Here is a 144,179-nt window from a genome sequence, read left to right as displayed (position 1 = left end):
ACACTACTAATTGAATTGTTACTGAAAATAATTGTACGTGTATTATGACAATTTTATAAAATTCTATATAAGGAGAAGAATATCTAAGTTGTAGAACTTGTGTCTCATCCTTTTGACTTTGTCAATAAAATATGTTCAATTCAATTCATTGAAGAAAAAAAAGCATTTTAAAAGAATAAGAATAAAAGTTTTGGTATAGGCCGGAAAACGTGGGTAAATGGAATTTACATATTGTACTTTATTCGCAAGTTAAAATTACAACACTGGAAAACAATACAGGGAAATATAGTATTTGCATACTTATCTCACTAAACTTATATGAAATTTGAAAAAAAAAATGAAAATGTTATTTTTTTTTTATCAGTATTTCAAAATTGTAACATTAACTCCATGTGAATTGAACAAGGTACGTAAGTGAATTACATGGATAGGTATGTACGTATATTTGTATATACGTATGCCTAACGAGTAACGATTGTCGAATTTTCTCCCAAAAAGTAAGATCTTTATGCCAACTAAGTAATATCAATATTATGATAAAGAGGAATCGAATGATAATGTATATATATGATATATATTTCAAGACCGACTTAAGGGATAAAAAAAACTTTCCAGAAAAAAAAAAATGAAATACGATATGAGCATAATCACGTAATCTATTAATATATTTATTTGAAACAATCAGGATAAAAAAATCGACGGCCTACATTATTGGGACACGGAATGTCATGTCATGTTTCGTTTCATTACATCCCATCAGACATGAATGCTTTTGTATGCTAAAATTCTCAATAAAATCAATTGCAATCTATAAAGCACAGGCGCTTGACGTTTTTAACCTTTCTTTCCATAAAATAAAAAATTCCCCATATTATTATAGTATGGGAGATTTTTTATTTATGGAAAGAAAGGTCAAAAACATCAAGCGCCTGTGCTATAAAGGTTGTTTTCAACTTTTCTATATTTGCATCATCAGTGATACACAGATAACAAGGGAACATTTTCTCTATTTGATTGTCCAGTGTTTTAAATGTGCATGGTTTTTTTCTTTCTGAAAATAAGCCTGATGCGCACCCATAGTCGCTTTACTCCAAAAAACCATTTGCAGATATAAGTTGTATATTATATTTATTATTATAATATATTATATTATTAAAAATCATTTTGTCAGTAAAAAATTAGAATTATTTCTCCTACGATTCACAATCTATAAAAAAAGGGGGGAACAAATTTTATAAATGTCTAAGCCTCTAAGGCGAGATATTCATTAAGTACTATATCCATAACAAAGATAGTTATTTTACATATAAATCTCCATTATAGAGAATGCTTCAATTGCAAAGAAAATAAAAGGTAGACATTTAGGTGACCCTAATAACCGTTCAGATGCCCAAAGAACCCCGTTACCCGTACATCAGTTAAACTTTCTTTTACAGCTCTTTAAGGAATGTCGAAATGAGAAAATAAAGTATTACATATTGTGGTAGGATCCGGTTTAATTTCTGATGAGCTATTGAAATAGAAATCTTATTTTTTTGTTATATATATATATATATATATATATATATATATATATATATATATATATATATATATATATATATATATATATATATATATATATATATGAAAGTGCCCCCTTCCTTTTCAATCAGAGTAGTAAATTCATCCCGGAAATGTACGATATTGAAATTATGAAATGGCTTTCTCTGCAATAAAATGCATTCGATTCTAACGCTAACGCAAACAGCACTTTGAATTTCTGAATGACATGTTGTATTCAACATTTGCATCAACAACAATTAATTTTCCAAAAAGTCTAATTTCAGATTTAAGTCATAGTTAAAGCAAATTTGTATTACACCCATTGCCCCTCTCTCCCCCCAAAACATAAAATTCACGTTACTGTTCTCTGGCTATATTAGTACACCCACCTCCCCCAAAAGATACCCCACAACTGGCTGCTTTCAATAAATTCCCGTACTTTCTTAAATTATATATCCTGGTTTTTTTTTCTCCAGAAAATATATTAAACATATAAATGGATGACTGTTTGGTTATTTATAGACTTTGTTGTGTTAAAAATGTTCGGAAAAGGGATTTTTAAAAGTTTTATAGGAATCGTCCATGCAAAAGATTTTACTGTCGGAAACAACTTCATTGATAGATCATTTTGTAATAAATTATATAGAAAAAGTTGAAAGCCATGTTTGAACTATTTTAGAGGAGTTACTATACTATACGTCCATAGAATACATCTATTCATTATCTTGCTTCAATACATCTATAAGAATATTATCTTGCTTCATATATATATATATGGATTCCCTTAATTAAATTATTTACATTGATTTCTTGATTATAAAAAAATACTTCGCACGAAAATACCAACGTTACATGTAGAAACAAACAACGCCAATAAAACAATTAACAATTGTATTTATGTCAACAAACATTTCATAATTGTACGCGTGACAATCACATAATAGTAAAATACTAAAATGCACCCATAGGTTTATCCTTATGATTTTTTTTTTTAATTTGCGCACATAAGTACTTTAAAATAGCACCGATTACTAATGCTTTATGTCTAAAATAGTGAAGGATTGTTTCACGACAAAAGACATAAAATGGATGTATACTAACAAGCCAGATGTGATAGATTCTCCTTTGAATCATTTCATTAAGTTCCATCCATTTCCGAATGTTCTTCCCTACTTTTAAAAAATCCAACTTCTGAAGAGGATTCCCTAATGGTGATCATATTATCGTCTGCTGCTACGTCCGTGATCATCACGTGGTCCAGATGTTTTGTCATCGCCGGGGAGGGGCACCAATACTCCTTGTCGTCGTCTAATTTTGGCACACACATTTTCACACCGTCTCTTTTGTGATTTTCAACAACATTAACTCCCACCAAGGCGCTCTTTTTCTCCTTCTGTTTGTTTTTGGCGACAACACTTTGTTTAGTACTCATTCCTAAGGCTTTCAGTTTTATTTTTTTCAGTCTGTCCTGCAAGTAACGATCATCTGGAAGCCCTGTAAGAATATTTAGTCGTGGTCTCCGTCGGAATGAATGTATTGATGGGCGACCACGTGGTCGGCCAACTTTTCCGCTTCCTCGGGGACGACCCACTTTTCCAGTACCCCGGCCCCTTCCACGACCCCTCAACCTAGGCTCAGTATGCCCTCTACCACGGCCTCTTCCGCGACCACTTGGTCTACCTCGAATCACAACTCTTAAAGAAGGAGGCCCGCTTCCATCATTTGAAGAAACAGAGGGCCGGTTTAGAGGGGGACGACCCGGACCCCGTCCACTTGGTCTTCGTCGGTATGATCGTCGAATGGGAGTCAACACAGGGGGTGAAGGAGAGTCCGATCGTTTCAGTCCAGGGGTGTCAAAAATATTTCTGGAATCTTCATCCACGTCTTGACTTTTATCAGATCGCTCACTGCCTTTTGCTCTCGACCTTTCGTCGATATTTGAGTCCTTCAATGAAACACTCTTGGAATGTTCGTCTTTATGGGAATGGTATGGCTCCTCCTCTGTTTCAGAACCGGAATTCTCCGTAGTTGACGATTCCTCTTCGTCGTCTGTGGTCGTATCCATGTCAGAAGAGTCGTCATTTTCGTCCTTTGGAGGTTCCTTTAAAACAGTGAGTAAATTTATTTCATTCAAGGCAAATTCAATTCCTTTATATAAGTTGAACTTCTATGAATCAAGTTACAAGCTCAGTTCAATCATTCTCTTTTTTTTCACGACATACTTGATTTATAAACATTCCGTTAAAATAATTCAATACGCAAATAAACAATTTTAATTAAACCTTTTCACTCTAAAGAGAAAATTACAATTACTAACATTTTTCAAATTTCCACTTTTTCCATATAATACGAAAGATGTTTTACATTATGAAAAATACTGATATCGCTTGTAACACCTTCTTTTCATGAAAAAGGGGGAAAATCGATTCAACGCATAGCTATGGCATCGTGTTTTTGTAATTTAATAACTTTTAAAACCACGAGGTATTTTTAATTATATCTTAAATGTAACTGTACCTCAAGAAGAAAACTGAATCAGAAAAAAACATATTTTTTTCTTTAGAAAATTATAATTAATTAACTAAAATGACACGGTGGTCTTACAGTGATAAAAACGAATTTATAGGAAAGATAGACAAAATATGAATGCAGAGGGAAATTAAACAGCTGGGGTTTGGGAGATAATCACTGCAGTCTGAACCATAAATCAATTGGGAATGTAGTGAAGCTAAATTACAGACAGTTTCTTCCCAGATTTAAACAAATGCTAATAAAACACGTGAACACAGAAAAACAGTGAAAATTTCAAATATAATAATAGAAATAGAGAATATATAATTCACAATAGCATATCTACACGTAAACTCTATTATAAAAGAAATATAAAAGAAGTTAAATTATTACCTCGGGTTTTCGTTTCTTGGGCTTTGGTCCCCGTTTTTTCGGCAATGTTTCCTTGTCTAACCTATTTTTTCACAATAAAAGAAATAATAAGTAATTTGAATTACGTGATATAATACTCGTCATCCACAATAAATATATATGTATATCGCACTTTTTTCTACGAAGAAAATAAATGATGACATGCACACAGTTCTGGTGTTTTTAATTTGAATTTATCAATATTACAGAAATCTAATTTTGGTGCATTCGTTGTCGTGAGTTAATCACCTACCCAGAATTGAATGCCTCAGTCAGACGATGATCAAGAATGTTTTCCTCTGGTTCCCATGTGTTAAACCTACAACATTTTATATTACGCAGAATGACAATATTGTCAACAAAAGCTACTGATTTTAGTGGGGAATTACAAAACTCGTAGCTTACTTGTGAGACCAGCCTTTCCACTTCACAAAATATTCAACACGCGCCTACAATGAAAGACAGAGAATTCGATACTGGGCCGAGTGCATAACAAAAGCGATGAAATGCAAGTAGAAACCATGTTATATATCACATACCTTACGAATCCTTTTCTTGAGCAAACGTTCCGCAGCAAATACTCTTTCCCCCATTTCTTTTACATCCATAATAAAGACATGGAAATTAAGCACATTTTCTAATTATTATCTCGACTTTGCAACGCGGATATTGTTGTTTGATATCCCATAATACATCTGTGTGACGTCACAAATCATTAGCATTTTAAACGGGCACTAGGTCAACATGAGAAATATTTTCAGGGGTTGCATAGATATCGCATTGCCGAGTCAAGGAAATGAAATTCATTCATTTTTCCTTTTCACAGGAAATTATAGAGGAATGATACATGCAATAAGAAGATTATTAAAGGCGTCGAAAGTTTTTACCACATATGTTTTATACAAAGATTTAATAATTGAATAAATAAAATGTCTTAGTCAAAAGCATAATTTCTCTTTTCCTTCAAATTTTGATGATTTTAAAGACTATAAAATTGCTAAAATAATTTGGTGAACAGAATTCTTTATTTCTTGGAAATGTTGAATATTTATGTATTTTCTTGTTTAACAAAATTAATGTATTGACTAACTTGGCTATGTTTATATTGGTGAAAAAAATAAAATAAAATAAAATTATTAATAAAAAGATCAAGATATAATAATTTTTAAAGGGGGGGGGGGGGATTTATGATTATTTTTAATTTATAATAATAATTATTTTTTGCATACCTTTTTATTTTATTTTATTTTTTGTTATTGTTGTTGTTCTTTAATCATGTTTCTGACTACAATTACCTGTTAACCCGTCCATAATTCGGTCTGATTTTTTAAAATATTATTTTTCTTTTTTTCTTGGTTAAATATAATTTCGATATTTTACCAGTCAATATTATCTGTCTATTTTCTCTTCTCTGTCATTCAAATTACACACAGGTCATTTTTTATATCTTGCGCTAATTATGATTCACTTAACAGTATATCAAATCTGCATAGTCCACCGAAGGCCCATCATAACTGTTCATCATGAAACAGATCAAAGAGACGGATTAACTCAAATTTTCAAATCTTGTTTCCAAATCCTATATTTTCAATTTTTAGTGCTTACTTGATCCCTAAGCACAAACACAAATTATCTTATTTCTTTTTTTCCCCCTATCCCATTTTTCTTCTTCAAATTTCGTATTTACAGAAAACTACTTCGCTAATATTTCTAAATTATAAAATACAAATTAATTCAAATTTAACCGGCCAAAATACATATATTGCGTGATAAAGTAAAAGTTATATTATTATTTTTAAAAATATTATTAGTATTTTATTTTATTATTGTTTGTTTGTTTGTTTTTTGTTTTTGTTTGTTTGTTTGTTTGTGGTTTTTTTTTTTTTGTTTTGTTTTGTTTTGTTTTTTGTTTTTTTTTGTTTTTTGCTTGTTATTTGTTTTGGGGAATATTTTTTGGTTTTGATTGTTGTTGATTATTGTTTTTTTTTTTTCAATCGATGTTTTTATTTTTTATATAAAAGTTATAATATTCATTGTAAGTAATTTATTTTGGTATTTATGTTGTTTGTTTCTCCAGTCAATTATAAATAAAGGTAAAATAAGTTATCATTATCTTATCTTATATCCTAAAGTCGCCACGTAAAGTAGATGAATTACCATTCGAGTAGACTATGACAACATTCAATTAAGAAACAATATATTATACAGGTAGATCAAAATTAAACAATAATGCTTTCTTTGGTTGTTAGTACGGGAATTAATTTCGCACCTGTTACAGTTAAAAATACATAACCCGCGTAAGACATTTTAAAAAACATTCAAAGTAAAATAAAAATGTTAAATATTGTATTATAGAGGTGTATGTCACTGTATTTACTGCATTATTTACTGCACTGTATTATACTAGGAATTACCTGTAGAAGTGGCATCTTATAAATGTTGTGCGATTTATTACATTTAAGTAATACAAATCAGATACATCAGTGTTATAAGTGTACATGCATTGAGCTTTTTTCATTTGCCACATCGGGCCTCCATACCGGTAACCATGCAGTCAAAAATCATCATTTCTACTGCAAATTCGACATACTTCTTCTCATCCGGGTTGAAAGTTATTACAAGCAACAATTTGTATACATGTATGAGAGAAAATAAGACTTAGTTATGCTTGAATACTACTGCAATCACTGGTTGCTATGTTAAAAATGTAACTTCCGTTTTCAAAAGTGTGTTCGCATTATAAAACGCATCGGCAGAAAATTTAATAAAATTCATAACATGTAAAGATATCAATTATTGTCCATTTTTATACCCACCATGACTTGCGCTTTAAACAGCAAGCATGTTGTTTGAAGAAATCGAGGGTAACTACGGCTGAAAATATAGCGGAATCTCACCATAATAGTGATATACCACTATTATAGCAGAATTTACGTTGCCCCCCAACCTGCTTAGTGTCGTTTACTGACTGATGAACGGCAATGGTTTTCATAAGAAATAAAGAAAATAATATTCAGTGGATGTTAATTTTGACCGATATATATATATATATATATATATATATATATATATATATATATATATATATATATATATATATATATATATATATATATATATATATATATATATATATTATTCTATAATGTCATTTTCATCATAGCCTTAGATTGAAGAATTTGAAAAAGTATTATTGTTAGGAATCAATTTCATTACAATTTATTATTTTTAATTTGGGCCGGGTGTAGAAACTAAGTTTATAGTTGTAAAATACACTATTACTCAATACGCATGTCACTATAATAAATTATTTACTTACTTACAAAAAATATTTTCAAATCAATTCAAATCAAATGTTCGGAAATTAATTCATTTTTTGAGCGTACAAAATGTAAAGGGACTTTGTAGTCTTGGAATATATTTACATTAATCCTCCATTACAAGAAATGACTTGTTTGTAATTTTGAAGTGTTTCATAATTACAATTACCTGTTATAACACGTCCTACAAACTATTTATTTATTATGCTCATTCTCATATTGTTATAACTTATAATACTGTATATATGTTTAATTATTACTATATACTCTGATGTGTCGTATGATACAAAGAAATAAAGAACTTGAATGAGCATTTTTTGATCTTGTATTCAATATTTAAAGACCTCTGGAAAGTCAATTAATGTTTTATCTCCAATTAGAAAATCATCTTTTTATCTATTGAAAATCAAGCTTTTCAATATATATACAGACGGGTCAAACTTTTTAACTAAAGTTTCTTTTAAGAATTTATTCCTATACACTTAATGTACAAAATTTAAATAGCCATACATTTCAGATGGAAAACAATAGATTGAAAATTGTTAATATCTGCCAGTTTTTGTTTATATACAAATCTGAAAAAAAAATGGTTCTGCATACTGTTTTTACAGATTAAGAAACACATCGTACGAGTAATAAGTGTATATACCATATATCTGGGGCTTTTTGTTTGTTTGTTTGTTTGTTTGTTTTTTTTTTTTTTTGGTTTTGTTTTCGCACAGTGCTTTTTTGCGAAATAGAAGTTGATTGGCACTTACCTTGATTACACTGAATTTTAGCGTTTTAATTTTGAAATGAGGCGTTCTCTCTCTATTAAGGAGACGATGTAATATCATTTTAGCCAGTGATTTTTTAAATTCTTTAATCTTTTTTATTTTAATTTTTTTTGCGATTATCAATTAAACCCAGGACCTCCAAATCTCAGAAAACATGAAGATAAAGATGAGTCTAAAATTTTTACAGATGAACAGTTCGAGTGTTTTGAATTGAAAGGAATGCACTTCATTCATTTAAACGCACGTTCTCTATTACCAAAAATAGCCGAGCTGCGTATTATTGCAAGAAAATCCAAGGCCTCAGTTATAGCTATTTCAGAAACATGGATTGATAACTCGGTTACAGACAATGAGATTTCTATCGAAGACTATTATGTTCTTAGGAAGGATCGGAATAGATCAGGAGGAGGTGTTTGTGTTTATATACGATCCAATCTTGCGTTTGCCAGAAGAATTGATATAGATAACGAAAATCTTGAGTCACTATGGTTAGAACTTTATTTGCCAAAAACTAAACCTATTATTGTTGGAGTTTGCTATCGTCCTCCCACCCAAACTTCTTTTATCGACCACTGGGAAGAAGATCTCTGTAAATTACGCACCGACTGTGAAACAATTATACTGGGGGACTTCAATATCTGTACATCCGGAAAAAGCAACCCGTTATACAAATCATATATGAATATTTTAAGTTTATTTAGTTTTTGCCAAATTATTATTGACCCTACAAGAGTTACACGTGACACAGAGTCTATTATTGACCACATTTTATGTAATTCTAAAGAAAATATTGTTAACTCTGGTGTTATTACCACGGGTATTAGTGATCATTTTTTGACATTTTGTACTAGAAAAGTCCCTAGGGGCCATTTTAAAAGTCATAATATTATCAAGATTAGATGCTTGAAGAATTATTCCATCGAATCGCTACAGTTTCTTTTATCAAGTGTAGACTGGAGTGATTGTATAAATTCAACTTGTGTCAATGGAGCTTGGTCTATTTTTAAACAAATATTTACCAATATTTTAGATACTTTAGCTCCTGTTATTGAAATAAGGGTTAAGCAAAGAACAGAGCCATGGATGACATCATATATTTTAGGCCTCATTAGAGATAGGGAAACATTTGTATTTGTATAGAAAACATAAAAGTCATGAAGACAATAAAATTTTTTGTAAATTAAGAAATTTAGTGCAGAGAGAAGTTAGAAAAGCCAGATCTTCTTATTTTCAAGATAAAATTGAGGAAAATATGTCAGAGCCCAAGAAGTTGTGGCAACAGCTTAAGAACATTGGATACAAAACCAAACAAAAAAGTAGCGAAAATATTGTTTTAAACATAGATGGTAAAGTACACCATGAAGGCAAAACTATAGCGGATTATTTTAATTGTTTTTTTACTACTATTGCATTAAAACTTGTAAGCAAATTACCTAGTCCTTTACATGTATTTTCTGTTACATCAAAGGTATTTAGACAGTTTTATGCAGATAAAAACATAGAAAAAAAAACTTTAGTACTTCAACCTGTGTCTGAAGATTTTATTTATAAAGAACTGAAAAATCTGAATGTAAACAAAAGTACTGGTTTAGATAATATACCAGCAAGGTTTTTAAAAGATGGTGCTTTTTATATCAAGGAACCTATTATGTCCATTGTAAATAAATCTATAATCACCGGTACCGTACCAGAAGACTTTAAAATGGCGAGAGTCAAACCTCTCTTTAAAAAAGGAAATTCCCTTGAAGTCGGAAATTACAGGCCAGTCAGTATACTGTGTATAGTGTCAAAAATTTTGGAAAAATGTGTTCATGTTCAACTTTTAGATTTTTTAAACAATAATCACTTGTTGTATTCATACCAATCAGGTTTTAGAAATAAATTTTCAACAGATACTTGTTTAATACACATGTTAGATTTTATTAAAAGTAATACATCTAAAGGGCTTTTTACAGGTATGGTAATGTTAGATTTACAAAAAGCTTTTGATACTGTTGACCATACAATTTTATGTGATAAGTTAGAAGTTTTAGGAGTTTTATCCACTGCGTGGTTCAAATCTTATCTGTCCTGTAGACAGCAACAAGTCCATGTTAACAACATTTCATCAGATTTTAATTCGATAAACTGTGGTGTTCCTCAGGGAAGTATTTTAGGACCTCTTTTATTTTTAATCTATGTAAACGATATGGCTGTCAGTATTGATGATGACTGTAAATTAATTTTATATGCTGATGATAGTGCTATTTTTTATGCACACAAAGATCCTGCTATTATTGCTCATAAACTGGGCAGTGTTCTGGATAAATGTTCTTCATGGTTAGTTGATAATAGATTGTCACTTCACTTAGGTAAGACAGAATCTATTTTATTTGGTCCTCCGAGAAAGCTTAAAAATATCACAGATTTTAAAATTTTGTGCAATGGTCATGTTATTATAGGTTCTGAAAGCGTTAAATATTTAGGAATCTGTATTGACAAGTTTCTTTCATGTGAAAATATTGTATTAAGCATTATACAAAAAGTTAATGCCAGACTTAAATTTTTATATAGAAATGCATCTTGTCTTAGTACACAGTCTAGAAAGACCCTATGTTCTGCCTTGATACAGTGTTACTTTGACTATGCCTGTTCTTCTTGGTATTGCGGAATAAATAAGCAACTTAAACACAGATTACAAGTTACCCAGAACAAAGTAGTAAGGTTCATTTTAAACCTTGGTCCAAGAGAGAGTATTTCTAGTAATATTTTAGACTCTCTGAATATGTTAAGAGTGGAAGATAGAGTTAAACAATTAAGATTAAACCATGTTTTTAATATATATCATGGAAATGCACCAGCTTATCTCCATGATCATTTTGTGCTGAATAATAATATAACAAGAAGTGCAACTAATAAGAATTTTCATGTACCTAAGATAAAAGGGAAAGAGTCTACATGTTTTTTCTATAATGCTATTAAAGACTGGAATGCATTGCCACGTGAGATCAAGGAGATGAGTACTAAACAAAAATTTAAGAAAGCTGTAAGATCTTTTTTATCTAAAAATGCTAGTGATACTACGTGAAGGCTTGTCTAATTTTATTTCTATTTAATTTTATTTTAGTTTTATAAGCATTATTGTGATAATTTTTAAGGAAAATGTGTAATGAGAAACATGTCATTTTTCAAAGCATTATGCTATATTCATTTAAGTACCCTGCCTAAATTCCATTATTAATGTAATTTTTTTGTTACTAACGTATTTGTAATTTAAGGACCCCATTGGAAATAAGCTTTTTTATAAAGGCTTTTATGGGCTATCCTTAGGTAATACCTATCATCTGTATGTCATGTAATTTATATAATAATACATGTATATGCTCAATTAGATCTTTATTAAGTAGCATAGTGCTGAGATAATGTCTGTTTTTTTTTTTTTCTATTAGTGGGCTAATCTGTAATGTTTTAATTGTGTGTTATCATGACATTCTGTGATAATTTTACCTGAATAAAATGAAATGCTGAAGTGGTCGCCGAATTAAATTGCCAACATTTCATTATGGAGGGGGGAAAACACAGTTATAGAGTATGGTGTAATTCATATTATTCCAAAGAAAACTATAAGCTTACATTAATCAAGGTAAAGCTGATACACTTATCAGTATTTTCCAATGATGTTTTTTTTTCTTGATATTTCTTTGTAAAGCTTTGGACATTTATGGCACAATTTCTGGTCGAGATTCCATGATTTGAACAAACTCTATGTCGTGCTATTTTGTTGGTTTTAGTCATTGAGTCCCTGCTTTTGTTGAGCGGAATGTTTTCAAAGATTGATCTTTTATTTTTAAATGCTAGATTTTAACTCCTATCAGGGCCCCATCCTAGGCCTAGGGATGTGATTCGAACATAATTGAAAGTAAACTCATGAAGTTGTGGCTCTTGAGAAGATTTTAGATATATATTTTCTCAAATTCTTCACTCACTACTCAGAATTAAATTCATTCTCCTTTACAGGGATTCCGGCTTTTCATTCAAATAAATTCGAATACCTTTTACCAAAGGATGCTTTGAAGACTTTCTGGTTGAAATTTGTCCAGTAGTTCAGATAAAAAAAAATTACGGACAGCACACGGACAATAGTGAACAGATGCCGGACATTGATCATAGCAGCTTATTTGACTCAAGGTTAGAAAAAGAATGAGACTACTACCTGTGAAATTATAATGAAAACTCCTTAATGTACAAGTATAAGAAATGTAAATTCTCACTTGTCCATATTGCCATTTGAACTTAGTTGCTTTCATTTCTTTCAATGGAGTAGATACGAAAAAAAAAAAAAAACAGAACATAACGCGACTTGAAAAAAAGTGTTATTGCAACACTCGGGGAACTCCGGAAGCGCCATAGTTCTCCTGTAAATCAAATGAGTACACAAAACTACTTCCACTTTTTAATGAAAATATCTGGGATTTCCAGAAGCAACACAAGTTTATGTATTAAACACAAACGCAAATAACACCGAAGCATAGTACATGATTTGAATATCGGCATTTTAAAAGAAAGGAAATTATACCTGTACATGAAATGTAATATATGTAAATCATCTGAAAGAGAGAATTAATTAGTTGTCAAAGAGTATTTTCCACAAAAAGGTTTGATCAAACATCAGAAGTATGAAGAAAGCAACTATAATTCTGATTAATTCAACGTCAAACATTAGAAGTATAAAGAAATCAGCTGTTACTATAATTCAACATCAAACGTCAGAAGTATGAAATCAACAATAATTCAACTCACTACAGAGTTCAGGTGAGACAAGAAAAAATATTTATGGAAATTGATGAAACAAAGTTTTAATTGTCAAGTCCAAGTTTTGAGGAGGACAGACTCAAAATCTATATACAATTTCCTTGCATAAAAAAGGAACAAAACATAATAATTACATGTGAACTGGATATGATTATGCATGTCAAACCATGGTTAAATTCTAAATTGATTCTGGACATCCGGGCACATTTTGAGCGTAATCACACTGAAGTCTCGAGCTGTCGAAGGCCATTCCTGGGCTACACATACCTCTAAACGAGATATGGTTAACACAGTCTATGAATCCATTGCAGTTCTCTGGATCGGGATACATACCATTTTCCTTGCCAGTGCAGAAATCGGGGGACATATCCGGGCGCAGATCTGAAAGACGAAAGCAGAGTAAATTTATCGTCCACCTGATCGGTAAAACAAGGGGGGGGGGGTCTCAATGATTTAGACAGTATAGTGTATATTCTCTTAATGTACATACTGCAGTTTTCTTTCTTAATTCTTTTTATTTTTACGCCAGGATGCTAGTTATCGCTGTTTTGTATCGATTATTTATTCTTTGCCAACTTGAATTTAAAACGTCATTATCAAGGTAAAACGTTTTTGTGATTTGACTGAGATATATATGTTTGACGTAACCAATCCCTAATACAGCAAATTCTGTGATAGAGTAGCATCGCATAACCTAAGGGAATTCATAAATTTTAATCAGAGCAAACTACATTACAAAAGTCTCCCCATCAAAAACACGTACTTACAAATAGATTTTTTAAAAACTCAAAAGACAAATTTTCTTTCCTACATAAGATATAATTCAATACAAAGTACTAACAGTTCCAGTAGAATGGCATTTGATTCTGTTGCTCTTGAACTGGTTCCAGCCATCTCCATGGATCATTTGAGGCCACGGAGTCCATGACATTCCTTTGCTGGCTTTGTTGCGTCTGTTGCACTGGTTGCTGTTGTTGGATATTTCTCCTTGGCTGTTGTGGAGCTACATTTGGTTGGCTAGGTGCTTGATTCCATGTCTGCTGTTGTACATTCTGCTGTTGATTCACCGGTTGTTGTTGTTGTTTTGGCACTTTTGGTTGAAATTGAAATGCATTTTGCTTTTCTGGTGCGGGATTGTATATAGGTGGGGGCGTGTTCTGGACAGGCTTAGGCGGCAGATGTACAGGCTCGGGTTCGTTACTAAGAACTTGTTTCGCCCTCTTACGAGCAGCGTCTAGATCGCAGACCACGTCCTTGGGCCACCCACAAAAGTTGTACTGGCTGCTGAAATGTAATCCTTGGGCACATTTAAAGTGATGGGCGTGTCCGTCATTACATGTGTAGTATTCATTACATGAGTAAGGACTTGCATAGAGACCATCTCCTCCAACCTCACACTTGAATTTTTTACCCCCAGAAGGCTTAGGACTGTCTGTAAAGGAAAAACAACTTACATCTAAAAAAAAAAATACAATGTTACAAATCTATGCGACTGAAAGTTTGGTTTTTCGGAATGAAGTTACAATATGGAAAATCTTTGGTTCTATATTTCGATTCTGTGCTTTACAATGTTTACTCACGAGGAGCGGAAGGCTTGGAAGGTCCTGATCCTGACCCAGAACTTTGACCAGAAGGAGGGCGTGTAACTGGAGATGTCCTACAGGGAAAAATAAGCAGGTTTAAACAACATTAAATTTTCAAGAGTTTATAAGTACATGTGTATTAGGAAAGAGCCATCATATGTAATGAAATTTGCACACCTGTATGAGAGTATTCGTAATACGATTTTCTGAAATAAATATTCTATATTTCGTTACACATGTGATACTAGTACTCGATTCATTGTCTAGCACCAATCATCAAAAATAGCAATATGAAATGTGTTAAATGAATCGATTAGTAAATGTTAAAGAGAACACTACTTTGATAACATGCACTAGAACTAGAAAGACCGGGTGAAAAAAAAAATTAATTTAAAGAAAGCATAAATTGGTCTCCATGCTTGCTTTCTTTCAAGAGATGTTAAAGTAATTTATGTTAGGTGTTAAAACACTCCATTCAGATCACCCCTTCGTATAATCCACAACTACATCGCTATTCCACCAAATCAAATTAAGGTACCTCTTTCGTTGTGGATTAGGCTTAAACCACGTCGGTTTATTAGCCTGTGGCAATTTAGGTTTACTAGCCTGTGGCAATTTAGGTCCACTAGTTTGATGCCTTATTTCCACTTTTTTCTTAGATGGAGGAGCACGATTTACAGAACTACTTCCGCTGTTGAAAGAAAACCTTATATTTTCTGTAAATTATAGATAATTATATATCTAGAGATTGAACATATATTTTAAATAATTGTTCGGGCTACAATATTTTCGTCGGTCACTGTCTGGCAGCAATGCCTCTGACAACTGAAAAACAACATTCCAAGATGACCTTTAGGTTTACACTCTCATTGGTAAGTTACAACGATACTGACAAATTGTGGCATTTGATGACTCACGAAATGGCTGCAGAACGCAAGTACAAGACAGATAATTGATTGACACTTTTTTTTTTCGTTTTTCACAGTTCATCTTCATTTATAAGGTGACCACATGGCACAAGTTTGGACTGACAGTGACTTACTGTGGAATTTTGACCCCCAGCTGTTGGTTGATTCTCCTCAGTAGCGGGTAGGTCTCGGTGGTGGAGTTACAGATAAAATTAAAGTCATCCAAGTCCAGCGCCCACACCATAATACCACCATATCTCTGCTTCTTTATGTAATCAACCTAAAATGTAGCAATAGAGATGAGAAGATCTTCTCAAGTTACATGTATTTTTTCTCTCGATTAAATACCTGTATTCAAATTATTGCAGAAAGTACAACCTGTACTGGGCTGCAAAGTTTAGGGTATTTTGGGATGATAAAATCATAACTATGTAGTTCCATTTCACGACCACTTTCATGCTTTTCACCCTACTAACCTTCACAGCTAAGCTGTCCATATCGTCATAGCCGACCCACTGATCAGCGTAGGTGATGTAGGGTGACTTCTGTTCTGCGATGTAATGTCTCTGGGCACCCTCCGATAATTTCTGGCAAACCTGAATTAAAAGAAACAAAACAAACCCGAATTAAAAGAATCGTCACACTGTGCCATATTGTCAGGTTAGATTTTATGAGTATATGTTTTTCTTTAGATACATTCAGTTTTGGGTGAAATAGGAAGTAACAAAATTAAAAGTAGTGTAAATTCTAATATACAGCCAGCAGGCTGTACAATTCGTCGGATTCTGCGTTAAAGGGTGGAAAAGTAAATCAAATGAGTTGAAATACTAAAATACTAAGATATGAATACATTTATATTTCAAGTTGATTTTGTACAATGGATATAAAGCAATAATCATTAACAGAAAATCTAGGTACCTCGAAGTAGGACAGAAAGCCCGCCTCCCTGGTATAGTTACCAGCGTTACCCTTTCCCTTGGCCGGGGCCCCCACTCCATTGTTGTAGGGGTCTGTTAATGTGAAAGACCGGCCATACAGAGCCAATCCGACGTTTAACTTCTCTTTGGGTAGTCCGTTTTTATTCCAATATTCTGCAACCCAGGCCTAAGATGAAAAAGGATAGTAAACATGTAGGTAATTTATCCAATTACAGCTAAGTAATATAAATGTATAGTCTAGTTATTGTTTTCTTGGTTTCTGGTAGTTTATCCTTTGTCCCTATGCACTCTGATGAAACTAAAAATACTAGAAGTGGGATCTGAAATCGCCTGCCGCTGTTTATTAAAACAACAGACAAGTTTTATTATAGTGTAGTTGTTTTGCTTTATGTTATATACTATATATGTACATCTGTAGTAAAGGAAGTATACTGTGTATGTTTAAAGCAAAAGCAGAAAAATCATAAAAAGTATTTCGTGTCAAGACTTACCAAAATGTACGTTGTAGGAAGTTAAAAATATACATACATTTGAAATTAAGTGAAGTAAAGTAGTGTCAACCCCTACCCTGCATGTGGCAGGTATGTCTTGAAGTAAATCATAGTAAGACATGCAATATGCTATATTTACGTACGATGTTTAATTGATTGTCAGGGCTGAATTCGTCTCTTCTGGCATATAACGGACTGTTATGTCCAGTAACTTTCTCCCAAGGGCCATGAAGATCATATGTCATTACATTAATGAAATCCATATGTCTGGAAAAATAAAAATTCAATACAGTTATGAAAATAAAGTTTTTCCAAGACGAAATGGAAGGATTTTAGATCCACTTAATGAGAATGATTTTAGGATATTTAGCTAAGCTGTATCTTGTTCAGGAAATTCATACTTGGCAATTGTAGCAATTTCGTAGCCAGTGTCGACTTTGTCTTTCCCAGCAGCCACTGCCGCAGTCAACATCAATGGCGTCTTTCCAGTCATCGCTGCTTCTTGGTTAAATGCAGATCTAAGTTGCTATAAGGATGTTAAAAAAGTTTAATCGCTCACTTTTTGGCAGATTTATGTAAGTGGAGTACTATGATATATGTTTGCTAAAAGAAAACTTACAATGACAAGTTTGGTGAACCTGTCTTTATCTTCTTTGGGACTTCCCCTATTAGCAGGGTATTCCCAATCCAAATCGAGACCATCAAAATTTCTTTCTCTGAGGAACTGGATGGTTGATTTGGTGAACTCTGCTCTGCTTTCGTGTGTTTTTACCATTTGTGTAAAGGGTTTAGACCCCATGTTCCACCCACCGACGGCTAGCAAGGTCTTTAACGCCGGATTTTTCAATTTAATGTCATTAAACTTGGCATACCTGTCATAGCACGTGTTATTTTTAGATCATGTGATTATTCAATACCACACAAATTCACACATATTCTAAATGCTTTATCAAAGGTCCAAATTATTGATCTGAATATACGTGGTAGCCTTTTTTTTAATGTAAATACGATTACAATTTTTATCCTTTTGCGATTATGAAAGAAATATGTAATTCTCCCATCATTTTTAACCTGTATTGCAAAGATAAAAATAATAATAATAAGTGATGATTATTTTTTCATCTAAAGTTTTAAAATCTATTAAAATTTCTCGGCATTTTTTCTGTTATAATCAACTATTTAACAGGACCGGAAGCTATCTATATGAACAACAACAAGATCCTGCTAATACTCACATCCCACGCATCCAGTCTGTGGATTCATCATTCCATTCGAACGCTACCAGGCGATTTCCATTCATTTTGGCAAAAGCGAAGATTAAATGGGTGCAAAGATAGGGATCTAAGTTTTCGGGAACATATTTTGCATTGCTTGGTCGGTACTGGGCCCAATTTGTGTAATAACATACTCGATTATAAGTATGGCAAACTGAAACAGAAATAAATACTGGTTAAATATATTTTTCCTTATTTGCTATGTCAGTATTAATGAAATATATAACATTTACAACGATGTGATGATTTTCTACTTTAAGGTAGTAGAAAATATATAAATCTGTGCTACTTTTTTTAAATGTTCAAACTTGTAAATATTTAAAAAATGAGAAAAACATACCTTTAAGAATTACCAGAATAACAAATAACAACGTAAAATTCATTTTGGCCATCTGAAAGAGATAAATTACTCAGGATTAATTAGAAAATTTGTTACAATTAAATGTCATGCATAACATTCATACATGTCTGGCCGCTCTCACTTGCTCCCCCCCCCCCAATTCTTCCTCTCTCAGATACTCTTTTTGTTATTTGTTATATAGCTGGTCCATAGTATCGATTTATGTTACACGGACTGTTAAAAGTCAATTTTTTGATAACACCACCTCAAGAACCATTTTAAAAATGGCATATAATTGAGTATGAACCTGATTTCCATTCAGAGAGACAAAATATGGGTACCTGTTGATTGAGAGCCTTCTATTCCTAAGTTCTTATTTATAGCATGTTACTGTGCGTGGTTTGTTGAACAATTAGAACATGCATGGAAATATGACATCAAACTTTAATATTCAAATCATTATTCATTCTGACAAAAATGTTTCCGCTACATCATTATATAAAAGCGCTAGGATGCTTCATTGACTTACGTCGTGGATGACAAGTTTTTGAAACCCTGAGATTACAACTAGCCAACTAGACAGGGGATGCTTACTCCTCCCAGGCAACTGATCCCATATCTTGAATTTCCGGGGTCCGTGTTTTACGCCCTGTTCACAGATTTGTACTGTTTGTATTTTTTTTTTGAGATCAAACACTGTTCGTTATCTTCACCTTTTTCATTGTTACTATTTCCATTTCACCCCCTTTTTTGATCCCTGATCCTATAAGCATTTCAATACTTTTTGTAAACAGCATTCCACAAGATTTACACAATTTTGCTCTAATTTCCGACATACACTGTATTTTGTATTTTTCGAATTGCTAGTCAAACTTCAAAATAAAAAAAAATTGATCGTTCTTTCTTTTTCATCTATATCTTATCTTGTCCCGTTTTTGAAAAAAATAAAATGTTGCCTTTTGTTGCGTTGGATAAACATAAAGACATAAAATGTACTTCAAACATACTTTAGTTTTGAAAGATAGATAATAAGTCTTGGTAAACTCTGTGATCAGAGTGAGGCAGACTAAAGGGTTTTCAAAAAAACCAATTGACCCTATCCAGTGACCGGATACAGTAATTGCTATAAGACATTGTCCAAAAGCATCAAAATTTAACTACAAACGGTTTAAAATATTCATATAAAGACCTGGTCCTAGGATCATGAAACATCGTAAGTTAAATATTTATAGTATATTGAAATTATTTAGAAGAACAACAGTCCAAAATAAAACTACCATTCAACCTTGCATCATGAAACTGCTGTTGTCTGCAAATTAAGGATTTCAGTTCACAAGTAATAGATTGAAATCTTAAGTCCAAGTACGTTTCATGATCCCGAGACCTGAACTTTATACTGAAAGTGTTCAATTGTTAAATAAGAAAGATAAACATTGGCAGAATCATTCACATAAAATTATTGGCCTAAATGAACCATTAAAAAGGCCAATTAAGGTATACGAGATAGTTCTTCATCTCTCTTGGTAGTACCGATCAGAGGCCTAACGTGTGAGTTCATGATTGGAAGATAAATTAATATTGATAGACTAAATGGAGAAGTTTGTCCCGTTTATGTTTTGTCACTGAGACCACTGAAGTGACATTCTGACTTCGCATAAAAGTGAACCAGTACATCGAAAGAACGACAATATTCTAATAGGAGAACAGATTGATTCGACATACAAAATTCCAAAAAAAATAACGACTTGAAGGTACGTACAAGGTAAAATAAAGAATTTAAATAGTACGGAAATGTGTCATGGTCTTTGTTTATATTCCATGATCCTTCATCAAATCAGTGATGAGGCAGTTTAATTTTCGAGTTACAGTTTCCATACTTCGTACGATTTAGGACATAAAGTGCTTAAGCACTGAAATAAATCATGCACTATTTGACTTGTTGTTAACCGTATTGTTAAAAAGTACATAATCATTAGTTAATTTATGACTACATTACACTAAATTAATGAATCTTAATTATTAATTGCAGCAATTAAAGTTTGCGAGGGAGTTCAATCTGTGTTAACAGAATCACAGAACGTTTATCTCTTATTAGTAAACATAACGGACAGGAGTGGATTCATCAGATTCTAGGTTATTGTAAGTATTACTCATTTCCTCACATTTCATGCCTTATCTTTTAAACTAAGTCACGTGTGTGAATAAAATTAAAAATGAGCAACATAAAAATATAAAGACCTAAAGAGTTATTTTTTTGAATAAGTTATTCAAGTGTCCAGCAGCATTTGATAACACAGAGAGGTGAGTATGTCGTAGCATCTAAAAACATTGATATTTTTATTTAAACATGTTGTAAACCAAAGTGATGATAAAAGATTTTTTAAAATACGGCCATGTGTCCTCTTCAGCAGTGTGAAAAAGTTTCGAACGGTTTTCGAGATGGCACTTTGTTATGTGCTTCCTTGACTAAAAAAGAGTTCTTAATACGGATGTATTATTTCAATACTGCACTGGGAAAACATTTGCTAGAAACATTTACCACAAAGAATTAGTATTTGCAACAAATAAGTTACTCGTAATCGCAATGTTAAAATTAATAAAGCAGTTATTTGTTTGTTTGTTCGTTCGTTAAAGCAGTTATAAAGAAGCAGAAGACCGCCAATTTTGTGCGGTCAGCGCAATGAATTTGTGAGCAGTCTCTCTCTTGGTAATGTAACCAATGTGGCCACAAGAATACTGCGGAGATCAGATATAAGGTTTGTATAGGCTGAGGCATTTTTTGATGACCCATAAATTCTCATAAAGGACTCTAAATATTAGAAGTGTCTGCTTGTTGGAATACAAATGTCATATAGAAAGACAAAAATTATAATTAACTCTATAAATACCATAGTTTTTCAGATTATTGGCACCATTATTTGTTACACCGAATGGCAGGTAAACAAATTTGTCTACTTTGTATTCCAATCTTTTAAAGACTGAAATTTATGACTTCTAACACATTTAGATGTTTGTTTTGGACACCAATTTTGATTTAAAGTAATTCATAATCTCTATGCAAAAGATGCCACCATTTCTGAAACTCCTGCGTGTGTATTTCATTCCTTTTCCCGAGGAGTGATTAGCAAAGTTTCACCTCTATTATGATCAAAAAATGTTTTTTGACAAGACCTTGCATGAAAATGTTAATGATTTTTATGTTACACTTTAGAAGCGTTGTCTACAATAACTGTTATGTTATATGGAATAACGTACGTAACTTCACTACATGTCCCGATATGGGCTTTCGCGGTAAGGGAATTCTCCCTTGCTCAGATTAATGACAGCAGATCAGTGCGCGTGTCTTCTTTATTGTCGTATTCGCCATAACGTGTGGCTGTTCCGGAGAAAAGGTACCGCAAGTGCAGGTCTACAACCTGATGATATTCTCATGCTAATCTTGGGATAAGAATATAATTAACTTGACAGGAAGGGTAAAAAACCAGAGAATACCAAGATAAATATGTGTATACGTGAGGTATTTGTCTGTAAAACTTAGTTCGTTAAATAGGTGTGATTCCTGTGTGTTTCTAATGTGTTGATCTTGGTGTTTTTGTCATCAATCAAAGAAACACGTGTAATCGTACACATTACGGGCATGGATGACATTTTAATTGACGTAAAATAGTAACAAACAATTACTAATACATTGAGGGGATACAATAGAATAAATATTTCATTACAAATATCATTACAGATAAAATGTATTTCATTAAATTTATTGAGACATTTGGGCAGGTTCAAAGAATTTATTCAGTTATATTTGTTCAGGTATTTATTTGTGTAACACAGAAGAAGGGAAGAAATGTATCTAAAATTTCAACCTACCTTTTGATAAATCCTCTCATAAGTTTTATAATTAATAAAGAAATATCCTGTAAAAATAGTTCAAAATGTACACAGCAAGAGACAGATGATTAAATGAAAGACGGTCAACTTTTCTCCCACACCTGGTTTGTTGTTGGACGCAGCCAAGCGGAACGATCACGTGACTTTCTAGCAGGTAATATGTCATATAACATGTCAATGTTTCGTGTGATAATTAATTAACTGCATATTTATTTTTTTAAATAATAGTGTTTCTGCATAAATTTTAACAAATGATTCTAATAAAACTAATTAATTAAACATATAATATATTCTGATTTTGGTGGTCGTCTGTGGTTTTATATCACTCTTCAGAAATGTTTGAGACATATTCATCATTAATTTTTTCTTCTTTATGTTTTCTGTTTTAGATTGCTGTGTTCCAATCTTGCTCAAATTTTATACACACAGTGGACCCATCTTTACCAGTGCCACTGAGTTTAATAGACATAAAAATTCCTCTTCCTCAAAAAAATGTTTTGGTTCTATGCCCATCTCAGTTATTCATGCTGTGCAAGGAAAGGCGTACCTTTGAGGATGGTCAGGGTATTTGTGGATATCTAAATCATTATCATGAAAATATTCATCAGCGAAAATAAGGTGTTTTTTTTCAGCTTTGAGGGGATGGCTCGTATTAGGCATACTTGTTCCAGATTACAGGTACACAGATTTTTAAACCTATCAGTTTAGAAAAGAGAGTGCAAATTATATAATGTTTGATTGATTGTTCAGATGCTTAAAACTTTTTGATTTATTTTGGGTGTGTTATTCTAACCTTCAAATCTGATAGAAAAATAATTTTGCGTCGAATTTTAGATGAGAAAACTTTCGATTGACCTGAATTATATATCTATATAATATAAGTCGAATTTTTTTTTTCATTTAAAATAAAAAAAAATACACAAATCATGTATTTAGAACGTGATATACATGTATATGTTTACATTCGATTTTCTGTTTCATGTATTGTACGTAGAAGAGTACTGTACTTGTACCTACGTATACAAATCTATCAGCATTAACTCTTCGACTTATTCTATTTCATTTAAAAAGAAACAAGTAAAATGATGGATGGTTTCCCGTACGAAAAATGAAATTGTTATTGACTAATTAGCGTAAGCAAGATAAACAATTGTTTTGTCAAAATAAAGTGACAATACTGACATCTTAAACAGAGACGCTTTTATATCTAGACAGAATTTATTTTCCCCTTTACCTAAGAGCATAACTTCCAATGGTTGCGGTTTTGTTATTATTAACAGTTATTACCAATGTTTAAGTTCACTGGCTCGGTTTTTTTTTTATATATATATATAACATTCCAAAACTGCGTTTTAATGATTGCAATGACTTTTTTTTCGTTTTATATTTAAAACACCTTTATCAACAGATAAAGAAAACGTGATGAAGATATCACACAAATACGTCTTCAAACTTTATACCATAGCACAAAATACATCCTCTTGTGATGGATCTAGTCGACCCCTTTCTGTGTCAGTTTAGTCTGAAGATTGTATGTGACATAAACTTGTGAATGAAGTTTTATTCTGTGTTGTAAAATATTCCTAATTATTATTCATCTAGGTCTATATGACTTGATATATTGTGTATCATTTTCATTTCGTTTTCTTACGAATTTCTTTAAAATAAAGAAAAAACACGCAAATCGTCTGTAAGGCTTTAGATACCTTTCAGAAGCTTTACAATATCTTCTAAAGCTTCTGAAAATAGAAAGTAAGTCCTAAAAAATTAATGACGTTTTTCGTGTTCTTGTCTTTAAATTAAGTATTTCATTCCGACCATTTAAACTATATATTGAAGCGGGGGGGGGGGGGGGTATCCTTATAAAGTGAATTTCTATACGTATAGTTTTAAGTAAGATTTTTACAGCGAATCAAAATATCTAAACGACTCCATTCAGTAAGTCAATGAGTATTCTTATAAAGTGAATTTCTCTGTGCTTTCTATTTATATATAGTTTTAAGTAATTTTTTTTAAGTGAATCAAAATATCTAAACCGACTCCATTCAGTATTTGTTATAAGATGTATGCATATTCTTCCACAGTAGCTGCAGCTGCAATGCATTTCCTCATTCATTTCTACAGTCCACAAATATGATATATGGAAATATTTAAGCATGTTATTTTTTATAAGTAAAAACTTAATGTAAATTATTACACCTCTAATTTTGTCGTATGCATAATTTAGAGTTAAACAAGCAAATGACTAAATGCATACCTCAAGGCAGCGGCATATTATAGTAAAAATGAAAACATGTTTCTTTGGGCGTATTTCTGGTTTTATGAGCTTCCAAAAGTTTTGATTCACTTAGGCGCTTGAAACTTTAGAGAAAATGTCAATTAATTACGCTTATTCCTATTTCAGTTTTGACGTGAGGCCCAAAGGTCTCTTTGATGACAAAATTATATATCGAACTGTTTAACAGCTCGGTAATCGCAGATTTAATTCTGCCTTGAGTATTGCCGAATATTAAGATATGTCAATAAAATGCAGTAACTTATCAATCACACAACAGGAAATTGAATTATAAAAATTAGAATTCCCGATCATGGTAATGTTTGCATTGTAATTATATTTAAAAAGTTAACCAGAAAAAAATCCAACAAGCGATGCTGTATTAATGAGGTAAAGATCTCAATTTTTTTTTTTTTATTTGTATTTAAAAATAGTTGTTGCGTGTGAAGGAGAAATGAAGTAATTCATCTGTTTCTACGCTGCTAAGAAAAACTATTCATAAAAATCTACACATTATTCACCGTATGCACATGAAAGAATTACGTCCAATACGTAGTTTAATAGTGAATTTATGCTGTCAAGAGACAATAAATGCATTATAATTACATGTGTTTCATGGACTTGGAACTTTGTATTTTCCAAAAAGAAATATTGATATCACGTCATTCCTCAGCTACAAATGTAGTTTATTTGATGTAAATGGTATTTCCATGCAGAAGGACTCCCCGTTCACGAGTATTTTTTCTGGGTCATCGATATTAATAAAAGATTTTTTAAAAATACACAAAAACAAATATGATATATGGAAATATTTAAGCATGTTATTTTTTATAAGTAAAAACTTAATGTAAATTATTACATTAAATTATCAACCCCTCAAAATTTGTTGTATTTTCTTACAGTCCTTGTGTTGTAGTCAGGGGATCGTGTACATGAGTATCAAGTTGAGAAAAATCTAACTAGTTACTGATGAAATATGGAAATAACAAACAGTTATCAAGCTCAAAACTCCATTGAAACTACACAGATTTGGAGCAGAGCAAACACGGACTCTTAAAAACATAAGAGGTGGGATTATGTGCCATGGAGGAGTAAGCATTCCCTGTCGACAGGTCACACCTGCCCTGTGCTCATTATCATGATCGGACAAACGGAATAATTGCCCAACAATTTATATGAAAAAGTCAGTCAGCATTCAACGTAATGATAGATTGTATTTTCTGACAAGGTCATTTTATCGACCATAGAATTTACGAGATGTAGACTAAATGAGACTGTTCATATCCTTGTTTCTTCAAGTTGTTTGTCAATAGCTTGCCTCGTCTTAGAAATTGTTCGTACGTAGAGCATGCTCCTGCGTTACGAATGAACACGGAGACATAAACTCCATAAGCAGGCGATGAATTACGCCCGCGTGGCGCAGTGGTTAAAGCTTTTTCTCTAGAGTCGCACTGTAAAGAGTTGATCCTTACGTCGCGGGTTCGAATCCACTGCAGGACGTAGAGACCGGTCCTTCGGATGAGACCGAATAAACCAAAGTCCAGTGTTGCTGGCACGAAAAAGATCCCTCACTGCTCAATGGCCCTATGTGCCGGGTATATGTAAAAAAAAAAAAAAAAAAAAAAAAGTAGCCCTTCACCTGCAAGTGGTGGCGTCTCCATATGAGTGAAAAATTCTCGAGAGGGCCGTTTAACAATAAACAAAGAAAAAACTAATAATCGAATTAATGATAAAGTAATCAAATTTCTGGAATACACACAAATTGTGTAATGTAGAATGTTTCTTCACCTTGCCCCTGGATTTACCTCTGATCTATGTACAATTTTGACAAATAAATTATTTATATTAAGATTTCAAATCATTGAATTGCATCTTTTTATAGTTAGCTAGTTATAAATTTGTTACTATTTTTATTTCAAATAATAAGCTTTAAAGTTTCATGTTTGAGGTTATATGCGAACAAAACTAACGTGAAAATTTACTGAAAATGAATACAGAGCAAAAGCTAATTTATTAAGAAGGTAAGTATTTTACCTGATTTATGGCCTTGGTATTTTTGAAATATTCTAAATTTACTTTGTATCCGTGTATGACATCCGTGTCATAGCGATACATAAAATCCTAATAGAACTAAGTTGGACTTGGTGATGATCTGTTATTGATAATAACCTTTGAACTTCACCATTATAAGTTAATATTAAGCAATAACAGTATTTATATCATTTCTAAAGATGACAGAGGAAAATGGGAAATCAAATTAATTTCATTAAAAAAAAAATGTACATGAGAATTGGAGAGAAGGGTAACGCCAAAGGAGGAAAAATCTCGACGGGGTTATTTACCTTGTTGCTCGGTATTTTATAAACTTTAAAGAGAGCTAGGTAGCTTCTATTTTCATATATATTTTAAGGCCGTTAAAGGTCTTCTGTAATAGACTTTTCAGACAATTATTGCTCTTAAATTAGGTATTGTGACATCAGCAATTAATCCACATTTAATGTACATAATAAAACTGAAAATCTAACCGAAAATGAAGTCAAATTTTTTTCTCCTAATTCAACCACCATTAGTTTCCCGACATATTTATTACGGAGTACAGTGTATTTTTTCTCCAATTGTGAGCGTTTGTAAACATGTGTGTTTCTGGATAATCAGAAAAAACGCCTACATACAACAATTACTTGACGTTTATGAGCATGTTTTATTTTAACATGACAAGTGTAACATAAATCGTTTGTTTTTTTTTTTTCCTAAGTGAAATATTTAAATGCATTTCCAAAACGTGTTAGCAAATAAAAGTAATTAAATTTTTTTAACATTTACAACTATATTCAGTATATTGTGCTTAAAAGTTGGCTCGTTTCTATCGTGATATTTATTTTCAAAAAGGAATATCAGACATGCAGAAATCAGCATACTATTGCATATTTAAACCGGATGTGTTATATGTACTTTATATTGTCTTTTTCGCTAGTTTCGTATACATGTACGTAAAAATATTGAATTTATTTTCTCAGACTCCTTCCTGTCTTAATATTGACATAGTTTGAAATAGCCAATGCCGTCGTTTTTGTCTTTGCAACAAAAATGAGGTCCGCATAAAGGCGGCGATTCGCAAAATATAGGCAGGTAAAGATTTTTCATAATTGTTGATTAGAAATTTTTGAGTAAAAATTAAATAATTGCATACTTTTTAAAATTGATTTTTTAAGGTTATTTAATGAATTTTAATGATCTAAACGATCAAGTGTGATACTACTAATGTTTATAAGCAAAACGTGGGTACAATGTAAAATAAGCATTAAAATGCGAAAGAGCCTGACTTTACTGACCAAATGAAAAAAAGGTTGGTAATAATGAAGAGTAAACCGTCTCATGAATCCTGTAAACAATAAAAACGCGAACAGGACAGGAAACGCGAGGAGGATTAAGCATCCCTTATGGGACAGTCATACCCTCCGTATTTATAAAATAAACGCGAGGAGGAGTAAGCATCCCTTATCGGACAGTCATACCCCGTATTTATAAAATAAACGCGAGGAGGAGTAAGCCTCCCTTATCGGACAGTCATACCCTCCGTATTTATAAAATAAACGCGAGGAGGAGTAAGCATCCCTTATCGGACAGTCATACCCTCCGTATTTATAAAATAAACGCGAGGAGTAAGCCTCCCTTATCGGACAGTCATACCCTCCGTATTTATAAAATAAACGCGAGGAGTAAGCATCCCTTATCGGACAGTCATACCCTCCGTATTTATAAAATAAACGCGAGGAGGAGTAAGCATCCTTTATCGGACAGTCATACCCTCCGTATTTATAAAATAAACGGATTAATCTGTAGTCAAAAATCAAAATTAAAAAAAAATCTTAACAATTGTTATGAAAGAAGTAAGTCAAAATTCGACCCAATGCAAAGTTGTTTTTGCAAAGAAGGACATTATAACATCAATATGATCAGTGAACTTTTTCATGGCCCCAGGGTCAGGGGTTCTGGTGTTAGGACAGGGCTCTTGATTATATAGTGAAAATGCATTAATTCTTTAAAAATCTTCTTCTCTGCTCCTAGGTATTAAATAAACTAACTAAGTACGTGGTAATGATGAGCATGAGAGCCTCTTCCAAAATTGTGAATTTCATGGGCCCAGGGTCAGGGGTTCTGGTGTTAGGACGGGGCTCTATTGATTATATAGTGAAAATACATTAATTCATTGAAAATCTCCTGGGTATTAAATAAACTAACTAAGAACATACATGTAGTTATGGTGAGTATGGCTGCCTTTTCAGAAATTATGAATTTCATGGCGCCTGGGTCAGGGGTTCTGGTGTTGGGGGAGGGGGGGGGGGGGGGCTCTATTGATTATATGGTAAAATTGCATTAATTCTTTGAAAATACTCTCTGCTCCTGGGTATTAAATAAACTATCTTAGTGCATAGTTATTATGAGCATGGTTGTCGTCTTTTCCAAAATTGTGAATTTCATGGGCCCAGGGTCAGGGGTTCTGGTGTCTGGTGTTAGGACAGACCTCTATTGACTATATAGTGAAAATACATTAATTCATTGAAATCTTCTCTGCTCCTGGGTATTAAATAAACTAAACTAAGTGCATAGAGTGTCTCCTTCAAAATTATGAATTTCATGGCCCCTGGGTCAGGAGTTCTGGTGTTAGGGTGGGGTTCTATTGATTATGTAGTAAAAATGCATTAATTCTTCTCTGCTCCTGGGTATCAAATAAACTTAGTGCATAGTTACGGTGAGCATGGCTGCCTTTTCAGAAATGCTGAGGGGGGCTCTATTGTTTATATAGTGAAAATGCATAATTTCTTTAAAATTATTTTTTTCTACTACTGGTTATAAAGCAAAGAAACAAGTGTGCTGGCCAATGGGTCAGATGTTCTGGTGTAAGGATGGGGCTTTATTTATTTAATAATATAGTGAAAATGCATATCTTTGAAAATCTTCTATGCTTCTGGACAAGAGAAAAGTTTTAATATGCAAGGGTATTTTTACCAGAATATTGAACACCTGGACCATTTAGTCAAGTGTTCTGGTCCTGGCCAGGGCTCTATTAACTTGTATTCCCCTTTGCCGTTCAAATTTGATAATAAATCACTGTAAATAATGTATTTGAATGGTTAATAGAATAAGAGAATTATGCAAGAATATTTATTGTATAATACAAAAAGTATTTTCATAGTTTTAATGATCAGGTAGACTTGGAAGTAATAGATGAATAAAACTGAGACAAAAATAACTTATCTTTTTAATTGTTTTTCCAAGGCCAAGGCCAAGAGTCGCCCGCGTGGCGCAGTGGTTAAAGCGTCTGCTCTAGAGTCGCGAAGTAAGGAGTTGATCCTTACGTCGCGGGTTCGAATCCCACTGTGGGACGTGGAGACCGGTCCTTCGGATGAGACCGTATAAACTGAGGTCCCGTGTCGCAGTAGGTGCTGGCACGAAAAAGATCCCTCACTGCTCTATGGCCGTAAGTGCCGAGTATAGGACAAAATTTGCAGCTCTCCACCGGCAAGTGGTGGCGTCTCCATATGAGTGAAAAATTCTCGAGAGGGACGTTAAACAACATACAAACAAATGCCAAGAGAGGCCAATGTGAGAAGTAATAATATGGGGTTAAAAATAGACATTTTGTTAATAGTCTGCATGGTAATATTGATAAATGGGGGACAGATAGATACTAAACCAATTATTTTGTTGATGCTAATCATACTATTTTTCTTGCTTTTGGGCAACAAAGCTTCATTTATCAGTTTATGGATCCTCTAAATTGTTGTATTGTACTCAAGTGACCGTTAAGGCCCTTGGGCCTCTTCTTTAAAAATCTTTTCAAAAACAGCAAAGCAGTGATAAGTCATTTGAATATCAAAGCATCTTCTGATAATGAAGATTCACGTTTGTTCATATAATGACCCTCGGGGGTAGGAGGGGGATCACAATACGTGATAAGAATATTACAATGGAATATATAGGGAAAAAACTTTACAAATCTTCTTAAGAACAGCAAAACCACAATTAGTCAAATTAAAATGGAAGCATCTTCAGTTATTGTAAATTCAGGTTTGTTTAAGTCATGACCCTCGGGTGTAGGAAAAGGCCTGAAAAGGAGCTCAAAGTTTTACATTGGAATATTTAGGGAAAAAACAAACTTCAAAAATCGTCCTCTAAAGAACAGTAAAGCCATGGGTAGTTATATTTATACTGAAGTATCCTTAGGTAGTGTAGATTCAAGTTTGTTCAAGTGTTGGTCTTGGGGGGGGGGGGGGGGATAGAAGATAAAACTTTAAGTTTACATAAGAATATATAGGAAAACATCTTTAATCATCTTCTTCTCAAGAACAGCTAAGCCAAGATAGCCTTTCAAGTTTTTCAAATCATGAACAAAACCGTGGGTAGGATGCCAGTTTAAAATTCTTCTCAAGAACAGCAAAGTCATTATTAGTCATATTTATTTGGAAGAATCGGATTCAAATAATGACTTTCATGGGTAGGATGTGGCCACATTAGGCGATCAAAGTTTCACATAAGAGTATATAGGGTTAAATCCTTAAAAATCTTCTCAAGAACGACAAAGGCATGATTAGTCATATTCATATTGAAGCATCTTCAGGTAGTGTAGATTCAAGTGTGATCATATGCAGGTTAATATGAAGCAATTTCAATTTGGGGGTCACACCTAATATTTCAGTTTGGGTGGGCACTACCAAGACAAAACCTTGACAAGGAAAACAAAGGTCATACGACGTAATTATTGAGAGTGCACATTTATAGAGTAGCTTTATTTTCCATACTGTACTATACATAGGCAAAGATATGAAGGGGGGGGGGGGCACGGAAAAGCCAAAGCAACTCAGATGGGTGTTGTGGTCTATGGACCTCTTGTTAAAGTAGTACGAGAGTTTTCTAAGAAAACGTGAACATTTTAAATGTTTCATTAACTACCTGACCCAATTTAGTCTTTTTTTGGGGCAAATTGTTGGGAAATGATATTTTTCCCATTTTGACAAAATATTTTTCGGTTGCAATGTCATATGCATGCGCAAACAGCATTATAAGTATATTAAATATCGATGGTCTGCAATTTTTGACTTTTGAATAGCATTGCCAACTTTCATCCATAAAAGCTCTATGATTTGGATAACTAATGTGAAAAAATCATTAATTTGACATCAATAATGACAAAAATATGATGTTATACGCACAAACACTTTTCGTTAGACATTGTCAAAAATGGCGACGTCGCGCGATTATGCAAATCACCAAATTATCAAGTAGTGCTGTGCTGAGCGGGGTATGAATCCTTCCCATACGGGAAAAGAGATGAAAACGATATAACGACACAAACACACGTCTCGGACACTGGTTTATACCAGGCAAAAGAGGTTCAAAGATGGCTGGACTGGTTATCCGATGGAAAGACCAACAAAAATTTCGACCAACTCATAACTCAGGAGCTGGACGTCATACGTTAGAACATAGTTTAACTATGCCAGTAGTTAGGTTTATGATCGGGTTTGGGAAATTATCTATTTAAAAAAATAATAAAATCCGCGATCTTTTAGTTATTGTAATATGTCTGAACTGGATAACTCGTTAAGTAACAGAAAACCAAATGCACTGTCGAATTTATGCTTCCAAAGAATTTTTAGAGACGCACGATTCCTGAACAAATTCACAAACGCCACGAACTATATAGTGAGGTCGTCAATGTTGCACCGACTGATATTTTGTAAGATGCGCTTGACTGAGAGAAAACCGTTATTTAAAGATATTTTTTGAAATTTTTGTGGAGTATTCAAAAAAATGTATGCCAATTTTAACTTCGTAATGATTGCAACAAAAAATCTTGAAAATGTTCGCTTTTTCCCTGGGGAAATCCACCGTATATATTATTTCAATGATTATACTTTTATATATTTTTAAAATTATCATAGCTGGTATCCACTGGATAAAAAGGTAAACATCCGATAAACATTCATCTACTTTCAAAGTCTTCTTTGTGGGAAGGTGTTTTGGTTATTTTCCCTTTTTTTCTTTTTCGTTTTTGTTTCTTTTCGTTTATTGTTTTTCTCAAAACAACATTTTATCAAAACTCAAAAATTATAATTTATCGACATAATCTTGATGCATATGCTTCTGGCACAACATGCTTCGGTAAGGAATATATGCATCGAGTTCTATAGGTACGTATAAACTTAAAAGATCCAATCCAGATTCAAACTTAGAACATACAAGTCATACAATAGCTAAAAAAAATATTGATGTTATAATCTACTTGTTATATTACAGAAAATATATTTTAAAAATTTTTCTAGAGCAGATTTTTAGAATTACGTGAAGAGGTTTTAAAATATATTCATGTAAAGATAATAATTATCCATGCTTTTATAACGTAGAGAATTCAGTTCCCTATCCATCAAGTCCGACTTCAACTTTGCAAAGTTACAGCTAAGTAAAACTAGAGAGAGCTTGGGTTTGTAAACTGATTTATGTTCTGTCAGTTTCGATGTAACCACTAATTGGTAAATGTCACTGGAATACATATCTGTCTGTTTCTAAAAGTAAAATGCATCCTTTTCCCGTCAAATATGTACTCATTACGTATTTTTATCATTAAATATATCTCTTATAGCCAAAATACAACTTCCATTAAATAAGGGATAGTGTTTGGATTCTTGCTTATACACAGTTTCATGAATTTTAAAGTGATCTTTCTTAATTGCATTTCTTTTTTGTCTTTCCATCATAAAGGATTTGGCTTATGTGAAAACGGTCTCAGAAAGGAATGATAATAATGGAATAACATATTTTATCAAATAATAATTTTGTAGCTCATATACCAATTCCATCCTGTGGAATAGAACATGGTAAACAATACGTTAAAGAGAAATTACAAATCAAAGAATTTAACACGGTCTATAATAACATACGATATTGATAATCCTTCACATCTCAAACAGACCCCACTTTCATATCTTTACTTCTACATGTTGATAGTGCATCTCAAATCAAAATCTGAAACATGTTAGCTCCATGTTTAATTACTCTCGAATTCACTCGAAAAAAAAAACCCTGAAAGTTTGAAATGAAATATGTGAAGATAACGAACAGTGAATGATCTAAAAAATTCCACATACAATACAAATCTGTGAACAGGAGATAAAACACGGACAACTGGAAATTCCAGAAGTGGGATCAGGTGCCTACGAGGGGTAAGCATCCCCTGTCGACCGGTAATTCGTAGTCAAATTAAGTATAAGAACAACGGCCTATTGATTTGTATTTCTTTTAAAATAATGTTCAGTCCGTGTTTCAGTCTGGACTCTACAGTCCTTAGAGAAGGGCGTTCTCGAGAGATCTTTCTGATTTTTGTTCCAATAGTCATGGCATACATCAACCCAGCTTACATGCTAGTATGTATGGTCCTACTTCTCTGAGGTAAGCCTTGATTTCATTTTTTGTTAAATTTACTGAAAGGAAAAAAAAAAACGCTGGGTAAAATAATATGCAAAAAGTTTTGACTGAATGGCCGAAAATTATGAAAATTGGTCACATGGGTAACATGGGTTACTGTGCACTAAAATCAGTGTTCAGAATTACTCAACCATGAAATATATGACATCACAAAGGGAGAATGGTAAAAAGCCAAAATCACGTGCATATTGACGACAGGTTTGTAAACACGTATTGTAATACCACTCGATGCTCTGGATGTATACACATTGATTTTTCCGATATTTCCTGACAATTTGGATTTCTTGCACTCATGGTTCGACTGACTGAAGTTTCATGGAGTATGTCATTTGCACTGTCGAAGTAAAGAAAAAGGCAACAGCAGGTTGCTGTGCAGTTTGTTGTGAATTTTTCAATCAAGAACGTTTTATCCGTCATCAGAGAGGAACTTGGAGGGTTTCCAAGCAACGTGGCGATGACGTTGGCGCGTGATAAAAGATTGGGCTATTCATTCTGCCACCTGTGTAATCGCCAAAAAACTACCAAGGAAACCGTTATTAATAAAGCATGTATTTATAATCGTTACATTCGCCCCAAACCTGAAAGAAATCGATTGCGCGATTTTGGTGTGGGAGCTTTTCAACTTTACGTCGGTATTCCTCTCACCCGCGCACGTTACGTGTGCGTCATATGTGTAATTTTTTTCAGCATGTTAACCCCGGCCCAATTAGCTAGAGTTTGTCAAGACTTTCTCGCAAACAATCACATTAACGCACTCGACTGGCCTCCCTAAAGTCTATCTTTTTCTCCAATCGAACATCTGTGGGACTGACTGGACGGTATGGTTTGAAGGCATCGGAATGCAAAAGCTACTCTCTACCAACTAAGGACTACCTTGCCGGAAGGATTGAATAAAATTCCTTTGAGAAAAATAATTGCACTGATGGATTTTTTGCAGAGGAGAATCAAGGCTAAGACAGATGCGCTAGGGAGGCATAGGAAATGATGAGAATTTTCAATTTTCACTTCTTGTGTTACCGTCATATGAGTTTCAATAACTCATGAATTATCCAGCTGTTATCAATCAAAATCAAATGAGATTTTGGTTCTTGTTGATTAACGATGGATTATAATGTTAGGTAACAATACTGGAAAATTTGTTCTATAAAAAACATTAAATTACTTCAAAACTTTACTCCATGTTTCTTTTTCCTTACAGTATATATAAATATTGTTAACATCTTAAAACATAGGCATCGTAAACCCTTTTTGCTGTTTGAAATTTTTTATATCTCCGTGCACGTTATTTATGCATAGATGGTCAAAAATACATGGGTTCTTTAGACGAGAATGTTGATATCCTTGTTTCATCAACTTGTTTGTCAACAACTTGTCGTTGTAGAAATTGTTCATACGTAGAGCATGCTCTAGCGTATCAAATCAACTTGAAGACAAAACCCATTATGCAGGTGATAAGGGTATATTGCTACATAAGTAAGGGAAGTTGACGATTGAAAGTGTTTTTCATTGTGTATAAAAAAAATTTAGAAAAGTGATGTCTAATTTCGACCAAAGAAATGTTTTAATTTACAATGTGATGTGTATGTTATTTCTGCAAGAACCCATGTACTTCCAGGCATATACTGTGTTATGATAGGTTTAATAAATTTAACATGCATCGTTCTCTTCGTTTGTTTGTTGTTTAACGTCCGTCTCCAGAATTTTCACTCACATTCAGACGCCGCCACTTGCCGGTTGAGGGCTACAAACTTGGACCTGAACTATGCACTCGGGGCTATTGAGCAGTAAGAGATCTTTTTCGTGCCATCACCTACGTGCATCTGAAGCAATTCGGCATGAATCAGCCAGAGTAAACGAGCAACTACATTCTGAAGAAAAAGCCATGTGTGACATGGGGACTGATCTTTCGGATGAGACCGTATAAACATAGATCCCGTGTCGCAGTAGGTGCAGGCACGAAAAAGATCCATCACTGCTGAAAGGCCGTGAGTACCGAGAACAGGTCTAAATGTGCAGCCCTCCACCGGCAAGTGATGGCGACTCAATATGAGCGAAGGAACGTTAAACAGAAAAACAGTCAATTTGACATTTAAATTTATAAACTAACAATATTCATTTTCATTCATACGTTGATTCGATATATTACATTGATCCGAAATAAAAGAAACAACAGAGTCTGACACATCTGTTTCATATTTGGATATTTTGCTAGAGAAAGACATTGATGGCAAACTAACAACTAAAATTTATGAAAAACGTGATGACTTTAACTTTTCTATCATCCACTTCCCTTATTTATGTAGCAATATAACAATATAACCTGCATATTGGGTATGTGTCTCCCAGTTGATTCGATAAGCATGAGTATGCTCTATGTACAAACTATTTTTAAAACGAGACAGGCTTCTGAGAAATAAGTTGATGATACGATGATACATGTTTATCAAGTCAACATTTCGCAAATTTTGCTGTCGATACAATGATCTTGTTTGCAAATACAATCAGCAGTTAGGTCGAATGTTGACTAACGTCTTTCATACAAATTGTTAGGCCATAATTTTCATACTGAATTATCTATGGATTTCTCAGTTTACCAGGCATGACAAGGGGCACACGGCGGGTTGTGTAAACAGGGGATGCTTTATCCTCCATGGCATCTCATCCCGTCTCTGATCTTTTCAAAGGTCCTTGTTTGCTCTGCCCACGATTTGTATTGTTATTTTGACTCTAGAGCATCATAACTGTCATAACTGTATCACTATCTTTATTTTCATGCAAGCTTTCAAGAAGGTACCAGAGTTACATGATCATTTTATGACTTTCACTTTCTTTTGCCTAATAGATTATTAATTGCCAAGTTATATTGAAATCAGACCAAAACTGTAGGAGGAGGAGGGTTTTGAAAGTATTTCACAGAAATTTCTATTTTAGTACCCATGGCAACACTGTTCAAATCAAAAACGGATACACAGAATTATGTATCTTAAGTAATGTTTACTTGTGTGTCAAATTATATTGAAATCAGACTAAAACTGTAAGAGGGGTAGCATTTCGAAAAAAAAAAATTGTTTACAAACGGACAGACAGACAGATGGACGGACAACGGAACCTTACTATTGCATAAGCTATTCTGGTCTCTGTCCAGTAGAGCTAAAAACGGGAACTTTTAAAATATCTAATAAACGAGTTGATCAAAATGTTTCCTCTTTTCACATTGTTGGGAAATGATACTTTCGCCCGCTTTCACTAAAAGTGGGGGATATTGGTTTTGGTTTTTCTGTCCGTCCGTCCGTCAGTCTGTATTTTTCATTTTGCAATTAAGTTTTATATCACAACTCCCTATGAGCTAAAGAAGACCCCTATTGATTTTGAGGTCAAAAGGTCAAAGTCGAGATCATAAATTCATACATTCTCTCTATGTGTACACTTTCGTTTTCGCGCGATATCTCGAAAAGGCTTTGAGCTTTTGCAATGAAATTTTATACCACAACTCCTTATGGCCTAAAGAAAACCCCTTTTGAGGTCTGAAGTTCAAAGGCCAAGGTCATAAAATTATATATTCTGTCTTTGTGTAACCCTTTCACTTCCGGGCGATATCTCAAGAAGCTTTTGAACTTTTGCAATGAAACTTTATACCACAACTCCCCAAGGCCCCACCCGCCCCTATCGTAGGGTCCCGCCCCGTTTTTTTTTTAATTTTGGTCTCGTTTTCTCTCTCTTTCTCCTTTAATCAAAAATCAATTGGAAATTTGTTGGCATCGATCACGGTCAAAGTTTTATAGTTACTCCCCGTTTGTATTAAAAATGGCATGACACTATTTCTAGTAAAGGAGAATGTGGAGAGTTATTACATAAATACAGATTTTCGACAGACTTTACATGGTAAATCAATTAGAACTGTTTAGTAAAGGCTAAATTAGAAATGTATTGTGTAAAAGTTTGCCAATATCGAACGTGTCAAGAACGACTCCAGGCAATGGGCCAGACATAAAAAAGAAGACCTTGACACTGTCAGAATGGATTAAATGTATCAGATGTATGTTAAAATCTTTCATTTAGCGATTGAGGGGCAATATGAAAACCATCTATCCTTCTGTGTTCAGTAATTCAGAAGTGAAAAAAGAATTAGATAGATTACATGATCAGTATCTACTTGTCCCAGCTGACAAAGCATGTAACAACATTGTCTTTGTCTGTAAGGCTCATTATTTTAATTGTATTTTAGAGGAACTTGTATTTAATTCTACAAGTTATAATCCATTTATATCCTAAGCTCACTTTCTAAGGAGGAAATTCTTCAAAATCATATGCCAGTTTTGAATATTTTTAATATTCTCAACAACCAAAATGAATTTGCATTACCGTATCTATTCCGAAACTTCATAAGTCCAGGCGTTTTGACATCATTGACAGCTGCTTTTTCAATAAAAATGAAACTCGTATATTTACTTACCTTGTCATTGGTCATTTACAAAATTATTTTGTTAAAAACATTCTGATTGTACACACAAGTACTCTGAAGTGGATATTAAAAAGATGCTTCAGTTTCTGATTGACATTATCTTTGTGGTATTTGGAGACCAGGTCTTCCAACAATCTGTTGGAATTCCCATGGTTACCAATTGCGCCTTGTTATTAGCTGACTAATTTTTGTATTTATATGGAGCACAATTTATTCAAAAACTTATACAGTAGAAAAAAAACTTGCTGTGGCCTTCAACTCGACATTTAGATATATCGACTACATATTATTAATTGACAATAGTTATTTCCCTTCATATGTCGACACGATGTATCCCAGTGAGCTTGAAATAAAAGATACCACCGAGTCTGATGCATCTGTACCATATTTGGATATGCTAGAAAAAGATGTTAAAGGTAATCTAACAACAAAGTTTTATGTAAAACGTGACGACTTTAACTTTTCAATCGTTAACCTCTCTTACTTATGCAGCAATATACCCTTATCACCTGCATATGGGGTTTTTATCTCTCAATTGATTCGATACGCAAGAGCATACTCTACGTATGAACAATTTCTAAATCGAGGTAGATTACTGAAAAGTTGATGAAACAAGAATATCAACAGTATCGTTTAAAGTCGTCATTTCGCAACTTCTATGGTCGATACAATGACCTTGTCAGCAAGTTCAACCTATCATTTAGTCAAATGCTGAGTGACGTTTTTCATGCTAGTTGATAGACCATTATTTACACACTGAATTGTCGACGGATTTTTCCGTTATTTCCCAATCATGACAAGGAGCACAGAGCGGGTGTGACCGTTCTGCATGGGATGTTCACTCCTCCATGGCGCCTGATCCCACCTCTGATGCACAAAATATTTGGACCCCCATTCAATTTCATATTTATTCATCGTTATTTAGATGTTTATAGTAGTAGAAAATAAAAAAATAAAATCCGCCCACCCGCCCCAATTTTTAACAAAATTAGGACAAAAATCTAACTTTAAAGTTATGTGGCCTTAAGGCTAAAAGCTGAAAGGTCAAGGCTGACTTTTTTTCTTTCTCCATCTGCAATTTTTTTTTCCATTTCTTCCTCCCTTTTACTTTTTCCTTAAGCGGGGAACACAAATTCTCTGAAATAGCTTGGTTTTTTAAAAATAGTTTTGTAATGTCATATGCATGTAAAAACAGCCTTTAAGGTGTTTAAAATCAGTAATTTTTGTTTACTTTGAAAAATAGTATTACAAGCGCTGTTTTCTTTATTAAAAGGCTTTTCGGAAATATAATTTGATAACATTTACAGCTATGAAAATTCTATGATCTGGAGTATTAATGTGTAAAAAAAAAATCATTAATTTGACATCATAAATGTCAAAACTAAGACGTTATATACACAAACGCTTTTCGTTAAAAAAAATTACGACGTTGGGTGATAATGCGGCGCATCAGATTTTTATGTTATACAGTGTTAAGCCGGGTAACCACTCTTGTCCTTAGGAAAAAAAGAGATGGAAACGATTGTACGACACAAAAAGATGTCTCGGACACTGGTGTTTACCTGGAAAAGAGGTTTGGGGATGACTGGACTGATTATCCAATGGAAGAGGCGTTTGGTAGACCAACAAAAATGACGCCAAACTGAAAAGTCATGAGCTGGACGTCATACATGGAATTCGCCGTTTAACTACGCAAGCAGTTAGTTTTATGAATTGGTTGGAAAATTGTCTATTAAAAATTATTCTTCAATCTTTTGATAATTCTTGTATGTGTGAGATTGATAACTAGGCAACTAACAGAGATTCAAATGCCGTTTTGATGTTATGCTGCAAACGAAATTTTAAAGAAGAACAACTCTTGAACAAAGTCACAAAAGCCACGAGCTTTGTTTTGATGATGATATGTAAGATTCGTTTAACTAAGATTAAAATGTTATTTATAGAGAAATTTTAGTAAAATTTCTATGTAGTATTAAACATTAAATAATGAATATGGTGCATGCTAATTTTTAACGTTATATTAATGAAACAAAAAATATTGAAAACATTCGCGTTTTTCTACCTTCGTTTATACTGACTATTATTCACATAAAACAGATGCTTCTTCTTCCTAATGTGGTGTTCTATCTTAGTTTCAACATTCATAATATTTCTTTCACAGTAATTTGTTTATATATATATATATATATATAAGTCATAAAAGTTTTATGCAAATTCTAAACAGGAAGGAAATCTACAAATTTAAAAACTGGTTAAAAGGATATTATTATAATATCTTTTTCTGGGCTAATTTAAGCAACAAATGTAATTAACCAAAGAAGAAAATGACAACATTTACGTAAATGCTGTACTTTGAGAGATCAGTCGAATATTTCTAACTAGAAAGGGAGCAAATCATTTGGATTTTTATACTATTATTTTGAGAGCTAAAATGTCTTGCTTCAAATCTAAATGACTTTCCCTTCACTTTCACGACAATTTGCTTAATTGTATCCATATGCCAACCCGGATGAGCTCAGGATACAGTGATCTTAAGGACAGACGATACGTTCCTCAACAATATATAATTTTTTTCCAAGATTTTGTCATTGAAGTACTGCTACTTTAACATGTTTACTCACAAAAAATTGAGGTACCTTACCAGGCATTTGTGCAAGATACCAGAGGATGATGTCTCTTAAATTATCCTTTTGAAAATAACTTAATTTGCCAATATTAAAGTTTTTAGTATGTTGATTTTTTAAAGACAATTAGAAAACAGTTTAGAAAACACAAGGTAATTATAATTTTGAATATTTTTCATATTTTATGATGATATACAAAACAGATATTTGAGGAACGTATCGTCTGACCTTAAACAACAAACAGACAACATGTCACGATACCTTGGAGTATATTTGCTTAAGAAATAAAATGCTTCATTGTTCTCTGAATGAAATATGGAGATAACGAACAGTATTCAAGCTCAAAGTCCATTTAAACAATACTAATCAGGAGCAGAGCAAACACGGACCTCCAAAAACACAATGTTAACTGCAAAGGTCAGCAGCAAGGTGGGATCAGGTGACATGAATATAAATAATGATCGTACAGGAGTACATGAGAGATGGAACGCTAGTACAAAGTATCTTATTTAACATTGTTTAAAGGCCAACTTTTTATCTTAAGTGAATGTAAAACTAAATATTACATTGATAATAAGGTTTTCTAGCCTCCCCTATCATTTTGGGGAAAAATTGCCAGTAAGCGCATACTTAATAAAAACGCTTACATCAAAAGCACACTATTTATTCTTCAAAAAATGAAAATTTAAAATAACATTCCAGTAATATCTTCGAAGAAAACAGAGAAATTTCAAAAATTGAGGTAGAGCTAAAGTTTTTTATGTTTTCTGTCTAAGGTTGGTAGTTTCTGCATTCTGGAACCCTGGATGGATGGTCACAATTCTGGATGGCTTTATTGAAGACCGTGCCAGGGGGACATTGCTCGTGATATTCAAGATTTGGCCCACACTGATAAAACATACCACAGTCTGCAGGGTCTCTGTGTATACCATATCCATGCGTACTGCAGAAGGTGCCAGCTACAAAACAATTCTACACTAGAAGTTCAGTTATAAATCTGAATTCTGAGTTAGAATCAAAGGGTAAGCAAGATTTTCAATCTCGAAACACCTACTTTTAAACTGCTTAATACTGTACGTAATTTTTTTGAAAATGAATTTTATCTTTTGAAAAGAAATGAATGCTTACATTACTTTATGCTTGGATGTTAAGGTAGAATAAAATTTTCAATCTCGAAACACCTACTTTTAAACCGCTTAATACTGTACGTATTTTTTTTGAAAATGAATTTTATCTTTTGAAAAGAAATGAATGCTTACATTACTTTGTGCTTGGATGTTAAGGTAGAATAAAATTTTCAATCTCGAAACACCTACTTTTAAACCACTTAATACTGTGCGTATTTTTTTTTGAAAATGAATTTTATCTTTTGAAAAGAAATGAATGCTTACATTACTTTATGCTTGGATGTTAAGGTAGAATAAAATTTTCAATCTCGAAACACCTACTTTTAAACCGCTTAATACTGTACGTATTTTTTTTGAAAATGAATTTTATCTTTTGAAAAGAAATGAATGCTTACATTACTTTGTGCTTGGATGTTAAGGTAGAATAAAATTTTCAATCTCGAAACACCTACTTTTAAACCACTTAATACTGTGCGTATTTTTTTTTGAAAATGAATTTTATCTTTTGAAAAGAAATGAATGCTTACATTACTTTATGCTTGGATGTTAAGGTAGAATAAAATTTAGAGTGAGAACTGAAACAGGTAGTATTCGCACATTGTATTTTAAATAAATTTAACGTAGAATAATTAAATCCATTTAGTTTTGCTCCAGTGATATCCCTTGCAATCAATGTTTCACTTGATAAGTTATTTCTTACACTAAAACCATGGACAGTTGAGACAGGATTTGTCTCTTCCAGATATAGAATAATAAGACTTTTTAATCAGTCAGTCTTCGGATTTCTTTACATTACCCTTATGCTATATGGTTTTATTGCTTCAACGGCAGAAAAGGTGAAAAATTCTTTTGAAAAATTTGGAGGGCGGGGGTTAATTTGACTGAAAAATTGAAATCATAAACAAATTCTATAATTCTTTAGAATCTGGAAATAAATGTGATTCTGAGAAATTATGCTAGGAAATATTTTAAGGATTAATCAGTCTTTGGCAATTTAGTATATACACTATTCATGTACATGTATATAGCTTAAAATACCCATTGACGAACATAATTTTATATATCACCTATCCTTAAACAAGAGGCCCATGGGCCACATCGCTCACCTGAGCACACTGGCTAGGAAAAAAAGCAAAAATCAGTTCAGTATTGAAAAGTTAACGGGGGAGAGAGAGGGGGGGGGGATGGGGGATTTTAAACTACCAATGCTTTCATATCAATATAACAAATAACTTTGCTGTTCTTGAGCAGAAGATTTTTTCCCATATATTCATTTGTAAAAATTTGATCCCCCATTGTGGCCCCACCCTACCCCCGGGGGTGCTCATTTGAACAATCATTTGAACGATGCTTCCATATCAATTTGACTAATCATGGCTTTTCTGTTCTTGAGAGAAAGATTTTTTCCTATATATTCCTCTGTAAACTTTGATCACCCATTGTGGCCCCACCCTACCTCCAGGGGTCATGATTTGAACAAACTTGAATCTACACTACCTGAGGATGCTTCCATATAAATATGATCAATCATGTCTTTGCTTATCTTGAGAAGAAGATTTTTAAAGTTTTTTTCTATATACTCTTACGAAAAACTTTGACCCCCCCATTGTGGCCCCACCCTACCCCCAGGGGTCATGATTTGAACAAACTTGAATCTACACTACCTGAGGATGCTTTCATATAAATATGACCAATCACGGCTTTGCTGTTCTTAAGAAGAAGATTTTTAAAGATATTTTCCTATATATTTCTATGTAAAACTTTGATCCCCCATTGTGGCCTCACCCTACCCCCGGGGGTCATGATTTGAACAAACTTGAATCTACACTACCTGAGGATGCTTCCATATAAATATGATCAATCATGGCTTTGCTGTTCTTAAGAAGAAGATTTTTAAAGATATTTTCCTATATATTTCTATGTAAAACTTTGATCCCCCATTGTGGCCCCACCCTACCCCCGTGGGTCATGATTTGAACAAACTTGAATCTACACTACCTAAGGATGCTTCCATATAAATATGACCAATCATGGCTTTGCTGTTCTTAAGAAGAAGATTTTTAAAGATATTTTCCTATATATTTCTATGTAAAACTTTGATCCCCCATTGTGGCCTCACCCTACCCCCGGGGGTCATGATTTGAACAAACTTGAATCTACACTACCTGAGGATGCTTCCATATAAATATGACCAATCATGGCTTTGCTGTTCTTAAGAAGAAGATTTTTAAAGATATTTTCCTATATATTTCTATGTAAAACTTTGATCCCCCATTGTGGCCCCACCCTACCCCCGGGGGTCATGAATTGAACAAACTTGAATCTACACTACCTGAGGATGTTTCCACATAAGTTTCATTTTTCCTGGCCCAGTGGTTCTTGAGAAGAAGATTTTTAAATGATGTCATTATTTTTTCACTAATTCCTAATTATCTCCCCTTGAAAGAGGGCGTGGCCCTTCATTTGGACAAATTTGAATTCCCTTCACCCAAGGATACTTTGTGGCAAGTTTGGTTGAATTTGGCCCAGTGGATCTTGAGAAGAAGATGAAAATGTGAAAAGTTTACAACAACAACAACGACAACGACAACAACGACGACAGACAACGGACAAATTTTGATCAGAAAAGCTCACTTGAGCCTTTGGCTCAGGTGAGCTAAAAAACTATAATTATTCTTCCACTTCACTTTACCTTGAGACGAAAGTCTCGTGAAAATGAATCAATAAAAAAGTCGTACCTTGGTTCGGATAAAACGCAGGTACGTGGTTATGAGGATCCTTAGTTGTGCCCTTAGTCACGTGTTGAGTACTTTGTGTCGTGCTAGATGATGGAGGTGGAGCCATAGTGGTAGTGGTGGTCACGTGTTGTGTACTTTGTGTCGTGCTGGATGATGGAGGTGGAGCCATAGTGGTAGTGGTGGTCACGTGTTGTGTACTTTGTGTCGTGCTGGATGATGGAGGTGGAGCCATAGTGGTAGTGGTGGTCACGTGTTGTGTACTTTGTGTCGTGCTGGATGATGGAGGTGGAGTCATAGTGGTAGTCGTGGTCACGTGTTGTGTACTTTGTGTCGTACTGGTAGTGGAAGATGGAGCCATTGTCACCTGTTTTGTACTTTGTGTATTGCTGGACGAAGGTGACGGTGCAACAGTTGTAGTCGTGGTAACATGTTGAGAACTTGGTGGTGTTTTGGTAGAGGGCGATGGGGCCTTCATTGTGGTCTTAGTCATGTGTTGAGTACCTTGCGGTATGCTGGTAGAAGGAGATGGAGCCTTAGTTGTAGTTGTGGTCATGTGTTGTGTACTTTGTGCCGTGCTGGAAGAGGGAGATGGGGTTTTCAAGATGGTTTTGGTCACTTGCTGCTGACCTTTGCAGTTAACATTGCTTGGCAAATCACAAAATTTGGTAACGTCATTGAACAAAAGACCGGATGCACAAGACACTTCTAAACTCTGGGAACCGGCACAGATGAAGTAATTTGAACAAGAATTTGGATCAGCATAGAATCCAGTTACTTTTCCGGTACAGTCAAAACGATTAGTCAAACCAATGTGATGGGTGGTTTTGATTGGTCCTGTATTGGAGTTAGGTGTGGTTTTCTGGCTGGTCGGCAGGGTAGTTTGTACTGACTGGGTTTTCATGGTACTTGATGCAGTTGAAGGTTGCATTGTTGAAGTAGCAGTTGTTTTGGCATCAGTTACTCTTTAAATTAGAGAAATACTGTTCATACACTCAGAGATTAAAAAAAAAACATACGATGATGGAGAAAAGATTCTATTTCTCGTTCAATTTCCTTCACCCCATCTTTGCCAACCAAGTGTTTTTGATTCGCTACACTCCTCGTAAACTCTGTTTGTAGAGAGTGTGGCGGGTCAGAATCACTTGTCTAGCGAAGATTCCTTCACCTGAAAAATTAAAGTGTAATGTCTCTCTGATAAGTGATAACTTTCGAAAGAAATTATTCCAGTGAATTGTCTTACCACAGTTTACTAATTATGACCATTATGTAGTCAATTCAATCAAATTTGAACTATGTTACACATATTGAATTTGTTACAAATATTGATCTCTATTTTCTATTGCCAATATTTTTATTAGTTTACCTAAAACGTTTATACTCAGCTCGTTTAAACTGTTAAAATTGAGATATTTCTATCTCTTAACATATATAAGTAAGCAACACTTCGTACTTCGAACTATTTTCCATTTGAATCTAATGCTATTATTGTTGATAAAAATCAATGTTTGGAATTTTAAAAAAATGGTGAAATTTAGAGCAGAGGGATATTTCACCTTAAATAAAGTTGAATAGTCCTGATGGAATTTATGCTCCTGTGGGGTGACTCAAAAAATACATCCTTTACATAAACTTTTAAAAATGACTCTGCTATCATTAAAAACTATGTATAAAATTAATTTCTGTGGCCTTAATCTTATCTAAATGTTAACACCTCTGATCATGAGCAACCGTTGTGTATGCACATATATATCCTTCCACTACCCTAGCACTGAAATTGAACGATTTTTGGCCTTATGAACATTTGACTTCTGAGCCATATTTAATTGATATTACCCAATCAACTATGGCTAAGAATCATGCCAGAACTCTTGGCTACAGGCAAGCATTATGTCAAGTGTGACTCCTGATGCTCCTCACATACAATGTTTAGTCTCTTCGAATTTTACATTTTCGAGACCTTTAGAAGGGAACACATGCATACCCTGTGACCTTGGCCTTATCTAAATGACTTTTAATCAGATTCATAGTTATAATCAACCCTCAGAGTATGGTTTTGTTAAGTTATTCAATATTAAGAAATTATGATATTGATAAAAAGTTTACACTAAAACTCGGTGGCTTTGCCCTTGTCCAATTAACTACAACGCAGTGTTGTTCAAAATTCTCTACCCTCAAACAACCCATATACCTACTAAAATCTAATTTTTCTTCCTATCAGAGTTAAGACCAAGTCAAAGATTGAACACTTTTAAACCCTGTGATCTTGAGCTTGTCCAAATTACCCTGGCTTTTGGTCAGTGCACACCTAGAGTAACAAGGCACCTTTATTTCAAGTAAGTTTCTGATGTTTCTCCTATCTCTTTCAAAGCTTTGGCCACAGCAAAAATATTTTTGAACGATCTTGACCTTGTCCAAATGACCTTGGTACAGGATCAAGACCTTACCCTTCTCATTCCTGACACAGAAATTAAGTACAATCAAAAATATTCTACTATAAATTATAATATTTTAATGTCGGTAAATTGTAGAACACTGTCTGTTGATTTGAATATTTCTAAAAATTATATCTAACTGAAATTTTCAAATCGGAACTTTTTTCTCTCTATTAGAGCTGAATAATTATCGACGAAAATGACTTTTAAAAAATCCGGAATTTGAACTGGGATGAATTAAATTTTGTAATCTTGTCGCTGTAGTCAGACTAAGTCGGATTGCTAGTGGAAATGTCCGTGTTTGCAAAAAATAATTCAGTTTGATAGAATAAGTAAATTGAATAAGTTTATTTTGATTAACTAGAATTGACTGAATGTAATATATAATGCTTTTTGGAACTCAAAAATATCTGCCTGGTAAAAAAAAACAATATAATACACGCATAAATCAATTAACATTGTTTTTAGTACATTTTGATCTAATATTTCATGTTTCTTATGAAGTAAGTATACAACTTCCTCCTTCAAATTAAAAAAAAACCACAATAATGTCCCCTCCTAATACGTTGATAACTGTTTTTAAATGCTTTAAAAGTTCAACTCGTTTGTCGATACCTGTTAACTTTGTAAAAGTTTAACAAACTAATTTCAAAATATACGGTGCACATGTTTGTAAAAGTTAAAAACAATAAGTCTGACTGTTAACTATATACTCGTATATGTATTAGTGACGTAAGTTTGATTTATCACCCTTGATTAAATGTATACTACGTGCAACTGATGATAATGGTCGTTTGTACGAGATCCAGTTATATCTAATTCAAGTAAACAATTACATATTTTAATGGCGAGGATTACAGCAGACTCCATAGGACATAATGGCTCAATTAGTCTATTAGTTCATAACTAGTTCCAGGCGCGTAGCTGCCTATACGCATGTACACAAATGCGTACACATCATTTTTCCAAAAAAAAAAAGGAATTTGAGAGATGGTTTTGCAGAGAAAGAAATGAACCATCCAGTGCATATTTGTGTTTAGAATTTTTAAAAGTCATAATATTCCGATTCGATTTTATACAATAATTAAAATTGAAATCTTTTTTATAATCATTGTCAAATCCAAATAAAATTATTAGTGAATTTGTTCTGTAACACATGGATAATTTTTAAAAGATCTTTGAGAAATGAAATTTCGATCACATCGTAGAATGGTTGGATATTCTACTGTATGATTTAAATTATAGTTTTTTGTTTTGCTTATAACTAGGGATGGCAACGAATATTCGAACATTCGAATATTCATTCGATGAGTTGATATTCGAATATGAATTTAAGATTCGAATATTCGGTGTTTTTCAGATTTCATAAAAAGAAGTACTGTGATTAATGAATTTTGATTAGAACAGTGCTCGGATTATCCCTGTTTAATTTACTAGCGATCAATTTCGATCGACTGATTTCTTTCACTACTTTCTTATCTTATAAATTTTCTAAATTACATGTATTTGGTTTTGAGTAAGGTGTTGTAAAGAATTGTACAATAATGCTTTATGTATAATACAAAACATACTTTCATAGCTTTTATTAGTTATAGATACGATTGGATCTAGAATCGAGGGCAACAAATGAAATCTAAGAATATCTAAAAGGCGTGAATAGCATACTTATCAAAATAAAATTAATTGATCATTGAATGAATGTCCGATAGAATTAAACTGTAATTAATATTGTAAAGGGCTTAATTTCAGAATAAATGTGTAAATTATCTCGGGTTGTACATAATTTGTATTCATTATCGAGAAAACAGTTTTAAAATTACCTAGGAAAATTGTCTATGGAAATATTTGTTTACATTGTATCAAAGATTATAATCATATCTCTTATCAGGCAGATAATTGTAATTTATTACACGTATTGAAATCTGAACAGTATACCGTTACGACTATCTTGCCTTTTGTAAGACGACTGGTTCCTCAGTTGGAGCTACTATAAATACACGTTTCATTTGTTAAAATTATACTTTTCTACATTTAAATCAATTATTTATTTCAAACATTGACAAATATCAAATGTAATTTCTTATTGTACACCTACAAAAGTCTTCATACAATTTTACTTCCTATATAAGTATACCTACGAGAGTAGGATGATGCATATTTAAAATAAAACAGATTTTATTTATTTTATCGAATATTCGAATATATTCGAATACTTTCATTGAACATTCGAATATGAATTATTGACAAAATTGACATCCCTACTTATAACATTTATTATACTTATAAATGAGTGTTGAAGAGTAGACGTACCAACATATATACATGTATAGGTATAATATTCAGTCTCGATTACATGTACAATATGTCACCAATTAACTATTATCTTATTAAAAACGGTATAACCAAGTCATTTCATTGTAAAGAAAAGCGAAATAGCATGATTTTTTTTTCAAGAAAAATGATTAAAATACTTTGTTAAAGGAAGGAACTTCTGGGGGCTTCGCCCCCCTTGGCCCCAACCAGGCTTCTCCCTGGATCTACTGGGGCCTCACGGCGGACCCTAGTCCCCGTGCCTCTCTCTGCGTACACTTCTTTTCACGTCTGGCTGTGCGTCTGAGTTCAAACAGATATAGAATTCCTCATTTTGATTGTGATGGGGAACCTATCACAGTGGTGGTGAGATGGCAAATCTGGCGAAGAGCGTTTGAGTTATTTGAGATTGGTAAAGGAATAGAAAACGCTGGATAAAAGAAAGCCCTGTTATTGCATAATGGAGATATGAAAATGCAAAACACTTATTTTACTTTTTCCCGTGGCTCATTAACTTCAAAACGAAGAAACTAAGTACGACGTAGTCATTGAGCAAATTAACAACTACTTCCGCCCAAGAGTAAACTCACCAGTACGGCAGTAGAGAGGTGATGTCACAGGAACCAATCGTGAGAGTTTAGTCATGCAGTTTGCGTCGCGCGATTATAACAGAAAGCAGAACATTGTAATTTTGACAATGCCCATGAACATTATCGAGAAGTATGGCTGCAGATCTGAGATAAACGACCAGAGAGCATTGAAAAACAAGAGGCCCATGGGCCTTGAATCGCTCTTCTGATAAACTGTACAACCTATCACTTCTATTTGAAGCCTCGAAGTATCCTGTATATTTACATGAACCCTTGAAATTCCAATTCACACTCTGAGAACCCAAGATGATTCTAAGCCAATTAGTACCTGAGAGTTGGTCATGGTGACCTACTTATCACTTGTCATTCTCTGAGGACCCATCAACTAAGTTTGATGATTCTAAGCCAATTAATACCTAAAGTATTTTTTAAAATTATAATCATAAAATTTTATAAGTAAGTCAAAGTGACCTACTTTTCAATTGTTTTACTCCAAGGACCCAAGATGCATCAACTGAAAAAGTTTGATGATTCTAAGCCAATTAGTACCTGTAATATTTAATTAAAGCCATAAATTTTCAAAAGTAGGTCACCGTGACCTACTTTTCAGTTGCTGTACTCCGAGGACCAAAGATACATAGACTGACAAAGTTTGATGATTCTAGCCAATAAGTACCCAAAATATTTAATTACAGCCATAAATTTTCAAAAGGAGGTCACAATGACCTACTTTTCAGTCAACCTACTCCGGGAACCAAAGATGCATCAACTGACAAATTTTGACGATTCTAAGCCAAATAATTCCTGAAAATATTAAATACAGCCATAAAACTTCAAAAGTAGGTCACCGTGACCTACTTTTCAGTTGTTGTACTCCGAGGACCCAAGACGCATCAACTGACAAAGTTTAATGATTCTATGCCATTTAGTACCCGAAATATTTGATTAAAGCCATAAATTTTCAAAAGTAGGTCACCGTGACCTACTTTTTAGTCGACCTACTCCAAAGACCCATGACGCATCAACTGACAAAGTTTGATGATTCTAAGCCAATTAGTACCCGAAATATTTAATTAAAGCCATAAATTTTCAAAAGTAGGTCACAGTGACCTACTTTTTAGTCGATCTACTCTGAAGACCCAAGATGCATCAACTGACAAAGTTTGATGATTCTAAGCCAATTAGTACCCGAAATATTAAATTAACGCCATAAATTTTCAAAAGTAGGTCACTGTGACCTACTTTTTAGTCGACCTACTCCGAAGACCCAAGATGCATCAACTGACAAAGTTTGATGATTCTAAGCCAATTAGTACCTGAAATATTTAATTATAGTCATATAAATTGAAAAGTAGGTCACTGTGACCTACTTTTCAGTTGACCTTTTTTGAAGACCCAAGATGCATCAACTTACAAAGTTTTATGATCATAGGACTTAAAATGTCCAAATTATGCCTCTAAAACGCTTTGAAATCGAATGCCTGCAAAGTTCAAAAAGTAGGTCACTGTGACCTACTTTTTAATAAATATGTTTTATGGCCCCAAGATGCATCATCTTACAAGATTTAATGATTCTAAGCCTCCCCGTATTCGAAATAATGACCTTAATTGTTTTAAAAATGATTAGCCATAAAATTCAAAAAGTAGGTCAAGTTGACCTACTTTTTAGTTGACGTACTTTGAGGACCCAAGATGCATCAACTGACAAAGTTTGATGATCATAGGCCTTAAATTGTTCAAAATATACCTCTAAATCATTTTGAAAAAGAATGGCCGCAAAATTTAAAAAGTAGGTCACCGTGACCTACTTTTGAGTCAATATGATATGAGGTCCTTAGATGCACCAAATGACAAGATTTGATGATCCTAGTCCTTATAGTAAGCAAAATATCAACATTTTAATAAAATTTAATTTTTGGTCAACTTTGAAGTGACCTTGAGACCACGCCCTTTGCCCCAGGGTAAATCCCCGTGCTAATTTTAATCTACAACATATCCTCATCCTTTTGTGTAAGTTTGGTGATAATCTGCCCAGTGGTTCTTGAGAAGAAGATTTTTTAGCAACCAGTACTTTTGTTTCTATTTTCCTAATTATCTCCCCTTGTTAAAGGGTCACAACCCCAGTTTTAGTATAAAAGGGAGCCCTTGGGCCAAGGATACCCTGTGACAAATTTGACAATAATTGGACAAGGGGTTCTTGAGTTATGGCCCATATTCTAAAAAGTTTACGCACACCGCACAAATGGCCATAGCATTAGCTCTTTGAGCCTTTGGCTCAGAAGAGCTAAAAAGTGCATATTCAAAACGCACAAAAATGCACTGTTTCTAGATTTATTTTTCCGAGTAATTAAACTGCCGTCTCAAAATATCACCAACGTATATTCCTAACACATTCTTTCACTATTTCCACATCAAAATATTTCCTATAACCGTTTTAATAGCCCTTCTGGGCCTGAAATTGAGAACATCAAAAATTTCACCTGTTTAAACAGCCATTTTGAGTGGCAAGACAATTCCGCCCAACGCACTTCGTACAGATGTCAACTACAAGAGTAGTTGATAGAGATCTAAGGAATTGGAGTTGAGGTAAGAATTTGTTCTTCCTCCCTTTTAAATATAGCGGGGTTCAGTGTATACACGAACTGTACATATATCAATGCTTACTGTTGGGTTTGTCCGGCCATCAACTCGTCCTTGATAGCATGAAGTAAGGGATATTTTCCCTCTCCACAACTACCAGTGAAATCATCTAAATCAATGGACCAAACCATGATTCCTCCGATTCCTTTGCTCTTAATGAAGTCCACCTGCATTTATCAAAGGACAACGATAAGATTTGTTTTGGGTCATATTTCAAGTATGATCTGATCGATAAAAGAAAAAATTTTAAACTCTATGTTATATCCTTTGTTCAAAGATTTTCTTTCTTACCTTATGTTTTAAGCTTTCTGGGTCATCGTATCCAACCCACTGATCTCCTTTAACGACATACGGAATCTCCATTTCATTAACCCAGTGTCGGGTACCTCCATTCTTTAACATGTCGCAGACCTATTATATTAACGTACATTGTATTTTAATTATTTTATTTTTATTAATGCATTGTGTACCTTTTCTTTACTTGAAAAACAGAAAGAAGTATAAAATCTGGGATGTAGTCACCTCATAATACGCCAGGATTCCAGCCTGTTGGGTATACGTTCCAGCCTTTCCACCATTACCTTTGTCGGGAGCGAACATTCCATTATTATTTGCATTGGCAAGTGTGAAAGAAATTCCATATAAAGGCATTCCTACGTTCAATTTTTCAGCAGGTGCCCCTTTCTGCAGCCAGTAATTTACCGCATATTCCTGTAAGTGGATATTACATTAAAAACTCATTTATTTAAAAGATCAATGTAAAAAATATAATAATCTAAAATCAGGATTATGTTGCAGAGTATTTATCTGGGTAAATGTTTCATCATAGCTCTACTGTCTTTCACCATAAAAACAATACTTGTCTAATCTTGTGAAGCCCCTTAGCCTCTTCCATCTTGTAAGTACGTAAAGAGTATTCGATAAACTTACGACATTGAGTTGTTTATCAGTTCCAGTTTCAGATGGGTGGCTTTTCAGTGGAGCAGTGTGTCCTGTTTTGGTCTCAAAGCCTGCTCCATGGAGGTCATAAGCCATTAAATTTATCCCGTCTAAATATCTGTGAAATATATAATTATATATAAAGAAGAGAAAAACAATATATTTCATGCGAGCTGACTGAGATATAGATATTTATATCCATAATACTTCAATAGCAATATCTACGTTTTTGTGGGGCCATGTAAGCTTATATTTTGTATTGATGAAATATGAAGATAACGACCGGTAATCGTACTCAGAAGTCCTTTAAAACAATATAAATTGTGAGCAGTGCAAACAAGGACCTCTAAAACATCAGAGATGGGATCATACTATTATACCTACATACAAAGGGAAGTTGGCGATAGAAAAGTTGAAATCATAACGTTATAACATTATCATAAAGTTAAGTCATGAGTTTGCCATCAATGTCTTTTTCTCAAGTAAAATATCCATATATGAAGCAGTTGTGTCAGACTTTGTGATGTCTTTGATTTCGATTTCAATGGGATATATCGAATCAACGGATGAATGAAAATACTTTTTGTTAATTGATATAACGTCATCAAAATATCTAAATGTCGAACTGAAGGCCGCAGCAAGAGACTTCCTCTTTTCTTGAAGAAGTTATTGAATAAATTCTGCTTTATAAGCATACAAAAACAGGTCTGCTAATTATGGAACACAGTTGGGACCCATGGCAGCTTTAACAGATTGCTGTAAAACCTTGTCAACAAAGACTGATATTATCAATGAGAAACTCTTTCAATATCAATTTCATAGAGTATTTTTGTGTATACTTACTGTGAAATGCCGGGGACGTCATATGCTGTGTCGATCGTACTCTTTCCACAAGACACAGCAGCTGTCAACATGAGACCTTCTGATGCAAAAGTTTCGTGGAGAACCTGTTTTGAAAAGTATAACAAGAGGCCCATGGGCCACATCGCTCACCTGAGTAACTTTGGCCATGCTGTTTATTACCAGACTTCCCCCCTTGTAATACCTATTGTGGCCCCGCCCTACCCCCAGGGGCCATGATTTGAACAATTTAGAATCCACATAAGTTTCAGTTTTTCTGGTCCAGTTGTTCTTGAGAAGATTTTTAAAGATTTTTCCTATATATTTCAATGTAAAACTTGGGATTCCCTATTGTGCCCCCCCCCCATCCCCGGGGTCATGATTTGAACAATTTAGAGTGTACACTACTTGAGGATGTTTCCACGTAAGTTTCAGCTTTTCTGGCTCAGTGGTTCTTGAAAAGAAGATTTTTAAAGATTTTTCCTATATTTTTCAATGTAAAACTTGTATTCCCTATTATGGCCCCGCCCTACCCCCGGGGGTCATGATTTGAAAAAATTAGAATCTACACTACCTCAGGATGCTTCCACATAAGTTTCAGCTTTTCTGGCCCAGTGGTTCTTGAGAAGAAGATTTTTAAAGATTTCTCCTATATATTTCAATGTAAAACTTGGATTCCCTATTGTGGCCCCGCCCTACCCCCGGGGGTCATGATTTTAACAATTTAGAATCTACACTATCCCAGAATGCTTCCACATAAGTTTCAGCTTTTCTGGCCCAGTGGTTCTTGAGAAGAAGATTTTTTTATGACCCCACCCTATTTTTGTCTTTTCTTGATTATCTCCCCTTGTAAGGGGACTTGGCCCTTTATTTTAACAATTTAAACTCCCCTTCCCCCAAGGATACTTTGTACCAAGTTTGGTTAAAATTGGCCCAGTGGTTCTTGAGAAGAAGTTGAAAATGTGAAAAGTTTACGGACAGACGGACAGACGGACGGACGACGGACAATGGGTGATCAGAAAAGCTCACTTGAGCTTTCAGCTCAGGTGAGCTAAAAATAATTATTTAAAATATTCGATGAAACTTTTTGCAGTTTTACGAGTTTGGCGAGTGAGTACATTTTTCCAACACTTGATTTCCGTTTTATGAATTCGATTTCAACGAAGAAAAGACCAACGTCTAAAAGCAAGACTTAAATTTTTTAAAATTTTAAAAATCGATATTACATGTAAGCTTTTACGTATCACAATTAGTATAATTACTATTCCAACCTTTAGAAGTTGTGTGAAGTGGTCCTTATCCTGTGCAGGACTTCCTCTGTGAGCTGGATATTCCCAGTCTATGTCTAGACCGTCAAAACCGTTCTTTTTCAGGAACTGGACTGTTGAGGTGGCAAATTCTCTCCTGCTTGCGTCCGTAGCTACCATACTTGTAAATGGAGCAGATCCCATTTTCCATCCTCCAACGGCTAACAGCGTCTTTAGGGAGGGATTTTGCTGCTTGAGGTCGTTGATACGCTCATACCTTTCATAGGAGGATTTTTCAATCGTAAATTTTCATTTTAAACAATAGTGATAAGAGTAATAGTGCAAGAACTAGAATTGGTTTAAATTAGTTATATATAGCAGAATGTGACTAAACCTTGCTTGAAAGGTTCAGCATATTTGATCTTATTGTATGTAGTAAAATATCAGCAAACTGCTGAAAAGGACCAAACCACAACAAATTCACAAACTCGTGTTTGTGGTGAAGTGTAAATATTTGAAAAGTGTATATAGTTTTAGTATTTTAGATTTTGTGTTTATTTGACAGGTTTAGTATTATCATCTACAAAATAATTGTGACATTATTATTTACAGGAAATTTATTTAATTTCACTTATTTATATTTCAGGAATTTATTATTTATTTAAGGTATATTATACTTTAGAAGATACAATTATTTAGGAATTACTTTAGTATAAATAAATATGTTTCCCTTATAGTATTTATAGTAATAAACTTTGAGAGGTCAGTGACCTATGAAGTGACCCATCAGTGAGATTTCATTGGTCGGGGTTTTTGGAGGGAAATCTCTTTGTGGGCAGTGTATTTTTGGTTAGAACTGGTCATACCAGTCTTTGTGTTCAAACTGAGAGGATGTCTTGATGTTCCTGATTTCATACATTTTTGGGGAGTAGCAGTTTATTTTCTTTGATTGTTTAATTCCAGAATTTCAGGTCTGTTCTTAATATTATTTTCATGTATGATTGTGATTTTGTATGTTTATGTGAAAGTGAGTGAAAAAGGTGTTTGAATGGTGAATGCAAGTTTGAGAGATTGTGTAAATGAGCAGTATAAATATTTTATCAGACATTTCACTCTAATTGAAGAATTAAATTGTATATATGTAGGACTGAGTGAAATGAATAAATAAGTCTAAAGTTGTAAAACTATTTTTTATAATTAACTTGTATAACTGTAATGTGATTAATAGTAAAATTAGGAATTTTATCTTTTGTTTCATATAATTTAAATAATTCTTCAAATTTAAAAGCATAGGTATTTTTCATTAAATAAAGCAGTTATTATTATTAAAGATTTTTAAAGCAGCTAAGGGAGATTACTCATTGTTATGCATTCCTTATAGGACTGTCACAGCTACATGTGTAACAGCTAGTATATAATCCAGACCTTTTGACCATATTAAAGGTAATTTATGTGTTTTATGTTTATGTGTTGTTCCATTATATGTATGTGTTGACAGAACTTATTTTTGAGTATTTGTCATGCATGTCTATATTTTATGTTGAATTAAATTTCATGTGTGTTATGTCCAATGCATGAAATTGTATTTGTGTTAATGTTCAATATGAAATCACATAAGATTATTTGATTTAGAATTATTTAATATCAGATAATGATTTTGATAATTATTATGATTTTTTATTTTAAATGACTAAATTAATAAAGGAAATATTTTTATGATAAATTGATCTGTGATAAAGAAGTGGTAATTATTTTTATATCAATTTAATTTAAAGAGAATATGAATTATAAAGTATGAGATTTATTATAATGATGATATACTATAATGGAGTTAAATGTGTATTTTTAGCTTGTCTAATAATTGTTATTGTTATTACAGGGTCTACTATATTATACTACTCTACTGTTACCATGGTTACTATTATTTAATAAAATACAACAATGAAGCAAGGATCAACTGCGTTTTTAAATTATTCAACGAACCCTATTACAGAACGTTTTCTTACATCCCTTTAGCCGTTGCAGTGCTTTCGTCATTCCACTCAAACGGTGCCAGGTGATTTCCATTCAGTTTGGCAAATGCAAAGATGATATGGGTACAGAGGGTAGGGTCCACATTTGCTGGTACAAATTTGGCTGGCGCATGTCTGTACTGTGCCCAGTTGGTATAATAACATACCCGTCGATATCCGTTATCTAAAATAAGACCAAAAATATTTTGGAACTTATTTTTTGCCAAAAAGTTTCTTGTTTTTGTAATTATATACATGAAACATAATATATTTCAATGCCACAGCAACAACTGAAGGATACTCAACTACACAAACCCCGCGAACAACTTAGCGGTTTTGCAATTCCCTTATAAATTTAAAACTTACCATGAGCTTGAAGATAGAAAACAGACAAATCATACTTGTATACAATCACAAACAATTGGAAAGTCTATATTTCTCTGCATATAGTAAATTCAAAATTTACAATGTACAACATGATTGATGAACTGGTGTAAAAATTTACTACATGCTATACTAGCTACCACAGTGATATTATTGCATATAAATCAGTGAAAGTCCAGTAGATATCTTGCATATGGTGTGTGATTTTAATGATCTATTTGCTGGAAAAGGAGAATATGTTGATGTCAAGCCTTGCTCAGAATTTGTTTGTTTGTTTGCGGTTTTATTATTTATTAATACATTCATTTAAAATTTGCATAAACGGGTCTTTATATGCAACCAATAGTATAAAACCGTTTTATTTTTGTCACAGTTGACTGTAAAGTAATTAAAAAGAAACTACAGAATGTATTGATCAGAAGCTAAGTATGTTTAGATATATGTAAGAAAATTTTGAATCCGAAAAGTTTATTAAAAGAAAAGTTGCACAAAGGAAGGTTATTTGATTAACTTTCAACTACAGATTTCTAAAAAAAAAAAAGTTTTCTTTTTCATATATACTTTTTGATGCATACTTCCACTTCAAACTATTTTTTGTGTGGAAATTGTTCACATGCCAGATAACAATGTTAACGTAATTTTATTTCCTTTTTAATTTCTTGTTCCTCCTCTCCTTCCTAGGCTCGACGAACCCTACATATTTCTAAAAACAATCAGAGACAAACTAATAATTAATAATTTAATTTTGCTTATTCATTGAATCATATCTATTTTGCTTGTTGTCATGTATGCACTCTATAAAAATCAGGGGCGTCGGCAAAGAGGCGGCGGTCGCCGCCCCAATAATTTTGCTAAAAAAAAAAAAATTAAAAAAATAAGAAATTTTTTTTTAATTTTAAATGAGAAATACAGAATAACAAAATTTGTAATTGCGATATCTGTGGTCAATGGAGCGGCAAGAATAACGGCAGTCTGTGGTCAATGGAGCGGCAAAGTGTGAAAGCTATTGTTTGTTTACAAAGACGCAAATTGGGATGTACCTATATACCTGTACCGGCATGTGTACACAATAAGCATGGTATCCATCGCTCCTTGCAAGTTTACTACAAATTCTTTCAGGCCCACAGCTAGCAACGTTTTTGGAAAGTCTATGTTTTGGGGGCGGGGTAGGGGTTCTCTAATTTTTTTTCTTCTCAAATGCTGAAATTTGCACGAGTTCGACCTAACAGCAACAAAAGGTGTGTATGAAAGGGGGGGGGGGGGCAAGCAGCGTCTAAATGAATGAATTTTAATGCAGTAAAAACTTAAGCAAATGGACTATTCTCAGAAAACAAGTGGAGAAAGTGGGGAAAAATTGGAGCTCCCCCCTTTCCGACACCTTCCCTCGCGTATAACAGGTCATTGCCAAACCAATCGGTCGATCAGTGTTAGGAAATCTTTGATGAACCAAAGCCGTTGTAAGCTATTAAATTAAAGCAAAATACTGGGCAAATTTACTATTTAAACAACTTCAGTTGATTTTTTTTTTATAATGTCATATGTATTTCTGCATTTCAAAAATGAAGGGATTATGAAGGATTAATCACCCTATTCGTTTTAAATTTCATAATTTTACATTCTTTCGGCAAATAACAATAAATATTATTCAATAATAGAAATTATAAGTACATGTATTTTAATCTTTACCCCGTCATAAACCGTTCAAAGTTCTTTCTATGCCGATTCGGCATTTTGTAAAAAAGGAGAAAAAATGTTTATTAACATTACTGCATGTGATGCGTCCGATGAAAAATCAATGTCTTTAATAATAAAAAAAAATGTAAAGAAAATGTATTTTTATTTTATCCAAACTGCACATAGAGGCTGTAAAATCAAAAAAAATGTTAAGAGGCATAAATTAAAAATTATTGCAATGAAATATGAAGATAACGAACAGTATTCAATCTCGAAAGTCTAATGAAACGATACAAATTTGGAGCAGAGCAAACACGGACCCTAGTGTTTGTAGAATTCTAGGTTCTACTTTAATCCCAATCAACATTGATGTAACTGCCAATTTCAGAATACATATTGTTTCTAGCAGGGGGGACATGCATCGTAATTTATTAATTGTACGTTGTTATATTTCGATATTTGATTTATAAAAGGATCATACAAAATTTTATTGATTGTGTTTAATTTTCTTTCAGAAAAATATTTCTTAGGTTCCTCCTACGTAATCGACCATTGATAAAATGTTTAGTGTTTCTAGAATATTTTATTTTAACGATATAAAAATCAAGCATGTTACAAGTAGTAAGCTACAGTAAAACACGACAAAAACAATTCTCTGAGAGAAAATCAGAAAAAATAATGTCTCTTCAAGTACAAAAGTCCTTTTCTACAGGTCGCCCTTCTATGGCTGGTAATTTTTGCATTCAGGAACTTTGAATGGGTAGTCACAGGCTATGATGGCTTCGTTGAAGACCGTGCCTGGGGGACAGGGCTCGTGGAATCCTAGATTCATGGCACATTGGTAGAACATACCACAGTCCGATGGATCCCTGTAGTGACCGTCCGCCCGGCTACTACAGAAGGCGTTAGCATCAACACCTAATAAAACATTGAATACATTATGTATTACATCTTATATGTTAATGTTGTAGTTTAATCATTATCATTCGCGTACTATAAATCAGTTTTTCGGGAGTGTCCTTTGAACAAGTAATCAGCATGAATTTTTCTTTTGCTATCCATCCCCTTTTTCATGTATCATGGATAGAAGAAGAAAAACTTTTGCGGTAAATACATGTATTTTATTTCATGAGTAAGCAAAGTTGATTTATGCCTTTCTGCATAAAAAGCATGACTTTCTAGAATCTCATGTTCATGTTGCAAATTCCGCAGTATGTTCTCTTTAATTCATTAAATCAAAATCTCATATGTGCAATTTCTATGTCTTCATTTTAGTACTTTGATAAAGATATTTTTATGCTTTTTAAGAATTTTCAATAAAGATATTTACCAATATTTGGAATATTTTGAGCATGTGTGGTCGGAACCGGTGCCTGGGTGGTTGTTTTTGTCACATGTGCATGCGCATGCGTCGTCTTTGGTGGATTGGTTGGAACAGGAGCTTGAGTTGTTTGGTGTGCTTGCTGCTGGACCTTGCAATTCACATTGTATGACCAATCACAGTATTTGGTGGCTTCATTGAACAAAAGTCCAGAAGCACAGGACACCTCGAAACTTTGGGTACCAGCACAAATGAAGTACTGTGTGCAGGAACTTGGATCGGCATAGAAACCACTAACTCTTCCAGTACAGTCAAAGCGACTAGTCGATCCGATGTGATGAGTAGTTTTGACAGATGAAGTAGTAGCTAAGAAAATATTATTTAAATTTTCTATTTATTGATAGAAAAAGAACGCAGTCTGTCTTCGTAAAAGATTTATTTAAGGTTTTATCAGGAAACTTAATACCGATTAAATATGTAACGATGCATGTCCCACAGCTAAGAACACTACTTTATTCTAATGGTATGCTTCTTTATAGGATTTTTAAAAAATGATTTAAATTCTTTGAATTAGTTTAAAAAGTAGTGGAAAAGCAGAAAAGAAATTTTAAAGGAATGAAAATTCCATCGAATTTACAAAATAAAAATTAATTAAAATTATTTTATCTGAAAGGGAAATAAAAATGAGAAACATCAAACAGATACAGTGCGATTTTTTTTATTTGTTTTGTTTTGTATTGTTTTTTTTTTTTTTTTTTTTTTTTTTTGTTTGTTTTGTTTTGTTTTGTTTCGTTTTTTGTTGTTGTTGTTGTTGTTTTTTTACCTACCAATGACACAGTAAAATTAACAAGAAACTAAAACAAATAATGTTCCACAAAAAGAGGAAACATACTCAGATACCTTGACACCATGAACCTTTAACATTTATTTTCAAAACTTTTCATTACTGGTTAAAATTTCATTAAGTAAAATTATCTAAAATTCGATGTAAGTTTCATTTATGTTTTTCATGGTGTAGAGTTCACAGAACATTAATGGGATGATGGAATGACCTGTTTGTTGGGGAAATTATTTGGGGTTTTGTTTTGCATATTTGTTTTTCTTCACACCACATCGGGGTCGATAAAGCAAAATTAAAGAAAACTGGGCTATAGTGGTTTTCGATGCGTATTCTTAAAATTAAGAATTGCTATCTGTTCAATACTGATAATTTGGTTTTTTAAAAACAGGAATCAAAGAAGAGCCTAACAGCTCTGCCTGTGATTATAAAAATTCTCTTCAAAACGTTGGAAACCTTTCAGCAATCTTTTAGATGCTGTATATCTAAAACAGATATGCTGTAAAAATGTATTTCATCATATTTAGACAACCTTTAATTTTAATGCAAGCGCTTCAAGTTTTGGAAATCGTTATCTAAGAGCATTGATTGAATATAAGGAAGGAGAAGAAAAAGGCCAAAGTACAATTTAAGAGATTAATAGTACCTGTTTTTCTTAAAGTTACTTTTACAAACCACAACATTCATTTATAAATAATGAACACATGCGCCGCACATACTGTAGGGGGATATGAAAGAAAATCCAATTCATTTTGGACAAATGCCAACATAATTCGATGTTAAGCAATTTATTCTTACATCAAGACTTTTACTTTTACTTACTACTGGTGGCTGGGGCCTTGGTAGGATGATTATTGACGTGGGTAGTCTGGTGATGTGGTGGCTGTGTGGTTTTGACGGGTGCCATTGTTGGACCAGCAGTTGTTGGGGCATTAGTCAATCTTAATTGAAAATATATGTTTTACGTGAATATTAATTTTTAAAAAAGCTTACTTAGGTAAATTACTCAATAGAATTTAATGGACCACAACAATCACCAGTCACAGTACCATAGCTAATGCTTCGGTAACGCCTCGTAGAAAAATGCTAACGGACGATCAACGGATGCAACAGAGCACAATATGTTAAGGTCAAGATCTAGTAAATGACTTTAGACTAACTTTTTGGTGCTAGATCCATTATGACGTCATAATCATTTTCAACTTTCTTTTTCCCGTACTTTAGGGCTCTAATAAAATTATGTAGAAAATAAAGGATTTTCATGGAATACAATTTGAAATCATATGAAAAGTAATCCCGATACCTATATTCAATTTAATATTATTTTAAAGAAGAGGCCAAGAACATACAAATTACAGTTTTCCGAGAGACTGTAGGCAATCTGGATACATTTCATTTGTCTGATTTGGAAAAAACTCCCGTATTCACGATAGGTTTTCTTAATTTTTTCATTGAAAATGACAGTTTAAAATATGATTTTTCGTCTTATTTGCCTACAAATTATGCCCCGAAACAACTTCTTTGACCAAGCTAAAATTATAAAGCATCATTAAAGGAATTTATTTCTCAAATTTGAGAAATCTATAGGCACCTTTCATTTACTAGATCTTGACCTTAATAATCCGTCGATGAAACTCGTCAAAGCTCAAAGCTTTAGCGATCAGTGTACGGAGTGCGTATCAACAGCACTATCTCTACAAGCAACAGTCAACTAACAGGCTTTCCCGCTTGAGTAACGAATGAGTATCGGTTAAAAAGAGTGTGCAACACGCATGAAAATCTTTTTTGAACGGTAAACTAACGGTCATCCGAAAGGGTGTGGCTGGCGTCCACAACACATCCGATTTATCTGTTTCACAGCCGATATCTCAGATCGAAGTGACATGAACGAAATCAGACTGATCAAATACAGTAAAAGAAGGCTATGAGTTCCATTGAGAACACATGCAAAGACACAGCTTCCTTTGTCTGGTAGTGACCCTTTCAAGCTACACAAACTTTCCACAAGATAGAACCAATATTACTGGATCCTCCGCTAATTAATATACAAGGGTTTCAAAGTCATATATTAGAAATGAGTGAACACACGAAATCACATCCAAATGAACCTGTAAAATTTAAGCAATCCACGAAAATTGACCCCACGAATTTTGATGATTCCACAGTAACATTAAAATAACATTGTGGTTCTGCTTAGGTTTAGAATATATATAAATAGACTGATACATGTCTGACATATAAAATCCTACATAATGATATAGAAAATTGGTGATTTAATTACAAAAAGAGCCAAAATGTCAGAATTACCAGGATTTGTTATAAAACTCGGCTATTGTCTTGGACACCTGTTTATAGCTGTAATTCCCTATATCCGTTTAACAAATTCGTAAAAGTATCTATAGCGAATTCGCAATATACATGATTTCCTTTTTATGAATATCGAATGTGCCCAATAGAAATATTAAATATCAAACCTACCTTGGAGAAGTAAAGTTTTCTGTTTAATAATATTTCAATAATAAGTACAACAAATAATATCAGTTTATACCTGTACACGCTACACAAATGCAAATTTTTATGTGGAAAAAATTAAGTGATTTGAGAAACATGTTGTGTAAGGAAAAAAAAAACTTTCGACAAAATTTTACAAAATGAATCGTTGTTATAACAAAGCAGTTAATCAAGATCTTCAATTCAAAATTGCTGCCTTTTCAATATTATTGATGAAGGAAGTGCGTTAGCATGTATGCGGGAAATCATAGAAGACGAGGTACGCTGTACTTTGTGTACGATTGTGAAAACAAGATTAAATACCTGTCATTACAAAATAGATAGTTAAAACCAGTTGCTTTGAAAGAAGTAATCTAAGAGTAAAATGCTTGCCATTCCTGAAAAAGTATATTGTATACCGAACAGTCTACTTCGTTTTCTCGACGCCATTTTTTGCTTATCAATCTGAACGTAGCGACGGTGTCACGTGATACATTAGGCATTCCTTTCCTGGTAGGAAAATATATAATTACTATTTGACATCTTTATAACGCGTTCGATTTCAACTGTGTTATTTACATTATTTGGTTTACAAAATAAACTGCGTGTAAATAAATTTCCTTTTTAAGTGATGCAGATTAAAGCGTGTATTTTTGAATTTTGAAATTTAAAAAAAATTGTTATAAAAAAATGTAAAATTCGTTATTTTTACTCTGTAAGGGACACAAAATCAACTCGCTTTAGGCAGAAATTCTTTATATCAGATTTAACCGTAACTGTAAAGAGTGTTGCCGGGAACCCAAAAGAGCCTCGCCATATCCGTAAATTTGCTATATCCACGTTCGTACTAAAAGTTTGTAGAGAAGCTTTTAAATTATTATACTTACTGTTGAGGTTGTCCAGCCTTCAATTCGTCATTGATAGCACGAAGGAGAGGGTACTTCCCATTTCCACAACTTCCGCTAAAATCATCGAGATCCAAAGCCCAAACCATGATACCACCGACACCTTTACTTTTGACAAAGTCAACCTACATAAAAAGTCGCAATGAGAACTTCAAATGTAAGTCATTTTTAACCTGTGCATCTGTAATATTCTAAAGTGTCATTTTTAAACAATATTGATTTTCTTACCTTATATTTCAAGCTTTGTGGGTCATCGTAGCCAATCCACTGATCACCTTTGACGACATAAGGTACCTCCATTTCAGGAATCCAATGACGTGTACCTCCACTTTTCAGCATCTCACAAATCTACAGAGAAGAAATAACAAGCAAAGTGATCATAAACTAAAAATTAGAAACGGGAATTATAATTCCTGATTCTAACCTCGTAGTAAGCCAGAAATCCCGCCTCCCTGGTGTATCTTCCAGCCTGTCCGCCATTGCCTCTGTCAGGAGCGAACAGTCCATTGTTGCTGGCACTGGCGAGTGTGAAGGAACGTCCATAGAGTGGCAATCCTACGTTCAACTTGTCAGCTGGGGCTCCCTTCTGCAGCCAGTAGTTTACTGCCCATTCCTAACAATGTATATACGTGTGTGTAAATATGTGGAGATAACGAACAGTATTCGAGCTCAAAAGTCCATTAAACATTACAAAATATGAGCAGAGCAAACACGGACCTCTAAGACATCAGAGGTGGGATCAGGTGCCATGGAGGAGTGAGCATCCCTTGCCGACCGGTCACACCCGCCGTGTGCTCCTTGTCATGATCGGGAAATAACGGAAAAATCCGTCGACAATTCAGTGTGTAAATAATGGCCTAACAATTAGTATGAAAAAGTCAGTCAGCATTTGACTAAATGCTAGATTGTATTTGCTGACTAGGTCATTATATCGACCATAGAACTTAGGAAATGATGACTTTAAACGAGACTGCTGATATTCTTGCTTCATCAACTTGTTTGTCAATAACTTGCCTTCTTTTAGAAATTGTTCATATGTAGAACATGCTCTGGCGTATCGAATCAACTGAGAGATATAAACGCCGTATGCAGGTGATAAGGGTATATTGCTGCATAAGTAAGGGAAGTTGACGATTGAAAAGTTAAAGTCATCACGTTTATCATAAAGCTTTGTTGTTAGATTACCATTAACGTCTTTTTCTGATAAAATATCCAAATATGAAACAGACTCTATGGTAACCTTTATCTCAAGCTCAGTGGGATATATCGTGTCGACATAAGAATGGAAATAACCATTGTTAATTGACAATACATCGTCGATATATCTAAATGTCGAGTTGAAGTATATATATAAGTATATAATTGAGATAGCAAAAATGGATTTATTTGCCTTCATCATGTTGGCGAGTTTAAAAAGAGAGCCCCATACTATATAATTTGCTCAGCTCTTTGATATTCCATTCAATTATTTACTAATTATGTGCTAAAAATGTTCGAGCTTTTCAAGTTTCTAAAGTGTTTTGTAGACTCACGACATTAAGATATGTTTCATTTCCGGTCTCCTGGGGATGAGCTTTCAGAGGAGCATTGTGATTGGTTTTATCCTCCCAGCCTCCTCCGTGTAAGTCGTATGTCATCAAGTTAATCTCATCCACATATCTTCAAATTCAGATTTATCACAGCATTATAAAAAGGTACTAAATATATACGAAGTAAACTGATTCTGAAAGTCAGTTTTACTGTTAAAAATTCTAAAGTTTTCCTAGAAAAAATACAATAAAATAAACCCACGGGAAAATGTTGATCAGTTCTTTCGTAGATTTGGGGGGGGGGGGTAACATGATTTGAATAGAATGTACTTAAATGAAAACACAAAATATGTGTTTGAATCATCTCATGCAACTTAATAGAGTGTTGCCAATTGAAGAAATACCATTTCTTAAATATCATTATCAGTTTAATTCAGATTGACCGAGTAACTTTGAATATATACTTGGAAACGGCAGGGACGTCATATCCGGTGTCGATATTACTCTTTCCTGCAGGCACAGCACATGTCAACATTAAACCCTGGGGTGAGAGTGTTTCGTGAAGGATCTGCGATAAAAAGAATTAATATTATGCACATGAGCACTTTCATTAAAAAAAAAAAAAACTATATCTCTATCTTATCCGTCATGTAAATGAGATATTTGCTCATTGACAAGCATAATTAATGCAAGATACATCAGTTCCTCTAATGAGTGAAAAAGTTTTCTTCAACTTTATCGTAATACATGCTTGGTAAAGGAAATGTATCTACAATTTACAAACTTCTGTTTTCCAGAACAATGCTTTGCATATTTTATAGATTTAATTATTGAACCTCTTATTTTACGTAAGATTTAACTAATTAAGAAAATAAATAGTAAATGAAAAGTTGTTTACCTTCATCAACTCTACATAGTTTTGTTTGTCTTGTGGGGGACTTCCTCTGTTTGCAGGGTATTCCCAATCTATATCCAGACCATCAAAGCCGTGCTTCTTAAGGAATTGTACAGAAGAGGTGGCGAAATCCCTTCTACCCGCAGCAGTAGCCACCATTCTTGTAAATGGAGCGGACCCCATGTTCCATCCACCCACAGCTAGCAGTGTCTTTAGAGAGGGGTTCTGTTGCTTGAGTTTGTTGAAGCGTTCATACCTATCATAAAAATAAAGTTTTTATATATGATTTGTTATTAAAGAGATAAAAAGTTGTCATAACAATAGATATCTTTTCTGGATAGAAAAATACATTATTTCGCTCGTAATTTAATAATATAGAAAAATACATTTTCATACATTCCCTTCATCCATGGAGTGCTCTCATCATTCCACTCAAATGGTGCCAGATGGTTTCCGTTCATTTTAGCAAACGCATAGATGACATGTGTACAGAGCGTAGGATCAACATTCTCTGGGTAGAATTTCGCGGGTCCATTCCTGTACTGTGCCCAGTTAGTATAGTAACACACCCGTCGATATCCCACGGCTGTAAACAAGAATAACAAAATATACTACTTTCAATGATATCTATCATATTAACATAACAAAAAAAATCATAAAAACAGAAATCGAATAAAATGAATTAAATGATTTTAGAATTACCAGAACTGAATGCCAGGGCAAGCAACGGAATAAGAGTTTTTAACATCTGAAAAATAGTAGCTGATATTAGTATTTTTAAATCCATTCTAAAGGCCTATTACCTTCATGAAAATAAAACTGATGCATATAAAAATGAGGAGCACATACAATATTGACAACGGGCAATAAACGGGGAAAATAAAAAAAAAAAAAAAATGAAAATAAAAAAAATGAAAAAAAAAAAAAACACAATCAAAATAAACAAATAAATAAATAAATAAATAAAATGGGTAAAAAATCAACACCAATAATGAATTTTAAAAAAAGCAAAACTAAAATGATAATTATTACAATAAATGTAAATAAATAAATAAATCATAGATGAATAAATAAATAAGAACGATATTTGTCAAAATCATTAACCTCGAAGATATTTTTTTACTGACAGAGAATAACTTCCAATACTTATTTTGAAAAAAAAGAGTGACTCAACTTAGATCATGTTACCTTTGGCCGCTAAAATATCAAATACGACTTTGGATGTGCCTCTGCACTAGTTATACGTCTTGTTATAATATAGAGTTAATCTATTAACTGTCGAACAACTCAAAAGTTTCCCGTCGCTCTGATAACGGAGCTTACTATCTGAGACAAATGTTAAGATGCCTTCTGTGCTATTTGTCTGCGAATTAGAGATGTGACCCTTCTATTTTTCATTATTTACATTACGATTACATATGGGAAATATTTCGATGTCCTTATTTGAAATCTTGTGTTTGTAAATTACATTTGAGATCTCAAGTCCACTTAGGATCCTTAAAATCTAGCCGAAGATTGAAATATTTTATACTGAGGAATAAACTTGTCAATCATCCCAGGCTATTCGTTTCTTTATTTAACTATTGAAGTTTTTTTTAAGTGACATTATCAAGGTTTCTGCTTTACTTTTGAAAAATAAAAATAAAAAGCAAGATTAATCAATTTCATAGGTATGACCTTCTGTATATGTATTGAAAATTGTACATAAAAACATCTGAAATGATTATTCTTTGCAGTGATACACAAAATTGCAAACATCAAATATTAAGGATAAATTTAAACTACATTATCAAGTACGAGTCATAAGATCTACATTAATGCCGTAAACTTTATCATTAAGTTGCGATTTGCCATTAGTAGTTGGAAAGTGAAGTGCCTAAACATTCTCTCACTTATCATTACTGAGTGGGATTCGATCCATTATTTCGTCACTGCTTTATCTAATTTTCTTTAAAATCCCAAAATGCTAGGAGCAATGATAGAATTAAAAGCGTTTGATGACCATCAACTGTCTTGGGAACTTTAATTTTATTGCCTTTTCTGATTCGTCGTATTATCGTTGTTAATGTTCTAAATAAAAAGTTCATGATCTCCAGTATGAGATAACATGTAAAGTTGTATGTGTTGTCGGATTGTCATAAAAGGGAAGTATCAATGTATCTTAAGACAAAATATATAAATTCATTGCTTTTTTATGGTGGAATACAATAATTTATATAGGGAATAAAATTGACATTTTTACAAATTGTTATTTACACTGTGAAAATAACAAAAGTGTTATTTTGACCGTGAAAATAAAAAAAAAATGCGGGGAATCTCTCCACCCTTTCATGAAGAGTGTAATAGAAAATTCTCCCTATAGATAGTGAATAGTTTAACATGACACAAGCTTAAACTGCCAACTGCAAAGGTTTCTCCACATTGCTCAAAGTCATATTTTACAATTTCAGTCTCGCAATAAATTGCTTGGGTATGCTCAGCTACGTCGTCACAGTTATAGGCGACTGGGGCAAAAGTAAAGACCAAAGAAAACGATTAAATTGAAATGTCAATGTTTTGTAGTTGGATATAGAATGTATTTGACGCGTAAGACAGGAAAAACAAACTTTGAATAGATCTTCTTGTCAATATTCACAGTAATAATTTCATGAAAGTCTATAAATCTCACACTTTATCTGCAATTTAGGTATGCACAGCAGTATCCCAAATCTCGATCTAATATCTCAAAGTTATCAAAATAAGATCATTTAAAGGTTATAAATCTTCCAAAAGTCGTCAAATGAACTAAATTTCAATCGATTTGCAATTTTTATAAGAGAATACTACAAATATATAATATATCAAATATCTTTTAATGTGTATTCCCCAAATACTTGGCCCCCAACGCCCACCCCCTCCCCAGGGAGTTGACGGATAGACGGAGATAAAACCTAGTGTCCACTACCCCCACTTTACTGGTAGAAGTATCTGTATAATGCTCATACTAATCCAGGTATTTTGACTCAGTGATATCGATATCATGTGCCCAATGCAGCCCACAATTCGAAACAAACTCATAATACTATTTTATATTACATCCTTAATCATTTTGTGTTTGTTACATTATTTCAGAGGCTGAATTATTGTAAAGTTAAATATTTAAGCTAAAATTTACTAAGTGTGTTTCCTATGTATTTATTTTCATTACTAAGCGTACTTGTATTAAGAAATCAAATATGGTGAATGCCCAAGGACATAATTATTTGTATCTGTTGATCAAGAATCTACATCGCTATGGGAGCCCCATGGAGATTGTTTCATGATGTCCACAATTTCAGCATGGGGAAACAACCTTGATTAAAGCTGACACCCCTTGACATTCATTAATCTTAAATATGACGACACCCTTTGGGATTTTACTGATAATAATCCAAAAATCAACTTACGATAACACTCCTCGACAATACCAATATTTGAATAGCTTTGGCTTATCTGTAAAATTGTTCAATGACTTTCTGTATTATCGCTTATCGTCAACAATAACAAGTGCCCCTTGAGAGATAAACAGGAACTTATTCTGACGAAGTTTTGACATATTAACTCATCTATTTCAAGCTTATTTGGTTAAATTTTTAAGTGGATGCTATATCATGCTTGTTTGCAAAAGGCATATTGCGAAACAACAAGTAATATACGTGTAGGCATATTCCCTTTCTTGTACTATAAAATGAAGAACAGGCTTTTTAATTTGACATAGACAAGAGCGTCATTAATAAACTTCCATATCTTTGGATTTCCTCATTGACAATATCTGCATAGTCTTTTGAGACCAGGTCTTCAATTATTCTGTTGGAATTAGGATGGGGACTAATTGTGCTCCCTTATTAGCCTACCTGTTTTTATATTCTTATGAAAAGGATTTCATTCGTAAACTTCCACTTCAGAAGAAACTGGTCACAGTAGCCTAGTGGTAGTGGGGGAGCTGGATTCGATTTTCGTTCGCCGCGCCGCGTCAAACCTAAGACGTAAACATAGGTAGTGACTGTTTCTTCGCCAAGCTCCCGGCACTAGAAGTGAAAGTCATGGGTCTTTCGGATGAGACCATTAAACGAGGTCTCGTGTCATGGTAGGCGTTGGCACAATAAAGAACCCTCACAGCTCAATGGTCCTGAGTGCCAAATAGGTCTAAATTTGAAGCCCTTCACCGGCATACGGTAACTTCTCTATATAAGTGAAAAATTGGGACGTTAAATAACATACAATCAATCAATCAATCAATAAATCCACTTCAGATGAAAAATAATGCTTTGACATTCCTTACGACATTTAGTTATATTGACGACGTTTTACCAGTTAACAATAGTTATTTTCATTCTTATGGCCACTCGAAATATCCTAGTGAAATGATATAAGGAGATAACTAACAGTAATCAAGGTCAAAAGTCAAAATTCCATTGAAACAAAACAAATCTGGAGCAAAGCAAACGCGGACCTCTCCATTGAAACAAAACAAATCTGGAGCAAAGCAAACACGGACCTCTAAAAATAACAGAGATGGTGTCAAGTGCCATGGAGGAGTAAGCATCCCCTGTCGACCGGTCACACCCACCTTGTGCTCCTTGTCATGATTGGGAAAAATTTGTAGACAACTCAATGTATAAATAATGGCCTAACAATTAGTATGAAAAATGTCAGTCAGCATTCGACTTAATGATAGTTTGTATTTGCTGACAAGGTACATGTATTGATTATAGAACTTGCAAAATTATGACTTTAAAAGAGACTGTTGATATTCTTGTTTCATCAACTTGTTTGTCAATAGCTTGTCTCGTTTTAGAAATTCTTAGTACGTATAGAGCATGCTCCATCGTATCGAATCAACATGAAGACATAAACCCTATATGCAGGTGATAAGGGTATATTGTTACGCAAAATGGGGAAGTTGACGATAGAAAAGTTAAAGTCATCACGTTTATCATTCCATTCAATTCTGTTGTTAGGTAACCGTTAACGTCTTTTTCAAGTAAAATGTTCAAATATAAAACAGTGTTAGAATCTTTGATATCTTTTATTTCAAGTTCACAGGGATATATTGAGTCGACATTTGAATGGAAGTAACTATTGGTAATTGACAATACGTCGTCGATATATCTAAGTGTCGATTTGAAGGCCACAGCAAGTGTTTTCTTTTAATGTTTAAGTTATTTGATAAATTCTACTTCATATGAATACAAAAATAGGTCTTCTAATAACGGGGTGCAATTGATACCCAAGGAAATTCCGACAGATTTGGTAGACCTGATCTCCAAAAACTACATAGATATTGTCAGAAACTCAAGCATCTTTTTTATATCAACATTGGAGTACTTGTGTGTACAATCAGAATTTTTTTTAAACCAAATAAATTTGCAAATGAACAATGCCAAGTTAAATGAAATTACGAGTACTATTTTTATTGAAAAAGCAGCTGACATTTATCGTGAGGAATGATTGTATAAAGTGTTGAAAAGCCGTAAGTTTTAATGTTATTGATTTTGGTAAAATTTTGTGATTTCGAATTTTCTCAACGTTCCTTGGAGTTTTTAAGTATCCACATCTGATTTACACCACTTCTCGAATATATTCTTGTACATTACTCCTGAAGTTTCTCTTTCATTGCTGTTAATATTTTAGTGAAGAGTAAAGAAAGAGGCTTGGTAGAACAATTACTAGAACCTGCTTTGTATCTTTGTAAGGATTGTTATGAAGTTTATTAGGAATCCAGTGAAGGTATAGTAATTCAAATTCATTTTGATTGTTGGGAATATTAAAAATATTTAAAACTGACATATGATTTTGAAGAATTTCCTCCTTAGAAATTAAAAAATAAATATCACAGAGTCTACCACATCCATTTCATATTTGGATGTATTACTGACTATAAACGTTAAAGGCCAACTAACAACTTAACTATAAGACAAACTGGACGACTTCCGCCTTTCCATCTTCAACTTCTCTTATTTATGTAGTAACTTTCGACTATCACTTTCATATAGCATTCACGTTTCTCAGCTAATTCGGTACGTAAGAGCATACTCTGAAAACGCTCAATTTTTAAAACGAGCCAGGCTTCCTTGTTTGACACCGTTTGCAAATAGAACCCGTCACTGGGTCATATTTTGACTGATATTTTTATATCAATTTGCCAGTCCATTATTTAAATAATAATTTTGACTTTGTAATACTTCCTTTACCTGATCCATAGAAGAGGGCCCATGGCGGGTGTGACTTGTGTTGCTTTCATAGCCTCTTTATTTTATACCAACATTCGGAAGTTCAAGCTACCCAAAATTGCCCTTAATACCATGATACAATTTAAGTTTGGAATTTATTAAAAAATAGATAAACCTTATTGAATTTACCATCCTTTTTGGAAGAAAAATTAAGAAAATAATTTAAAAAAAAAATAATTTAAACTTGTGTAATTTAAACTTTAAGGTTGAAAGTCTATTAAAGTTGGAGGCGATTGCTAAACAGTGTCAAAAACACATACTTGACAGATAAAACTTTAAAATTGTCTTTCTGAGTGTATTTTAACGTAGTTAAAAGATCGAAGATCAGACATTTATAAACAGTAGTAAATCTTATTTTGCGGAAGATATTGAGATTTATTAATTTATTATGATTTTCGAAAGATCAGTGTTTTAAAAATAAGGAAAATAAAATGAAGAAACAAACTGAATTTAAAAATCTAAATATTAATTTGTATACACAATCACTTTACTAGCGTACTTTTATGCAATAACATTCAAAGAAGTCTAAATGAACAAAAACGGAGGCATTTTTGGATATCTACTTGGAATAGAATGACAAAAGGTATTATACTATGTAGTATAAAACCCAAATTACTTGTTATTGTATAATTATGTTATTATTTCCCACTCAGAAAATAATTTTATTGGAAATCTACATCTTCTTGTGAAAATGAGCCATAATACAAATATTTATAAGTTTTAGTTGCCCGCGTGGCGCAGTGGTTAGAGTGTTTGATCTAGAGTCTCTGAGTAAGATCCGTACATCACGGGTTCGATTCCTACTGCGGGACGTGGAGACCGTATAAAGACCGTATAAACCGCGGTCCGGTGCTGGCACGAAAATGATCCCTCACTATTCAATGGCCCTTAGTGCCAAGTATAATTTTAAAATTTGCAGCCCTACACCAGCATATGGTGGCGTCTCAATATGAGTGAAACATCATTCTCAAAAGGGACGTTAAACAAACAAACAAACATTTTTTTTAATTCTTTATTTAAGAATGAATGACGAGAAAATAGATAAATAACGACAGGTAATCGAATCACAAATGCATTTCTGCTAAGCTTTCTTCAGTTCAGCAGTTGATGTGCTCAATTCAGCTCAATACAATGACTGAGCACTCTGAGCTCACAATTCCTCAGTAATGCTAAGTTTTGCTCAGTAAGCTAAGTATCTGACCCCCTACATAAAGGATTAACTATAAAGCACAGCCTAAGACGAGGAAGGTTCTAATTTAATAACGCGTGACTTATTTTGTCATTTCTTAGCATACTTTTGTCGTTTTCATACCTCGCCACTGAACTTTGAAGGTCTATACTCTTTAATATACCTTTGTTGCAAATAAAATTAACTTAAAAAAGATAGTTATTTGCAAAATTACACTTTGGTTTTCACGTTCTTTAGTAAAATGGGGCCCAGATAATCTTTGTCTTTTACATGCAGTTGCCATGAATGAGATAATTGAATTAGGTAATTGCATGTCATTAGCTATGACGAACGACTTTTTTTTTTCAAATGAAATTGTACTTCATCTCAAGTCTTTGAGAATCGAAAACGAAGTAAAAATACTTTTATAGAGTTTGGGAAGATTTTTCGGACTCAGAATTACCGAAATTTGTCATAGAATTGGGAACTTACTGACGTAGTGAATCATAGTACGGGTATTAGACATTGTTTGGGAAAATATGATGATTGTACCATATCTTTTTACCGAAATCCGAGCCTGACGAAATTTTTTTATATGAAGTACATGAAGCTTTGAAGGTCGTGTTGGAAAACATCCAAATTCCCTAGAGATGGGGAATGATTTTTGTTTTCATAGGATTGACATATCACAGACATTGACTGTGAAAATAGGATGATGGTACCAATGTCTTTGTAGAATATTTTCCTTCAGTTCGGATATAGAAAACTAGGCGTAGTACAATCGCCATATTTTCATAGACGATTTCTGTAACAAATACCATTATCCTAAAAAAAAGTGTCTTTGGTAGGGGATGTCGATATTTTCTTCTCAATCTGCAAAGCACACGGCGGGTGTGACCGATCGACATGGATTGCTTACTCCATGACACCTGATCCAAACTCTGGTCCGTGTTTGCTCTGTCCAAATTGGTATTGTTTAAATGTGCTTTTGAGGTTTATTACTGTTTGTTATTTTCATATTCATTAATAAGCACTGTGTTGTATACTAATTTCTGGAATTGATCTCACTGGAAACGATATCATCATATCCTTCACAGTCAACATCTAGCCAAATACCATAATCATTAGGAAAAAACAGTCTCTCTCTCTCTCTCCTCCATATATATATATATATATATATATATATATATATATATATATATATTATATATATATATATATATATATATATATATATATATATATATATATATATATATATATATGTATATGTATAAAGAATTGTTGTTAAATGTGCTTTATAAATAAAACTAATTCATTACAATGTGTATCGGTAACGATCGTATTTGTAAATGAAGATATTAATAACATTTCCAAATTGATACTGAAGAATTTTCCCATCGCATTTAATCACAACATTGCAATGTTAAGTCATTCATATGGCAGTGTTTGTGATTTAGGATCTTTCCAGCTACACTTTGCACATTGTCATAAATATATGGCCAAGCAATCGGAGGAATATTGAAGCTTAATAATATTTGTACCTGCCATTGTCAACTTTGAAGTTCTAATGATAAATAACACAAACAAACGAACTCCCCCCCCCCCCAAATCGGCTAAATATCTGATAAAGGATGACGCCTGTTTTTGGGTCTTTTTCGGTTGCTTCTCTTGCTTTTATATCTAAACCTTGTCTCACTTTTGTATGTTTATGAAAGAATACTGTCAATTTGGAACCACATTTAAATCTTAAAATGATTTTAGACTGTGATACAATAAAATGATTCAGTGTTTTTTGTCCTTACTGCTTTCCAAATATAGTGAATTTACACTTACCTGCCCTTGATTGAACATTAGATATGCATGAGAGGTGGAGCTAACATTGTAAAAATGGGTCTAAAATTAGACTTGATAAATAACAATGACATGTTTGGAAAAGCGAACGCGATCACTCTTTCCAATCTCCATCTACATTCTGTATGGCTCAAATACACTTCTGACAAAGGTTTCAAAACGAAATTAACAATATGAGCACGTCAATGTAATTAAAGCAGATTTTATATCAATGCCAGATGACTTAACGTGTTCGAACACAGTGTCCTAGTTAGCACAAAACATGCTACATGTACCATACAAGTCACGTGACGGAATTTAGTATTCACAAAGTTACCTGAGGTAAGAAATCGCGTGGTGAATTATGATATTCAATATGTCACAATCCTTGGTTACAACACAGAGAGCGAATGTAAGAAGAAGCAGTTTTTTTTCTCTTTTTAACCATGAGCGCATGTTTGTCTATTAATCTCCTTCTGACACATTATTATTTATGCAAATATACAACTACTGTTAAACGTAGAACAATAGATAAACATGCGCTGACTATGTATAAAGTCAGCAAAAAAGTGGGCGTCCTCATTATCGAACGGAGATTCAAGAAATTGTGATGACCCCTGCCTTTGAAAACAGATTCGAACTTTTATTAAACGTAATTACATAAAGTTGTAGATTGGATGTTGACCATTCTTGCAATGAAAAGAAAAATGCTTGTTTTGAAAGTTTATTTTGTCGCAAATTCCGCATGTCCTTAAGTGCAGCCATCCTTTATGTTCATATACATTTAGATAGCTTGAATAAGGGTGGAAATTTCGTAAGATTTCGAATAATGTCATAAGATGTGTGCAAAAAATTTATAGAGTTGTAAAGAAATTTGCACAAAGTCACATATCTAAATATCAAAGAAAGTATACGTTTTTGGAAATGAAAAATATAAGCAGTGCAGGAGCACTAAATTAAATAAATTAGATAAGATAAGATTAGATTAGATTAGATTAGATAAATTTTTCTGTTCGAGTGGGCGGGGCTTATCCAAATAATTGAGGGCAAATAATTTTCAAAGTTATCCCCTCCCCTTTTTTTCATTTGTTAGTTTGTGTACATCATCGAATTCTCTTTTTGCTGAAAAATGGTTGAGAAACTGCCTACTCAGCATAAAGCCCCTAACAATCAATCAATCGAATCTATTTCAGAACCAGCCTTGACAAACCTTATGAATGCCCTGTCGCCAATTGTTATTAAAGTCTTAAGGACTGAGTGCTTACGACCTCTTTTTACGACTTGTCTTGCATATTTAGCAATTTTTTATATTTAAGGTAAAATTCTACGTGTCTACCTTGTGTTCCAATGTTATCAAAGCAAATCTGATAATCCCATAGAATGGCACCTTGGCAGTAGAACATGATCTAAATATTTTCGAGTTCTACTGTACAGTATTAGTACAGTTATCCTAAACTCACATGTTAAGTGATGGTCAATTTTTTTTGTCATTTAAATAATTAAAACAAATCATTTACTAAGAAGCCCAAGTAAGACATACCTTTGCATGCTCATTTTTATACAATATGTTTCAAAGTACACATCTCTCATTTAGCAGCCAAATTTTAACAAAAAGAATCCCGATTTCAATTTTTATTACGTTATGCCTTAAAACATATTATATTAGAACTTATGAAAACAAAAAAGTATTTACTAGCTAAGAAATTTTCAATATAAAACATAAACAAATTGATGCTAAATCTGCTCACGTCCTTCAGAATACCTTTCAAATTTCCCAAAATCTGAATTGTTTACATGCCATTTTTTCTTTTCTTTTATATACTATATCTAAGGTTAACAGAGAAAGATATTTGAACATAGTTGACAGCAAATATTTTGCATAACACTCTCTTGAACATGTATACCCCATATCTTGGTGTTGACAAGTTTCCTTGGAAATTTTGAAAATATAGTAAATGTGAAAGCAGGTAGTCTTAAAATCAAGAAAAATAGAACACAATACATTTTTTTTTAAATACTGAAATTTTGGGCCTTAAATACACTTAGAAAACGGGAAAGGAAAGAGGGCTGGCTCTTTTTTTCCCCTCATATTTCTATTTATGCCCCCGTAATCGAAGATTCGGGGGCATATAGTTTTTGCCCTGTCCGTCTGTCTGTCTGTTTGTGTGTCTGTCTGTTTGTCCGCAAAATTTTAACCTTGCCCATCACTTTTGAATGTTGAAGCTATGGCTTTCATATTTCACATGTATATTCCATGTGACAAGATCTTTCTTCGGGTACCATCATATTTGACCTTTTACCTTGACCTTAGAGTTTGACCCACTTTTGCAAAATTTTTTGAGACTTTAAATTTAGCCATAACTTTTGAACAGCTGGAGCTTGGGCTTTCAAACTTCACATGTATATTTCTTATACCAAGACCTTTCTTTGGATTTGAACATCTTTGACCCTATGACCTTGACCTTGGAGTTTGACCTACTGTTGAAAAAACTTTAACCTTGGCCATAACTTTTGAACACTTTACGCTTGGTCTTTCATACTTAGCATATGTACTCCTTGTGACAAGACCTTTCTTTGGATACCAACAACTTTGACCTTTTGACCTTTACCTTGGAGTTTGACCTACTTCAATTTTGAAAAATTTTAACCTTAGCCATAACTTTTGAACAGTTAGTACTAGGGCTTTCATACTTCACAAGTTTAATTCTTGTGACAAGACCTTTCCATGGATACCATCAACTTTGACCCTTTGACCTTGACTTTGGAGTTTCACCTACTTTTGAAAAACTTTAGCCTTGGCCATTACTTTTGAACTGTTGGTGTTAGGTCTTTCATACTTCACATATGCATTCCTTGTGACAAGGCCTTCCTTTACATACCATCAACTTTGACCCTTTGACCTTGACCTTGGAGTTTGACCTACTTTTGAAAAAACTTTATCCTTCGCCATAACTTTTCAACGGTTTGTACTAGGGCTTTCATACTTCACAGGTATATTTCTCGAGACAAGACCTTTCTTTGGGTACCAACACTTTTGATTTCTTGACCTTGGAGTTTGACTTGCATTTGAGAAACTTTACCCTTCGCCATAAGCTGCCACACGGGGGCATCAGTGTTTCACAAACACATCTTGTTTCTTCTGTTTTTCTTCTTTTTGTGGTGTGTGTGTTTTATTGATTTATTTTTTATCATTTTTATTTTAAATCCCCCATATAAAACCAAAGGAGACTACATGTTTTCTCTCCGTTAGTCCGTCTATTTTAACGCACACACAATTATAATTTTCTTTACCTGAAATTACACAGACAGTCATGTTTACATTTTGATGCAAGGGCTTTTCGTGCTTTCTCTACAGTCTTCCAATGAGATGCGATGGTTTAGCAAACTTGCCTTTTTGAATTGTTTATTATTATCTCAAAAATAATGTGTTTTTTAACATTGGAATAGTCTAGACAAAGTGATAACTGAAGTTCACAAGGCGTTCACGGGCCGTGGTTTTACGCATCCTGTGAACTTCCAGCAATCACTTTGTCTAAGTTATCCCAATAATTGTAAACACGTAATTTTTGAGATTTTGATTAAACGTATAATTCCCCGTCGCCAATTGTTACCAGAAGTCTATACTGACTTATGTAGCTTTTTTTACGGTTTGACCTTAAGTTCAAGTTCAAGTTCTTTATTTCTTTGCGTCATACGACACATCAGATTACATATAGTAATAACTAAACCAATATACAATATTATAAAATATAACAATATGAGAGTGAGCATAATCAATAAATAGCAAGTAAACTATGTAGGACGTGTTTTTAACAGGCGACTGTAATTATAAAACACTAAAAATTTACAAATGTTTCATTCTTCTAATGGAAGCTTGATATAAATATTTTCTAAGGTTACAAAGTTCCTTTATATTTTGTACACTTAGAAGTTGAATTAATTTCCAAACACTGGATTTCTTATAATAATACTTTTTCAAATACTTCGATCTAAGGTCATGATAAAAAGGACATTGTAAAATAAAATGAAATTCGTCTTCAATAACATTCAAAGAGCACATTTTACATAATCTTTTTTTTTTTAAATTTCATTAACATATCTACCAGTTTCAACATTTAGATTATGGGCAGATAGTCTAATTCTAGCAAATTGTATTTTGTACATATGATTAATAGGTTTACGCAAGTAATATTGTACACCAAAATTATCAACCAAATGTTGGTATAACGGACCTTAAGAAACCAGATAGTAATTTCATTTCGTTTTAAAGTCAAATCTTTCTTTTATAATTGCTTTAGTTTCTATGTACATTAAAAAAAACAACCTTGCCGTACGTATCTTTATAAAAAATGATATTAATTATGATCATCTTGTCCTCACTCTACCAAATTCTAATTTAGTGAAGCATCCTGAGAAGAAATAAGAGCTATCATTTAAAACAACCCAAGAATTTAAATTCCATTGGTTACAATTCCAAACTTTATAATTCCTCCAAATTTTCACTTTTTTTAATTAAGATTTATTGATTCACCATAATGCTCTATCTGACGGAAGGATATCGAAAGTATTTATCATCTTTTTTTGAATGTCCTCTAGTACAAGAACTTTGGTTAAAGATTGAGGAATGGATCTTGCAGAATCTGAACAGGTCCGTTTGTTTTGATAGGCAATCACTTTAATTCCATCCCCTCTTTCTTTCTCTCTTTCTAAAGTTTCACACTAATTTAGAAATTGTCTCCATTAATTTTGTTTGTCTTGTACATTTGTATGTATTTGTGCAATTTGTGTGAAAGTACAGTTTAAATTAAAAATGATATCCAAAAAACTCCGTATTTGTACTGACGATAATATACAGTATAATCATTTTTTTTATTCTAAAAAAATTACTTCCTTCGTATAAAGCAATTTTGTCCTTGTCAAGTACCTACCAGAATAGATACATTCACTTTTTTGAGCCCATTTTTGCTAGATTTGCTCTACTTACTTTACCTCCTTCTGTTGAATTCTAAGGACAAAAAATACAGAATTCCACGATTACAGTCTTTTATTGAAAATATGAAACTGAACAAAAGGAAATTCAAGGACACTGAGGAACATTGTAAGAGTAGTCACATTCAGCGAGAGGTTCATTAAAAACTAGTCCTGGAGGACACGGCTCGTGGAACCCTAAGTTCATATCGCACTGATAAAACATTCCGCAGTTCGCTGGGTCACGGTATAGTCCATCCGCTTTATGTTGGCAGAAAGCATTTGCATTTGCACCTGTATAATAAAATAAAATTTCAAGTACCTTTGTTCTGGATTTAGAGCAATTACTCTCAACGTATCTGATAAGTGATTCTAGAACATTTGTACCGAGACTTCACTGCAGTGTAGAACATAAATCACTTATTTCTAGAGGGATTGTATTGAGGTATTCTCTCAATATGCGCATAGATTTTCCTAACTACGGATAGCAGCCTTTTTAAATTTTTTTGAATATGTTGATGTTAAAATTCTTTCAATTAAAAGAGGTACATTTTCCATAATATTTGCAACAGCAACACTATCAGTCAAAATTGATAAATTTACACATATTTTTGCATTCTAATGGGAATATTTGTTATCCAAGGGTTTTTTCTAGGTTTTTATGTAACTCGAAAACCATAGAAGTAGCATTTTCCAAGAATTTAACAATGTATTTCCTTCCCAATAACCATGGCAACAACTTTTTAAAAAGAATAAGATGGAGATGACTTAAAAAGATAAGTATCAGAATAATCTGCTTTCATAGAAAATCAATGTTGATCTGGTGACTATGGTAAACAGAAACTAAACCAAAGTCCACTTTATTATAAAGACATTTTTAAAAGTTCTTCAAATAAATCATAAATCAAGACTATACCTAAGTTTGGTATGGTAGTTGCCTGTGTTGGTCGAGTTGTGATGACGTGATAGAAAGGCCTTGTCGTCTGCCATTGTTGCTTTGTTGTGATCGGAGCGTAGGTCGATCTGGCAGTTGTTAGAACAGATTGTTGTACCTGACAGTTAGCATTTCTTGGCCAGTCACAATACTTGGTGGCATCATTAAAGTGAAGACCATTAGCGCAGTCTACACCAAAACTTCTGCCTCCCACACAAATATAGTAGTGTGTGCAGGAGGTCGGATCAGCGTAAAACCCACTCGCTCTTGTGTTACAGCTGAATGACTGGCTTGTGTGAATAGGACGTTGAGTGTGTGCTTTATAATGTAAATCAAAATGAAATAATGATCGTCTGCAAATTGCGTAAGTCCTGGTAAAGTTTTATTTGACCTTTGCCCATGAAAGGACTTGACCTGTCCTGGTCTCATTTTCACTTTAATAGTCAACATGCAAATATTGGAGTTATTTTGTCTTTTTCGGTGAAAAAGTCTGTAGTAAACATTTAAGAAAAATTACATTTCATGAGAATTTTCAAACTTTTTGGCATATTTGCAAATGATCTAGAAATAACTTACTTGTAACTGGATTGAATATATTGATGTGAGTTGTTTGTTGATGTTGTCTTGTCGTTCTATGTGTTGTTGTTGTCATGGGACTTCGAGTTGTCCTTTTAAGAACAAAGTTGTAAAGCAGAAAAAAAACTAGAAACTGTAAAATAACGTAGAAATTAAAATTTATATAATTAATGTTTACGTTTGAGGCTGAGCTGAGTTGAGTTCATCATTAATGGCATGAAGTAAGGGGTATCTTCCTTTCCCGCATTCTTTGCCGGTAAAATCGTCAGTATCCAGAGCCCAGACCATTATCCCACCTAGACCTTTACTCTTGGCCAAATCTACCTACAAACGAAATATCAGCGAGTAACTAGGATATTGACGATCATAATGCTTCTAACAATACTAGTAGTTTTGATCTTTTGATCTCAGCTTTAGATTCGGTTAATCCAAAGTATGAAGGCTTCGTAATTTAACGAAAAAGTGAATGTAATGAACTCTGATCAATCTCACTCCGAACAATAAGGAACGTGAACAGGACAAAAAACTACGAACCCCTGAAAACAACAGAGGTTGGATCAGGTGACTAGGAGGAGTAAAAATCTTCTATTGACCGGTCACAGCCGCTGTGATTTTTCTGTGATCAGGTAAAATGAATACCCCGTAGTTAAAATTAGTATTACAGCAATGGCCTTACAATTGGTTTGAAATACGTCAGTCAAAGTACGCCCCAACGATAACTTGTATTTGCAAACAGTCCATTAGAACAACAGCAAAATTCTTTTTCAAAAAAGTTTATAGAAAGACCTGTTACATCATCGTATTTGTTAGTAGCCTGCCTCCGTTTAAAGTTCGTCGTACTCAGAAATTGCTCTTTCGAACCGAATTAGTTAGGAGACGTAAAGACCATGTGCACACGATAGTTGAAAACTACTACAAAAAAAAGGGGAAAATGACAACGGAAAATTTGAAGTTATTCCGTTTGTCATATAGTTTAGACATTATATAGTTAGTTATTTACAGTTAAACATCCAAATATATGAAACATGTGGCACACTCTGTGGTAGCTTTTATTTTGAGTTCTTTGGGATATATCGAGTCGACCATACAAATGAAAGTAACTGTTGTTAATTGATAACACGTCGTCGATAATGGAGAATTAAAAAAAAAAACTGAAATACATAGAGAATGTCATATCAGCCGAGTGGTCCCATATCATCCCAAGGGACAAAGACTCGATGGCTTATATGGGGCCCGAAATGTGAGTTCATATATTTTGTGTGTTCATTTCAAAGAATTCAAGAATATTAAGTGCATTTTTTATATTCCCTTTTTCTTTAAAAGTAAATAGAGCAATTTTTATGTCATAAAAACTTTATCAAGTCAACAAATGTTTAGTACAAGAATTTATCATACACTTAGTAGTAAATACACCGATTCCGCAGTGTGTGCTACGGGTTATGCCACAATACCTCATATCAACGACCGGTCCGAAAACTCATATTACGTATCAGACCAGTCACCCGCGTGGCACAGTGGTTAGAGCGTCTGCTCTAGAGTCGCGGAGTAAGAGGCTCATCCTTTCGTCGCGGGTTTGAATCCACTGGGACGTGGAGACCGGTCCTTCGGATGAGACCAAATAGACAGAGTCGCAGTAGGTGTTGGCACGTAAAAGATCCCTCACTGCTCAATGGCCTTAAATGCTGAGTATAGGTATAAATTTGCAGGCCTCCACCGGCAAGTGTCCATATGAGTGAAAAATTCTCGAGAGGGACATTAAACAACAAACAAACGTATCAGACCGGCGTGCAAAAATGCATATCAAATCGGAAGTAACGCTCTGTAAAAATTAGTAAACTTGATTTATTAAAATATATATGTTTTACAATGAAATGTGGAGATAACGAACAGTATTCAAGCTCAGAAGTCCATTCAAACAATATAAAATCAGGAGCAGAGCAAACTTGGACCACTAAAACATCAGAGGTGGGATCAGGTGCCATGGAGGAGTGAGCATCCCCTGCCGACCGGTTATACCCGCCGTGTGCTCCATGTCATGGTCGGGTAAAACGGAAAAATCCGCAAACAATTCAGTGTGTAAAGAATGGTCTAACAACTAGTTTGAAAAATGTCAGTCAGCATTTGTCTTAGATCGTAGGTCATTGTATCGACCATTAAAATTGCGAAATGATGACTTTAAACGACTGTTGATATTCCTGTTTCATCAACTTGTTTGTCAATAGATTGCCTAGTTTTAGATATTGTTCGAAAGTAGAGCATTGCTACATAAGTTAGGGAAGTTGACGATTGAAAAGTTGAAGTCATCGTAAAGCTTTGTTTTTAGGTTACCATTAGCATCTTTTTCTAATAAAATGCCGAAATATGAAACAGATGTGTCAGACTCTTCGGTATCTTTTATTTCAAGCTCACTGGGGTATATCGAGTCGACGTGTCAATGGAAGTAACTATTGTGAATTGGTAATACGTCTTAGATATATCTAAATGTCGAGTTGAAGGCCACAGCAAGAGATTTCTTCCCGTTTTTGATTTCTTCAGTTGTGACAACATCGTTGCAGTCGCCCGCGTGGCGCAGTGGTTAGAGCGTCTGCTCTAGAGTCGCGAAGTAAGGAGTTGATCCTTACGTAGCGGGTTCGAATCCCACTGTGGGACATGGAGACCGGTCCTTCGGATGAGACCGTATAAACCGAGGTCCCGTGTCGCAGTAGGTGCTGGCACGAAAAAGATCCCTCATTGCTCAATAGCCGTAAGTGCCGAGCATAGGACAAAAATTTGCAGCTCTCCACCGGCAAGTGGTGGCGTCTCCATATGAGTGAAAAATTCTCGAGAGGGACGTTAAACAACATATAAACAAACAAATCGACAGCCAGGCGAAGTTTTAGATGATTAGAGTCGGCAAAAATCGACTGACATTGGCAGACGACAAAACAATGGATATCATAAACACATTTTTTGTTGGCCGAAGCAATTTATCAACCGACTTCAGCTGGCAGTAGACAGACGGCACCGACAATCGACCGTCTATCGTTCGAGAAGCGAACGCTTCCCCAAGGCCGAAGGCATCAGCAACATTCTTGATTGAATTTATTATAGAGATGGCATTCACAGGGATACCCCCAGACTTAAAAGAGGACCTGCTGGGAGGTTCTTTATTCCTATCTTCAAAATGCTAGAGGAATATACCGAACAAGTAAATGGGTTTGTTTATTTGTTTTTTTAACTTCCCTTCGGAAATTTTACACTCATATTGAGAACCCACCACTTGCCGGAGCAGGGCTGCAAATTTAGAACCTGTACTTGGCATTTTCAATCCTTTAGCAGTGAGGGATCTTTTTCGCGGACCAGCATTCACCTACTGCATGATGGGACCTCAGTTGGTACGGTCTCATCCAAAATACCGGTCTCTAAGTCCCACAGTTGGGTTCGAACCCGGGACCTTAGGATCAACTCCTTACTCTGCGACTCCAGAGCAAACACTCTAACCACTGCGCCACGCGGGCGATTAGGTAAATAGGAGGTCATACTATGAAATTCTACCCAATAAACAAGAGCCTTAAGTTTTACGTCGCCAAAGGTCATCAGCGCAATTGAAAATGAATGTGACTGCTTGTTGCCCTATTTTTGTGTCGATCGAGTGTGTATTTTTTTTTTCGGCCGACCAAACTTTAATAGCCCGGCCATCGGGGCATAAGCCATTAAAGCTGAACACGACTCGTAAATAGGCATACGCCATTTTCAATATTATATCTACGATACATCAACACCAGGGTATACTCTTCGCATTCGTTACACCTGACTGCTTTATTGTCACAGGTATCAGCGTGGAATGTCGACCCGTGTTCGTGCTGGTTATCTTGCGTTACCTTTGTTTACATTTTATTGTGGTTACGTGTATCTGTGTTTGTTTGTATACTGCACTGACCTGTACAACTATAATTGTAAGTTTCTTTTGTATCTTACTTTCCTGCATTAGACGAGGTATTACAGTTATTTTTGTCGCTACCGAGTGTTGTATAGCATACGTCCGTCTACACCGCTGTCGACTGATTATACTGAACAGTGTCCAAGTCAGGCCCTTTATATAGGGGTCCTCAGATATAGCGAGAATCCGAACAAAAATGGCGGACACATTGCTTTTACGAATCATGTTCAGCTTTAAAGAAGAAATTTACCTTGAGCCGAAGACTTTGTTCGTCGTCGTAACCGACCCACTGATCTCCTCTTACTACATAAGGAACCTCCATTTCCGGTATCCAATGTCGAACACCTCCCGTTTTCAGTATATCGCATATCTGAAGGAAATTAGTGGGCTTTATTGTATACAACTACTTGTAGATATACCTTAACTATCTATCTGTAAAATCATTATACTCAGTCTGAAATTCCGTATATTAATGTTCCTACCTCATAATATGATAAATATCCCGCCTCTCTAGTAAAAGGACCCGCATTGCCTCCCGCTCCTCTGTCGGGGGCAAATAGTCCTGTGTTGCTTGTGCTGGCAAGTGTGAAAGAACGTCCGTATAGAGGCATTCCGAGGTTTATTTTGGAAGCTGGTGCCCCCTTTTGAATCCAGTAGTTTAATGCAAATTCCTGACAAAATATACAAAACTCAAAGCAACAAATTACTTTGAAGAGTCATTTCGAAAATAACGAAGTGTTATCCATCAGATACTAAATTTACTCAAGCAAAAATTTGATCCATTTTACTTCCAGTATTACTACAGTATTATTTTATTAGCATTGAATCAGAGGCGGATCCAGGAATTTTAGTTGGGGTTGCAAAATATTTGAAGAGGCAGGGGGTCTGTGATGTGATTTAAGGGAGTTGTGATTTAAGCCCCCCCCTTATTTATCTTTCTTGGATTTGAGCGAAATTGACCCCCCCCCACCCCACCCCACCCCACCCGGTGTCTGAAGAAGCTTTCTTGTGCCTCAGTATCTAAGATATCTATATTTTCGTTTTCGTGAAAAGATTTTTGAGCAAAAAAGTCTTTGCTGTGCTTATATAATGGAAGATATTTCAATAAATTTTAGCTGTCACGCAAATTATTTTCAATGTCTTTAAACTTCATTAAACTATTCGTAACTGTTGGGGGAATTTGGGAATTTCACTAGTGTCACTCAGTGTCAAATGTTTTGGACATTTCCTATACTGGTCGTGATGCTCTATGGGATTCTATAGTGTTCCAAAGACTCATTGAGTTGCCTCGGCATGCAGTTGAGTAACATGTTTTTGAATACATTATTTTGATGTCTCTAGTACCTTACTTGTGATCTTTAAGTTAAGACCAATTTTTTTTTTTTTTTTTGAACTTTGAAACCACTTATTGTGCATAATGCGTATAAAAGAGTTTCTGAGACAAATAAAGTGATAAATTCAGTAGTAAAAATAATCTTTTTTGGTATCAAGTGGTAGCCGATTGCAGGTCTGTATTTTAAGGAAACCATTTTCCCCGCGATATTGATTGCTTTGAAATATCAAAGAAAATACACGTGATGCTAATATTGCAATAGTTTCAAATCTGTATTTTTTTTTCTATTATGAAATACACATTTTAATATCATGACGATTTTCCCCTTTGTAACATGTTCCTTGGAATTGTAAGGGGGTGGGGGCAATGTGCTCCTCACGTCCCCTCTAAATCTGCCAGTGAAATTGAACTAAAGGATGACTGCACTTAACGCCTGTTTTTGGGTCTTTTTCGGTTGCTTCTGTTGCTTTTATATCTAAACCTTAATTCACTTTTGTATGTTTATGAAAGAATCCTGCCAATTTGGAACCAAATTTAAATCTCAAAATGATTTTAGACTGTGATACAATAAAATGATTCAATGTTTTTTGTCCTTAGTGCTTTCCAAATATAGTGAATTTACACTTACCTGCCCTTGATTGAACATTAGATATGCATGAGAGGTGGAGCTAACATTGTAAATATGGGTCTAAAATTAGACTTGATAAATAACAATGACATGTTTGAAAAAAGAACGTGATCACTCTTTCCAATCTCCCTCTCCATTCCATATGGCACAAATAGACTTCTGACAAAGGTTTCAAAACGAAACTAACAATATGAGCACGTCAATGTAATTAAAGCATTGTATATCCATGCCAGATGACTTAACGTGTTCGAACACAATGTCCTAGTTAGCACAAAACATGCTACCTTACAAGTCACGTGACGGAATTTAGTATTCACAAAGTTACCTGAGGTAGGACATCACGCGGTTAATTATAATATTCAACATGTCACAATCCTTGGTTACAACACAGAGAGCGAATGTAAGAAGAAGCAGTTTTTTTCTCTTTTTAACCATGAGCGCATGTTTGTCTATTAATCTCCTTTTGACACATTATTATTTATGCAAATATACAACTGCTGTGAAACGGAGAACAATAGACAAACATGCGCTGACTATGTATAAAGTCAGTAAAAAAGTGGGCGTCCTCATTATCGTACGGAGATTCAAGAAACTGTGATGACCCCTGCCTTTGAAAACAGATTCGAACTTCGTAAATACACACTTTTATTAAACGTAATTACATAAAGTTGCAGATTGGATGTTGGCCATTCTTGCAATGAAAAGAAAAATGCTTGTTTTGAAAGTTTATTTTGTCGCAATTTTCGCATGTCCTTAAGTGCAGTCATCCTTTAATGGCGTGCACATAATTATGACAACATAAATTTACAATGTACCCCTCTTTGATCCACTCCTTCAAAATTTAGCTTTTTCCTAGGTGAAAATTGGCATTTAAGAAAATCTCGGTACTGTAGATTCCTTATTTTTCGCGAGTACTTATTATCGCGAAATGGCTCTTTCACGTTAAATCACGAGAACAATAATTCGCGAGTGGACGGTTGATCAAGGGATTTTACATTGATTTCAGCACCATAAAAATAAAAGCGAGAAATTTTATTTAGCGAGTGGTGCTTCTCGCGTAATTACGCGATAATTAATTCCTCGCGTATATTTAGGAATCTACAGTATCACTATGAATTCTTTTTTTAAAAAAAAGTGATTTAGTTTCATATGTATATCTGTCATGTTAAAACTTAAAAGTTAATGATATGTGAATAAATGAATGAAGGGAATGTAAAGTTATCAATCCTAAACACCGAAAAATGGACCTATATATTACCACATTGAAGTATGCGTCATTTCCGGTTTCTGATGGATGTTTCTTCAAAGGACTGTTGTGTCCAGTTTTGCTATCGAAGCTACCTCCATGCAAATCGTAAGCCATCAAGTTCAATTGGTCAACATACCTAGTGTTTAAAACAGACTGCTTCATAATGAATTTCATTTCCATGTATTTGTGATTCATTCATTTGGAGATCAAAATAGAAAGCGACACAGACGTCGCAGCGGGGAAGAAGGGTCTGCGGGAACTTTGTCAATTTTTAAAGTTCTGAAATCGTGATTTCCTATTTACTTGTCTTGGTTTGGTCCTCCTTCATGATACAGCGTTTTAAGGTCATACGCTAAGTACACGTAGATGTACTTTACAATGTACCTTTCCCACTGATAATTGTACTATCAAATTTATTAAACAAAAAAATAGCATACATTACCAGGAGTTTTAAACAGAAACGAAATGATGAAAATCTTGTGTTTTTCAAAGAAAGTTAACACAAATATAATTATCAAATTTCAATCCTAATACCTTATTCGATTGTAAAGTTCCTATTTTAAAAGAGAGAGACAGGCAGTAGCAACCTTTTAAAAATCTTTTCTGGATTGAAGTTCTTGGTATATGACCTAAGAAAAGTCTCTCCTGTACCTAGAAATGGCAGGCACATCATATCCTGTATCGATGTTGGATTTGCCAGCAGGAACAGCAATCGTCAATAAAAGCCCTTCACTTGCAAAGGTATTATGTAGAAGCTTTATGTAAAACAAGAGTAAAAGTTGGTTTAAAACTCGGCCATTTTCTAGTTCATGTTGAATAACTCGTACTTACATTATTGCAACAACATTCAAAATTGATAATTTACCTTGAGCAATTCAACGAAGTTATTTTTGTCTTGTGGAGGACTTCCTCTGTTGGCGGGATATTCCCAATCTAAGTCAAGCCCGTCAAAACCGTGTTTCTTCAGGAACTGGACAGTGCTGGTGGCAAACTCCCTGCGACTGGCGTCTGTAGCTACCATTCTAGTGAATGGAGCGGATGCCATATTCCAACCACCCACAGCTAAAAGGGTCTTCAGGGAGGGATTTTGCTGCTTCAGATTGTTGAAACGTGCATACCTAAAAGTTCATTTAAAACTAATTCTTTTTTGAAATCAAGAAAATTAAAACTGAATGTCGACTTAAGTGACATGTATTAAATATACAACATACTGTCATTTTATACTTGATTTGTAAAGCTTTGTTGTAACATTGCATTTTAAACAGATGTAAAATACTCATCAATAAATCCCACTATATAGGGCACAAATGGAAATTTAGATTATTTACCAACATTGTCTTCAATTCTCAGGCTGTGCAGTTAACAATACAACACATTTTCCCACTTTTTCCCAGAAATATTGCTTGATATATTGTTTTTCAAAAAAGAAAGGCAGTTCACTTGTAGCAAAAATTGTACTAACATTCCCTTCATCCATGGCGTGCTTTCGTCATTCCACTCGAATGGTGCCAGACGATTTCCATTGAGTTTGGCGAAGGCGTAGACGATATGGGTGCATAAATTTGGATCCACATTTTCAGGATAAAATTTTCCAATACTGTTTCTGTACTGTGACCAGTTGGTATAGTAGCAGACCCGCCGGTAGGCAGAAGCTGTATTATAATATACTTGCTGTAAAGCAAGCTACTTTCCTTCAAGGCTACCCACTTTAGCAATTTTATCAAAAAACATACAAGATATTTATTTCATGACTTATTTGTTGTCTCTCAGGTTGCCTTTGTCTTCACGATTTTTATAAATTCTTGCTCTTGTGATAAACTTAAATGATTTTAAAACTCATTGAAATTTGAATGATATATGTCATCTGAATAGTACATTATTTTGCTTCACACTGATGTTTTGCTATTATGATGTAATTTCCAGAATCATTAACTACTGACGAGTTTTCGCGAGAGAGAACCCAAACTTGGTCTACCCCTGAAATCGACCAAATACTACTCTAGTAATTCATACATGATTTTCTTTAAGATTTTAAACCAATCCTACCAGTTCCACAGATTTCTGTTAACACCACCAGAATAACCAATAATTTGATCATCTATCAACAAAATAAAATATTACTTAAATATCAATTAATTTTACGAAGTCAGAATACATGTAAACGCTACTTAAGAATTAAGCAATGGTTACCTTTTATGTAATATAGAGGAATAACGTCTTAACAAGTATGCCAAAGTGATTGTTCTGATAACGATTATTTGCAACAATCTGAAGATAAATCTAGTACAGGAACTTGTTTTAACGTACCTATCGTCGAACTGTTGATTTATTACGTAATTTTACCTGCAGTGAAGTCAACAAATTCTGATAAGTAAGAGTACTTTTGACTATACCGATAGGACCAATTAAAGTTAGATTTTTTTCTCAGTTCATATAACATCCTTTTATGAAAAAAATGGCCTCTAATTGGGTAGGTCGTCAGTAGGTCTATACTCCGACGTAGAAATAGACTAGATGATAATAGTCTTGGATTTTGAGAACTGCAGGATCAGTATCGAGGTACTTGTAGGCAATGGTCGATGAAGAACCCATCTGCAATGAAGTTGGTCCATAGCAAAGATCCAGAATGACACTATACCTGAAACTGGTGTTCTTTCCAAATGAGTGAAAAATGATCGCAGGTAGGTTACCCAGCATATAATGAAACATAAATATGTGAAGAAATTGATTACACTGAAAGCAAACTTTATGCTATTAAATGACTATGACAGCTAGTTGTAGATCCAAATAAATTGTTATTCGCACGCTAACGAAAAAAAAATATCAAAAAATATTGAAAAAAAAAAAAATTAAGCAAAGCGGACATTCTTTTAGTATGCCTAAACACACGTTAGCAGAATTTGCATTATTGGGAAACGTAAGGTCCGTAGAGAACACGGGGTGGGGATTCGGCGGGGGGGGGGGGGGAGGCACTGTCAAATTCCGGGATCTGGACAGTATTTTATTGCTTGTCATTTTTGGGGAAGGTTGCCCCTCCCACTTTTGAAACCGTTATTACGGGCCTGAACGTGGTATGCTAGTTCAGAGTTGGTCCGAAAAGGTCATGTATCTAGCTAGAAGTCTAGATTAAGACAAATAAATATCTATGTTGTGTTCACTATCCTACCCTTAGAGGTCATCTGAACATGAAAGAACAACAGAATACCTGTATAATGAAAAGACACCATCTGATCATGAAACACATCACAGCTACGGCGTTACATTGAAGTTATGACTTCAGATCTAGATCTATTCCTGGGCCGTGGAGGCGACAAACCAAAGTCGATGAAAAAAAAAAATCAAGGTAGCACCCGTTTCTTTGCCAAGCAACTCGGCAAATTGAATTTCAAGTTAATTGCGGGTCTTAAAAGTGAGACCTTAAAACCGCGGATTCCCGTATCACTACAAGCGTTCGCACGCTAAAGAACCCTCACTGATCAATGACCCTGAATTTCAAGTTAAAGGTCTAGATTTGAAGTTCTTCATCTTCTCAATTCTCACATGTCTGGTATAATCATGCAAAGGACGTAAAACTACAAACAACAATCTTGTTTTCAAAGAGAAAGAAAGAGAGAAAAGCTAAAACTTCAGAACAGCAACTGAAATTAACCCTCATTATAATCATCAGATATTACTTCAGATGACAAACAACTGCTCAATAACGTATCAGCTCATTCCAGGATTTGGACTAGAGGGAAGTTCTTATTAACCATACAAAGGCATATGGCTCGTGATCTTTGATAAAAGTCATAAACTCCACATGAAGCCCCATTCGGCAAACCTCGGCTGATTCCGTCACCTTCACCAAACCTCGGCTGTACGAGGAAACTTGATATGCGTCTCCGCTTAACATTTGTGATCAGGCTGCCTGTTTACCGCTTAGGGAAAACGTAACGCTTTGAAAAGGATAATAAACATGCATCTGATATACGATGAAAATTTTCAAAAGCATACAGGTTACACTAAGAATAACACTTACCAAGAAAAATGCACTTAGTATCTTTACATAATCACATGTTTGTTAACGGATCGAATTCAGCACACTGTGCACGTGTAAATGTAGGGCGCAGCCATATTGCGTATAAAGTAGCTCCGGCTCAATGGAGGTTTACATGATACAGCCGAGGTTTGATGAGGTACGAATCGGCCGAGGTGTGCCGAGTGCATGAAGCCCATGTGACAAACTCCTTTAAAAGTAGTTTCAGTTACAAACACTGGACAGAAAATACAATTATTTGCCTTGGAGATAAAATGTTGAATTAATCAATGTCTAGACACACCACATACTGATAGCACCGTCAATATCAAAATTTTCAAGGGAGCTCTAGCACTTTCACGACGCATTATCTATGGTCTCTTATTGAAGGAGAAGTAAGCATTATACAGTAAAAATAACATCATGAAGATGCCTGCTTCTCAAAATTTGACATTATTCTTATTTAAAAAATTAGATGTAATCATATTATGAAGGTTATGATTTTGTTCTGGAATTGAAGGATGATGAGATTATCCTTGTTTTACTTTGTTTTGAAACCTAAAATCAAGAATCTCGCCAGATACTTCGGGGCCGTCATCAGGTTTTTAGAAAGGGGGAAGGGGTATGGAGGTAGGTCTGGTAGGGGGTTCTCCCACCCCTGAGCCAGAAAATTTTTTATGAATGGGCACAATTTCGTGGGTTCTGATCATTTTTTCAAATATTTATTAAACAAAATGTAGCAATTCTTCTTGTAACAGATAAGTTATGAATTAATTTTGTTTTAAATATTATATTTTTGAGTATTTGCTTTTAAAGGAGGGTCCGATTGCACCCAACGCACCTTGTACTTAAGGTAACATGACATCCTGAGAATGTTATGGATCAATATTTTATTTCATCTTTAGTTGCAGCATGATCATGTACAGAAGACAGTTTTGTTAAACAGAGGTAAAATGTATAATCAATATTGTCTGATGCAATCTCTAAAATGGCTGATTATGATCTGTATTCCGTAAAGCAATGACATCTGTATTTTCTTATTGATTTTGAGAAACTGTCTGAACACATTTGTCAAAGAATTGTTATCGGCACAAAAATAAATCATTCTGTATGGTTATAACATCATACAAAGGACAAAATTATATTTGCCTTATAACAAAGAACGACAATTTATCACAAATAAAAAAAGTAGTTCACAATAATAAATATCATATTGTCCATGATGGTTTATCTAGAGGTGGGATTGGCTTCCCGCCTAATGTTGCTGCAGCTTGTACTTGCCTCCACTGCTTTTGTTGCTGATCTTGAAGAATGGCTAATTCATTCGAAAGCTGTGTCAGTTCTGCTTCTTTCTTGGCAGCCATTGTGTGATTATGAGTATCAGAGTAGTAACCTATTTCTTTGGCAGTATGGGAGATCTTATGATTGATAAGGGTGCGGAGTGACTCTTGTTTGGCTGCTACATAATCCACATATTCCGCGCGCCCGAGACCGTGAATTACTTCAAAAGTAATTGGCCATTTTTCACCACAGACACCTCGATGGTCATCTTGATCTAGTGTCCATAATGCAACTCCACCAAGATGATTTGAAGCAACCAACATCGCCTGCAATTTAACTCATAGATGTAAGCAGAAACGGACGTGAAACTCGATTTTGAATCAAGGTTGGTTGTCACTACCATTTCCTTAAAATCTTAAATGGTACGATCAATATAGATTAGTAAAATTTCTTTCCTACCTTTTCCCGTACACTTCTCGGATTATCAAACCCAACCCATTCATCCCCCATTACATAGTAGGGTACTTTTTGTTCTGGTATGTATTGTTCTTGGACGCCACTTCTGATAATATGGCATATCTATACAAAAATGGCATCGTAAAATATAACGTTAAAAATCACTTTGATTTAACTACGTGGATAACTTTACAGAATATACTGATTACTTGATGATGGTCACCTTGTTAACGGGTATTCCCTCCCCTCCGTCAGAGCCTGGTCCTATAGCAGGTGCCCCTGGCATGGTAATGTTAGGGTTTTGGAGTTTGTACGATCGACCATAATAAGGAATACCTAAAACCAACATGTTTTTTGGGACCCCTGCTTCTGCCCAACTCCTAGCCAAAGTGTTCTACAAATATGCAGATAGATTAGAAACACAACACATCCATATCAATACGTATAACGAAAGATACAATATAGTAAAAGAGAATCTAGATAATGAATCATAATGCAATGGATTTTTTATGTTCACTGTGTAAGACCTATTTTAGGTATGTTCATGTATCCTTTGAAAAGTCTAGTAGGTACATTTATGCACGTTTGGAATTGGAATTGGAATTCAAACGACTACGTACCACATTGATAGGGCTTTCAGCGTGAGATAGTGGACTATGGTGGACGGCGGCCAGAGGTTCATCCCAATGTCCATGGAGATCATAAGTCTTCAGGTTAAAGAAATCCACCTCTCTGAAAAGTACAATGAAGTATAACCCTTGACCTTACTATGACTTCATCCTAGTTTTACAGAACGTTTAAAAATTATGAAAATCTTTTTATATTTATTTTAAATCCCTGGATTTGTTTTTTTTTTTAAATATAAACAATTAAATCAGTCATGTTGATACCATATATATTCAAGTCAATGGTTATGCAAATGGTGCATACAAATAAAACATTTTTTTTTCTCAAAATTCAACCACAGACAAATTCGATCCCTCGTAGAATTGGGGGTCTTTGAGGCTTCTGAATATATATAATTAACCTGTCTTGCCCGATTTTTCAGACCACATAAGAGGATAATATGCTCTTCCATTCAACAACTACTGAGTACCCTTAAAAGTACCCTTTTACAACCTTTCTGGCTGAAGTTTTATAACTAACCTTTCCAGAATTTGCAGAATTTATAATGCTATCTACAATTTTTTTGCAGAAAGTCATAATAACGTTTTAATCATGTAAGTTATCAATTTTGGATGTTTGAGTGTTGCCATTCTGCGTAAGTATTGCTCCCAGGTCTTCTGGAGTTCATCGGGGTCTAATTGTTGGTACATATCTGGTCAGCTTCTTGACAAAGACGGAAATGTTTGTAAAACGGATTGACACAATATTGCCATACTGTTAGAATCGTAGTATCAAATGATGCCTACTTTTAAGGACATACGCAACGTAGTTTGAACTTTATTGTCTTTTTCCCTGGAGTTGAAGAGTTCCAATACTTAAAGGAACTGTGTGCTACATTTTAATGTCTATATATGCTGCTGTACACTTCTTCTAAAACAAGTTTGGATAAACAAAACATTCAGAATATATGTTTAGTATTTTTTGTATATTTTTTCTTTGAATTATACAATAATTTTCATCAAATGATATCTTTTCAAAACCCCTGGTAATGCATGCTGAATTTTTGTGTACGAACATCTGATGACATTATAATCTTAAATTAAGAATATCTTGAAAAATTATCAGTAGGTAAGGTACGTTGCGTATGTCCTTAAGCCCCATGCAGACCTGTAGCGACGGTTTCAAAAGTAGGAAAGGGGCGGCATCCTTCCCAAAAAATTTAACAAGCAAAAAAAAAATAAAAAAAATTTAAAAAAAAATAAAGTAATATACTTTTCAAAAAATGGCGGGGGGGGGGGGGTCCCTTAATTATATGACAAGCAAACAAAACAAAAAAACAAAAAAAAAACTTATTAAGTGTCCAAAACCTGAAATTTGCCACTGCTCGACCTTACAGCAACAAGGATGGGGGGGGGGGGGCAACCAGCATCTAAATTAAAATTTACTTTAGCAGAATACTATACCCAGAAAAAATTGGGGGGGGGGCGCCATCAGAAAAAAGGGGGACCCCCTCTGATTTCTCTACGGACCTGCGATGAGCTGATAACCTTTTAAGCAAACTTTAGAAGTTGCTTGAGGTAATGCTCCCTTTTTGCCCTGATATTCGTCTTAGCTCGTTAAGAATGTAACCTTGTATGGATAATAAGACCTTTTGAGTAAATTCCCAATTTGAGGTCATATAAATTAATTACTTGCGTTTTGATTGATATGAGTTGAGAATTTTTCTTAAACGAAAGACTTACTGCGTTTACTAACCTGGCCAGTCTTTTAAGGTTATATGAGTTGATGACCCTGTAGGCGCTAGGGTCCACGGAAAGAGAAAGGGACAATGACCATTTACTATCAGGTTCATGTTCTGTCTCTATGGCGTGACGCATTATCTGTAACGAAAATAATGTCTGTTATATTAACACTAAGTTATATGAAAGTTAGACATACTTTGTGTGCTTCATCATCTTAAAAGGTTACAACTGGAACTATATTTTTCTGTGATATGGAATCTTTTTAAATAAAATAAGATGACATTTAGATTTCTATGCTACGGTCTGAACGAGTCGTTACTTTTAAGGGTTTATAAATGAATGTGTTACTGAAATTTATCTATATGTAACTATCTACAGTTCTAGACATGCATTCAATATTTCTGCAGGTATTTACAATACTGATGACTAACATAATGCGTTTTCTGCTTCTTTTTGGGAAATGTTTGAGGTTCTTAGTATCATTAGGATGTTAAACTTTATTATTTTAACTTCAAGAATGTATAATCATTCTAACAAATTTTCTCGCATCTTTGTTGATACAACTGTATCCACAATGTCTAGTCCTAAATCTCACCTCCATAAAGTCGGCAAATCGTTCCCTGTCTTCCGCCGAGCTCTTTCTAAAAGCTGGATACTGCCAGTCTAAGTCGATCCCGTCAAAGTCGTGGAACCTGAGGAATATAGTGGCCTCCCTCGCAAACTCCTCCATGTTTTCTTTAGACTTGAGCATATTAGACCACGCCTCACTGTCCATTGTCCAGCCCCCCACGGACAGAACCATGTTCAGGTCCTCGTTATGGTCACGTAACGTGTTCATTCTTTCAGGCCTGGAAAAAATATTGTTACTGTTTCGATGCAAAAATAAATAAAGAAATAAATTGTAGTGCAATACATCTAATTAAATGATTATAATTTAAATTTTGCTTCTGCAGCAAAAAGTAGATAATGTGGACTGCGTTGGATACTTTTTTACTATTAAAAAGAGTAATGGTACATACAAGTGCATATCTTCAAACAAATCTGGGAACTTAATTCTTTTGCCGCTATCGTCGATAGTGCCGTAGGCTAAGGCGAGATGAGTGCAGTGGAAGGCGTCCACATCCTCTGGTTTCAGCGCCTGGTCGCCGTCTCTGTATAGAGCCCAGGCGCTGTAGTAACACATCTTAATGAATTCTGAAAAAAGAAAAAAAAATCTACATAGGTAGCTAAAATTTCAATAATTACCTTGGATACTTATTTCTGTGATATATATATATATATATATAGAGAGAGAGAGAGAGAGAGAGAGAGAGAGAGAGCATATCTCTATCCTGACTATGTACTTTTAACTGTTATGTGTTGCATATTATTTAATTTATTGTTTATGGATATATGTTACTGTTAAGAGATTGGTTTTTACTGTCTCAAGATTAACTTAATGATTCAAGATACATTTCTATCTGATCAATTTTACTGATGTACTTTATGTTGTTAGATAAAAATCCTTAGCGATATATCTCACGATTCTCATGACATATTCCTTATATTCAATAAAAAAACCAACCAAACAAACAAATAAACAAAAAAAAAACAAAAAAACCAAACAAACAAACAAAACCCCCAGATATTTCCTTTCTTTATGTCAATTTGCAGGTCTCAGCGTTGGACCCACCAATGATTTTCTGAAATTTTACACCACGGAAAAAGCACTAAACATACATTTCATTTATTCTACAAATGCCGATTGTTGGAACTGTTATAACTTTTTTCTTCATGGTTAATGGTTCACTGTGCATTAGGCGGTGTATTCTATTTAGCGCCTTGTAGCAACCGCTAATGATAAAATGCCGCTTAATGAAAGAAATATCATTAAGCGTTGCAATGCAACGCTCAGTGTCATAAATTATTGCATTAATAGTTGACATTCTCAACCGATAATGCTAATTCTCCGCTTAATGAAAGAATAATATCATTAAGCGGTTGCGAATGTCAACTATTAATGCAATAATTTATTGCCTGACGCCACGTGCGTCAGGCAGTATAAGGATTAATTTTTTCAAGATCCGAAACTAAGCGACCATTCTTAATGAACTAGATTTTCTGGAAGCTGATTTACACTGGAATTTGTTACCTGCATTTAAACAAATACAGTTTGCTGAAGAAATAATCGTATTACTGATGCAAAATAATGATATGTTTAATTCCTTCAGTTTTTTGGCATGCACATGTTTATTCTTTGCGATTCTTTGTACGGGCATGTCCGTGTAACATTTTTTCTGCGTTTCTAAACTACTGGATCAGTCCATTTGCCTTCTACAAAAGGGGTGACAATATCATTTCGCGCCAAATGTCACATGTAAATTATCTTCGCGCCTTTTTCTTGGATTGTTCTGTTGAATGGGTGTGATAACTTCTATGGAAGTAAATAACGTTTATTCTTTTAACCTGATTCTTAAGCTTCGGATTTTTTATTAACAGTAAATTTTATCTCATTTTTAAAAGAACACATTGTATATGGGCAGGCAACACTAAAGCAATGGATTTGCTGATTATTCTTACTATTTATCCCATAAGTGAACTAGTCGCATCATAAGCAAACTCCCTCGACCTAGTAAATGGGACATCCCTTCTTGATTCAGCTAGTCTGTTTCCCACCTTTACTTTCAATATTACATTTATCAATAATGTACGTTACAAGGTTAGGTTTTTAAAAAAGCTTAGAAAGTCAGCCAGTAGCATATTATTTCATGCTTTGTGATGAACAAGGATCGTGACAATAGTAGGTCAGTACCCATAGAGGAATGGGCTTAACTCCCGTAAGGTTCTAAGCAAAGAATCAGCAAAACGAAGAAGACATCATGATCTATACTAGTTTTCATTTCATATAAAAGCATGTTATTATAATTATGAGAAAGGTCCTGAAATCGATTGAAAAGAAAAACTAAACAATTTTAAAACTGCACATAAAGATGTATTTTTAAACTCATTTATAATACATGTATATGTATATGGTAAGACCATCAGCGCGCGCGTGAGTTTCGTGCGGGGGGGGGGGGGGGAGGGGGTGCTATTAGTATCTTGTTTTGCTCTAGCTATAAAGTGTACAGTCCATTTTCTTTGAGTTCTAGAGCAGCATTGAAGCATTTTTGTCTCAAACATTTCAAGAAAAGGCAGTTAAAACTGTTCATAATTTACTTCGACGTCGAGAACGACGGAAAACAGACCAGTCTATAAAAAGAGGCCGTCTCATCAATCTATCACTGACCAAAGAAGTGCGCCCTCTAGTAAGAGAGTACATGTAATATGAATTTCTTTAGAATCATCTAACTATTTTCCCAAAAATTATAATCTACGCTATCGCACTTAAAGTTAGAGTTTCATCCCAACGTAACTTGTCAGCCTGTGGGCTAACTAATAAATGATTGAATAGTGGCATGTCTTAGATATTCGTTAATCTGCAGTATTTGGTTTGAGATTTGAGAAAGTCAATTGTACATCTTGTGTAATGAAGAATCGCAACTATGTCGCTTCTTGATGACGGAAACGTTTGGCATCTCTCTTGCTTATACGTTCCATAGATATTGATTGACTAGTCAGGCAAGCTTTTTGAAAAGCTATTACTTGTTGACATTAAGCGTTGCATTGCAACGCTTAAAGATATTTCTCTCATTAAGCGGCAATTTATCATTAGCGGTTGCTACAGCGCCTTTCGCTTAATCAATATATCGCTAAATGTCTTGTGTAGTATATAATTATATCTAGCACATTCAGAAAACGCTAAATCAAAACTAACCCAACTTGTTATAAAATCAATTTTTGCTAAATATCGTACACGCTAAATATGATACATTTAGTTTATGATGTATGGCTCTTTTCTCTTTGGCGTCGTTTTAGCATTTTATTATTCTAAAAATAATATTACAGACATTATGTAATTATACATTAAATCTTTTCCATTTACATCTGACAGAGGATGACACAACTTAATGAGCATTTTAATTATAACGATGTTAACCTCATTATTTATGCTCTAGCTTTTAAAATAGTTGGACTTTTTTTTTTTGTGAAATATATAGTTTTTTGTGAAATATATAGTTTGTAATGAAAACAAATTGGAAGGGTTTATATATAAAAATCGACAGCCACCACAACCTGCCTGGTTTATATTGTTTTTGTGTGAATCCATATTCTCTTCGATGATCATCATAGTAATACTAGTATCAAAGAAATTGTCATATACAGTGTCTTTAGTGTGGTATACTCTTTTCGTGAATTCTCTTCTTTCTTTGTTATATTAAAATTACCCAAATGCACCCTCGCTTCATGTTCGACTTGTCTTATAGGTTCTGTGTTTGTTTAAAAACAGGCTCCAAGACCATAAACTGAGAATAGACTTAAGTCAAAATTTCTAATCTGTATAACTTTTCAAATAATCAAGAAAATAAAGCGAATTTCACTGAATGTTTGTATTTGAATATTTAACGAACTTGCATCTGTTAAATTAAAATTAAGATATTCAAAATTTAAATTTTGACTAACATCCGTTCTCAGTTTATGGTATTGAAGCCAGAAATTATCAAGAATATCTTTAATTTGACAAATGGCAGGAAGAATTCAATTTCATATACATGTAATTCATAAACAGAGATATATTCTTTTAATTGCTGTAGTGTTGCAAGTGATAAACAATAACAGGAAGTAACAAACCTCCATGGATTTCTGTCAGAGCAAACAAAATGACAAGAAGACAGGCGCGGATCATGGTTCTAGAATCTAAAACAAGTCAACACACAGACAATAAAGTATTTCGTTATTTTTTAGCTTTGACTACGAAATGTTTATGAAATAGATTTATCTATAATGATAAAAATCTTAATGTTCCATTTTAAGGGAATGTATTTCACATTAACGGTTATATTAAATCAGAGAAAAGTGATGTATAACATTACTTACAGAGTGAAATTTTGTATACTTATGTACGATCCTTTAAAAGTCAAACATATTACAGAAATCTGGACGCCATTTTCTTCTATCGTCAAACGCTGACTGTATTATTCATACTTATGATGCCTGATTTGAATTTATTAATAAATCACATCAGGGCAAAAACAAGTGAAGTGTGAAATTCTGACATTACTGGTAAGCATTACCACAAACGGATTCTTTTCTACAAATCACGGAACACTGGTTTAATGGATTGTATATATTCCGCGACCTGTCGCATGACGTTATTTTTGATAATTAATTTTCGATGTCATAAGGCTATTTGAAGCTTCTTTAAAACTAAAATAACATCACTCATATTTTTCATCACATCTTTTAATTTGCATAATTCACGTCACAATTACTTTGTACCGTTTACCTTTTTTATCATTATATATCTATTATCTTCATAATTATCATCAGGAAAAACTTTTAAGGAAATTTTATCACATAGCGAGATGTATCCAGAAAGTTTGCCACGTTTATGTAAGTACATGTACAGTGTGATATTGTCTCTTATGTAAAAATTAATATCTGTATATCATTTGCTTCTGATTATTATACATCAATAATTAGAATTTCTTAATTAAATAATTTTAGTACTCTTTATAGAAAATGTTTATTTTTGGAGGCACGCGTTTAAAAACGACAAAGGTAGATTCCTATCACCCGTCATCTATCCTTGGCAACTTTTGAAAACCGTACATTTATTTATTTATTTATTTATTTATTTATTTATTTATTTTGATGTCTTGGCTTTTATAAACAACAAAACTTGTATTCATAATCCATTTACTACACATTATAAAAACAAAGCATATCACAAAATCACATTGTCCATGACGGTTTATCAACCGGAGGCATTGGACTGCCACCTCGTGTAGCTGTCGCTTGTACTTGAGCCCAGAACTTGGACTGTTGCGCTTGCATTTCCGCTAATTGTTTTGTATAACGGGCTACCTCCCTCTCCTTCTTCTGTGCATTTTTGTAATCAAACGCCTCCTGATAAAAAGCCAGTTCTCTGTTAGCATGTTGTAGTTTCTTATTTAGTAAACCTACTAAAGAACCATGCTTTGCAGAAACATAGTCAACATATTCTCGCGGACCAAGTCCGTGGATGACGGCAAACGTTAGCGGCCATTTGTCGCCACATGCACCACTATGGTCATCTTGATCCATTGTCCACATGGCTACTCCACCCAGGTGGTTCTTAGCAACAAGTTGGGCCTGGAAACAATCAACCCAGTTAAGTTGTTTTATTTTTTATTACAAAAATTTAAAAACTTCATTCGTAAGAGAGCCTCGCCTTTGAGGCATAACTTTACACAACGCAAGGGAAAAAAATTACCTTTTCTCTGATGCTTCTTGGATTGTCAAACCCCACCCACTCGTCTTCAATGACGTAATATGGGACCCGCTTCTCTGGGATATATCTCTCCTGCACCCCATTACGTATTAAGTGACAAATCTACAAAACAGTAGATTTTGAATTTACCGGGTTGCAGTAAATACAAAATTTACAACATGACAATTGAAAATGTATTTACTGCACCCGGTAAATTCAAAATTTACATGACAGCATCCATTCTATGGCTAAATTAGAATTATGCTTTGCTTAAGTTTCAGTACTTACTTTATTAACAGGAATTCCTTCCCCTCCGTCAGACCCGGGGCCTATGGCAGGTGCCCCCGGCATCGTGTAGTTAGTATTCTGCAGTCTGAAGGAGCGACCGTAGTAAGACAGGCCTATCACTATCTGGTTAGGAGGTACCCCCGACATAACCCATTCCTTGGCTAAATCATTCTGAATAAAAACAAGTGTGTACAAGATGTTGCTTATTGAAGCTAGCTTTGTCGAGAGTGTCTTTGTAAATTCTATGTTACTTTGCAAAACCACAGGTACTTGTGGACAGGAACCCCCCCCCCCCCCCCCCGAATATACCCCACAGGTCAAAAAGTATTTTTATGTATTTTTTTTCATAAATTATTCTTCTAGTTCACATTTACAATGTATTACATTAAAAAAATTCAAAAAATAACGCAGAATTAACGTTTTACTAAAAAATCATACCAGCGGTATATATAAAATAGAGAAGGTAAGTCACTTCCATTTGTTTACACTTGACCCCTCTTGGATATCAGGCCCGAAATATCATTTACCTAATACATATCACCAAAATGTGTCATGATATCTTGTTTCTGTAGATATTTTTGTCTTAAATCGTGCTATTTAATTGCCCAGGCATTCCATAATAATCCGAGTATTCATCGTCAAACGTGAAAAATGCTACAAGATTTGGAAATGTCAAAGTAGAAATTACGGAAGTGATGCAAAAACGACACCTAGCCTGTAACTCTCGAGTTCCGAGTGTTATAGAACTAAGGGAAAAGTTAGAGGTCTGCGAAAAAGTTCGAGAAAATTTTGATAAAGAAGTCGAAATTGATTCATTAGAATTAAATTCTGCTTAAGATTTTCGAGATGAGCGAGGGTAGTCGTCAATATTCCCTTTAAAGGATGTTATCACTAATACCAAATAGCTGTTTAAAGATCGCTTAAACATTTATTTACAACTTACAAGACATGTAACCCCCCCCCCTTCCCCTTCTACATGGACATGCTTGCAATTAATTCCGATAATATTAAGTTTAATAATTATGTGTATTTTTTTAATATTCTTATGCGATGATTATCATTTGCCAAGGAATTTAGTGTGAGTCTTTTCAATATTAATTCTTAAGAATGAAAATCAGAACCCCATTTTTTAAAAATAATTTTCATGCTCTTCTTTACTTTCGCGTCGCACTGCTGAGTTTATTTCTGGTCTTGATTACATATATATCAAGCTGCTGTTATTTTAATTGAACAAACGGAAGCTTAACTTTTATAAAATAAAGACTTTTAAAAAAGTTCTTTAGGTACGTCTTATCTAACAGTCTTGGTTAGATAATTGCAACTTGTATTACGTAGATTTTGACGTTTAAATATTGCATGGGTTGTACAACCATTCATCAACCGGTCAATTGTTTTTCTCCAACACTGTAACTTGTAATGACGTGCACAGCCCCCGTCCCCAAATTAATCAATATTGATTATACATGTAGTGAATTCATAACAAATGGGGAAAAAAAAGATTTTTTGTACACTTTATTAAATAATCACATTTCTGTCTTTGCTTATTTTTAAAACTAGTTTATCATTCTAAATATTATATTTACTACCACATTAATTAAACGGATATCCACCTTTCCGCAGACACAATTTAATGAAAATTCCATGTCCACGCAGAAGGGGAAGGCGGCCGAGGTGGAATGGGAGGGGGGGGGGATACATGTCAAGATTATAAATTAATGTTGACGCGATTTTTAAACCGCTATTTGGTATCAGTGATAACATCCTTTAAAGGGAATATTGACGACTACCCTCGCTCATCTCGAAAATCTTAAGCAGAATTTAATTCTAATGAATCAATTTCGACTTCTTTATCAAAATTTTCTCGAACTTTTTCGCAGACCTCTAACTTTTCCCTTAGTTCTATAACACTCGGAACTCGAGAGTTACACGCCAGGTGTCGTTTTTGCATCACTTCCGTAATTTCTACTTTGACATTTCCAAATCTTGTAGCATTTTTCACGTTTGACGATGAATACTCGGATTATTATGGAATGCCTGGGCAATTAAATAGCACGATTAAAGACAAAAATATCTATCGAAACAAGATATCATGACACATTTTGGTGATATGTATTAGGTAAATGATATTTCGGGCCTGATATCCAAGAGGGGTCAAGTGTAAACAAATGGAAGAGACTTACCTTCTCTATTTTATATATACCGCTGGTATGGTTTTTTAGTAAAACGTTAATTCTGCGTTATTTTTTGAATTTTTTTAATGTAATACATTGTAAATGTGTACTAGAAGAATAATTTATGAAAAAAAATACATAAAAATACTTTTTGACCTGTGGGGTATATTCGGGGGGGGGGGGGGGTTCCTGTCAACAAGTACCTGTGTGCAAAACAAATGCGTTAATTCTTTAGGAAAAAATCTTAAAAATCATGACGTAACGATATAAACCAAATAGTAGACAATATCCATCTATAGATATTACTATTTTTATATGTATTTTAAATAAGGTTTAAAATAAGCATTTTATCACACCTGATTCACTTGAAAAAATGAATGACTGTGTTAAGATTTTCTTATTTTCAAATAAACTGTATTGTACTACAATAATGATAGCACTATTTCTGTATGGTTTGACAAATGCCCATGATATGATTTTTTTCAAAGCCAATATGCTTATTTTAAGAAGACGTAACACAGACATACAACGCTATATTTTGGTTCTTGATTGGGATTTTCTCCACCAATAAGGGGACTGTGATGGTCTGCTGTCAGGGGTTCACTCCAGTGACCATGGAGGTCATAGGTCTTCAAGTTAAAGAAATCTACTTCCCTATAGAAGAAGTAAGAATATATATATTAATTTATATTAATATAATTAACTCTACATGAATGAGAATAGAATTTCATATTCTACCCCATGAAATGTGACAGAAATAAGTGGAAGAGTATATATACAGAGGCATGATTTGGTAAATTGCAATCAAACAACTATTTTATTACTTTGATATTATTTTTCCAAGAAATCTTAGTATAATTTTACGACTCTTTCCAAATATGCATGTATTATTATGTAGAACTACTAGTATTTTATTGGTGTGCATGCTTTAGAAGGGGATCACAAAAGTTCCATAATTTGTTATCAGTTTGACAACATGGTCTACAAATCAAATGCACGTCTCTTACAAATTAAGTACACGACCCCTATCGGCTATCGGAGGTTCGGGAGTGCTGTTGGACTTACTTTGATAACTTTTTCAGGTCGTAGGAGTGCATCACACGGAAAGCAGTGGGGTCAACAGACAGCGAGAACGACAGGTGCCATTTACTATCAGGTTCCGATTCTGTCTCGATCCCATGTCTAAAACGCTGAAGGAAGTCAAGGGTCAAAAGGTATTTCAGGTTAAGAATAATGTTGGGAGTATGCTCGACACATGCAAAATATACAATATTCTGTTTTCCTTAATTGTACTCATAATTAGTCATTATAATTTTCGTAATGGTACCATATATAATTGTTTTTCATTGTGTATACCGAGTAACTGTATCTACGATTTTCTTATGTTGATTTAAAGCATCTTTCCTTTCACTAATGTAATATGTACTACACATCTTCTTACATTTGCTTATCTAAATTATCTTAGTACTATGTTATCTTTTCAATTTTATAACCACCTCGCAGAATTCAACCAGTTTTTCTCGATCATGCGCACTGCTACCTCTGAATGAGGGGTATTGCCAGTCTAAATCTATCCCATCAAAATCATGGAAGCGGAGGAAACTTATGGCCTCTGTGACGAAGGCGTCCATTGTGTCCTTGGTTTTAACCACATTTGTCCAGGCTTCACTGTCCATCATCCAACCACCCACTGACAAAACCATGTTCAAGTCCTCGTTGTGGTCACGCAATTCGTTCATTCGCTCAGGACTAAATTATATATATATATATATATATATATATATATATATATATATATATATATATATATATATATATATATATATATATATATATATAAACATGTAGATTCAGTGTAATATATTTGATTAACTTTGCTCTGTTAAAAATAGCTATAATTTAGTAAGTATACAAATTAATGTGCGTTAACTTCTTGAAAGATTATCATATACTGATCATGTATGGTATTTATTTATGTGTTTCTTACAAATGCATGTTCTCAAAGGTGTTAGGAAATTTCACGTGTTTTCCTGTATCGTCTATTGTAGCGTAAGCCAGGACTAGGTGAGTACAGTGATGAGCGTCAATGTCTTCCGGTGCCAGCGCTTGAGGACCGTCTCTGTACACAGCCCAGGCGCTGTAGTAACACATCTTTATAAATTCTGCAAAGTACAAAGGTAAATGTTAAAATTAAATGTTTAAGACGTTGTACCATGAATAATATTTTTTTTACGTAAGAATAAAGTAACGCTGTGTTGTGTTAATGATAATATCTGTTCATGAAAAATGGTGATGCTTGAAAAAAAATTGCCTTCATTTTTCTATGTCTGTCAAGTTAAGTTGGAAATAATATTTAGAAATAAAATTACTTTTTCATGAGCTGGATTTATTATCACTTTGCGTATGTATATGTACACATATTTAATTTCGTACACTTTTCATTTTTATGAAAATTTATTCAGCTTTTACAATGTATGTTCTTGTCATTACACAAATTTTGCAGTCATTTTAGACACAGAATGCCTATAAATATGTTAAATAGAAGTATGAACTATTCTCTTATTTATTCTATCGTTTTTTGAAAGTTCATTAATGGATAGTCACGCTCCAAGTGCATATATTCAATTTATCAGAAGAAAGCAGAAAAAAGAGAGAGAAGAAGCATTTACACGATATTCAAACTGATTCATGACATATTTAATGCATTCTATGTATCATCATCTTATGCACTATTTTTGTAATGATAGTCACACAGGCAGAGTTTGAAATGATTTCGAAAAAAATGCATCTTTTAAATTTTGTTAAAAGTGTACTTGAACTATTTCTAGAAATTTTAATGAAAGTTTATTTGGCAAATATTTTAATCAACATGTCACAAGAAAGGATGTCGTTTTGTTTCACACTAATGGCATTAAAATGTTCTCAAGAAACCATTATTCATCTAAAATTCTACGTATATGTAAGGTTATTCTTATGCATTCCTATGAGGAAACACCGCACATTCTAGACAGCAGAATATTTCAGGTGAATGAATTGTTTTTTACTGAAGTTCTCTCTCTCTCTCTTTCTCTCCAAAAAAATTCAATATCTGAGCACAGTAAATACAGATAAATATACACTATATTTTGGCAATAGGATGGTGGCAAGTATGCTAAAAGAGGAAATGAGATAAGGTGTCTAGAACTGTGTTTATTAAAAATTAATATACATCATTGAAGGTAAAATTATCATAACATTACTCAGAATTATTTTGAATTTTGAGAATTGACTGAAATATTTAGAGTAAACGGAAGAAATTTATGATATGATAAGGAAGACATTAAAAGTGAATTTCTGTGATAATGGACTGATTTCCTAGACGAAAACTTACCCCCACATACACACGAAAATACAGGAAATAAAACCACAAAAGCCGCGATGTTCATCTTTGCAATTAAACTCTTTAACACAATGGAAAGAAAAACCAATTATCCAAATTTACACATATCCAGAATCAAATATCTGCACCTGTTTAGTTGACCATCATCTTTCTCCTTCACTTTTAACTGGTTTAAATTTTCAACAAAATTTTTAACATTTGTCTGTCATAATTAATCATTTTTTCACATTTACATGAAAAATACAGGGAAGAACGTGTGATGAAGAGAGAAAGGCGCATTAGACAAGATTTTAATGATCCGAGTCAGGACAAATATGGTAATTTGTTCCTGTCTGTTTCTGTAATTTAATGAGCTTCAGAACCTCTCCATAATCATTGAGACTTTATTCTTGTTAAGGATTTTGTTCAATAAGAAGCTATATAATAAAATCTACAATTTGCATAGATTTTCAAGTTATTTGCAGAACTACATAACCAGTCAATAATTTGAGTTTGTCGGCTCTCATTGCTGTATGATTAACAAAGATATTTCTTACTTAAAAAACATATTTTACATGAAAATACATTAAAAAGTATTTATCAAATCTTCTGGTGTTTTGTCGTTTCTTAATGTTAAGAGATATGATTTACAGAGGAACTAAGCAACTGAGAATATTTGGATACTTGAATTTTTTCGAAACAATAATACAAAACATAAACATTGACCACAAATGGCCGACATTGCATTGCTGTGATTTCCAAGTAAGTATCTGTTGATTATTTCTGTGATATATTGGAATAACAAGCTCAGGCACCAATATTGTGACACATCTTCAGTTTTAGGAAGACGCATACTCAGGGTTTTAGCTGACAGAATTAGATTACTATGAAGTGTTAAGAAAAGAATTCTGGATGAACAAAATAGCCAAGTTATGAATATATCAAAAATGAATGTTTTACTACTGTGGAATAGGGGGTTGAATATTCGTTGTTTTCGTGGTATGACCCACGAATTCAAGTCCTCCACGAATTGTAAGATTTTAAATGTGTAACAACGCCGAACTTCTTTAAACCCGAAATTAAATCCCATTGAAACAATATTTCCTCCTCAAACCTCGAAAATTTGACACCTCGAAAATATATGATTTTACAGTATTTGACTAAAATATGCGAATGTAAAAGTTATGCAGAGAAAATTATGACTTTCCTTTTTTTTTATTAATTTTTTTTCTAATGATGTAATCATAATAAGTGGGTTTCAAATGGTTTTTTACAGTATCATTTTGCAATCATTATTTCTGTTAAACTAGTGTATTATTTCAAATAACTGAAGGGAATGCAATGAAAAAAAGGATTTAAACAAAAGCCATTCCAGACACATATTTCATAGATCATTGACCTTTAATAATTTTGATATCAGCAGAATATGGGCAGTATATTAAAATACTAGAATATAGCGAGATAACGAACAGTATTCAAGCTCCAAAGTCCATTTAAACAATACAATTCAGAAGCAGAGCAAACATCAGAGGTGGGATCACGTGTCGTGGAGGAGTGAGCATCCCATGCCGACCGGTCACACCCACGGTGTGCTCCTTGTCATGATCGGGAAATAACGGAAAAATCCATAGACAATTCAGTGAGTAAATAATGGCATAACAATTAGTATGAAAAACGTCAATCAGCAACTCAAGCATATTTTTAATATCAACTTCAGAGTACTTATGTGTACAATCAGAATATTTTTTAACAAAATAATTTTGCAAATGACCAATGACAGGGTAAGTAAATTTACAAATTCCATTTTTATTGAAAAAGCAGCTGTCAATGATGTCAAAAAGTCTGGACTTTAATTTATCGCGGGGAATGATTGTATATAGAGTTGAAAAGTCGTAAGTTTTGTGTTATTGATTTTGGTAAAAATTTTTGATTTCAAATTTTCCAAAAGTTCCCTGGAATTTTAAAGAATCAACATCTGATATACACCACTTCTCGAATATATATTGTTGCACAGTACTCTTGACGTTTCTCTTTCACTGCTGTTAATATTTTAGTGAGGAGTAAAGAAAGAGGCTTGGTGGAACATTTACTGGAACCCGTATCTTTGTTTGTAGGATTTTTATGAAGTTTCGGAATCCAATATAGATATGGTAATTCAGATTCATTTTGTTTGTTGGGAATATTAAAAATATTTAAAACTGACATATGATTTTGAAGAATTTCCTCCTTAGAAAGGGAGCTATTGGTATAAGTTGGATTACCACTTGTTGAATTAAATCCCAGTTCCTCTAAAATACAAATCAAATAATTAGCCTTAAAAACAATGTTACCTGCTTTGTCAGCTGTGACCAGTACATACTGATCGGGTAATCTATCTAATTCTGTTTCCACTTCGGAATTATTGAACACAGAAGGATAGATGGTTTTATTGCCCCTCAATCGCTTAATGCAAGATTTTAACATACATCTGATACACTTAATCCATTCTGACAATGTGTCAAAGTCTTCTTTTTCATGTCTGGCCCATCGCCTGGCGTAATCTTCCACATAGTTCACAATATTTATTATGACGCCAGTTGAAAGTTCGGGGTTCCCTCAATTTTGGCCCTTTTAAAATAAGTGATTTAAGGATCTCATTATCAACTATATTTACGTCACCAGTAATAACGTGTCCAGCAGGACTATAGTTGTAGGGTGAAGAAGAACAAGGACACGATGGAGGATTATGTTTCAGATGTTCGATACCTAGGCTCTGTAAAGTTTTCTTGAAATTAAAAAGTTTGGAAGCAATAAGTTTACTGAAGCTCTTAATAGTTCAGATATCTCGTAATTCAGTTTTTTTGTGTTATTCGATATGGTAGTATTTAGCTAGAAAATTATCAGAGAAAATTCGGACTGGCATATTTTTTAATAAATTCATTGCTCAAGCAAAACTATCATTATTGTCATTACATTTTATCATCCAAAGAGTTCAATTACTTGTTAGATTTTGCTAACTTAAAGAAAGAAAATTTTGGAAATAGTGAAATTTTTAAGGTTTTTTTTAAAATTTACTCCGAGAAGTTCCCAGAGGCCATAAGCATGAAAAATAGTTCATTAACCTATATATTTTAAAATGAAAAAAAAACACTACATTTATAGGTCTACTATACACAATAGTTAGTTTTTCATCCTCATCAATGGAATTTTTTGCCATCGATGTAAAGGTCACCCTTAAGTAAAAAATTGTACATAGTGCTGAAATGATGTGGAAGTCGAAAAATCCGAAATTCAATTATTATTTATTTCTATTGTATCACTGATCTACTTCCATCTACAAATTAAGAAATTAATCAGGCCATGAATAAATCTCTATTCAATTATTATTTATTTATATTGTTTCACTGATCTGCTTCCATCTACAAATTAAGAAATTAATCTGGCCATGAATAAATCTCCACAAATGATTGAAAATTTGACTGTTTCATGATCCTGAGGCCTGATTTGCGAAGCAGTATTAGACTTAGGACCGAATTCTAGTAATTCATAAAATATTCGTTATAAACTGACACTTTATAGTTAAAATTAACATGGCAAGGAAACATTTTTGATATTTCAAATCTTATGTACTTTCTTTACTAAAAAAGACAATGTACAAATTGGTTCACGATATAGGGAGTGTGTATGGACAATCCATCATTTTCTCGTCTAAAAAGTATTATTGACTGCAAAAGTCTTACCTGTTAGTTGGTATGAGGAGCTGCCAACCGAAAATTTTTGACGAATATAAAGTAATGAAAAATTATTTGAGACGAAACTCTTTTTACTTCCATCAGTTACCCGCAATGAAAAATAAATATTTTCTACGCAAATTATGCAAAGAAACATGATATTATATTTTCAATGTAGGGTATCTATCGTAGACAAGGTTTAATTTTTGTTGTGACGCCGTTTTTTTCTCCCCATGTAGCTTTGTTTAAGGCCAAGAGATCGATTTATTTCGAAACCTGTGATATTTTTTTTATATGCAATTGTGAACAAGCAGTGACATCTTTCAAAAACTTACATGAACCTGCAACGATTGGAAACTTTAGCCAACATGATTCACCAATAATACATAAGTTGTAATTAAAGATCAAAACCACAAAAGACCAGTCAGGACCTATCAAAAATATCTTAGAATTCGATATAACGGATTATAATTATATCGAATTTAATCTGTTAGAACAAATGTTGAATTCATTTTAACAGATTTAAAATTTTATACATAGAATTAAATTTGAATTGACTAATTTCAGAACTTACTATTTCAATAGTTCAACTCTTTTTTGCGGATTTATTAATCTCTCTCCAATCTGATATAACGAATTGTAGAATTAGTTGAAAATTTAATTTGATAGATAGATTTTTGAACTCAATATAACGAATTTAATATGTTACAATACGGAAGCCCTTTAAGACCTATGAAAAAATTTTTTGAATTCGATATTACGAATTGTTGAATTTGCTATGACGAATTTAATTCGTTAGAACATTTTTTTTGAATTCGCTATAACAAATTAAATTTCTTATTACAGATTGGTTGAATTCGTTATAACGAATTCAAAATTTTTTTTATAACACATTAAATTCATTTAAACGGATTTTAAAATTTGTTATAGCGAACAAGATTTGTTAAAACAAATTCTAAAATTTGTTATTTCGAATTTAATTCGTTAGATTAAATTCGACAATTAGGGTCTATAGATAAATATCTATGAATTCGATATAACAAATTGTAAAATTCGTTTAAACAAATTTAACTCGTAATAGCAAATTTAAGAATTCCTTTTAATGAATATAATTTGTTATTACAATTTTTTGAATTCTTTAAAATGAGCTTAATTCGTTATAACAATTTTTTTAATTCGCTAAAACGAATTAAAAAAATTGTTAAATCAGATTAAATTCGTTTTAACGAATTAAAAAGAAAATGATATAACGAATTAATTTCGTAAAACAAATTTGACGATTGTTATAGATTATAGCGAATTCAATTTTTTTTTTGATTGGTCCTAAAAAATTTTTTGAATTCTTTAAAATAGATTAAATTTGCTATATAACGAATTAAAAAAAACTGTTATAACGCATTAAATTTGTTTTAAGAAATTGGACAATTCGTTAGATTGAATTCAAAAATATTTTTGATAGGTCCTAAATGGGCTTCCGTACATGTCTATATGAAGAACTCATCTAAATAAGTAAAATCGGAACGACAAAATCTAATATAATAATCTATCAGCATATGTGCATACGTGATAAAGCAACCGATCTATATATTTACATATTTAACTTCTATTGTCTTGTCCTCTACAAAAATTAAGAACTTTTTATTTTAAATGTGTATACATGTATGACAATTGTCATATACAAATTTAAATTGAAATATTCTAAATTTTTATAGAGGACAGTCTCCTTACATCAATTACCAGTTTTATTTAATAAACAAATTATGCAAAATTTTCGATTTTTGTTCGGAACAGTAGATGTAATGAGCAAATGATGGTCAGACAGTTTCAGAAAAAGTTTCAGACAGTACATAGCTCCTTTTGGGCCGAGAGCTGTCCGATTGGTTTTATCTGGACATGCAACACATCTGATCAAGAAGAAGCATGTCTACTCAGAATGTCACAGCGAATGTATCCACATTCAAAGTAGTGCCACATACATGTACCCCCATAACTGAACATTTGATGAGGATATTTGATGAACCTAAATACGATAAAATTTAATAATTTTGTAGACATTCTTTAATCTTCAAATTGTATCCTTATCCTCGAAAAAAGTAACACCAATGAAAAATACACATATAAGTATTGACAACATCAAATGACAGAACTGTTTATAGTTTTTCTAATCCCAAGTATTGCTCATTTATGCCGAATATTATTGAAATTAGATGTTTGAGAGAGACAGCTGATTGTCAGCAATTTGACCTGTCGTACAACAGGTACCGTCATCAGAGAAATATTACAATACTCTATCGACCAAAACAAATTGTGATAAGAATTCACAATAAAAAACATTTTATATTACATGGAGAATAAATTATTTGAAAATATCTGTCATCTACCATGTAAATGATCTCTTATTGACAGGAGGAAGTTCAAATGGTTTATTCATCATGGCCTGAACACTAGCCACTTGAGCCGTCATCTTGCCCATAGCGACTTCTTGCTCTTTTTGGAGACTGATAATTTTGGCATCCATTTTCTCCACCATGTGCTTTTTTCCCGCCATTAAGTATGCTCGCCTAGACACACGAGCGCTATTGATTTTGGTTCGGTAGATCTCTCCAATGGCCATGTTTTTACGCTGCACATACAACATGTATGCCTGTAGTCCGTTGATGACAGACATTGTCAGTGGAAACTTCCCTGCACCACAAGCCCCTGAATGATCATCCATATCCAGAGAGTAGAGCAAAACGCCAGCCAAAGCTTTGTCGAAGACAAAGGCTGCCTATAATAAAACGTTAAACAATGACAAAAGAAGATTAGTTAAAACCAAATTGTGGATCATATCCCAAAGATTTAAATCATATTTACCTTATTCATAACGCTTCTTTGATTATCGTAGCCTATCCATTCATCGCCTTGAACAAGGTAAGGCACTTGTTGAGAAGGAATGAAACTTTCATTCAATCCACTCCTTATAAGATGGCAGAGCTGCAAAGTTTAAAGAAAGAAATAAATGAACTATCTAATTGATAACTGTCTCAAATATTTATACATGTATATCGAAAAGAAAAAGGTAAAATAGAGAGAAAGAGAGAGATAGAATTACATGTTTGATTGGTATTCCGTCTCCATTGTCGGATCCAGGCCCAATGACAGGAGCTCCAGGCATCGACATAGCGGTGTTTTCCAAGCGATATGATCGACCAAAGAATGGAATCCCCACAATCATCTTGTGGGCTGGAACCCCTTTTTGCTCCCACAAAGCCACCAAATCTTCCTTTAATATAAATGTATATCGTGTAAAAAAAATATCAAGTCTAATTTTTCGAAAATATCGAAGTTTCAATTTTCTTTTCAGACAAAACGAAATGCTGTTACATTTACAATGTATTTACTATATGTATATATTCATGACTTATTAAACCTTTCAAAAATAATTCACAAAGTAAATGAATACTTTCATGTTTTTAGAAAAAATGTGAATTTTTATACTTTTATGAGTACACTGTTACGAAGTAAACCCATTATTGTTTATGAACACTTAATCCTACAACAGAATTGTTGATTTTCTCACATTTATATCATAAATATACTAAGTTAAGAGCAGATTCTACTCAAAGGGATTGTGTAGAAGTTTTAAAACTTGTTTATCTCCAAAAGCAGAGTTTAGAAACGCAATAAACAGCATATCAATTGTAAACAGATACTCACAACATTATTGAAACCTTTAGGTCCTACCAGTGCGCTGTGATGTCTTGCCAACATTGGGTCATCCCAGTGACCGTAGAGATCATACATTTTTAAATTGATGTAGTGGGCCTTACTTAAAGAAAAATTTAATATGCATTACTTCTGAGCAAAACCTAGAAGATAATTTGAAATCAATTCCGACTTTAAACTAAGAAGATGAATAGCTCAGATATATTTTCGCTTTGAAATAACAGTTAAACGTAATGTTATAGGGTTTGGATGATGTTAAACAAAATGATAAAGGTCTTTTGATAAGAAATCTGGAAACATGGATTGTTTGTTATTTGGTTTACCTTGACAAACGGGGTATATCATAACCGAAATGCATCACTGGTAACAGAGGATGAAATGTCAGGGTAAATGTCAGTTTCCACTTAATGTCTGGGATTTCCTCGATATCAAATTCAAGGGCAATCACCTAAAAAGAAATATTTAAAAATTTTGCTGCATTACTAGTGTTACAGTATTAGTTTTGTGTCTATTGTTTTCTGCTTTTGTTCTTCAGAAGACTTCGCGATGAGGTTGTGCTATTTAATGCTACTTACATCACAGAGATCAGCGAATCTTTTCTTGTCCTGCAGATTACTTTCTCTCAGTGCTGGGAACTGCCAATCGAAATCGAGACCATCAAAGTCAAAGCGTCTTAGATATATAATAACCCACTTGGTAAACTTTAGCATGTTTTCTCGAGAAGAAACGAGTCTCGAAAATCCTTCTCCCCCTTTGTCCCAACCCCCAACAGACAAAATCATGTTGAGACGATGATTCAACTTTCTCAGACGAATTATTCTTTGGTATCTGAGAAAAGCAAACAGAAGTCCATTTAGAATTAGAAAAAATAGAAATGGAACTTATGTATCTATGTATGTAAGTTTATTTGCAATATAAGAGGGTTGTCCCAGAAAAACACACTCTTAGATATTTCATAAACTACTAGACCATTTTTTAGCACATTGTTGGGAAATGATATATTTAGCCATTTTGACAAAATATTATAAAGATTTTGAAGAAAGAACCTTGTTGTCTGTAGGGGAAATGTTTCAATCAAACCAATATCATATAAAACAAAGTCACGTATAATTTTATCTTGCATGAATAAAGAGGCAACATACAAATAATTTTCTTCAAAGTGATCAGGGTCTTTTAGCCGGATTCCCGTCTCGTCGATTTCAGCGAAGGAGAAGACGATATGGGTACACATAAAGGGGTCGATGTCTTCCGGTTGTAATCCATGAGCTCCATCACGTGCTATCGCAAAACCATTGTAGACACAGAACCGCTTGAAGTGCTGTCCTGTTAAACATTTTTAAAAATTCTTCCACTTTTGACTTGAAATTCAAACGTTCATAAAAATGATATTAAAATGATGATTCAACAATACAGTAAATTCAGAGAATGGATATTATACATTTATTGAGTGGGTTCGAGGGCAAAATGCGTTTTGTCGACCCCTCGAACCAAACCGTTTGCCTTTGACCTAACTTTTGTCGGACCCAAGAACCAAACTATTTGCCTGAGGCCGTTAGGTCAAAGGCAAACGGTTTGGTTCGAGGGGTCGACAAAACTCATTTTGCCCTCGAACCCACTCAATAATTGTTTTGATATATATTTTACTTTTTTATTTTGACGCCGTCACGGTTCCTCAGTCGGTAGAGCGCTCGCTCCATGATCGGATGGTCGTGTGTTCGAATCACGGCTACGACTGACCTAAGTCTATGAAAAATATCTAGCAACTGTTCTTTCACCAAGCGCTCGGCACTTTAAAGTGAAAGTTGCGGGTCCTTCGGATGAGACCTTAAAAACCGAGGCCCCATGTCACGGTAGGCGTTGGCACGATAAAGAATCCTCACTGTTCAATGGCCCTGAGTGCTGAGTAAAAGTCTAAATTTGAAGCCCTTCACCGGTATATGGTGACGTCTCTATATGAGTGAAAAATTCTCGAAAGGGACGTAAAACAACATATAACCAATCAATCGATCAATTTCATTTTGACATACATGTATCTTAAGATATTATCTTGCGCTGGCTTCCATGTTTGATATAGCTGATCCCGCCTCTAGTGTGACGTTAAAAAAGTCGAAGCGTCCAATATCTCATCGACAGGTCCAATATATCTCGCTCAGCGATCCAACATTGATTTTTTTGACCGCTCAGAAAATATTGGAAATGTTAGATTTTTTTAGTAAAGATTTATATACAAAACATTTTTATAACAAAATGAATTATCATTTTTTATATGCTTGTCATTAAAAAATGTTATTGGTGATCGTGTTGTATTTTCTATAATCTGTAAATTCCTTTGTTTTATTTTTCATGTGTTTACTTTCATCAATTTGCTGCAAGGATTGACTATTTTTATTTCTTTTGTATTTCTTTGAAATGAAAAAATAAAAGATACTACAATTCATCATGTATAAAAAGATAAAACAGTAAATTAAGAATCGCTGACGTTTCAGTGTGTATTTATATATAGAATATGCAACATGAAATTAGATGAGGCTATTGTTTAATTACTTAGACATTCTGTTTCTCTGCAATTATATCATTGCTAGTGATTTATTAAACGTCTACATTTATGTTAAACTATACGTCATCTAAACTTAACTCATTTACATTTCATATATCACTCAATTTCCGTAAAGTCTCGCCTACTGAAGTGCTTCCAACACTCGTCCGACATGAAGGGTTAGAAAAAATGGAAATGAACTTTATACAGTATTCATTTAATTGCCAAAATATCATTGTTTGTATCAAAATCCAAACATTTCAGGAAAACAAAATATTATTCAAATTATAAGTATCAATTTTCCTTCAAATATGTTAAAGTACCTATGTTATTTTTCACGGAACTCACCTTGAACAAAAGCTAGTGAAATCACAGCGATGAAAAGACTCAGTATTGTGTATGTGTTCATCTGCAAATAAAAAAATCCTCATATAACTTTGAAAAACAGAAATAATGATAAAACTTGGATACATTATCTAAATTTAGCTTTCAACATTTGAAAATACGTGATTTGTTTACAATTAAAAAAGCACATAAGATCTATCTATTTTCACTTTCAAAATCATATCCTTTTTCGCATGATAATTTAAAATATATATATATATATATATATATATTGGTTACTGATTTAGAATACAAAATTATATTATTGATACTACATTAAGATTGGCTTACCTCCTTACGTTATGTTCTCACACTAGTGCTAAAATAGAGTCGCCATTAAACTACACAGGAAATGATGTACAGAATTTCATATTTATGCAAATGACATTCACCTGAGAATCAATTCATAAGTTAATGAATAAAATACAATCAGGACAAATCATGTACTGTCTGATTACTGTTTTCTATTTTTAATTAATCACCCTTGACAGTAACTAGTGTATGTGGTTCCGAGATAAAACAAAAAAAGTTTCATCAGAAAAAATGAACATGAGAAGGGTTTTTGATTTTACTTAAATTGAAGTTTATAGATGTATTGCTAGATTTTTTTTCCCCAAAATAACGGTATTGATTTTTGCATTTTCATGATGGACATTTTTTTATGCATTGATTTTGTAACGTCATCAACATATCAAAAGCATAGAATGATCTATTTTACATTCATATAATTTACGAATGTTTGTAGTGTTTGGTTTTACTTTAATATGTTATTCGTGAGAGTGCAATCAAGCACAAAATGTTCGTATATTCTTGGAACGTTTCTTTCTTTTTTTTTTTTTAATTCTAAAAAAGATTTGAAAGCATCTTTTAAATACTTGATATGATTTATTAATGTATGTATAAATAGATTTTAAATCAACGTTAAATATTAATTATAATTCAAATCAGAAGCTATTTATGCAAAAGGTCCTCATTAGAAACGCAAAATAAGCACATGTCTGAAAATTGAAGACAGATGTAAAACTACAATATAAGACGAAGAGCAAAAAATGCAAACATCATCGTAAATTTATATTGCACATTATTTCAAAACAGTCGATATTCACAAACAAAAATCATACTATAAAGCGATGTTTCAGAAATTTGAATTAATAACAACAACAAAAATAAACAAAAACAAAAACAAAAAACAACACAAAAGGATTTGCAATTGCTTAAATCTAATCAATGTTTGTGTAACTTTCAATAAAATTTTCTCAAACTAAGAGAAATCCAACCAACAAATAAGTAATGAAAGTGATTTTTGAATACTGTAGATTCCTTATTTTACACGAGTACTTAATATCGCGAAATGGCCCAAGGTCGTCAAATCGCGAGAACAATAATTCGCGAATGGGTGATTTATCTAGAGATTTTACATACATTAAAGCACAATAAAAATAAAAGAAAATAATTTTATTTCGCGAGTGGTGCTTCTCGCGTAATTAGGCGATAATTTATTCTTGGTGTATATTTAGGAATCTACAGTATATCTTATGTAACGTATTTTGAATTTCCTAAATTTTAAAAGATATCTAAATTTAATGCAACCTCTGGCGCGGGTAAAGCTTTGAAGAAATCGAAATTGATTTCGTTTATCAAAGTCTATCCATAGAAAAGAGCTTAGCCCGGTAAGATATATTACAGTCGCAATGCAAACTAAAATTATAGAATAAGCTTTACAACTGTTCATGAAATATTCTAAAATGCATAAGTCACCTAATATGTTTAAAAGAAATTATTGTTTTGCCTGGTATCTTTAACCTCAATTTAATTTTTCTCTATCTAACCAACAGTTACTTTCTTTTTTTCCACATTTTTTTTTTTTTTTTTTTTTTTTTTTTTTTTGGGAACAGTTACATTTTTGCCATAGAACTATAAGTAGCTAGACTTGTGCATTTTGACAGTAGGTAAATTTGAACGTACATGTATTTTTTGTATATATTTATTTTTTGTTATGTTATGATATTTTTTTTTTACACCCTCATGTACTATACTGTGTGGTTTGCAGTTGTTATCGATTTAAACATGAAGGTATTATTTTTATTTTGGTATCTTTCTATGTCTTTATTTTCATCCGTACATTTTTCAATATTCTTACATGGAAAATAAATCACATTCAAGTCTTTTTTCTAGTTGGAGACAGACATAAACAAATGTAATTTTCATTTATTTAGCACCTGTATACCGATATGTTGTGACAAAATGCATGATATATATTCGTATGCTATACACATTATATATTTTTCATAGAAAAGAAATTAGTCAACTGTATGTCTAAAAGAGTACATAGATATTTTTGTGATTTTTTTCGAATATGTATTGATATCTTTCTCAAAAGGATAACAAAATATTTAATTCAGTATTCATATGGAATATACATGACTGTACTCTTCTTTTCATATTACTTGATGTATGTTTTCAACTGCTTAAAATAACAAGGGTTTTGTCTATATCGTGCAACCATCATCTCTGTAAATTGAAAATGTTCTAGAGTTAAAATTCTTGTTTTTATATATCTTTTATATTTATTTTTATAAGAATAACAAATCTTTACACATAGCAAGACAAAAAAAATCACTTAAGAAAGGAGACATAACTCATGTTCCAGCAACGTTCAAATAAATTTCTTTACTCTTATGCCTCTTTGAAAATTTTGAATATTCTAATTGTGCTTAGGTGTGAAGTGTTTTAAAACTATTTCCTTATAATAACTGCTGTAAAGGAGAAAGTTTAGACGTGCTACGGCATACTCTAGTAGTGGTGTAAATCAAATGTGGATTCTCAAAAACGCCAAAGAACAGTTTTTATAAAATATAAAATCGCCATTTTTTTTTTCAAAAGTCAGTTACATCAATATATACGACTTTTTTAACACTTTATACAACTATTCCTCACGATAAAACAACGTATTTGATATCATGGACAACTGCGTCTTTGGTAAAAATGGAAGTGGGAATTTTTCGTATCTTGTGATTGTCATCAACAAAATTACTTTGTTAAAATCACTCTGATTCTACACACAAGTACTTTGAAGTTATTAACAAGATGCTGGAGCTCCTCTTTGAAAACATTTATGTAGTCTTCGGAGACCAAATCTTCAAACAAACTGTTGGAATTGCGATTGGCACTAATTGTGCTCTTTAATAGCCGACTTGTTTTTATATTCCTACGATGCAGAATTTATTCAAAAACTTCTAAATGAGAAGAAGAAAACACTTGCCGTGACCTTCAACTCGACATTTAGATATATCGACGACATATGATCAATAAGCAATAGTCACTTTCATTCATATGTCGACTCGATATATCCCAGTGAAATTTAAAGATACCACAGAGTCTGCCACATCTGTTTCATATCTGGATGTTTAACTGACTAGAGACGATAAGGGCAAATTAACAACAAAATTGTATGATTAACGAGATGACAACAGCTTTTTCCATCGTCAACTTTCCTTATTGATGTAGTATGATTCCGCTATCAACTGCATATGGTGTTTACATCTCCCACCTTATTCGATACTCAAGGGAATGCTCCGAGAAAGATCAATTTTTAAACCGAGGCAGGCTACTGACAGATAAGTTGACGTTATAGGGATTTTAACAACCTCATTTAAAGTCAGCATTTCGTAAATTCTATGGTCATTATAATGACCTTGTTAGCATATATTACCTATCACTGGGTCGTATTTTGGCTGACTTGCTTCATATCAATTGTTAGGCCTTTGTTTTTATACTGAATTTGTCTACGGAATGTTCCGTCTACCTGATCAATACATAGGGCTTATGGCAGGTGTGACCGGTAATGCATTTTGTGGCATAAAAGAACTCACTCTCTTTAGTACAGCAAGTTTCCTTAAAATTTTCTTTGGAATAAAATCGACATGAGCATCCCAAGATAAGGAACTATCAATATAAACACCAAGTAATTTTGCCTGTTTCACAAATTCAATCTGCACACCACTAAAATTTATGTTAAGATTTCTACACTTCTGCAACCTTTTAGATGTGCCAATAAGCATACACTGCGTTTTTTTTTTTTTTTTTTTTTTGCTTTGTTTTGTTTTTTTTTTTTGTTTTTTTTTTTTTAGAGATTTTTGCTAAGTTTATTTTTGTTCATCCATTCAATGCCTAACTCGAGGTCTTCTTGAAGTTTTTTCTCTACAACATCTATACATTTATCATTTACGTCCTGTGAGGTGACATCTGCATACATTGTAACCGAAGAGTGTTTAAGACACTTCGAATAGTCGTTGATATATAGAATAAAAAATAACGGTCCTAAAATTGACCCTTGAGGGACACCTGAAGATATATCTTTTACTCGAGACAACACATCTCGCCAACTGACACGTTGCTAACGATTTGAGAGATAAGATTGAATAATTTTGCTAATAACTGGCAAAATAGATACAGGTCTGTATCTATTAACTAGATGTCCATCATCAGCTTTGTGCAATGGAACTACTCTGGCTCTTTTCCAGTTGGATGGAAGCATTACAATGAGCAATTCAGGCTATTTAAAATGGGGGCATGAGCACCCTAAGTCGAATTGTATATTGTCCGCCAAATCCACATTACAGTCAAATTTGAGCCAGCAGCATCCTCACCTATCAGGATATCGCTTCTCTTATAGGGCTTGACAAGGAGGAAATATTTTGGCCTCCACGAGACCAATAAAAGAATGGCATCGCAATTTAAAAACGCAATTGTTCACCAGTTAGGGTAGAAAGGATTCCCCATATTTTTAATATTAACTAAAATTCTATCAAGGCTAGCTACTATTTTGCTTGTCAGGATATCAAATGGGTTCAGATTAATTAAGATGGGGTCAAAGACACGTTTCAGATATATATATTCTGTCTGCAGCACTCATTGGTTCAGTTAAGATTATAAAGGAAATCAAGGTGGTTCGGGCAATTTGGTCATTTTCAAAGCTGTATCCATGAACTTCTCTAATAGAGCCTGTACTTTAATTGAGTGAAGGTTTAATGATAACACGTTTATTGTCCTCTCTCTCCTGCCCCCTAAGGCCCCTTGGGTATGATACATAAATTTATAGAGTTGTGTTAAGTAAAAGTTCTGTACCTTCTCAAGTTAACCTCAAAAACTCAAATAAACTTACATTATTATCACATTATATAGAATATTTCTCGTTTAGGTTTGGGAAAGTGTTTGATTTTACATATTGGGACTAACTTCATCATGGGAGTTTTCTTTCAATGTAATAAAAGCTTCTGGTCTTGTTCAATATTTTTAGGCATACAAGGACCTTTTAGGTTCAAATATAAATACAAGTCTAAGTAAATAAATAAAAATAAATAAATTAATTGATTGTTTAAATAGGCAAAATGATAATTTTAGCATAGCTTCAGGATAAAATTGTCACAAAAGACATTTTAACTTGACAAGATTATTAGGAATATGCGCTTTTAATCCATTGAGTTACCTGTCTTATCAGAGGGTTAGTGAACCTTAAAATATGATTATGCAACTTAAATTTCCTGACCTTTTACTATTTTACTCAGGTAACTTATTTTTGACAAATGAATAAATTATAGGGTTCTTAAATTGTTACAGTCATGCAGGCATATCGGGACAGGCTGTGGATATATTTTTGTATTTTGGTTGGGAAGGAGCATTGATCAATCGACAATGGTCAAGCAGTTAGGAAAAAAAGGCTATGATAAAATATCATGTTAAATTGGGGCCTAATTTTTGGTCATTGATGGTTTCTGTTGTGTCTCTATAAGTGGGAAAATAAAAAAGATTTGTAATTTAACTCAGGAAAAAATTGCTTTAGTTCATATTTTAATTCACGGTTCTTAAACTCACAAAAGGTAATATGTTTGGGAAACTGGTTTTATTCTTCATGAAATATAAAACATAAAAAAAACTAATCATAAGGCAAAATTTACCATTAATCTGCTATCTATCAGATGCAAATTCTTGGGGTTGAAAGGGGGGGGGTGTTAGACATATATTGTTCCACAGACCTGAATTGAATAGAATCGGATCCATTTGCTGCAATGTTTTGTATGCTATTCTCAGAAATGAGGCTACTGGTTTGTTAAAGACAGCAATTCTACAAAAACTGCTGACACATATCATGCCTATATCTAATGGGCATTTCTCCATTGAAAAATGTTAGTTCAAACCCAGTTGCAATGAATTACATATATTTCATTGGTGTACACCCCTTAACTGAGCAGTTAGCATACATGTACTTTATGTTTATATATTAATGTCATAGGTGATTCAGATGCATCGTCAATGCATATATAGTTTACATCCATGTATCAGCTGGTGGGTACAAATGCAAATCTGAAGGAGTTAAAGATTCAATTTTAGCAAAACTTCTCCAGCATTTAAGAGTATTAAATAAAGGATAGGTTTCCACTGCCTTAGCTCATACTTGGACAATTAATTTGCATGCTGGCCTTCATATAATTATGCATATTTACAACTTTAAAACAAATTTGAAGTCCATAATTTTCCCCCAACCTAGTCTTTACCATATTTTTGCCTTGGGGTGAGGGATGGGGGTAACCCATTCTAAATTTATGTTACAGTTTCAGTATTCCTGGAGTAAAAAGTTTAAGGTGACAAGTTGCAGATTTTGAGAGAGCATCAGCTGGGCAAGGGTCTGGAATATAGAATTTAGTCCTATAGGTACTTCATGTCTGATGCAGTACATATACATCTACAAATACTTTGGAATCATTTCATAGTCCTCCATTGTGTCTCTTGGGTTGGAAGGTAATTAGTATATGTTTTAATCAATTTTAAGTATGGCTCCGTGTAAAAATCATGCAGGGGGTGATACATGGGGGGTTTCAGAATTTTTTCAAACTTTGCATGTTGGTAGAGTATGCTAAGATACTACAAAAAATAAAATGATTTTTTATCAATTCTGTGTCTGGTTGCCATGGCAACAGTTAAACTGTTTTCGGTAAAATATGGCTGAAATTTCCTCTAAAAATAGGCAAAAATATCAATATTTCAGATGAAATTAAAAGAAAATCAGACAATAAATCACATTTTTGTTTATTTCTCATTCAAATACAGCTCAAGTAGTAACTTTTCATAATTAATCAAAATATGTCCTTGTCCAGTAAAATGTTCTAATTTTAAGCTGAAAAGGGGAGATAATCCATATTGACAAAAACAGCAAAATATCAATTTTTTGAGGATTTTCAGCTATCAAAAAATTAAAAAACCCAACAGCCAAACCAAAAGGCCATGCTAGTTTCATAGACACCATACCCTATAGAAAATAAAATAATTAAAACATTTTTGTGCAAATGATTATTATTTTCCCAAAATGATTGACGAGTTTCATACAAAAAATGGCAATTTCCCTTTTTTGTCACAGTCCAATATATGCCATATATGTATGCATGTAAAAGGAAATTGACATTTCAACGCAATTTCTTTACATTTCCAAACTCAAATACAACACTATTATTTACCTATCTTAATTAATCTAAATATTTTCATGACCAGTAAGATGTTCCAATTTTAAGCTGAAAAGGGGAGATAATCCATTTTGACAAAAACAGCAAAATATCAATATTTTGAGGATTTTCAGCTATTAAAAAATTAAAAAAAAAACCAACAGCCAAACCAAAAGGTCATGCTTATTTCATAGACACCAAACCCTATAGCAAATAAAATAATTAAAACATTTTTGTGCAAATGATTATTATTTTCCCAAAACGATTGACGAGTTTCATATAAAAAATAGCAATTTCCCTTTTTTTGTCACAGTACAATATATATGCCCTATACACATATCATGAATATATACCAGGTATGCATGTACGAATAAATTGACATTTCAAAAAAATTTCTCAATTTTCCAATTTGAAATACAACACAATTTTACTTTTCATTTAATCAAAATATTTTCATGACCAGTAAAATGTTCTGATTTTAAGCTGAAAAGGGAGATAATCCATATTTACAAAAACAGTATCATATCCCATTTTTGAGGTTTTTTTTTCAGCCTATAAATTTTTTGTAAGTCCAACAGCCAAATCAAAAGGTCACGCTTGTTTCATACACACCATACCCTATGGGTATGATACATAGGGTATTATACAAAAATTGAAATTGCATTTATTTATTTTTTTTGGGGGGGGTGGGGTGGGGGTTAATATACAGTGTATTGATCCAACAACCATCGAGGGACAATATTTACTTCCTTCTTTAGGATCAGTAAATGCATACACCTAGGCAAGCCAAACCATTGTAATGACCTCAAAAACAGAAATAATTGTATAATATACAACTTGACTTTTATTTTAATGATAATATGAAAATCATTTTATGTTTCCCTCTTGGTTACACCTTTCAATATACACCACAAGAATTTTGACTGAATTTTAACTGCATGCAATTACATGTATTAATTAAATGAATGATGTCTTTTACACATCATTACCAAGTCATCTGCTTGTTTTCCATTCAATTTTATCAGTTTACCCCACATCAAAATTATTTATTACTGGTACATGTATCAAAATCATTAATTGATAGATGTAAACAAAATTTTAATAGATTACATTTTGTAAGATGCAATAATGCTGAACAAAATATCACTAATCTCTGATGCTTCTCTTTTGTAGTAACTGACTGTCCTTTGTTTATTTATGAGTCTCTTCTAGTGAAATATAAAACTGTAACCTAAAGGTGCTGAAGATACATGGGATATGAGAGTTCATGCCTGATTATCTTTATCCAAGTACCAGCATTGAATCCATTCTTTGAACTCTAATCTTTGTTATTCCTAAAATAATAGTTACATATAATTATCATTTACCACATTAAAACTCATTGTTCTACATTGATTTAAAGGTATTAAAGGGTTTTTTTGAATTTATAAATTACTTGACATGGAATCTCAAGTTTATGTAATGCAGTAATTTCATGTAAAATCTCAAATGGTTGCATGTGCATGGCATGTGGTCCCCCACCTTTGGAGTCATTAGTTGATGGTGTGCAATGATGTTTTTCTTGCTGTCTCAAAAATACTGTCAGCTTTTCCTTCATAACCATGATGCAAACCATCTTGCGCATTCTGTGAAAATGATATAGGGTTTCATTTCAAAAAGTATATAATTCAAATTACTAATTTATGAAATATGTAAAATATCTTTACCATATTTTCTATCATTTATGTCAGTTATGAATTCTGTAATCTTGCTACTGATTAAAAACTACAAAATCAAATACCCGGTACTCTCACAGTGTCTGTTATAAAACACTTTTGGGTCTTCCCTTTTCATTCTATCTCTTCAGTCAAACAAGTTCTTGATCATTCTGAAAAACAACAAGGAATATTTTTCATCTAGATTTATATGCAATATGACATACATAGAGAGAGAAAGAGAGAGAGAGAATAGGTATAAAGACAACTAAATATACCTATTTAACAACCTTAAATTAAATTTACCTGGTGATTACAAAGCACAGTACACTGTTTTCCAAAATACACTAGCCTGATTTAAAATGTTGTTGGGCCAGTAAAATGTAAGTCAGCAATATCTTGACAAGACTAATAAAATTTTCAGTGTTATATCTTTTACAAATTATACCATCAGTAATGTTAAAAAATGTGCATAAACAGCCTTGTCTGAAAAATTATATATTTATTAAATAAATCAAACTTTTTGGTGGTTTTTTATATCTTGCTTGATTTTTTTTTCTGTCCATACTTGATTTTGTTATTTAGTTATCATTTCTGACTAGTGCCATGTTGACATGGGTAGAGCAAACAAGAGGCCCATTGGCCACAATGCTCACCTGAGTCAATATCTTTATCAGCAGATTTTTCTTAATATATTCATATGTAAAACTTTGATCCCCATTGTGGTCCTACCCTATCCCAGGGCTTCATGATTTCAACAGATTTGAATCTACACTACTTGAGGATTCTTCAATATATATGTATCTGTATGACTAATCATGGCTTTGCTGTTCTTAAAAAGAAGAATTATCACTATCTAGTGTGAAACTTTGATCCCCCATTGTGGCCCCATACTACCAGTATGTCTAGTTCTTCAGAAGAAGATTTCTAAAGATTGTTACCTAGTATCTACATTTTTTTTAAAGTAAAATTTTGACCACCCATTAAAGCCCCATGCTACCGCCACTTTTCACAAAAGTTTCAACCCTTTTGGCCCAGTTTTTTCATGAGAAAAAGATTGATAAAGGTTTTTATATTTATATTTCTGTATGTAAAACTTTGATTGCTTATTGCGGCCAATCCATATCCCTTGGGGTCATGATCCAAACAAACTTCCCACTTCATTATGTAATAAAGCTTTCACATAAGTTTCATCTTTTCTGTTCCAGTGGCTCTTGAGAGGAAGATTTTTGAAAGATTCATTAAATTTTAACTAATTTTTAATTATCTCCCCTTGAAAGAGGGCAAGGCTCTTCATTTGAACAACATTGAATCTCCTTCATCCAAGGATGCTTTGTGGCAAATATGGTTGAAAATTGCCGTGCAGTTCTGGAAAAAGATGAAAATGTGAAAAGTTTTTAAACAAAGATGACACTGACACCTGGAACGACAACAGACAATGGAAAAACTGTGATCAGAAAAGCTTACTTGAGCCTTTGGCTCAGGTGAGCTAAAAAATCAAAACCTATAACATAAAGCATTTACTTCTTTTAATTAGTAAAATTTACATGTTCTTTTTCAATTTGAATTACCATAAACCTGGGGCCTAAAATAAAAATTAATTTGTTTGCAGTTGCCTACCCACCCACTGAAAATGCACCCAACCCAACTTTTTTTTCAGCCATTTTGTATTATTATTTTTTTTTAAGTTTCAGTTTTTCAGGATATTGAAAATGTTCCATTTTTTATTTTTGTTTTTATCAAGTGAAGCTTATTTATGTTTAGTAAGCCTTGAAGTATGAATATCTCTATAATTTGTTATCTAATAAAAGTCTGAAAAATCTGATATCTAATAAAAGTCTGAAGCCCCAGGCCTTCCCACTGAATCCCTTAAATTTGGCCACGTTCAATAATGGTTGTTGTGTGGGACATGTATTGATTAATGATGAGAGCACAGACAATGTTTCATACTTATATGATGATAAAACGTTCTATTGTTAAGATGATACTCTCCTACAGACCTGGTTTAATGATAGAATGTGTATTAGCAATGTTATGTAGCAAAACAAACCGGGCAATAAGTATTATTTAGAGAATGAGACGGGTTCTGTATCGTAGATACAAATTTGGGGGTGGACGAGTGCATAGCACTAGTCTCCACCCCCAAATTTGTATCTACGATACAGAACCTGTCGAGTTCTCTAAATGATTTGTGACATGATCAATCAAGAAAAAGCACCGCCCACTTTATGGCTGTGCAGCATCCAAACTTCCGCCAGAGTATGTTTGTTCTCTCTGTAGATAAGGCCTTGATGGGGAGTATGCCTCCGCAGTAGATATATATTTCCACGGACAACGTTAGATTTAGTCAGATTAGTTTTGACAACGGGGTAGATGTAGTCTTAATTGATAAGGTGGACAATTTAACCTTGCTGTAGATGGAGACTGATCCTAATTTTTTCAGGGGTCTTAAAATCTCAGTTTAACTAGATACACATGCAGGCGAATGAGGCGATACAGACAGTTCTTCAATGAACTTTGATGTCACGGATTTTTATTTTCTTATTGAAATGTGACATTAAAAACGAAGAGAAAGAGATGTGTGGCAGTCGTCAGCGATAAGGATTTAAGATGAAATTAAAAAAAAAAATGCTAAAAATGGACTTGAATGAGTTTGCGTGAGAAGAGTAGAAAATGAGAGAGGGGGGGGGGGGGGGGGTGACCGTGCGAAGTTAACATAATGTATGCTGCACCCGTGAACCCTTTGGCTTAACTATTTTGAAGGGGACCCCAAAAAAGCAGGGAACCCAGAGGTTTTAAGAAATTTATTAAACATAGGATGATTTCCATAACTGCGAATTTTCCTTTTTGTTTGGATCGAAATAACATGTAGATTCTGTGTGGAATAATTTTTTAAAAATTGAGAAATTTTGATATTTTACATTGCTAGGGAATCCCTAGCAATGTAAAATATCAAAATTTCTCAATTTCCTACTAGGAATATATTTCTCCATATTTTGTAATAAGAAAAAACTCAGCATTTACTATTTGTACTTGCTTTTGATAAATTGAATCAGATTTATTTTTAGACCGTGCTGTATTTTAGATACAGAATAGTTGGCTAATACAAGACAGTATATAGGGTTAATACAGAATGGAAATCAGCTCTGCCGACTGTAGTCCTGTTCTATATTGCTAATACAGAATGGCAAACTTCAAAGAAAAACACTGCAATCATGTCATAACTCTAACTCTGGTCAGTGCATTTACTCTGAACAATTCGGAGATTTCTGTCTGTCAACATGGCATGTAAATTTGAATTGTGTAAAAAAACATTGACAAAAAGTGTTGAACTCTTACATTATATGGATTAATTTTTGGGGGTGAAAGGTATCCCTGTGACAAAAAAATGTTAACTTTGTTATTATTAACTTGATGATTATTTTTCAATGCAATTTCATTTATTTTCTCCAAAATCATTTCAGAGTGTCTCCACCATTTTCTGCTACATTGCGGGAATATGGAAGGCATTCTAACTGTGGTCAGGGCCATAGGGACTCAAAACAGTCTTAGCAAAATCGGGTATATAGTATACCCGATTTTGCTAAGATTGCCTCAAGTCCCTGTGGTCAGGGCCTGTCCCAAGACACAGTAACATTATTCTAATTATATATGTGTAAGATGTCTTTTTTTTTTTTCAAAATGGACATGATATTGATACATGTAGGAACTGGCCATCCCCAATAATTTTCCCAATACATGCTTTACTGTATAAAATATAATCAATAACCATATATAAGAAGTGAATTTAAATTAAATCCTACCTATTAAGCTGTTCAAACAGCTGTCCAAATGTACCGGTGGCGCCGGTACATTATCTTCCCTCTTCAAGTTGAGTAAGCTGACACAATCGGACTGCAACTCCTCTCTGAGGGCTTACTCTTGGATTCTGGTGGATTACCATAGAAGCTAAACTTCCGACATAGACCATACTGATGTCAGTAGTAAGGAAAATTGCCGATACCCTGATCAACACGATGACAGTAATATTCCCAAACTACACTTTCTCGTTTCACGGATTTTTTCCCTCTTAATTTACACGAGCTCTATGTCCAATCTGTTCTTGTAAATTCCTTTCAATCATTTTTACTCAATTCACATGGATATTTGCAATGAACACCACATGATGCATCAAAATAACTTTGCAGAGTACAGCTTTCCATGGAGGCCGCCATTTTTTTTACTACCGCCACCTATATAAATTTCCTAAGGGAGATAACTCATACGAAGAATCTTTACAAATTCCAGATTTTTAACACCCTGTATCTTTTCAATCCTCCGTTTGCACAAAAATATTAGAGTAAATTTAATTTACACTTTCCATTTTCACTGTAATTATGTGTTTAGATCTTATACGTCTTCTTGGGTTTAGAAGAAATTATTTTCTGAAATATGCATTATTTACACACTATCCATACAAAATTACCCCTGGAGTACCCTATCCCTAGCTACATGAAAAAAGAAGAATTATAACAAATTCATTCGTTATCATTCATTTTAGACCCAAATGAATATATTAAACTCAGTTTTAATGAATTTGCTGATTATCGATGTAGCGCCTTTTCTGTGCTACCTGCATGATTTTTACGCGGAGCCCTACTTAAATGGAGAGGCTTTGGCAGAGCTTGGTTTAAAAAATAAGTGGTATAACCTCATTCCTTTAGAACCTTTAGCTACTGTTGAGCAAAAATGTTTTTCCAGATTAGGTAATAAAGATAGCAGGGAGATAGGTATCCCTTAATCTGTTCTGCAATTTACAAAGTGGGAATGTAATAACACTTAAAATTTTGTCATTGCAACATTGTCAACAATGCAGGAACTACCATGGGGGGGGGGGGGTGGTTAAAGAGGATTTGTGCTTGTTTATTACTTGTTTGCAATCTCAGCTGGAAAGTAGTTTAGAACTTTCCAAATTACATGTACTTTAAAAAAATAAATTAAATAATCAAATAAATGAATAAACAGATAAATAAAAATACAAGAATAGGGTAAGGGGGATTAGAGATTGGTATTATCTACATATTTTTCTTACACCATTCTAGTTTAGTTCTTATTCATGTCTCAGTAGAAATAACCTGGTGTTACTAAAATATCAGGGTAATAAAAAGACCCAAACCAGAATAAACAAATACTTGTACTAGATTCCATGGAGGGGGTGGGGTGTTGTTAGGCACACTTAATTTGTAGGAAAACCAGATCTTTTATCGAGATACAGCAGGAATGGCTGATAAAGAATTGATTTAATCTTGTCAGCTTGTATTGAAGATACAGTGGGTAGTGGAGACAATGAGAAAGTGGTATTCACACTGGGTGGGCTGCTGAGGGTTTTGAGTAGGCTAGGGGTCCACGGTGGGTGGTTAAATTGAAGTTGCCTACCCCCACCAGGTGGCGGTGGGCACCTGCGGTGCCCATGTGGCGAAATCGTCACCTTCAATTTAACCATTGAACTATTTATATTCTTGACTTGTTGTGGTTGATGTTGATATGTGTGATGGTTGATGTTGATATATGTGATGTTGACTTTGAAAATTATATCTCATATAGAGTAAATCTATAGCAAAATTATGTAATATAATTGAAATAATTAATTATAATTAATATAATTAAAGATAATTTGTGTTGAAATGTGTCCGTAGCACGATTGAGGTCAACCCAGCGTGCTACCTTTCCCGTCAGGGAGGGCACAACTTAATTGTTGATGTTGGGGGATGTGCCAGTTTGCCGGCTGCCCCACTGTTGTGTAGACCACTGTGGACAATACCTGCCAACTCGAATAAAACATATAAAATAAAAATAAGGCATTTGTTTTAAATATATTTAGGTCTTTGATAACTGGCAAAATAGATACAGGTCTGTAATTGTTAACTAGATGTCCATCATCCGTTTTGTGCAATGGAACTACTCTGGCTCTTTTCCAGGCATCAACAAATGTACATGAAGACATAGATTTATTAAAAATAAAATGTAAAATATCACCTATCTGATCAAAAGAAAACTTTAAAAGTTTTACAGACAAACCATCAATACCCGTAGCTTTTGAAGATGAAATTTTGCTAATTTCATTTGCAATAAATGTACGTGATTTCTGGGATTTTAAATGAACCCGATGGTTTAAGTTGTTCCACTTCTGGTAAAGAAGAATCGAACTGTTTCCCTATTTCATATCCTATACTACAGAAGAAATCATTAAAATAGTAAGCCATAGATTCAAAAGATATTAAAGTACCACTCTCAGTTTGTAATTGTGTACATGTTGATGAATTCTGCTTTGATGGTAAAAACTGTTTTAATCGGGGCCACATATCTTTTAGTCAATTAGTACATTGGTCGATTGCTTCTTTCACAAAGTCCCGTTTAGCTTCTCTGATTTTGAGAGTGACACGATTTCTACTTGCTTTATAAAGATCCCAGTCTTCCTCTGATTTGGTTCGTAGTGCTCTTTCGTGTAGATAATCGCGATTGTGCATTTTATTTAAAATTCCATCGGTTATCCATTCCTTAGAATTTACAGTTATTCGCCGTTCTCTAAAAAGGTAAATGTTTGTCAATAACTTTGAAAAATTCTGCGTTAAATACATCCCACATTTGATTTTTATATTAGCATGACGGTTGGTGCCACTCTTTATTTTTCCTCGGACGGCATAAATTATATGATGGTCGCTTATACCCATATGTATTACGCCAGATTTGCATATATCCCTAGGTTCGAACACAAATTTGTATTGATTGGGTTTTTTTTTAGATCAATACTGCTCGATATCTTCACCTTTTTCATTTTAAAAAATTCCCAATATATCAGAAGTAATTAAACATTTTCACCTTTAATAAAAAAAAACTTTTAGGATGTTATGTGGTTTTATCGATCACACACTCTCTCTATCGCTCTCAAATTCGTATTAAGCGCAAGAAACAAAATTTAGACTTTTTCCAAAATTTTTAAATGCATGCTTTTAAAGATATTTCCAAAACGTTCATCATTTCAATCATTGGAAGTAAGTTTGATTTATCGCACCTTTACTGGATTCCAAAAGTTCATGAAAATCCTTACAAAAAAGATATATTAGAGGGTCCAGTAAATAATTTTCGAAGTCTGAATGCTCACTTCTCACCAAACTATCAACTACTGTCAAGGGAAACTTCAGATTATTGTTCTACAACAAATCAAGGAAGTGGTGTAAATCAAATGTGGATTCTCGAAAAAAAAAATGAAAAGAAGTTTTGGAAAATGTAAAATCTCAGAACTTTTCAAACATCAATAATATAAAAACATGGCATTTCTACTTTTTATACAACCATTCCTAACGATACATTAATGGAACTCATATCTTTTTATATCTTGCGATTGGTCATCAACAAAATTACTTTGTTACAAATCATTCTGGGTATACATTCAAGTACATGAAAAAGATGCTGTAGTTCCTCATTGACGTCTTTGAAGACTAGGTCGTTGAGCAATGCGATGGACACTAATTGTGCTCCTTTATAAGATGACTGTTTTTATTTTCCTTTGAAGCAGAATTTATTCAAAATCATCTACATAAGAAGAAGAAAACACATGCTGTGGCCTTCAACTCGACATTAAGAAATATCGACGACGTTTTATTAACTACTTAAAATAGTTTCTTTCATTCATATGTCAACTCAATATATCCCAATGAACTTGTATTAAAAGGCAACACAGATTCTGCCACATCTGTGTCATATTTGGATGTTTTACTGAATAAAGACGATAAGGGTCGACTAATAACTGACCTATATGACAAACGAGATGGCATTAGCTTTTGCTGAGCATTCTCTGAGTACAATCAGTTTTTAAACCGGTCTGCTCCTTATAGATAATTGATGTTACAGGGATTTCAACAACCTCAGCTTTTGTAATATCTACTGTAGTTATAATTATCTTGTTAGCATAAAGAACCTATCATTGGGCCGTATTTTGTTTTGTTATCCCCCCGCGCTTGAAAAGCTGGGGATATATAGCAATGGGGTGCCTGTCCGTATGTCCGTCCTTTACGTTTTGGGGTACCCGTCTCTTATCGCAACTCCTCTTAAACAGGGACGTAGCATCGTTTTTGAAGGGGGGGGGGGGGCAGCCAGAGAAAAAAAAGGAAAATTGTCCGAACTCGAAAATCCTATTTCGGGGGGGGGGGGGGGGGAGGTTTCCAACTTCTTTCAGTACCAAATTTTATTCATACATTACTACACATCCCTTATTTTACTATTCTGCAACAAAAAAAAGGAGGTTGGGGCAACCGGCCTTTCAATTAACATTTCAAATAGTAAAAACAGTCTTTGGAAAAAAGGGGGACAGCCCCCCCCCCCTGCCCCCTGTTGCTACGTGCCTGTTAAATACATGTACCACTGAATCAAATTTAATAAGACTTTCAAGGAATCTTTGCTACATAGTGCCATTGTGCACCCACTATTTTACATTTTGATCAGACACATATCTCGGGTTTCCCATAGCAAATCATGGACACTGTCATTCTTTCTATAATATTGAGGGATACGCAACTCTTATCCGCAATTCCTCCTATACCACGGAATAAAATTTAATCATACTTTCACAAATCCTTTATTACACAGTCATTGTTTTGATCTGACACTTCGGGTCTCCCATAGCAAAACATGGACTTTGCCATTATAATCATATGAGAGGCTGTTGGGGGTATCATTTTGTGAGCTCAGTGCTCACAGTACCTCTAATTTTTATATTAAATTTGACTACGGAATATTCCGTCTGCCTGATCAATACAAAAAGCTTTGTGCTATGAAATTTGGTTGTGCTATGAAAATAAACTTTAATTTTGTTTTTTTGGAAATATGTTAGCCTCTTGCAATTATTAGATGTTTACTTTTATAAGATTTTGGTTTCGTTCGAGAAAAAATATGCAATCTTAATATAAAAAATGTTTTATTAAAAAAGGAAGCTTTTTTATGTATATTTATATTTCTTTCTAAGGAATATGCTTTCTGTGTTCAAGCAATTCTTTTTGTTTCTGAAGCAATGAAAACAAAATTATCAATTAAATTGTTTCTCTTTATTCCATTTAGCAACCCATCAAAATGTTTTTGAGAAGAAAAGTACAGGTAAGGGAAATTTAAGTGATTTATCAAAAGAATCAAAAAGAAGAATAAAAAGTTGAATCTTCTAAAATAGTTTTTTGTTTGAGTTTTCTAATATTTTCATAAACTATTAAGTAGGTTTATGCAATCTACTTAAAAGCATTTTTAACTAGATAGCAAATATATCAATAAAATTCTTTTAAATATAGAGTTTATGAAGCATAATCAAATATGATGTATCATCTATAATAATGATGGTGCATCGTTACTTGTCAGTTTGACAACTTGAAGGTCGGTTGTGATTGCAAGTGACTAGAAAGCAAGAAAAAAAATGATTCAAAACAAATCAAGATGTTATTGCTGATATAGGAAAGTTCATGGTCACTGGGACATCTGTCTAGACAAATAATTTCAAAAATGTAATAAAATAAATTATTTCCAATAAGGTTTAATTTCCAATAAACATTTTTGCATTAATAATAATTATTGATGCAAAAATGTTTAGATTTTCCTTATTGTTTTTTTTTTTTCAATTATAAATTCATTGCAAAATTCATAATTATTATGATCTTTGCAATGAATTTATAATTGAAAAAAAATGGAAAAATTTGTGAACAAACCAAGCTGAAAAAATTTAGCAAACCGCAAAAAGACCCAGGGATTTCTTATATACTTCATTCTATCACATTTGAAAGATAGAAATTCATACCAACAACATCATAAACAATTTTTTTACTCAACATATTTATGAATTTTACACTTGTAATAGCATGTCCATAAAAGAATGAAATGTTTAAATGCAATTCAATATCAAATCATTTCATTCTTTCGTCTCTTTAACAAAATCTTAGGGTTTTTTGTTTTTTGGTTGTTGTTTTTTTTTTTTGGGGGGGGGGGGTGTTTTGTTTTGTTTTTTTTTAAATTTTATTTGTTTTTTCTTTTTTAAAATTAAAAGCAATGTATTTTTTAGGAAGTTACTTGTAGGAACGATAACCAAGAGTTTGTCTCTTAGATAGTAGGTTATCTTTCGTAGCATTTATCTTCCAATAATTAACAGTAGTGGATTAAGAGAGGGCCCGAGAGCTATTCCCTCTTCATCTGACCAAATATTTAGTTGAACTATTGTAAATAGTTCAAAACAAAACTATAAATAGTATGTGAAAATGATTGAAAGAATGTATGGATTATTATACAGATGTACTTTAACAATTCTTTACTGTAGAATAACTGTTTATCAGAACTTTTGTTCTGGAAATTACAGAGTAATAGCTATCAAAAGATTAGTGTTCATCCCTTGTCATATCTGTAAAAAAAAATATTACATTTGTAAAAAAAAAAAAAGTTAAGAAATAAAACAAATGGCATTGAATTAAGATTTATTCTTATATTAATCGTTTTTTTTTTAATTTCCATATAGAATAGATGTAGATTTGCCTGTATTACGAAAGCCGGGAAATCTATTTTTGAGAAGATAAAAAATATTAACTCCTTATAATGAGTTAATTATCTTTCATAACGAGTTAAATATTTTGTTTTTAATTAACGATTTGGCTATCTCGTTACAATGCAATAACTAACTCGTAATAACGAGTTAGTTTCTCGTTATAACAAGTTAATTATCTCGTTAAAACGATTTAGTTAACTCACTATAACGAGCTAGTTATCTCGCTGAAAGGACTTAAATTTTCTCTTTATAACGAGTCAATTATTTTATTATAACAAGTTAATTATCTCATTATAACAAGATATCTAACTCGTTATAACGATTAGTTAAGTATTTACGAGTTATTTAACGATTTACAGCTATTCCATCGTTTTACTTCCCTGATTTTTGTAGTGATTTTGACTAAATTTGACTACAGAGAGCTTCATATACTTGATCAATACATAAGGCTCACTGCGGATGTGACCCGTCAACAGGGGATGGTAACTCCTCCTTGGCACCTGATCCCACCTCTCGTGTTTCCAGGGGTCCGTGTTTGTGCCCTGTTCGCGATTCTTTTTTGTTTACTTAATTTATGAGTTTGATCACTGTTCGTTTTCTTCACTTTTTACATCCAAAATCTATGTCAGTTCTAAGTATTTTTAATATTCCCAACAACCAAATTGAATTTTAATTATCATTCCTATACTGGATTCCTAAACTTCATAAAAATCTTTACAAAGATACATAGCGGGTTCTAGTCAATATTCTACCTAGCCTCTTTCTTTACTCCTCACGAAAATATTAACAGCAATGAAGGAAAAACTTCACGAGTACTGTACAAGAGAAGTGGTGTTAATCAGATGTGCATACTAAATAACCCCAAGGAACGTTTAAAAAAATTTAGATCACAAAACTTTGCTCAAAATTGTAGCATCGAAACGTACGACTTTTCACCACTTTATACAACCATGACCCACAATAAATTTTTGACATCATAGCCAATTGCTTCTTCAATTAAAATGGAACTCGTAAATTTGCATACCTTGTCATTAGTCATCTGCAAACATTTTGTTAAAAAAACCATCTGATTCTACAAACAAGTACTCCGAGGTTAACATTTCAAAGAAGCGTTTGTGTTTCTCATTGACAATATCTATGTAGTTTTCAACACTCTGTTGGAATTCTCATGGATACCAATTGTGCCCCATTATTAGCAGACTTGTTTTTGTATTCATATGAAGTAGAATGTATTCCAAAATGTCTTTATGAAAAGAAGTTACTTGCTGGGAACTTCAATTTGACATTTAGATGATTTTATTGATGAAGTTTATCAATAAACAATGTTTAGTTTTATTCCTAATTAAGTTGATTCGATATATCCCATTGAACTAGAAATTTAAAAAAAAAAAAAAGCACCAGAGAGTCTGTCACATCTGTTTCATATTTGGACGTTGATATCGATAAAAAACTGACAACTTAACTTTATGATTGACAAGATGACTTTAACCTTCTTATCGTCAACTTCCCATATTTATGTAGCAAATCTATCAGTTAGTCGAAAAAATTAAAATATTTATAAATTTGAACAATTTTTTTATTTCAAATTCTTTTTTCAAATAAAAAAATCTTATTGTTGTCTTGATAAGCTAGGATTTTGACATATCTGATTAAGATAATCTGTACATATTAATATAGGACTCTAGAGATCAGATCATTGAGGTAATTGGTCATCGTGTTAGTGTTGAGTGCTATATAAACAGCTTTTCAATGCCCATTCTTTCCATTATTTCTTTGGTAATAAGTGAATGATTATGTTAACAAGCATTCTGAGAGTATTGCTTAGCAATACTAGTCCCCCTACCGGCAAGTGTAATCTGGTTCCCGTTAAAAATTGAAAATGCCATAATTCTGTCAAAAATCATTGAAGCTGAACGAAATGCAAACTTAATCTATAACTAATCAAGGTAAAGTCACATACCAAAAATCAGCTCAATATCTGCAAGCGTTTAGGAAAAAAATTACGGAAAACCTTTAAAAATTGAAAAGGTCCTAATTCCGTCAAAAATCAATGAAGCGAAACGAAATGCAAACTTGATCTGTAACTCATCAAGATACACCCACATACCAAAAATCAGCTCAATATCTGCAAGCGTTTAGGAAAAAAGTGCGGAAAACCAAGTGGGACAGACTGACAGACAGACAGAGGGACAGACAGAGGGACAGCTAGACAGACACACGGACGGACAGACACAGAGGAAACCTATAATCCCCTCCGGTTTCACCGGTATATGACTAATAAAACAAGCATTCTGAGAGTATTGCATTAGCAATACTAGTCCCCTACCGGCAAGTGTAATCTGGTTCCCGTTAAGAATTGAAAATGCCATAATTCCGTCAAAAATCAATGAAGCGGGACGAAATGCAAACTTGATCTATAACTAATCAAGGTAAAGTCACATACCAAAGATCAGCTCAATATCTG

General features: G+C 33.5%; 8 protein-coding genes and 2 long non-coding RNA genes across 10 annotated transcripts; 1 reads left to right on the top strand and 9 right to left on the bottom strand.

Moving 5' to 3' along the window:
- Positions 1–2,422: 2,422 nt before the first annotated feature.
- LOC133205506 (chromobox protein homolog 8-like) lies at positions 2,423–5,168 on the bottom strand. Its single transcript, XM_061341337.1, has 5 exons — positions 5,007–5,168; positions 4,873–4,916; positions 4,721–4,786; positions 4,450–4,510; positions 2,423–3,646 (listed from the first exon to the last, which is right to left on the bottom strand). The coding sequence occupies exons 1-5, from the start codon at positions 5,073–5,075 to the stop codon at positions 2,684–2,686; spliced, it is 1,203 nt and encodes a 400-aa protein (XP_061197321.1). The 5' UTR covers positions 5,076–5,168; the 3' UTR covers positions 2,423–2,683.
- A 7,813-nt stretch (positions 5,169–12,981) lies between these two features.
- On the bottom strand, positions 12,982–22,909 carry LOC133205470 (acidic mammalian chitinase-like). Its single transcript, XM_061341295.1, has 12 exons — positions 22,756–22,909; positions 18,889–18,940; positions 18,510–18,702; positions 17,894–18,146; positions 17,676–17,800; positions 17,418–17,541; positions 16,764–16,949; positions 16,322–16,441; positions 15,980–16,125; positions 14,935–15,011; positions 14,196–14,786; positions 12,982–13,735 (listed from the first exon to the last, which is right to left on the bottom strand). The coding sequence occupies exons 2-12, from the start codon at positions 18,938–18,940 to the stop codon at positions 13,533–13,535; spliced, it is 2,070 nt and encodes a 689-aa protein (XP_061197279.1). The 5' UTR covers positions 22,756–22,909; the 3' UTR covers positions 12,982–13,532.
- A 19,362-nt stretch (positions 22,910–42,271) lies between these two features.
- On the bottom strand, positions 42,272–46,416 carry LOC133203721 (mucin-2-like). Its single transcript, XM_061339493.1, has 2 exons — positions 45,489–46,416; positions 42,272–42,582 (listed from the first exon to the last, which is right to left on the bottom strand). The coding sequence occupies exons 1-2, from the start codon at positions 46,414–46,416 to the stop codon at positions 42,395–42,397; spliced, it is 1,116 nt and encodes a 371-aa protein (XP_061195477.1). The 3' UTR covers positions 42,272–42,394.
- A 7,064-nt stretch (positions 46,417–53,480) lies between these two features.
- LOC133203711 (acidic mammalian chitinase-like) lies at positions 53,481–59,968 on the bottom strand. Its single transcript, XM_061339481.1, has 9 exons — positions 59,923–59,968; positions 58,865–58,870; positions 58,493–58,682; positions 56,511–56,763; positions 55,243–55,346; positions 54,391–54,517; positions 53,983–54,171; positions 53,752–53,871; positions 53,481–53,627 (listed from the first exon to the last, which is right to left on the bottom strand). Exons 1-9 carry the CDS (start codon positions 59,966–59,968, stop codon positions 53,481–53,483), a joined length of 1,182 nt encoding a protein of 393 aa, XP_061195465.1.
- Positions 57,814–58,432, top strand: LOC133205498 (uncharacterized). Its single transcript, XR_009723619.1, has 2 exons — positions 57,814–57,929; positions 58,366–58,432. It is a non-coding gene; the product is annotated as an uncharacterized LOC133205498 (long non-coding RNA).
- Positions 59,969–61,208: 1,240 nt separating the features above from the next.
- Positions 61,209–93,491, bottom strand: LOC133203701 (probable chitinase 10). The gene is made up of 21 exons (XM_061339472.1): positions 93,440–93,491; positions 92,856–93,045; positions 92,259–92,511; positions 92,045–92,148; positions 91,403–91,529; positions 88,666–88,854; positions 88,434–88,553; positions 84,442–84,588; positions 84,265–84,397; positions 83,671–84,006; positions 82,899–83,048; positions 68,931–69,120; positions 68,538–68,790; positions 68,104–68,207; positions 67,643–67,769; positions 66,535–66,723; positions 66,339–66,458; positions 66,093–66,235; positions 63,541–63,656; positions 61,887–62,243; positions 61,209–61,474 (listed from the first exon to the last, which is right to left on the bottom strand). The coding sequence occupies exons 1-21, from the start codon at positions 93,489–93,491 to the stop codon at positions 61,278–61,280; spliced, it is 3,597 nt and encodes a 1,198-aa protein (XP_061195456.1). The 3' UTR covers positions 61,209–61,277.
- A 2,792-nt stretch (positions 93,492–96,283) lies between these two features.
- On the bottom strand, positions 96,284–104,610 carry LOC133205486 (putative chitinase 1). The gene is made up of 9 exons (XM_061341320.1): positions 104,447–104,610; positions 104,201–104,266; positions 100,513–100,687; positions 100,089–100,341; positions 99,507–99,631; positions 97,766–97,877; positions 97,369–97,539; positions 97,149–97,268; positions 96,284–97,015 (listed from the first exon to the last, which is right to left on the bottom strand). Exons 2-9 carry the CDS (start codon positions 104,253–104,255, stop codon positions 96,617–96,619), a joined length of 1,410 nt encoding a protein of 469 aa, XP_061197304.1. The 5' UTR covers positions 104,256–104,266; positions 104,447–104,610; the 3' UTR covers positions 96,284–96,616.
- A 641-nt stretch (positions 104,611–105,251) lies between these two features.
- On the bottom strand, positions 105,252–111,831 carry LOC133205478 (putative chitinase 1). The gene is made up of 8 exons (XM_061341307.1): positions 111,651–111,831; positions 110,268–110,442; positions 109,777–110,029; positions 109,346–109,470; positions 108,808–108,934; positions 106,110–106,280; positions 105,825–105,944; positions 105,252–105,703 (listed from the first exon to the last, which is right to left on the bottom strand). Exons 1-8 carry the CDS (start codon positions 111,703–111,705, stop codon positions 105,305–105,307), a joined length of 1,425 nt encoding a protein of 474 aa, XP_061197291.1. The 5' UTR covers positions 111,706–111,831; the 3' UTR covers positions 105,252–105,304.
- Positions 111,832–117,383: 5,552 nt separating this feature from the next.
- Positions 117,384–122,353, bottom strand: LOC133205461 (putative chitinase). The gene is made up of 9 exons (XM_061341283.1): positions 122,268–122,353; positions 121,941–122,001; positions 120,199–120,379; positions 119,632–119,884; positions 119,380–119,504; positions 119,048–119,159; positions 118,443–118,613; positions 118,205–118,324; positions 117,384–118,118 (listed from the first exon to the last, which is right to left on the bottom strand). Exons 2-9 carry the CDS (start codon positions 121,999–122,001, stop codon positions 117,726–117,728), a joined length of 1,416 nt encoding a protein of 471 aa, XP_061197267.1. The 5' UTR covers positions 122,268–122,353; the 3' UTR covers positions 117,384–117,725.
- Positions 122,354–130,208: 7,855 nt separating this feature from the next.
- On the bottom strand, positions 130,209–135,342 carry LOC133178358 (uncharacterized). The gene is made up of 4 exons (XR_009719975.1): positions 134,970–135,342; positions 131,253–131,339; positions 130,994–131,097; positions 130,209–130,806 (listed from the first exon to the last, which is right to left on the bottom strand). It is a non-coding gene; the product is annotated as an uncharacterized LOC133178358 (long non-coding RNA).
- Positions 135,343–144,179: the final 8,837 nt, after the last annotated feature.

This window comes from Saccostrea echinata, unplaced genomic scaffold (assembly GCF_033153115.1).
Source record: "Saccostrea echinata isolate AGI-Se365-2 ecotype Australia unplaced genomic scaffold, CSIRO_AGI_Sech_v1 ptg000002l, whole genome shotgun sequence".
Classification (NCBI taxonomy): domain Eukaryota; kingdom Metazoa; phylum Mollusca; class Bivalvia; order Ostreida; family Ostreidae; genus Saccostrea; species Saccostrea echinata.
This window is presented reverse-complemented; position numbering and strand designations above follow the sequence as displayed.

Bases quoted from the DNA above. Each gene is read 5' to 3' on its own strand.
- LOC133205486 (XM_061341320.1), bottom strand. From the start codon at position 104,255: ATGATCCGCGCCTGTCTTCTTGTCATTTTGTTTGCTCTGACAGAAATC. The intron at 100,342-100,512 runs GTATGTACCATT...TATTTTTTCCAG, and splicing joins TTGTTTGAAGATATGCACTT to GCCTGAAAGAATGAACACGT. The intron at 97,016-97,148 runs GTAGGAAAGAAA...GTTAAATTGCAG, and splicing joins CGAGAAGTGTACGGGAAAAG to GCGATGTTGGTTGCTTCAAA.
- LOC133205461 (XM_061341283.1), bottom strand. From the start codon at position 122,001: ATGAACACATACACAATACTGAGTCTTTTCATCGCTGTGATTTCACTA. The intron at 119,885-120,198 runs GTATGTTGCCTC...TGCTTTTCTCAG, and splicing joins CACTTTGAAGAAAATTATTT to ATACCAAAGAATAATTCGTC. The intron at 119,160-119,379 runs GTAAACCAAATA...TTTTTCTTTAAG, and splicing joins GATATACCCCGTTTGTCAAG to TAAGGCCCACTACATCAATT.
- LOC133203721 (XM_061339493.1), bottom strand. From the start codon at position 46,416: ATGCAACCTTCAACTGCATCAAGTACCATGAAAACCCAGTCAGTACAA. The intron at 42,583-45,488 runs GTACGACTTTTT...ATTGTTTTGTAG, and splicing joins TGCGTTTTATCCGAACCAAG to CTGGCACCTTCTGCAGTACG.
- LOC133203711 (XM_061339481.1), bottom strand. From the start codon at position 59,968: ATGGATACCATGCTTATTGTGTACACATGCCGGTACAGGTATATAG. The intron at 54,518-55,242 runs GTAAGTATACAC...TATATTTCACAG, and splicing joins GACGTCCCCGGCATTTCACA to ATATTTAGACGGGATAAATT. The intron at 53,872-53,982 runs GTGACTACATCC...TTAATATAATAG, and splicing joins GAATCCTGGCGTATTATGAG to GTCTGCGACATGTTAAAGAA.
- LOC133203701 (XM_061339472.1), bottom strand. From the start codon at position 93,491: ATGATCAAATTATTGGTTATTCTGGTGGTGTTAACAGAAATCTGTGGA. The intron at 88,855-91,402 runs GTAATATATAGG...ATATTTTGTCAG, and splicing joins ATGACGCATACTTCAATGTG to GAATTTGCATTAAACTACTG. The intron at 62,244-63,540 runs GTAGTAAGTAAA...ATATTTTCTTAG, and splicing joins TACCAAGGCCCCAGCCACCA to CTACTACTTCATCTGTCAAA.
- LOC133205478 (XM_061341307.1), bottom strand. From the start codon at position 111,705: ATGAACATCGCGGCTTTTGTGGTTTTATTTCCTGTATTTTCGTGTGTA. The intron at 110,443-111,650 runs GTAAGTTTTCGT...TGTACTTTGCAG, and splicing joins ATTTTCGTGTGTATGTGGGG to AATTTATAAAGATGTGTTAC. The intron at 108,935-109,345 runs GTAAGTCCAACA...CTTCTTCTATAG, and splicing joins GACCTGAAAAAGTTATCAAA to GGAAGTAGATTTCTTTAACT.
- LOC133205506 (XM_061341337.1), bottom strand. From the start codon at position 5,075: ATGGATGTAAAAGAAATGGGGGAAAGAGTATTTGCTGCGGAACGTTTG. The intron at 4,917-5,006 runs GTATGTGATATA...CTTTCATTGTAG, and splicing joins TCAAGAAAAGGATTCGTAAG to GCGCGTGTTGAATATTTTGT. The intron at 3,647-4,449 runs GTAATAATTTAA...ACTGTTTTAAAG, and splicing joins CCAAGAAACGAAAACCCGAG to GAACCTCCAAAGGACGAAAA.
- LOC133205470 (XM_061341295.1), bottom strand. From the start codon at position 18,940: ATGGCCAAAATGAATTTTACGTTGTTATTTGTTATTCTGGTAATTCTT. The intron at 16,950-17,417 runs GTACGTAAATAT...TTTTCATCTTAG, and splicing joins CTGACAATCAATTAAACATC to GCCTGGGTTGCAGAATATTG. The intron at 15,012-15,979 runs GTAAGTCACTGT...TTTTCCCTGTAG, and splicing joins CTGGGGGTCAAAATTCCACA to GACATCTCCAGTTACACGCC.